At 40.1% G+C, this 117,854-nt stretch overlaps 2 protein-coding genes across 7 annotated transcripts; one reads left to right on the forward strand and one right to left on the reverse strand.

The window, feature by feature from the left end:
- Positions 1-41,578: 41,578 nt before the first annotated feature.
- GPBP1 (GC-rich promoter binding protein 1) lies at positions 41,579-73,213 on the reverse strand. 4 transcript variants are annotated; one of them, XM_069880189.1, is made up of 12 exons: positions 72,742-73,212; positions 71,952-72,015; positions 58,211-58,330; positions 54,489-54,612; positions 53,769-53,992; positions 53,050-53,116; positions 50,662-50,846; positions 49,700-49,840; positions 49,040-49,213; positions 46,237-46,421; positions 43,314-43,416; positions 41,583-42,248 (listed from the first exon to the last, which is right to left on the reverse strand). In XM_069880189.1, exons 3-12 carry the CDS (start codon positions 58,271-58,273, stop codon positions 42,090-42,092), a joined length of 1,425 nt encoding a protein of 474 aa, XP_069736290.1. In that variant the 5' UTR covers positions 58,274-58,330; positions 71,952-72,015; positions 72,742-73,212; the 3' UTR covers positions 41,583-42,089. The 4 variants fall into 4 exon arrangements, with proteins under 4 accessions (XP_069736293.1, XP_069736290.1, XP_069736292.1 ...); XM_069880192.1 differs by lacking the exon at positions 49,040-49,213 and having other exon boundaries at positions 41,579-42,248; positions 72,742-73,213; XM_069880191.1 differs by lacking the exons at positions 71,952-72,015; positions 72,742-73,212 and adding an exon at positions 71,241-71,260.
- A 14,943-nt stretch (positions 73,214-88,156) lies between these two features.
- On the forward strand, positions 88,157-114,503 carry MIER3 (MIER family member 3). Of its 3 annotated transcripts, none has more exons than XM_069879790.1 (13): positions 88,157-88,262; positions 88,649-88,673; positions 90,858-91,003; positions 92,889-93,023; positions 94,358-94,478; positions 96,640-96,725; positions 96,890-96,962; positions 99,293-99,444; positions 99,934-100,015; positions 104,027-104,121; positions 110,064-110,191; positions 110,375-110,520; positions 110,607-114,503. In XM_069879790.1, the coding sequence occupies exons 1-13, from the start codon at positions 88,254-88,256 to the stop codon at positions 111,062-111,064; spliced, it is 1,656 nt and encodes a 551-aa protein (XP_069735891.1). In that variant the 5' UTR covers positions 88,157-88,253; the 3' UTR covers positions 111,065-114,503. The 3 variants fall into 3 exon arrangements, with proteins under 3 accessions (XP_069735891.1, XP_069735892.1, XP_069735893.1); XM_069879791.1 differs by having other exon boundaries at positions 104,030-104,121; XM_069879792.1 differs by lacking the exons at positions 88,157-88,262; positions 88,649-88,673 and adding an exon at positions 88,725-89,001.
- Positions 114,504-117,854: the final 3,351 nt, after the last annotated feature.

The following is a 117,854-nucleotide window of genomic DNA, read 5'->3' on the forward strand; positions in this document are numbered from 1 at the left end:
TTCCAGTAAAATAGACAGTACCAACATTTAAATATTGTCATTAAAGTTACAGATGACAACATAAGTTTGCCAGTGGTACATTAAATAAAATGGCAACATATTGTGCTTCAAGTGTCTTTGCCAGCAAGAACTTATAACAACCCTACTTGGGCAAAATGCTGCAAACTGGGAGTATGTGCAGTGAATCTCTTAGAAATGAACTGTAGCTAATAGCTATTGATCTAAAATCTTACTTCAACATCTTTTATTGTTATTTGTTGCCCCAAATATTAAATGACTGATATATTTTATCAGTAAACTAGTTCTCTACTCACTTCACAATGAATACCTGGCAGTGGGAAGGCAAGGGAGAGGCAGTAAAAGTTCTCTCCTGGCTCCTAAAGACTCGGGATACACAACTGGTCTTTGAACAACCACTTAGGTACGACATCCAAGCTCCTACTATGAAGGGAAGTTATTTTAAAGGAAGGCTATTTACAGTTTGATAGTTTGAGACAAAAAGAGGATCAAGCAGAACAGACTCAAAATCAGCAGCCTTTCTCATTATGGTTTTACTCAATCAAAATCAAAGTGCTCTTCTCATTCTTTGTTTGAGGGTTAAGAGCTTCCATTATGAAGACCAATATCAAAAGAGTGCAGATGGCCTTCTGCAACCCTCATTGGAAAAACCTCCTGCAACTCCAGCTGCAGCTGGATCAGTACATTTTTTTATCCATGCAAAAATCAGCTCATTCCCCTGGCTGAAAATCCTGGGGATGTTGTCTTACGGGATGTCAGGTCTTACTCTTACTCTCAGCAATTTGGCTACCGCTGACTCCAAAATACTACTTTGAATGTTTTATGTAGACAAGCAACAAAAAATCTGATTGAGGGGAAGCAGAAAACAATGTTTTAATGAACCAAATACAGCATCTGAGGCAGTGCAATGGAAATGATAGAAGGTGAATCACTGAACATATGGTGCATAATTTTTCAAATGATGAGCACCTCTGAATGAATCAGTTGTTTTATAAATAATAACACAACCTCTTTATTACAACAGCAGAGCTGTGAGTGGCTCAAGACCTCAGCATTTTCTTTATTATCTCCTAAGTTTATACTACTGCAGAGCACAGATGATGCAATTAGTTCCCAAGAAAACCTATTATATTAGGAAAAATCACATGGCAGGGGCTAACTGCAAATTAGGCAGGCTATTTGCAAGCTTGACATCTGAAGCACGCAGCCCACAGACTCTTCTGTGTCTTGATGTAAATTAATCTGTAAATATTTATTTTCACATTCCTAGTTGGAGTACACACAAGCCGGTCCTAGACCTTGGTTCCAAAATCTCAACTGCTTTATGGTCATGGCCAAACTGTGGGTTTTATCATTTGCACAGGCTGTTGCCTTCACTTTGCTTATCCCACACAGCTACCAGATGAACAGGTTGAGACAGACCCCTCTGCAGATGGCCCTGGCAGCAAGTATGGGAGGCCTCATCTCTGTCCACAAGGCTTTTCATAGTTATAACCTTCACTGACAAAATCCTCCAGCAGGCAAGCCACCCCAGAGGGTTGTGTGCTGTAACTGCAGAGCTGTATCCAGAAGTTCTAATATGGCACATTGTCCCCATGGTCCCAACCTTCCACTCTCTCCTCAGTCTGGTCCTTCTACTTCAGATTCTCTTCACCATCTCTTCCCTTTTATCTTGCTCAGCTTGTCACCCTTATTCTCAAGGTTCTGTTCACTACCTTCCCATTAACACTCCTGCACTTCCCTCCTCGTCCTTGCACAAACAGGTGCCCCATGGCCTGCTTTTACATTGAAACAACTCCTTAAAGCCACCGCCATAAATTTCTTTCAATAAAACCCTCCTGCCTATTGCCTCCAGGCTGGAAGGAAGGACCTCATCTAGGTTCTTAATCACTTGGTTCTAGAGTTGGCTCAGAAGTAGAATGCCTTATCTGAAGAGCTACCCTAGCAACCCATATCCATTTATCCTTTATTTAGTCTTCTGAAGAGAAAAGCTTTTTTCAAAGATTTTTACAGACTACCATCATTCATGTTTCTTTGTTATAGGAATGAGAGAAAGAAAATGAGAAATTCAGACTCCATTCAGTTCTAAGGTATGGTAGCTCAGATAAAACTGAAGTTTAGCCAACTTCTAATTTTTTTTATGTTGTTTGGGGTTTTTTTAACAAAAATCATCTTTCTGGTTCAATTTTTAGAACTGTATTTTTTTCCTTACCTTTACTTTTATCCTTTAATAAAGGTGGACCATAAACCAAATAAGGCATTAACACCTTTATGACTGCTGGTTAAAAAAAAAAAAGAAAAAAAGAAAAGACAGGGTTTCTCCAATACTTCTAAGATTTCTTCCAGAAATAAAACATGATATGGACCTTTTGTGGCAAAAAATGTCTAGCTGAAACTTCCCTAACATATGAGGATAATACAGAACAAATCCTATTTTTTTTATTTAAAATAAATCTTATCAAAATTGTCCAACAAAAGGCAAATAAGCAAACACACTTCAAAACTTAAATATTAAGTATTCAGCAGTAGAAGTGAAAAATATTCTTTAGATCCATCTTCAGATCTACTTAGTAAAGAATAACAGGACAGCTTGCAAACATTTCCTATGAAGTGTGTGAGATGACTTCCTTATTATCACCACAAACACTGTCATAAAGCAAGAAATAAAATCCATCACTTCCTTAAAAACTCATTAAAACTTAAATTCTGGGAATACATGAATTGTTTCTAATACCTCTTTATTTATTAAAGGGCCCCTGGAAGAAGAATGTTCAATTGACAAATCCCACACCTACATTCAAAAAGAAGAAATGCTAATTTAGCTTTGATTGTTTTGATAAAAATCTATCCTCATAACTAAAAATCTCTAAATGGAAGTAATTAATCCAAACAGAATTATAAATTTGCACGTACATCCCACAATTTGCTGGCATTCCTAGGATTTTGGGTGCTCCATCTCTACCTAAAAATTCTTTAGCAATGCCATCGCACCCCCTGAGTCCTAGGTAGCATCATTGTCATGACAATGAGAGAAGGCTTGAAACATTTTGGAGGAAAAAAACACTTTCTAGCAGAAGTTGCAGAATTAAGCAAAATTGCTCAGCACTAGCTATAATTTCAAGGAAGAGCACGTAAAATCTTTGCTAACATACAAACTACTTCATCTAAGCAGTCCTGCTCACTTTACTGGCTGTAGTAAACCTTTATCACACAAAAAGGACTCCATTTACCGGGATTTATGGCATCAACAGAAACCTACCAGGGTGCAACTCCTAACTGTAACAAACTGGTGATTAGGACAGTATTATAGATAACCCGATCACAAGCTTCAGAGACTGTAAAGAAATATTAAACCCAAGGGAAGATCAGGGCTTTCATACAAAATGCACAAGATCAAAACATTTAAAACTTATCTCAAAAAAAGGGCAATCTTTGAGTTTGCAGCATTCTTTGGAAGGCTTTGGGAAAAGGGAGAAGACTTGTGCATGCAAAGTATAAACTATCTGCATTTGCTGGCTTGAGGATTAAGAAGAACCATGTCAGCTAGAGAAAGAAAAACGTAAGTATGGGTTCCTATCATCTTACGGCCTCACATGCCTTTTTTTGAGGCTGTACTCATACAAAATGTAAGGTGAGCTCTCCTACTGACACGTGGAAAACCACGGGTAGTCCTACTCCTGTCTTTAAGGACTGGTGTTCAGCCCCCACATGACTTAGGATCTGTTCCTGATATTTCTCCAGACTTCCTTTATGGCCTTGGGCAAGTCACCTGATTTCTCAGTGCAATTTCTTATAAACATTTAAGGTGGACTGGGTACTTTTTTCACACACCTGTTCCAATAGCATGAATATTCATGCAGTTATAATCCCATCATTTTGTTGGACCTACAACATTAACCCTTATTTACTGTGCAGGTTTTCCACGGAGCAAAGAACTTGCAACTTCTCCTGACCCCACTCAACCATTCCAAAATAGGACTTATACAGCATTAGAAAAAATTCTGACATCATACTAAAAGTTCAAAGGGAATGTGAAAGCTAAGTAGCACTTTAGAAGTGACTTCAAAGCTTGTGTTCTATAGAAAGCCAGTACAACAGAGGGCTGGTTTTCACTGAATTGTGCTAAGAATCAAAGTCAAAACAGAATCAGCATAGCAGAGAATGAAGAGCTAAAATACTGCTCCCAAGACCCAAGGAGTTCTGCTGAATAGCACTGAACTGCACAAAACCCTAGCACAAGGACAAGGTCAAAGCAAAAATTCATCTTGCTTAGTAACCCTTTCTGAGCAATGTCAGTGATAGATGCTTGAAAAATGGGGCAATTACGGAATGACCTCTCTTGCTCTGGGCTAGCTTTGGAGATCTCTTTCAGGACCCCTAACAGCCTGAAACACTTTTGCAAACCTGACTTTGATACATGAATAATTGAACTGGTTCTGAAAATTTTAGAGGTTTTGGACAGGCTTTGCATGATGCATTTTCTAGATAACCTTAATAAGGGTACCAAAATGAGAAAAAGAGGCATAGCAGTGTAGTAAGAGCTGACACAGTGGAAGAACGTGCTTGCAGGGTGACAAAGGCTATGGAAAAGGCATCATCAGTTAGGAGTGAGCTCATTAAAAAAAAAAGACAATCTGACAGATTTTCCAAGCTTTGGCAACTTGTTATATCTGGAAAACATTAGCCTTTTTTTTCCTGCAAAATAATGTTGGGGAGGGGAGTCTGATGGTAAAAATTCCCCATTTCCCAAAATTAGCCTTGTTTTTATTAACTATCATTGTAAAGACAGAAGCCCTTTCTATTTAAAGGAAAAGTTCAGGGGCAACAATTGAATGCAAGATGGAAATAACATCTTTAAGAAAATTACCCTTTTTCAAAAATGTCATGCAAAACTTGGCATTTAAAATACAGCAGTGGAAGGAAAAATAAGACAGCAAAAACTTAAAAGTTTTCAGACTTCTCTGGCATTGTGTGGGTTCTAGTACGCAAACATCTTTTAATAACCACTTTCCAGTTTTGGTTTGCATGTGCAAATCTTAAAAACATTTTTTGATTGCACGGATCAGTTTTGGATGGAGTGTTGAACAATTAGTGACTGTAAGACTAATAAGTTTATTTCTAAAGACAGCATGTCTGGGTACACTGGATTCCACTCTGATGTCTCCTGTACTGATTAGATCACTATGTAGTAATGTAGTTTTCTTCATATCTGCGATCAGTGGCCAAAATTTTATCCTTATTTATACTCTGAATTAAGTTAACTCTTCTAAATTCTAAGCTCACCACTATGTAACTTTCAGCATATGTATTAAAAGATGTATAATACAGGTCTTCTAAGTCCTATACCTTTCATTTACAAAACATACTGTCTTTCTCACCAGAATAATACGTGGATTTAAATTTCAAAACTGCAGTTTTCAAAAGATGTTTGAGAGAACTTATAAATAATGTTTTTATTCACAGAAGGTTGATACCAATGTCTTTAGTCACAATGCATTGTTGTGATTTAATAATATTTTGCAATATGAAGTAATGCAGCAAGAATTTACTTAATCTTTTCAGTTTGAAATTGTTCTGTTTTAATGAAGAGTTTGTTGGTACTTTAAAGAAAATATATTGGTGCAGCTTTAGGTCTCTGCCCTGTGAAATCTGGCCTCTAATTCATTGACCCATTCTCTGCTTAGAAATAAGGTCAGAGAAGGATCTGGGTTTGCTTACCAGCCATCATTGCTTACCACAGTAGTTTTACCACAAAGCAGTAAGTTTACATTACAGTTTTCATGCGCAACCGACACTGAGGGACTGGAGGCTCCCCTGACGTCACTGCAGGGAAGGCTGTGTCATCTGTACCTGAAGTAATCTGTGTGCTGGAGGACGCACTACTAGATATAATTTTCACTGAGATAGTCGAAGTCTCAGATTTTCTTTCAGCTGATTGCGAGAAAGCCAATCTGTTCCATAGAGAGGATTCAGGGGAATATCAGAGGATAAAGCCAGTGATATTATCCTCACCCACAACAGCAGGCACACTGAAGTCTGGGCACAGCCAGGGCTTGCCTATTACTACTGGCTAAAAACACTGCATATTTACTTCACAAGCCGTCTATAAATGAAGACTAATCAAAACTACCATGTAGATAGAGCCTGAGAGAGCAACCATTGAAAAATATTTGTCCCTATGAAATAAGAGCTTTTGTTCAAAGCAGACTACTTTCATTTTTTGCCGATTAAACTATCTTAAAATCTATCGCAAATGTTCTTGACCCTTTGTTTCCCACAAGTGATGAATTATCATAGGATTTAAATGAGCACGTACAGCTAATCTTCTTTGGAAAGATGTGTTATTACCCTGGGAATTATGAGAGACATCTAGCCCCTTCAGTTCCTAAAATATTTAGGGTAGGTTGCAAATAATATTTCCTGGTAGTCAGCTGAAATATATCAGCCAGCATTCTGATATCTTGAAATAGAAAACAGATGAAAGCTGCCTGGTTCAAATTTTTTTAATGAATCAGTTTATCAAAAAACTGTGTATCTTTTTGAGCCAAAGCATAAAGTAGAAAATTTGGTACAGTCCTAATTATCATCAGTCGAATGGAGATGTCTTTTTCTCTTTACTGCAGTTTAATACCAAAGAGATGGATAATGATAGTTGTGGAGCACTCTCTATATTATCCTATCTGTAGATATTATATAAATAGAAAAAAAATGTATTTCAGTTATTACTGTTCATGTGTTCTGAGAGACATAATAGGATGCGATATAGAAATGTAGCATAGAGAAATCACTGTACATGGAAGGTGCTCATCTCCTTTGTGGAAAGCACAAGGAAAAAGGTACTCTGCCTGCCCAACTCAGTGTGTGTTTCTTTTTCAAATGTACGTACAAAGAGCAGAATCATTTGCCCTTCAAGTTGAACCAAACAACACATGGTAATCACTTTGCACAGGTGAGAGCTGTGGAGCAACTCTGTCTTGGACAAAATTCATTTTTTCTACAGTCACCTAAAATGTGTGTACAGTTTAATAGGGTTACCGAGATTTGATCCACAGTCAATGAAAAGGGATGTGGACCTCCAAAGGCCAGTTCAGTCTATGTGCCTTAAGCAGAACTAACTAACTTACAGAAGTGGTGTTGTGTACTGGCAACAAAGGAAATCTAAGATCGTCTGCACAGGCTGAAAACCTGACTTTCAGTTGATTCCTGCTTTCTGTGCCTTCATCTCTGCATTCCTTTGCCACTTCATTCCTCCAGAATCACAAGGCATACCTGTCTTCCTGGAGCGCTTAAAGCCAACGGGGCATTGGCTTGTGCTTTGTCAGTACGTTGGGGCACACTCTGCACAGTACACATATATTATATGAACATCTCCCAGCTCTAGAAGCTGCACAGAATGGCTTTCAGAGGCTTTGGACCCAGTGTCACTGCTGTAGCAATAGAGAATCTCTAACTGGCTTCATCTGTTGGAGAATGAGCCCAGATAAGAAGGAAAGTCTGAGAGTTATCCTACCTCCTAACAAAGGGGAACATCTGGCTTATAGAAATACGCATTGCACATTTAAAACTACTTTATCATATTTCCTTAAAAATAATAGGATTATAAGGATATTTTGAAAATTGTATTAACCTGCCAATCACAATCCTTTTAAGTGTATTACCTCATGTTGCAGCAACTGGAGGCGTACGTATGATTTACAGAGGGCTGAAAGTTTGAAAACCATCAAAGTGACAGAATTCTTTTCTTTTGCAAAGAAATATTGTTGGTTCTGTGAGGAGGGGAAACACGAAACATTAACATGAGACATCAGTGATTTAAAAACTAAGTTGTACATTTGAAAGTTTAAAATGAAAATATGATTATTCAGACATCATCTTTAAATGAGAATTTAATGTATCCCAAAACAGATGGTTCACAGTTAATGTTTTCTGTTTCTAAAATAATTTATTCAGTATCACAAAACAAATTTCAACAGCTGCTAGAAACAAATATTAATTATAGCAGGAAGATATAACCATTCACTGTGCCCCAAAATTATTAATAATTCAGCATGCAAATTCAGAGAGGACAGCAATAGTCACAATAAATGGTACCCTGGTTTTTTTGTGTGTGTTTCTAAACTAAACAGACTTCACCATCTGTGGTTAATTATTCTGGGATCATTACCATTATTTTATTCCAGATTCACTGTCTGGTTTTAATAAATTAATGAAGTGTAAGAAGAATCCTTCTGTGAATGGAACAAATGCATCATCACTGTTTATACAGCAATACAAATATTCTGTCAGCTGCCATTCCACTTCTCAGAAGACATCGTAGATGACCACTAGTACTCCTCTAGGAAACCACACACAATCTCACAACTAAATCCTTACTCTCCCTATTTCAGCTTTCCTAGACGCACTGCCTCAGCTGAAGTCCTCCATACTGCAAGTATGTTTCAGACAATCTCTCTGGAATTTTTCAGCAAAAACAGTTATTTATTGGCGAAGGAATTCAGAAAAAAAGAAATCACTTAAAATCTGTGAATCCTTTTAAGAACACGTCTAGAATCAGAGCCTAATATTAGACAGAGACAAGGAAGGGAGAATCAACATTAGTCATTTAAAAATGTCTCTGCTCTTCTCGTAAAAATCTGTCCAGACTAGGGCAACTTACACACCAGGGGCTTGCTGCATGTGTTTTGCCTGCTCATAACTCCAGCTGGTACCCCAGGAGCAGCTGAGCCTCCCTGCAGCCTTCAATAACAAGGAATTTTCCAAGCTGGCTGTTGAGTCAGGCTCTCAAGCATACAGGGGCAGGTGGGGACAGCTGCCAGGCACATCACACCGCAATCACCCATGGGCCACCTTGCCAGCAGGAGAGGTAAGAGCCCCAACAGCCAAGAGGCTGGAGACCTGATTGGGTTTCTGTCCTGCTTTGCCAGGACTCTTTCCTGGCCTGCTTTATTAGGCATCTCCAAAAGCCACACAAATAAGACTGTTACTAGAAAAAGGAGCACTACTCTGAGTACTGAACAAGGCTGTGGGGCTGGACCAAAAGCAGGATGCATCATCTTGTAATTAGAAGTGATGTTGTAACGTGTTTGCTAAATAAGGCCACACAAAACAGTCATTTTAGCATACCTTGGGCCATAAATACTTAACCTTGAACGCTAGTATCTCCTAATACCTCCCCCTACATAGCTTTTGTGTCAATGTGCTATTTTATATACATAAATCAGAAAATCAATCAATCCATGAATATTTGAGCATTAATGTCTGAGGTCAATGGCACTCCCTGGAGAGTGGATGACAAGGGGAGAGAGCTGGTAGCCCAAGGAGAACCTGGGAACTAGTAACAAAATTACCTGAGAAATACCATGGAATGAGATTACCATTTCTCTAGCAGGGATACTTATGAACTTTAACTCCTGGGGCTTGGTTGTAATCTGTAAAGCATGGACAGAAGAGAGGACATTTTTCTTCTAAGTCTGGTGCTGTGAGAGACCTTCACTATTAAGCAAAAGCAGCAGAATGGATTAGACCTTCTTGTCCAAAAACTATCACCATGTCATTCACTCAGATCCCCTCTGAGTAGAAATGAACATGCCCACTAGAGAAGCAGTTTGAAAAGTTTATTCCTGACTGGCTTAATTTGGTATAATCCACTGAATCTATGAAATTAATACCAGCTGTCAAACATTTTTCACTGTGTACTGATCTCTACTTTCTCTTTTTATGCCTGAGTCTATATATTGTACCATCTAGGATATCGTTTATGTCAAATATTTTTTATTTTGTACCTCAAAGAAGTCTGAGGTAAAAGATGTCAAATCAATATCTTGCTTAACATCATGGGGTTGATTTGTACAATCTGTGGGGAAAACAAAAGTCCTTTATTTCAAGTTAGTAGTAGATTCCTATTAAACCATATTCTGGACTATCTTAATTACTTATTATTGTAATAGTAATAAATACAATTTATATGCTAAATCAAGAAGGAAATATATTTTATTCAGTGCTTAAAATCATCTTATCTGGACCAGTATGCTGTAACAACACTTCCTAGAATGACAGGACTAGAAATTTATTTATGCACATGTGCTTACACAAACATACACATAGAGCAAACAGTTATTATCTATCATTTCTAGGTTTCTAGTACTGTTATACACAGCCATGATTTAGGACAAAATAAATAACAAGCAAAACAACAAAAAAAATATTGTAAAAGGTGAAGAAAGTGGGTGGAAAGGGCACACAGACCCTTTGCAAATGTGGTCCTTAGGTCTGAAGCCTAAATGCCATCAACATCAATAGAAGCTTTACCTTTGCAAGTGAAGGATCCACTCAAGATACTGGAGGCTGTATGTGCCAGGCGTACACACTCCTCCCCCAACCTCCTACATGGACATGAAGCCCTATTCACTTTCTTACCAAAACGAAGCACTGCACATAGCTAAATCAATCTTGTATTCTGTCAATAAAAACAATAATATATCTTTAGCCTTGAAAAAGAGGAAATACAGCTACCTTGTTCAAGTCCTTGGCCAGAGACCACCACACAATGTTATGACACCTGCCTACCTCTTCGACGAGGACTTTCTGCAGCAGGCACCAACAGTGCTTTTCTTGTGTATCACTGCACGGAAGGGTTATGACCTTCATGGCTTGTATTACCTTGGAAAAGATAGGGCAGCTCAAACTGAAAGCTTTGCCCGAGCCCTGGCACTCACAGCACGCTCTGTGCTGTGTCCCTGGGCCTGGCTGTGTTTTATCCAAGCAGCAAAAGAAGCAATCCCACAGCAGTCCTATGTTCTTTCCATTTTTTACACACAAAAGAAGCCCCTGGCAACTTCAGTGATGAGTTGGTTTTTGCCTCTGCAACACCAGATAACTTATTCTATCAAGAGCCTACAAACTTTCCTGCAAGCTTGATCACAGGCAAGTGGGAAAAAAAAAAATCAAGAAGAAGAAATTTTAATTCATATCTTGGAAGACCTATGTAAACTCTAAGTCCTTTTAGAGGGAAGAGGGTTCTCTGTGTAATTTCACCATCTATGAGAGCAACTCATAGAATTACACTGAGAGGAAATATTTACATATTCCAGAGGCTGAGTAAGTGTATTGCTCAAGGCTGAACTTCTACAAATCAGCATGAGGTATGACCAAATACTGAACTCCACAAAACTGTTACTGGACCAAGCTAATGCACAGTAAATCAGTTTACCAAGCAGAAGTCAGCAGACACCCGAACATGCACTTGCATGTACAAAATGATGAGTTATGTACCAATAAATTCACAGTCAGTCGAAGAAGCTGGCAAGAAAGTGAGAAGACAGTATTTTAGAAGTAAAGAAGCACAGGAATGATGCAAAAAAATCTGAAAAATAAAATGATTGTGACTTGGTAATAGCAATTAAACACTTGGCTACATTAAGCTACATAAGTTGAAACTGTTCTAATACTGCAAAGATGAATAGATAGGACCTAAAACTAAGTGAAATCAGAAGTATTGGATTAAGGAAAATGCTAATACGGAGGCAAGAGAAAGACAGGAATAAGGTATGAAAATGAAAATTACCTCCAATAAAATGGAAGTAGAACTGAAAGATTTTGTGCATTCTTGATTAAAGGAACGAGAAAAACTCCATCTCAAAACTTCTAAGGCCCTCCCCTATGAAATCTCGGCTTTGCTAGGAAATATTTTCCATAAATTTCTCTAATTAGTGGAGGCATACTACAAGTGGATAATGGGAAATTAACATCCATATGCAAAGAACAGGGACTTAAAGTGAACTAGGCAAAACAACCTATGTTAGCCAAACCTCAATAGCATTTAAGGTTTTAGAGTAAATTAGGAGAAGAAACCTGATGAAAAGAGAATGAAACTAAACTGAATTCAGGGAACACGAGTGTTTTGAAAGCAAGGCCAGGAAAACTACTTATTTTCCTTCAGGATAAAAAACAACTGTCTTAAAAAGCAAGCAAGGGAAACAAACTTTGGTAAACAGCAGCTAGCGTCTTGGGGAAGATTACTTGCTCAATTGGAGAAGGGATTATTCCAAGAACTGTTAAGAAGGCATGCAAGCGATTACAGAGAGCTAACAGTAAGCTGTGCTGTAAAAAGATTTCTCATTCTGGAGGGGCAGTCCCATTGCATTTCTCTTGGGGCCTGCATGTTATTTAATATTCTTGTTAACAGCGTTGGGGTAAACTCTATAGGATTCCATTGGTTAAATCTGTCAATAAGAACCCAAGGAGTAGGAAGACAAAAGCAGCAGAATACACTTCAAGAAGCAGGAGCCTGATTAACCAAAGCACTGAGCCTCCCACAACAGAACTGACCACTCCAGCTCAGCATTTGCTCACAGTGACAGCATGCCTTCCTCTTCTGTGAAGCAGGTCAGTATGCCAAAGCATGTTCCCAACCAAGCAACTGGAATGAATGAGGATGGGGGTACATTAACTGAACATGTCAAGAGACGGGTAGACTTGGCACAGTTTTGCAAAGCAAGTCCTCCTCTGCAGGACTCTTCAGATTTTTTTGATAGATCAGCAAGTGTGTGGAGGATGATGTGTGGCTGACAGATAATGTCCCTGCATTCCTAAAAGATTTAGCAATGCCATCCACCAGGGACTTCTAATGAAACACATCAGAGGCAAACAGTCTGCTTCTGCAGTGGAGGGGACAAATTCCTTCAAGGGTCTCTTGTTGGTCAAGAAATTCATGGTAATCTGGAAACAGCAATGTGGTAAAAAAGTTTGCTGATGCTTATTTATTCAGTGCAGTTGAAACGGGCAATCTTCAACAATTCAGCAGGACCTCATGAGACTGAATGACTGGATAATAACACACAGATGAATTTCAGGGCAGATAATTGTAAAGTCAGCACCAAACAGAAAAAAAAAAGAATCCTAATTTCAGATGTCAGATGATGGTTTCCAAGCTGACCATTACCACTGAAGGGCAAGATTTTGAGGTTATGATAAAAAGTTCCATAAATACATCAGCTTAGTGCTCAGTAGTATTCAAAAGAGCAAACTGATTAAGAATTATTGGAAAAGAAATAGAGAATAAAACCAAGAACATCACTGTGTCCCTGTACAAATCAAGAGTTTATCCACAAATTGAATACTGTGTGCAGTTCTACTGCTCTCATCTTCAGCAGAACATAATAGAATTGGGAAGGGTTCAGAGAAGGGACAACTAAAGATACTCAAAAGTGTGGATTGTTTCCCACTAAGAAACAAAAAATTTATGAGTTATTGTTTCAGACTCTTCACTCTGAGAAAGAAACATCTGAGGAAGAAAATGACAAGACAGGTGTCCACAACATCATGACATGAGGCTCTGGAGAGAGTCCAGAGAAGAGCAACAAAGCTGGTGAAAGGGCTGGAGAACAGGCCTTATGAGGAGCGGCTGAGAGAGCTGGGGTTGTTTAGCCTGGAGAAGAGGAGGCTGAGGGGAGACCTCATTGCTCTCTACAACTACCTGAAAGGAGGTTGTAGAGAGGAGGGTGCTGGCCTCTTCTCCCAAGTGACAGGGGACAGGACAAGAGGGAATGGCCTCAAGCTCCGCCAGGGGAGGTTTAGGCTAGACGTTAGGAAAAAATTCTTTACAGAAAGGGTCATTGGGCACTGGAACAGGCTGCCCAGGAAGGTGGTTGAGTCACCTTCCCTGGAGGTGTTTAAGGCACGGGTGGACGAGGTGCTGAGGGATATGGTTTAGTGTTTGGTAGGAACGGTTGGACTCGGTGATCCGGTGGGTCTCTTCCAACCTGGTTATTCTGTGATTCTGTGATTCTGTGACACCCCACAGGGACAGAGGCACAGCATCTGTCAGACAACTCAAAAAAAAGGCAGTAGAGGCTAAAGCAGCTGCCCAGGAAGATCACTGCACTATTAGTCATGGAAGGAGTAATTTGGCCAGCCAAAGTCTGCAAGGAGAGATAATGTCTCATGAAATCAAATACTAGAGTTGGGGAAAAGATGACAAGTTTCTGGGCATACTCATCCTTCTTCAGGTTATTTAACATCTACTATACTACATATATGGTAAAAAATGTCTCTTTCAAGGCTTGTATTGAAGTGTCTTAAACCTTTGCATTTTCTTAATAGCTTGATTTCTTTTCTGTTCAGAGAGCACAACACATGTAAATTGTTGTACTGTCCTCACATTGTCCAGGTGCTGGCAGAAGCCCAGAGGATTTAGCTGAGGTGGGAATGGCAGCACTAAGAAAGATGCCTCTGCCTGTAGAGCCTAAGTTTTTTTACAACAGCTTCCTATCCCATTCTCTCAAAAATTTCTATCTTTTGGGGATGTTAGAAAGTCACTCCATACACCACAACACATAGAATCACAGAGAGGAAATCACTGCATTTACTAGCAAACAAAACCAAAGACTCAAATGCACCTTCATAGTGTAGTTTATCCTTTGGTCTGCTCTAAAAGCAAGCATGAAAGCCTTCTACTGAACCACTTCTACATATCTCATACAAACTTAATATCTGTGCACACTCGCTAGTTCTGAGGCTTTATCCAGATATCTGCAAGCAGCAAATACACTGGTCCTTCCAGCCTAGATTCACTCCATTTTTAGGTGCATGGCATTATTTTCTCCTAAGGTACAACACAGACATAGAATGGATCTCCCTGTACACCCCTCTCCAAATCATTACATAAAGAACTGAAGCCTAAGGCTCAGCATTTTACACTTCTGCAGCGTATACTTTAGCATGAACACTGGTTATTGCAGGAAAACTTTTGTCATTTCTCACTGAGTATCAGTTCATCACTTAGAGATTTTTTTAATTAAAAAAAAAAAACCCTACAGGAAGAGCACTGTCTGCTGTAACACAAATGCTAAATAGGGTGAAGATAGTAGGGCAGCTGCACATTCTCTTTTTTTCTTGTGGGCAAGACAGGTATGTAAGTGATATTATTCAGCAGTGTCTGTGTATCTGTTCATACCACCATGTTACAGGCTGATAAGGAAGAAAGGCAGCAATCCACAAGAAAGTGTTGCAGCAGAGTTCTCATCTGAACCATATGCTCTGATGGTATCTTCTCTGATTTACACTCCAGAGCATTCAGTTCTTACTACACACAGTCTGGAAACACTCTGCATTTTCCCTCCTCTGTAGCAATCCAGTGCAGCAAGAGCTTTTTATCTTAACATGTCTCCCCTGGCCCTCCTGGAAGATAAATCTTTAGCATAACAGGATGATAGAGTGTCCATTAAAGCCAAGGCCACTGAGTAAGAAATATTTGTTCTTGCAACAAATGGAATAATAATTGCTTATTATTCCATTAATGGAAATTAAATACCTTTGTCATCTGTTACATCGATGACCTCCAGAGCATGTCAGTAAAGTTCTGCCCCCATTGGCATCACCTGTGATCACCCTGGAAGACTTCTTCAGAAACAGCAGAAGCAAGACAAGAAACAAGGACAACATGATAGAATTAGTGGAATTGACAGAACGCACACCCGGGACACAGTCATTAAAATGCTGTAGAATTAATTTCAGTCTTGAAATTACCCATGACCTAAATGCCTTTTATAGATTACCAATTCTAATGACTTTTTGCCTAATGGTACATTAAAAGCAGTTTTCCATCATTTTTAATTAATTGTTGAAAGCAAACAAACATCCAAATGCCTGATAGCATAGCCTCAACTCTGTAAACTGAGATATGCCTTTAATTTTACTCACGAGTAGATCTTTTAACTTCATACATAAAAAGGCCCAAGAAACCACCCACATTCATCTGCACTTGCAAACTCAGAGCCAAGGATCATCACCAGCCTTCTCTCCTCACAAAGAAAAATATGTCCTTCTTTTTCTTCCAGCGCCTTTGTGGTAAAGACTGTTTGATTTCTTTGTTGCGAGGTCAGAGTTGGGGAGCAGGAGTTAAGAAGGAATGTATGGAAAGGAGAAAAAAAGAATAAAGTAAACATTTCACAACAATCTATGAAAGTTACCACAAGGCATGTCAGCACTGCCAGATGGATTGGGTTAGTATGAATTTCAACAGACTTTCCTCAGAGATGTGGTCCTAGCTGGGAAAGTGACTCTATAGAAGTTGACTGTTTATTGTTTTGGTTTAATGCATCTCACCAGCTTCAATCTAGATATGATCCGTTTAATAGAAAGACCACAGAGAAAACAAAATCCCTTTCTTAACTACAAATTACTTCTCTGGAGGCATTAGAATGACAGAAGGTACAAGTTATCATATCATGCCTTAGAACTGTTCCTGAAGTTTTACTACTTTTCTTCTTTTCATGCGCTAATTTGAAGTTTAGCATTACTCCATGAGGTTAAGCAGCTACTGTGTACAATTACAGGAATGACTACATATCAGCAAGGTGCAGTGATTTTTATGCATAATGTATACAAGCATCTATACAGCACTGACTTAAGACATATGAAACTCCAAGCAAGTAAAGCAAAAAAGTTTAACAGAAATCAATCATTGCATACAGGGATTTAGAAAGTGCATGCTTGGTCAAGGTGCCCTGGGAATTCAGCTTAGCAGATGAAAGCATATACACTGAAGTATTATCTGAATCAAAATCAACCACAGAAAGTTTCTGAGAACAAATATTTACTAGTTGCATCTAAGGAGCTGATGTATTCTTCAGACCTGCAAGCCTTTATTCTGGGTTCTTACCACTAATTAAATATGTCAAAACTATGTCCTTTCAGAAGAACAAATATAAACATGGGTTTATGAAAGAAACCACAGGCCTGTTTCTTTAGACCTTATTAATGAAGGGGAATATTTTGATGGCCTGGGAAGGTATTTCATTAAAATACCCAACACAGTTGAATATTGTGCTGCACACAGTTATTGGCCTCCAGTCAGCTGAAACTGCTTTAGTTACCTATTATTATGGTAAAGCAACACTGTCAACATTAAACTCCTCAGATATCCCTGAATACAGTCCTCTGCTCACTCAGGCTGCAAGCACAGCATGAGAGTCCCACCAGTACCTCTGCCCCTTTCTAGACGAGCTCACCAGCCAAGTATCATTTTTCATCTGCCATCTGCCCTGGAAAAGAGGCTCCCACACAGTGGTTTCAACCTCTATTCCATGTTTCCATTCTGTTTCTGCTTTTCACAGACAAAAGAGATAAAGAAACCTTTACTGTGAAAAGCTCAGGGCAGACTAGCGTGACAACACACAGAGGGAAACAGAGAAAAGCCTGCAAGGACCCCCTTGCAATTTCAGTGCAGTGAGAACTACAGCCACTAGACCTCCATCTGAGCAGTGTGCTTCCAGCTCATGCTCAAAGCGTGGAAGAAAACTGTAAGTAAGGCTGAAAAGTTAATACATGCGAAGTGGAGAACATCAGATTTAGACTTGCATTTGCAATATATGTGGGACATGAATGTTTTTTTCCTAGCCAAGACAAGGTCTGATGATTTGAAACTGCTTCTCAGCTTGATTTTAGTTAAAACACTGACATTCTGAAAACTATTATTGCCTTAGTAATAGTTTTCTTTTAATATTTTCAGAACATTTTTTTCTGATTTTTTTCCATTTTCATTTTATGAATTCTTTCATATAAATGAAATCTCCAGGGTGAAAAATTGTTTTGCACTAAAAAATAGAAATAGAAGGCTTGTCTCTAAATTAAAAAAAGAAAATGAAAAGGCAAAAAAAACAATGGACAAATCTGGATAATTTTGAAGTTTGACCTGGAACTATCTGATTGGATGGTGCTGTTAAACCATCCCTTTCCCTACAAATATTTTTGCTCTATCAGCCTATCCAGTTCTCCTCATGGAGGACTTACCTTCACATCTTATTGACCACTCACTGTTCAAACTGCAATCAGCCAACACAACTGTTACACTCACACTGAGCTTGGCTTTGGCATTCCTTATCCGCACTGCCCCTTCCCAAGCTCCCGAGGATTATCCGAGACCCATTTGCCTGACCTTGCCCAGCTGGGATGCACCTTTCTCCACCACACTCCATATATTCTTTCCTCAGTTACCTCTTTTCCTTTAGCACCATTTTACAGGCACTGCCTCACTTGTCTCTGCTCATCACAAGGGTATTTTTATTTCCTAGTCCAGGCTAACCATCACTCACTGGGTTTGTTGTTCCCAGCCACTCACATCTCCTCCATCTGACATTCCCACAGGCAGCCGTGGGCAAAACCCTCCCCATGTTCCACCAACTGTGTTCAAAAACAAATATATACGCGAGTCAGCTTGAGACAGAATCCCGATACCCATAATTTCAGCCCATGCCATTACAGTCTGTCAAAATAATAAGAAATCAGAAAGACTTCTAATGGAAAGCATTAAGCAGCTTTAATAAATAATGCAATTTTTTTTGCTGCTGAAGGAGACAGGCTTTCTACAACACAAACTTGATTCTGCTTCTTAGAGGACGTTTTCGCATCTCTCCCCCACAACTGCCTATTGTGCTTCTTCCCACTCCTTCAGTCTCCTGTTCCTTCCCACATGTTAGGCAAATGCCAGGTCTCACCAAAACAGGTTTGATTTCCCTCCTTTGCAAAGGGGGAAGTCATTGTGCCATTGCAAGGGCAAGGTCAAGTATCCAGGAATCCATAACAAGTGGTGTCAGCACTTCTAATTATTATTAGTTCATGGATTTAAGGAATATAAACTAAGTTATGTTTCACCCCAGCACAAGAAAGATTTTATTCTTATTTAAAATTAGTCTATAAAGCAAATTATCATCATAGACAGAGGCTATTGATGGTATGGCCTCCAGAGATGCGTTATTTAAAGAAAAGGCCTTGTCAAAGGCTCCCTGTTTCAAAACCTGCCAAATTCAGCAATTGAAAATTATGCTGCTGTTGTGGAAAGGGGAATTACTGCAGGGAGAGGACATGCACCATACAGGCCCATAGAGAACTCTTGCACTGCTGTCCACCAGTGACTGCATATTCTGAATTCACTGGCTTTACCCAAGAGAAAGAAATCAGCCTCTCCTGGTGTGTGGCACAGGCAAGAAAGCATTACTGTCCCCCTACATGGATATATATTTCTTTTAAAATGACAGCTAGAAAGGTGGGATGGAAGGGGAACATTTAAAGAAATTCGTACATTTGTTACAAATCACCTAACATCCTGTCACGGGGACTGCCTAGTTTTTAGTGTAACAGTTAATGACAGAATGCATAGTAACCAAGGTGAAAAACAGCTGCAGCTCTTATTAGAGACACTCAACTCCTGAGGCAGCTCTGAGAGTCCCTTTCTGCTAGGCACCAAATGAGCCCTGAGCCAGAGGGCATCCCTAGCAGTCTGCAGAGACAGAGGTGATGATGGAGAAAAAGAAACCTGGAGACTCAGAGAAATGCTGGTTGCAGTGGGACACAGGCAGAATTGCTGCCTGTCTCTACGGCAAGTAACTTGAAAAGTAGCTTATAGGCACCTGCCAACATGATGGAAGCATGCAAGGATTAAGAGGAAGCTCTGGAAGCTGGCAAGGACTAAACTGCTGTCAGCTGCCCTTCTTTGGGAAAACAGCAGCACATGCACATCAGCACAGCTGGTGACCTGCTGCTAGAGGAGAGACAAAACTGCTCCAGCAGCTTCAAAGCTTGCTGTTCTGTTCATTAAAAGGTGTCCTTAAGGGTGATAAGTAATAAAAATGGCTACTCTGGGCTATTAGTTGTTTATCTGATTTAATTAAAGAACTGTGTAGTTTTGTGCTGATAAATAGGCAGGAAATGCTAAGCATCCACAGAAGTTCCCACATCTTTTTGCCAACTTAGAAGGGTATTAAAAGCACCTTTGAACCAACCAGTTCATCTATAAAATAGAGAAGTCATTTATTTTTTTCATTAACTAGGTCAATCATTGCGAAATAGAAGCGTGCTATGGAAATTTGAGACCCTGACATGCCTACTAAAACCTGAAACTCAGAAAGAGGTCTATTCATCTGGAAGTAGGCTTGAAAACAATTTCCAGCGTACAGTTATGTAGTAAGGGACATCTAGTAGTGACAGAACTTACTGTTATGAATTTAAGGTCAGAGATATCTTACATTAAGACGAAAACATCGCTAAGACAGCAGGAATGGTGTGTTACAAGAAAAAAAATAAAACAAAACATGAGTGTAGGTACTCAGCAGGGTCCAAGCTTTAAAGCAGGATCAATGCTCCACATTGAGCCCAATATGCACCAGAACTAGAGCAAAACATGCAACCAGCACCAGCAGTATTTACAAAATAAGGTAATGCTTTAGAAAATGTCATTTTCGATGATTCGTTTTCACTAGTAAGCCTGAGGCCTTGCAGGACAATGTTCTCCTTTATGAAGTACTAGTTTTCACTAGAGCAGGAGTCAGATCCTGCATCCAGAAATGATGTCATTTCTAGCACTGACTCCTGCTCGTCCTCCACCCTTCTGTTCCCCATCCTGCTAAGCACAACACTAGGGTCAGTCACAGATGCTGGGAGACAGGGACACAGGGGGTCAAACCAGCTGGCACCACCAGCAACAGACTGAACCAGACAACTGATGAGAAAGCTGAGAAAATCAAAGGCTGAATAGGATCTAGCAGACATAGAAGTAGTCTTGATCGTCTCTGCTGTCTAACAGCAAGTTCTCACCTGCGTTTTCTCCCTCTTCACAAACACAGTTCTTATACTACAGAAATTGTCCTGTGCCGTCCTTCTGTTCTCTGCCTTCCAACACATTCTTTTCCTAATCACCCTGTTTGCACAAATTGCAAGAAGCTCTGACTGATTTAGATGAAACACAGACCATATCAGAATAGTTAAACTGCCTTTGCTTTGTTTAAAGTTTTTTACTACTTCATTGCATGATATTATGAAGTCCGAGTTTGAGCCCATTAGCTCAAAACAGCAGAAAACAAACAAGTGATGAGCTTTGTCGGGATAAGATGCACACTAAAGACCATTTCATTTCCATCAGCCATGCCATTTCCAAACAACACACTATTTGTATGCACTTGGTATGCTGCCTTCTGGCTCAGTTGTTTTCAGATCATGTTGATTTATTAAATGCTACACTTAAGGGTCATGCTAACGTGAAAGCATGTGGAAGACTCACAGCTGCAGAGCTACACCAACAACATCTTTTCTTTAAGAAAAAAAATGTGCAACAGGAATTGCATGTAAACAGATTGTCTGAAAGCCAGGGAGACATTTTACAAGATGCGGCAAGCAAACAGCTCACAGTCACCAGAAGACAGAGTTCCCCTCTCTTCTCAGTAAAAATCTAGTAGGTTTAGGGGTTTTCCCCAGTTTAATGAGCTGAATCAGGTTACTGAGGGTCCAATCCAGTTCAAGGGGGACTGCAGCACGGAGAAACGCATAGCCAGCAGGCAAGTTCCCCAGAAGTAAAACCCTTTCTTGGTAAAAATGGTCTGGTACGTTAGGGCTCCCAGTGCCATGAAACTCCAGCCCAGTTTGCTAACCCCGGGTTAGCAGAGATGAAGAAGGACAGTGAATGGATGAAAGACAAGGTATTTTCTTCCTAACAACAGGTTTTTAGGCTGATCCAGAAGGACCTTTAATCGGGCAGCACAAGAAGTTCTCAGTCAGAATGATCAGCACAAAACTAGGATTTTCCAGGACAGTATTTAAGATACCTCACAATAGCCACTACCAGAAAGAAGAAGGATCCAGCAACAAGTAATAGGCTTTCTATCTCTCAGCAAAATATCATTTTTGAGAAATAACGATGAAGGCACAAAACTAAACAGATAGTAACTTTTTGAAGGTATCTGTTGCACACATGAATGTCAGTGTCAGATTGCGAATCCTTGTAGTTCTTTGTAACATACTGTTTAAATCAGTGCCAGTTTTCTTGTTTTCTCATACAGAGGGCCTAAAGTAAGAATAATACAAACTATAATGGCACAAACTAGCATTGCATGTGCACAACGGGACCTGTTTGAGGGAAAACTACACTACGAATTCTCAAATTAACATAACAGAAAAAAGGTCACTTTGTAACTGCAACTTAATTTACCTTTGTAGTTGCATAAGATGAAACTCCTTCCCCAGCTGCTGCAGAAATTAGGACTGACTGACTGTATTTGAGAAGGATCCCATGATAGGACATTAATCTTTTCAAATTCTAAACCTGCAAATGATGCTTTTATTGGCATATGAGACTTGACCTTAGCTCTTCACAGTCCACGTATTCTTTGCAACTGAACATCGTAAGTAGATAAGGAGCCTTTTAGGAGCATTATTTCTTCCTAACAAATGGTAAGAACATCACTTGCTAGCAGAAGCCTACAGCATACATGTGCCCACATGAACATACAACCTTTGAAAACTAATGCAAATAAAAAAGCACTAATTAGAGTGTAACTCTTCAGATTCATTCTTGCTATCCTGAAGATAATATACAAGCTTCAGCACAGACCATATTTTACAATGACCACAATGTGGTTCCTAAAATTCACCTAAACAAAATAAATTAAAAAATAAATAAGCAGAGCTCCCCACCATCATCACCATCCCAAGAAGGATGACAGACAAAAAAGATAACTTGAAGTTTCCTTTGGGGATTTGTTCATTTATATAAATTTTGTGTAGAAAAGTTCTACCACTCTGCTCCTGCTTCCACAGCTTCTGCCTCCTGAGCAAGTGACAACAACTCTACAGCCAGGACATCTGGCTGTTTATACACATTCCTCAAAAGCTTTAGAGACCATTTAGCTTTCAGTGGGCCTGCTGTAACAACTAAACTGAAGCCCATAACTAAACAAATACACACACACCAGGAAGGACTAGGGAAGGACTCATCAGCACGTGTCTCTGGCTCACATGAGCTGGTCTGATGCTGTGTTTCAGAATCATTTCAGACTCTGCTGTCCAGCTTTTGACATCCCTTTCAATTCTATGCCTGGGTTAGAAATTAAAGTCAATTTCCTTCATAAACAAATATTTTTCAAGGACAGAAGTAGCAGGACAAGAAACAAACTCAAGCATCCTAAAGAACTATCTCCACAATTATCCAATTTAAATTTTAAAAAACCCAAACAAAATATGAGATATTTTCATTCAAGATGATCATTAATACTCTTTGAATTCCTTGGTTATCTTATGGGTTGGGATCCACAACCAGATTTCAATCTCCTTTCAATTATCTCCCCTTATGAAAACAGTTATAATATAACACAAGACTGTCCAAAAAGGCGTGAACTGGGAGTAAAGGCATAGTGACTGACAATAGTGACCAGACCTGAATTTGAGAGTTCAGTTTTTATAGACTCCGACGCATACTTGCACTCTTTTACTCTTCAGTCCCTAAAGCATCTCCAAATAATTTTCATCCACAGATTTCACTGCTTTCTCTCCTCTTTATTTGCCTCCACACTGTACTACCGTTTTGCTCTGTATTGATTCTGGCTTTTATACCAATTAAACTATTTTAAGGACCTCCGACCTTGAAATAGAGGCAGGCTACCTAGAGCATAGAAGCCAGTGCCCCCTTCTAAACAACTGTAATGCTAATCACAAGCATAACTGAGACCAAAAATATCATAAAGTCAACTCAGCACAGAAAACTGAAGTTGTTATGAATCCAAACCTCACCTAATATACCAATAAGAACAAGTTTATGCTGGGACTAGGTGCACTTGGGTATCCTGCAGCCAGGAGCAGAAGTAAAGGTACAAGAAGATTGGCACCACAGTGATAATTCCTCAGGACACTACCTCATCTTCTAAAATTTTGTACCTGAAATCAGAGGCAAAGTCTGTGTATTCAATCTATTTCCATTAATTTGCCTCAGACCCTCTTGAACCTTTTAACCCATGATCATGTTTTCTGGTTGCTTTCCTGTTACTGTCTCAGAAGGCAGTAGTCAAATCTGGAATTGCATGGCTTCAACTGCACTGAGCAGAAAAAAAATGAAGCACAGGGAAGCATATTGGAGACATATCCAGCCTACGTGGATGCGAACCAAAAGAGCGTAGTTATATTGGCCACTCTGTTTCATGTTCTTTGAACCTTTAGGACTTACTTTGGCATCTTGCTGCTTCACTTTTTTGTGGGTAAGAAGCCTGGCAGGAGAAGAGACAACTACTCTCATTTTGCTGTGAGACTTGGTTTGGGCTTGCGGTTCCATTTGAAACCGGAACAAGAGGGAAAGAACACCAAATCATACAGTCCATGGACTTCAAACATCACTGCTAACATTTATTCAAACCAGTCTCAAAACAAGACTATTCAGATCTAGTAGAAAAGGATGGAAACTCCTTCATTTCTGTCTGTGCTTTGAAGAAGTGGGTGGAGGAGGGGAGCAATCCCCACTCCCACAGCTCTGACCTTGGATCCCTGTGTTTCTTCGAGCTGCTGTTGTCACCTAATTTAATATCATTGCAGTTCAGATGAGCACATGTTGGTAAACAAAGAGGCAATGGAAGGGAAGCATCCTGTTTACATTTCACTGCAGGCTGATTCATTTACAGTTCTTCAGCTAGGCAGAGGCTGTAATCATGGAAAAGGTCAGCAGTTTCTGCTAGGGCTTTTGCATTTATTCAGGCAGTGTTTAGGTTTAAAAAAAACCATTGTTGATATAATCCTGCTGAACTGTCTTCATCTTTCCTGGAAATCAAGAGTTTGACGTAGATGGGACATCTTTAACTTAAGGTATGGAAAACATTGACCATGTTTCAAAAGAAATTGATTGTCCTCGAAGACAACAAACGTAATCTGCCTGCAAAATGTACCTTCTGGTGGACATTGGCAATATGCCACCTCTCATAGATCCCCAAAACCAGCATTGCCACATTTATAAGGTGAAGGAACAAAAAATTACACTGAGCATTAATAGCCTCCATTAAAAGGGGCTGGGGGAATGTCTGTCATTGTTTGGATAAATGATTACAGATGAGCAAACAATCTAAAGCAACTTGTCCTTCAGGCCGATACAGCAGATGGCCTACAGGATCAGCCATTTAACTTCAGCATTAAGATATTGAACACAACACCTAGCACAGTAGGAGCTAATCAGTTTCTGATGAACTATGATTTCTTCACGATTAGCATTTGCCTGAAATTTTAACTTCCACCCCAATTACTGAGCTTCACTTTTTCTATGTATTATTTACGGCTTCTCGTCATGGGGCTCCACTGACAGCCAACATCTCAGCTAACACCACATGCGTAGGCAGTGCTTGTCCCTGATCTCTGCAGGAACACACTTTATAAAATCTGTGCACATGTGCCCAAATAAGCTATTGATGTAGAAGTTGACACCTACTCTTACACATACCAAAGCCTCCCAAGATGTGTCCTCTTCAAACACTAAACTTAGCCTGCCTGTACTAGAACACATATGAGGAGCAACCTTTCCTGATGGCTGGAAGAGTCTGACCTTATGGTGCTACGTGATTTATATTACAATCAAATAAACATGGCCCCTGCTAAGATTAGAGATACTTACTGCTTTTCAAATACTCCCTTCACATGCACACTTTCAAGCCAAAGATGTCCTTAAATCAGTAACTACTTCAACAAGCTCTCAAGGAACCAGCATGTAATTATTACAGCACAGCTCCTGATTAGGGGCTTGTTCAGAAAAGGGCTCATTAATATGCATGCACATCTGATTGACTAGGATGTAAGGGAACTACTAGGGAATTATGCAGGGCGCTTGTTCCCCTGCACAGTGCTCAGTATATCAAGTGTATGTATTTTAGAATAATTGCCACCTATTTGTTTTCCATCTCTTCTATACTGTAACAGCTAAAACATCAGATCTCTCCTTTTCTTGCTAGCCTAACCAAGAGTTCTGTGCAAGTCTATCCAGATTGTAAAGATGTTCACTAAAAAGTAAAACGATTGAGGAACATCTGACCTGTCTCTAAAGACTGTAGAACATGGGAGAGGGAGGCCAGCATGGCTGGGGAGAAAACTTGTTGCCTGTTTCCCACACCATTTCACTGCTATATAAAATACAGCCATCTTATAGAGATATAAAAAGTAACATTATATAACTGTTAATATTATATTAAGGACTGCTCAGAAAAATGTGAAAATAATTCAGTTTTAAAAGTTCATTGTAATAAGCAGAAAGATTTAATCACTATTATACTTGCACTGTGAAAAGAAAGGTTATAAGGTTTATAAGCTAGGTGTGTGCAACCGAATTATCATAGGGCAGTTGGCCAGAGTTACACTGGAAAGCAGAAGTGAGGTAGCTAAAACTACCGCAGTGCTTAAGTAAGACAAAGGCCATCGGGGCAGGAATGCCAAGAATAGTAAGCACAGGAGTGAGCACACATGCCAATTTACCTGGCAGCTTTCCCCAGCATCAGCTAATGGTACCACAACCCACGGCAAGGATGGAGCCCTGCCTGCAGAGAGGTCCAAGTGCCAGTTGAAAAAGCTTCATCTCTCATTCCATCAGCATCTTCAGCACACATGTGAGCGGTCTCTTTGGCTCCAGTTCCTCATGCCTATGTACATCTGGTGGGAAGTACAACTCCATATTGAAGACAACGCATATGCTGCAGCTGCCTCTGTTCTGACGGAGTATTCTATGAAAAATGGGAAAAAGTTTTGCAGGGATGTCAGGAGGGATCATTTTCTTCATTCCTTTGCACAGCAGAAATGCAGACCTGAATTGTCAGTTACTTTTGCACTTCCCCCATTTGTACAAGTCAATACTTGAGGCATTGCTTTCAATCAAATGGTACAACTTGCACACAAAATCCTGTGTGTTCTTAATACCAGGGAGTTACACCCTGAACAAATGGTTGCAAGCTCTCTGGGGGCAACAGTTCTCTCCTCTCCCCTTTTTGGAGGCTATTTGACATTACCAGATCTTTAGGCACTAACACACAAGCTTTTCACCTGCTGCCAATTCCAAATGTTCATAAGGATTTTCACAAATTCTGGGTATTTGTTTTGCTTTCCTAAATACCTACTTGCTTGTTTTCCTGGCAAAAACATTCCTGTGTTTGCAATTAATCTTTCAAGACTCTGAAGGAATCCAAGAAACATGCACTATTTTCTCTAACATCTCGAAGTAATCATGTCTGCAGCTGCTACCACTCCTCTGGGCAGAGGTTACGCAGTTCTTTCCAAAGACCACATCTCCCCTTCTATCTCTTCCTAAGAATTAATTCTCACAGTCCTAGCAGAACATTAACTGATATCTAGACCCTGGAAAGCAGTTTCTTCTGCAAAATGACCACCTCTGAGGTGGACGGGCTCAAGGTATTCAGGCCTTTTAAAATCTTTTCTATATAGCTTGCCCAAAGACGAAAAAAAAAACCTGATCCTCTGCCTTCAATAATTTTACTTCCAGTTTGCTTCCTTTGCTTTATTCCACGTGCTTTTGCGGTGGTGACAAACACAGAGGATTGATAGCAGTGAATATGGGCAGCTCTCTGCTTTCAGTGGCTATTTAGCACCTAGCAAGAACCAAAAGCTTAGCAAAGACACCACATTCATACAGCCTGGTGTTAGCAACCAACCCTTCCCCAGCACCACTGCAGTTCTGGCAGACCAACAGCCAGAACCAACAGCCTGCAATGTCCGCAGTGGCTCGGCAGGCTCCTGCACGTGATGCTAATTAGAGGACACAGGTGTTTTCATATTGTCTCTACTACAGCAAGAAGAGAGAAAATCCCCAAGCAGTGGGAGGGCTTGCTCTTAATGTCACATCCCTTCAGCAGGAACAGAGCTCCATGGAGCAGAGCTCGGTGCCAGGGCACAACGGCTTTCAGCACCCTTTCAGCATGGGTCACATCTGCTGTGCAATAGTATAGCATGGTGCTGCAGAGCCCACAGGGCCATGCACAGATCCATTGCAGCCTCTTAAATTATTTATGCCTATGCCACAGTCTCAAGCAGCTGGCACCTGGGTGGCACAGCCCTGGAGATGGCCCCAGGCAGAAGGTGGGAGCTGCAGGCAGCTCAGGGTCATGTTACCTCAGCTGCTAATAGTAATCCTGACAAACCTAAACCCAGTGCTTACCCTCAAACATATGCAAAATCTGTCTGGACGTGGCCTGCTGGAGCAGGAAGGTTGGACAAGATAACCTCAGAGGCATCTGCCAGTCACCACCATTCAGTGATTCTGTAAGATCTTAAAAGATCTGTAAGTTCCTGTTGAACGCAGTTGTATAACTCCAGTTTGGCTATATATAAAATTAAAAAAAAAGTTAACAATGTGACCAACTCCACCCAATGCTCTTGTTGAGGACTGTAGAACCAGAATACAATATGAGATTTTAAAACTCATAAAATGCAAATCAGCATACTTAGTTGAACACTGCCAGCTTGTGTTAGGTCCAAGAATATCTTAACTTTGTATGTAAATACAGTTTTAGCAAGAGCCCGGTAGGAACGGAAATGTTTTCTTGAGGAATAGAAAAGAAAAATGGTTTAATCAAGCTGTCTTTGCATGGCTGCAAGTCAAATATTATTCTGGTGTGTGGGAGCTGCGCAGTTTACATAAGCTGCCTCTAGGAATACTAGAGAGGTCCAGAAAGAGAAATGAAGAGTGCTGCAATCAATATGAACATGAAAACGCTCAAAATCAATAAGATGTGAAGAGAGTTGCTTTCATTGCTCAATAAACAGGGAAGAAAATTAAGCTTTAACACTTGCAAGTAATGAGTTACAGCAATACCAGTTTAAAAAAAAAAATTACTTTACCCCTACCCTTTTATTGATGTGATCAGCACTAATGGTTAGGAAAGAATATAATAAATGTCAACACAAAGCTAAATATTACAAAAGTGTATTTGCATTCCATGTAGGAAAGATCTGATGATACGTGAAAGCCAAGACCTGCTGATTGCTGCTTGTTCCACCAATGTAAACCTATGCACGTTGTAAGGTCTATAAAACCAACAAACATGATGAGTTCATGGGACCTAAGTGTTCACTTTAGCTCTAGAATACATTAATTTGTATATACAAACACAGTGTGAGAAGAGCTCTGTTTCTCAATTACACTTTGTGGGTTTTAGACATGCGGTAAATAACCTTCTGAAAGACTGCCTCCAATTTCCCTGCAGAGTAAGGCAATTCACTACTCAAACATGATTGCAAATCACGCACTTCGGGGAAAAAATGGCTTTCCTGAAAATGGGAACCATTTGTCCTGCACTTGATGGGCAATCTTGGCAGCAGGTGACTCCAGAAATTACTTCCAGTGACAGCCTCATATCTCCTATGATGCTCCTCACACCTGGGAAAAGCATGGAAGAAAAGCAAACAGCCCCCTTGCTTTGCAGAATACCTCTTGACATGTTCAAAGCTGACGTGGTTTAGCATATCCTGAAAAATTGTAGTGGCCAGCACCAGAAGCATCCAGTGAAGAGGATTTTTTAGAAAGATTTGTAGGTATTATACTGGCACAGATGCCACATCCACCTGTAGGTTGGTAAACAGGCAGAGCAGGAAGGAGACAGGACTATTATTCCTATTCTGCTCTTCCAGGTCCTCTCTCAGACTTACTTAGTCCATACCCATGGCACTGTGAGCACTCAGGCCACAGCAGAGTTTACATTTTACTTCATCAACGCAGGGTTTTAAACAATAACAAACAGACATACTGTTATGACTCTTGGGAGTTAGCCCCAGTCTGGGGGGAGTATAAAGACATATTTTGCTTGAAAACACAGCATATCCCATAGGCTAGGGCTCCTCTGAACCTCCTCATGTTTCTCCAAACCAGCACCTTCAGCAAAAGCTTACTCTCCGCCCACTGCAGCAACCTTTGTGGAATATCTTTGGACACCTCAGCCTTACTGCCTACAACAATCAAAAACTTCTGAACAGTGTCCTCTTTAACAGGGAAGGCAGAGAAAATGAAATAACCCACAGAAACTGAGATGGTTCAAAAAGAAAATAAGGACTGAAAGATTCTGTTATTGGAGTCCTCATTCAGCTTAAAAAAAAAATATTTATTTGGGCACATGTATGCACATATACATGCACTGGCTTTAAAGCATTTTCATGGGTTATGAATTAAAACTCAGCAATGCCACAATGTATATTTTTGAGTTAATAGATTTTTATCTCTGACAGAAAGTCACAGAAGTTTTAACAAGAAAATAAAAAAGTCTTCAGCTGAAGAAAAGTACACTACTTACCTAAAACTCATCTCTAGAACATACTGCATCCTACATCACATCATATGGTGACATTTATGAGCAGGTTAATCAGTTCTCCCATATCTCACTTTGCTCTGTTGTTCACCTCCTATCGAAAGGAGAGACCGGTGAGTACACCTAGTGCCTTCACTCAAACACCTAGTGCCCTGGCAGCCTGATCCTGTATATTTTGGTTCATTTTAAGTATTTTGCTTTTACCTGTAGAGTGAAAGATGCTGCAGAATGTTCTTTCCTAGAATAAGGAAAAATTTGGGCCTATCTTACGGGCAATGAAAATAACATTACAGGATTGGAGCTCTTGGACTTCCTACTGCTGTACAGATCTGACTTGAGCACTGCAGCACAGCGATGCTACCTGCTTACAGAAGCATGATGCACCATGCACCCCCCAGCTTGTGCAGCATCACTGTAATCATAAACATGTGAAAGATGTAATCTGCTCTGCCTCTGGCATATTCAGTAGAAATCCTTAGATTTTTAAACACTGTGCGATACTCTTGACAAGCAAAAGGAGAACAGAAATTCCCAAGCTCTTCTTACACGGAGAAAAAAGCAGTTGAAGTGGTGAAAGATGAGGGCAGAGGGCTTCTTTCAAACTAGTGTTTACAAGTGCATTATTTCAAGGCATTGCAAGTCTCGGCCTTAATTTAATTGATGAAGAAAGTGTAGGTTTGTATGAGAGATATGGCAAAAGCTCTTGAGTATCATCTTAACTCCAGCTGAGGGGTGGGCAGATAGATAAGTTGTTCCTCCACTACAGAAGTAACAATAATGAGATCCATCTTCAGTCACAGGCTCCACGAATCCCCAAGTTCTTATCATAAAAGTGCTTTGAACTGTGTAAATGCATGACATCCATTATGTATGTGGACTACGATTTTTATTTATGAAAATCCTTAGGCAGCTTTCTAGCCTGTCACATTCCCTACAGCAAGAGGATGTGCCATAACTGGAAACAAATGTGATCAGGAAAAAAAAAAGGACATCTAACCCAGGACAGAAACACCTGTAGCATCTCTTACCCCATAAGTGTGGCAACAGAAGAAACTAGCAAGAAATGTTGTCTTCCTCCCTAGGCAAGAGAGGCAGAGTACCACCTCACATCCCAGAGACAGGTTAGCACATTAAGACATCTTTTCCCATAACTGCCCTTAGTCTGGATAACTAAAAAAAATCTGCTTGTCAATTAGAAGTCTTAAACCCAGTCATGAAGTGTTTTTCAAAAATAGTGAGTTACTCCCACTGATGAACAGAAATGGGGTTACTCTCCATCCTTGAAAAATGAAGTAATTGTGCGTCATAAAAAAAAAAAAAGGGTTTCATGCTACCCACACAGATTTGAAGATTTTGTCCAAAAGCCACACAAACTTGTTATAAGTGCCCAAGTGCCCATAGCTCATTTCCAACAAGTGTGCATCAGCATCAGAACTGCAGTGCAGGAGAGAGACAAAAAATTTCTTACAAAATTCCAGTGGAAAAGAAAACTCCTTTAAGTGAGCAGCAAGTTGCAGACTGTAAAAAGCCATCTCATGCCATCTCTGATAAGAAGCAGCCTAGCTGCAAATACATAAATGACAGCACGTCTCAATGATTTCTAAGCTGTCCTCTAGTGGCAGCTTTTTGTGAGGAAAAGAATCAGAATAAGCCTTTTTCTGTTGTCCTTTTTAACTTCTTTTTTTTAAAGCTAAGTAATACTGTCCTATTGTGAGCACTGAACACTGATTCAGAGACACCTCTGAGAGCCCAAGTTTTCACTTGAAAGCATCAGCTGCAAAGTTTGAGAGAGCATCACTGCAGCACATGAATGCAACCAGCTACCTTCAAATAGCAGATATACTCCAGGGGAGAATCATGACAAAACATAGAACAGAATTGGTTTGTCTCCCAGCTTTTCTTTAAACAGAAGTTCATGTGTGCACAGCATTTGTGTAGCTAAAAATGTAACAGAACTGTCCCACCTTAATATACAATATACTCATAGATGCAGGCTGTTCTGCTTGAGAACACCTCTACCTAACCTACAACCTACAACAAGAGTTATTTCACTGGTCTCACAAACGTGGCCATAAATTTTACAAATGCAGAGCAGTTCTATGAACATTATCATTGTCTCTGCATTTAGGGGCTGGCATAGTAAAGCATCCAAAAAAAACCCAAACAAACAAACAGAAGAAAAACTAGAATACTTGCACTGGTTTAGAAAAACAAAACCAGGAAGATTAACTAATAATAAATGCACAAAATCTGAGTAGAGCAGGAGGACAGACAAGCCAGCCAAAGATCTCCAGCACCCTCTTCTGGTTCTGAGAGCCCACAGACACAATCACAGTTATAAACCTCCCTCCTGCTCAAGTGACATTGCTAGACCCTGTTAACACACACCTAGATGTCAGCTAAGGGCATGGCAGCACTACAGCAGATGATATAGGGCATCCTATCGTTTTAAAACTTCAGGAAATTATTTCAGCTGTTGCAATATTGTTCGTATCACACTCAGCATCCATTACTTTTGTTACTGTGCTTTACAGAAGCTATAGACCCAGAGTCAGAATCTTAATGTACCAGACAATGCACAAGCTCTGGGGAAAAATGCTTCCAAGAGATCGATGGGAGAGCAAAGATCATTCATCTGCAAAACAGTCCAAGAGCCAGGCAGAGATCAGAGCAATCTGAGCTGTCAAGGTTCCTCATTTTGCTTCATTTCATTCTGGAAGGCTTCAGGGTGGAGGGGAGGGTCAGACACCAACTCTGAGAAGGAAGATGAGAATGAAATTTCACTGACCTGCAGAAACAACATGGAAAAAAATATAAGCATGCCCCTTTTATATCTGACTACATGGGTGATACAATCCACTATGACTGGTCAAAGGCAGATGCCATCCTCTTGAAGCCAAGTGAAAAGCAACACATTGAGTAGAAGTGTCTATATTGCAAGGGGCTCAAAAGTATGTTTAATGTAATCAGAGGCAAGAGATACATGGAAGGAGCCAGAGAGGATCAAAGATGGAAAAGAATTTGTGCAGCATCACCCCAAGGCAGATGGGACAGCATGCTGCTGAAGCCAGAGATTACATTGCTGACTTGAGACCTGAGGACATGAGAAGTGTCAGTGAATAATCTTGAGATACATGGACAGAAGAGGCCCAGAGACCTCCTCTCTGTGCTTAAAGCCAAGCTGCTATTCTCCACACCATTAACAACCAGGAAAACTAGCCATAAGGCATAATCACTAACCCCATGTACATTGATACGTGAGCATGACAGTAGGCAGCATATTGTTGCTTCTGGCCACTCCTAACATAAGCAAATATTATGAAATATCCTTCCTTGGTCCCCATAGCTCCCCATACGCTGTTCCCTGCATGCCCATTGGAGCAACAGCCACTCCACTAATCATCCACACCTCCACTCACAACCCATTCTGGGCTGGCAAATCCTAACACATAACAGAGATGGGGTTTTATCACTTTGTTCCTTAACAATTAACAGTGAACTGGGCTCCTCTGCTCAGGTCCCATGCTCCCCCTTTCCACACACCTCCTTCAGACACTGCCCAGCAACTCACTGCTCAGCCCGAACTGTTTCGCTCACATTTACTCTTTGACAGGGTTTAAAGTGCTCAGACACCCGTTTACCAGTTTGTAGGTCTTTGCTGCCCACACCAGGTACTGGCTGTGCCACAAGGCCCTCCAGCTCCACCTGGAGCTGTAAGTCACTTCTTTCCATCAGTCCTCCTCCTCCTTCCAGCTTCTCCTCCACCAGGCACGTTTCTGAGCCCTCCAAACCCTAATTAACCTCCCACCCACACGGGACCCATTGTTCCTGCATGAAGGGCAGCACAAAGACCTCACCATCCACCCTCACAGTTCTCCCAAGACAAGTTTGCTCCTCAAGCCCTACCATGCAGCTCAGTCCCACCTGGAAGGTAATGAGCAGCTCCTCATTCGCAGCTGCAGCACTGCTGAAGCTCCCATATTCAGCAAAGCCAAGCTACCCATCGTCCCCTTTACTCAGCTGTTTCTGCTTAACACTGAGCTCTTCCATCACTCAAGACCAAAAGCCATACTTCTGCACAGTTCTCTTTACCTCGTTCTTACAATTTCTTTAGAAATTGTTTCCCACTCTTTATTTGAGCAGCTCCTGCTCCAGTTTTCACACTGTATCCTCACTCCTTCAAGTCAGTTCTAACTGTAATTGCTCCCACCTGCCATTGGGCATCCAGGGGAATAAGCTACGGAATCCTGGTGAATGAAGTTGTCTTTGTCAACATCTTGCTCCTTCACCTCAGGAAGAACAGCTTCTGGGTCTGTCCTTTTGCTACCGACTTGCTGTTCATACACCACAAAACCTGCCAATTGAAAGGTGAGGCCACGTGCCTTTCAGAAGTCTTAATAGCAGCCAGACCAAATAAAGGAGCTACAGGAAAACACAGATTTAGTCTACACTATTGCTGCCTAGTTTTGATCAATACATGAGTTTAGCCAAGCTTTTAGCCAAGCTGTGCATACTTCTGATTTCACGCAAGTCAAACACCAGCATCATCCCCTTAGAGTGTTCTGACCTTTCCTTGCTCCTGCCCTACTTCAGCAGTAATGCATCCTATGTAAGGGCACTTCTACACTCCAGGTTACTTGGAGGATGCCTTCATCCTCACACACAGGCCTGTAAAATCCTTAAGGATTAAGCTCCACCTTTTTTCTAATTCCTTTTTTTCAATCTTAATTTTCCCATTTGTTCAACAGGAAACTATTCTAACACCAAGACCACCTTTGTCAAGTGGTAAGAGAAGGACATTTGAAAAAATTAAGGTCAAGCACTTAGAATATAAGAAATACAGAACCTAACTGTAGGCTAGGAAGCACAAACCTAAGCAACCTTTGAGTCCTTGCAGGTATGCATTACTTTTTAGCATTTAATTGCATAAGCACACAGTATTCTCCTGGCAGGACACTTGCCTTACTTAGTATTTTGTTTTTACTTAACACATCATCCACAACTTCTTCCCTCCTAAGTGTTGCTTCTGGTACTCTCCACCAACATTAACTCACCTTCATAGCCATGTGGTTAGCCCACAATATGACCAATTTTCTCCAAGTAAATAAGTCACCAAGATTAAGATAGAAATTTTCAGAAACATCTACTAAAATCACCATGTTGCTTGCTTATTGTTAAACCTAGCGCATCCTGACTAGCTTTACGTTGTCTCAACATAGAGGGAAAAAAAAAGAGACAAGACATGAGAGAACAAACTCCTACACGAATCACCTGAGATTTTTACTTCCTTACAATGCAATTGCATAGTACAAGATCAGGACATGGAGCAAAATTTGACTGTAATCTTCTAACACAAGACTGGCCACTAAGAGACAGCGAGGAACAATTCGAAGAAATCAGAACACAAGACTCCCCTTCAGCTACCCTTTTCTGGATGGAAACAAATTGCAAACCTTTCTTTTCAGAACAATGTTCTTGTGTCCCCTCCTGTTCATTTCCATTTACTCATGCCACTGAAATTACTTTTTGCTCTTTTGCCATTGTGTTCTTCCCAGATCTAGCTACTTTTGTCCTGCCTGCTGGGCTCTGCCACCCTGCAGCTGCATCCCCAGTGACCTGGTCAACCAGGGAAAACTGGTCCCAACAAGTTAAGCATTAGTGAGTTAAGTGACTATGAACAGATAATTTCAGTGGAAACATAAGGTAACCATAATCACAGCCAGTATCATCAGTTCCACCCACAAAGCGTTTTAAGTAGTTGCATTTAAAAGACTAAAAATGAAATTATACTGATTTACAGCTTAACTGGAACATTCAAATATTTCCATATTGCATTTGGAATAACGAAACCATTAATTTCAACTAAGAAAATGTTTTCATTCTGTACAAAGACTATTTGTGCATGCCCAATGAAAAAAATCAGAGCAGAGAAAAATGCTCATGTGAGGACTTAGTAAAATACCTGTGTATTTTAGATTCATAAATTTTGAAATAGCTCTCCACAGCATACAGAAGTATTTCTCAGCTTTTGGTAATGAAGTGTTTACAGCTTAGCATCAACAGTGGCTTGATTCAGTAGGCTGCTTACAGTACACGCCAATTCCTTACAGACCAGCTCATTTCCAACACTACCCTTTCAAGTAGCATACCCTGTTACTTAAAGCAATGTTATAGGATAAAAGCAAGCCTGATAATTAATGAAGGGGCCCTTCAGCCTGACTATAATTTAATATCTACAAATTCGGTGCAAAGAAGTGCACAATACACATGACAAGAGCCACCAAAAACACCAGTAGGTACAGATGACAAGCACAGAAAATGTTACTGCTAACAAGTCTACACCATCGCCTTCCATTTCATTCACGTGTGCATGTATATCAGATGACTCAAAGCTCAACAGTTTTTCATCTGTCCACAATGCAGTCACTTTAACTCAGATCACATGCTCCATAACTTGCTAAAGATGGTTCCTCTTCAGCAGTCTTGCCACAGGGAGCTATGGGAGATGGAAGATGCAAAGATTAGGATAGCACAGAGCTCCCGAACACTGAGACAGCAAATAAATAAAGAATTAAAAGGAAGCCACTATACCAAAGACACCATACTAGAATAAGCAGGATACAAGCTGCACAACACCACGTCCTGCTATTGAGTATATTGAATAACAGATGGGAGGAAAAGCTATACTACCTTCATTGACTCAATTGTGAGAACAGTAAGGGAACAGTGGATGCTGTCTGGCTCCAGAGCAGTCAGGAGCTGTCTGTTGGTATGTGATGCATAAAGACCTGTGTCACAATCTATAGGGTTAGTAGATGGTGACTCAGGACAGCACACAGTCATTACTTAGTCTGGTCATCTAGTAAAATGCAATAGTTCAGGGTACCAGGCTGCTCCAGGTTCACTTTTCAAGAATTTGGGATTTTTTGCATCCGTTATGAAGTCTGACTTCTCCCTGGCAGAGCCAGAGTGTGCCTTCCTTTCCTTCTCAAGCTCAAGCTCTGCAGTGCCTTGCTTAGTACCACCAGCACCAGTTACATGCCCACATCTCCTAATGGAAACTGAAATTCTCTGATACTGAACCAAGCTCCACGAGCCTGATATGCAGATGCTTCCGTGGGCATCAGCTACCATATCAGTTACCAAAAATACTCCTTTCCACTTCAGCACCATACCTTTGATCTGGGTAGGATAGGGAAGTAACGAGCATTTGTCTTGCTTTATTGAATGTCATTTCTCTATAACAATAATGTGATTGGCAGGGGAATAAATAGCTGCTTACTAAAAGGATGTCCAAGGAAGATATATATGGAATATACACAAGAAGGATGTTGAGGCTCTGGAACGAGTCCAGAGAAGAGCAACAAAGCTGGTGAAGGGGCTGGAGAGCAGGCCTTAAGAGGAGCGGCTGAGAGAGCTGGGGTTGTTTAGCCTGGAGAAGAGGAGGCTGAGGGGAGACCTCATTGCTCTCTATAACTACCTGAAAGGAGGTTGTGGAGAGGAGGGTGCTGGCCTCTTCTCCCAAGTGACAGGGGACAGGACAAGAGGGAATAGCCTCAAGCTCTGCCAGGGGAGATTTAGGCTGGACATTAGGAAAAAATTTTTCACAGAAAGGGTCATTGGGCACTGGCAGAGGCTGCCCAAGGAGGTAGTTGATTCACCTTCCCTGGAGGTGTTTAAGGCACAGGTGAACAAGGTGCTAAGGGGCATGGTTTAGTGTTTGATAGGAATGGTTGGACTCGATGATCCGGTGGGTCTCTTCCAACCTGGTTATTCTATGATTCTATAATTCTATGAATGAAATAGCACAAATACTCTCAGGTACCTTTACAGGAACTTAAGAAACACATGCCACTATAGACCCTGTAAAACCTCACATCTGCCTCAGATGACCAGATTTGCACAAGACAGTGCAATAGAAACAGGCCTTGGTAACCACAAAATTCAGTGTCACAGCAGCTACACTCTGCTCACCACTGAAGCGAAGGTATGAATTTTTCTTTAGTCTGTCAGGTCGTTCCTAGATGGTAACACACTAAGTGATAGAACCTGTAATTTGCTTACAAGGCCTGAGAAAGTGCAAACCTCCAGAGACAGAAGTTCTATATGTACCTACGCCTCACAGAGCCAGATTGCCATACAAATCACTACCAGTGCTGGTTTAGCAAATGCATTGCCAGCTACCTCTAGGGAAGACTGAAGAGAGATCCAGGGAATGAAACAAAGCTCATTCAAACTATACAGTTTGCAATAAAGCTCACTGATGGCTATGAAAAAAAGGATGAGGAAAACTGACCAGCTAGCCACCACATTTATCATCCTAACAAGCCAACAATTCTTGATGCACAACAGCAATAATCCTTAATCAGACTAAAAGCTCTCTACAGCTGTGTGAAGTGCCTCAGCCACTACCTATCAGCAAACAGAAAACATAGAAAAACAAAGACATCTGTCACTAAAATCTCCTTCCAGTTTCTAGAAGCTAGTGGTTTAAATGTATTTCATGAAAAAGATATTCTTTCAAGAACACCGAAATAAAATAAAAGTCCCCATCATAAATAAAGCAGATTCCTCCCCCCTGTCCCAGCAACTGCATATGAGAAAAAAAAAAATCTTCTTTTGCATTTGATAACACTTCTCTAATACTTGGATAACAAGCAGCAAAAACTCTAGTTTACTCTTAACTGCTGTTTACTGTAATTAAAACTCTTCAAAAAAGACAGCCAGCCTGTCTTGCCAGTTAAAATAGAAAAAGGCCCTGCTCAAACCAGTAAGGAAGGCATCTGGTCATTCTAGATAAGGCAAAGGAGCCCCAGCTCCCTGTGTGAAGTACAGCTACCCTTCCACTCCATCAACAGATGCAGAAGGCACATCCATCATCACCAACAGATAAAAAAAAAACAGTGTTTGATTCATCACTCATCTTCCTTTTTGAAAAAAGATGGTAAGGGGAATCAGGAAGATATAGTTCTCTGCCGATATAAAGACAGGATGAAAAAGAGAAACAGCAATGCCTGCGAATCATACAGCAGTGCCATGTCTGCATGAAGCAATCAGTGATTACTGTCACAGAAGTCAAGCTCTTCCAGCCCAGCGCTGACAAACTGTCTCAGGCAGATGTTCTTTAATACACAAAGCTGGCAAAAACCTACCAAGGGAATGGACAAGCTTAGTCTAACTTCTAAAGCCTTTAATGCAGATTTCCTTGATGGTGTTTAAATCTGATCAAGTAGGAGAACAGGAGAGTATTTATCCCGGGAACAGATCATGGTTCAGTTTACCAGAGCAGAGAAGGGCTAATGAACTACTAGAAGTGCCCTGGCAAAGGAATAGTCAAGACAGGAGAAGCTACATTGTTACATCCTACAGAATCAAATTTCATTCTACCTTACATCCTCAAACACTGAACAAAAGGGAGGAGGACAGCACAAAACAATGCTTTCATACATCTTATGGAAGTAAAACATGAAAACCAAACTTTGTTTCAAGTGCCACTTCCCAAGAAAATAAAAAACAAACTCAATTGAAAACAGATTTCCTCAGTGAGTGACTAAACATAGTGTTTCTTAAGGTGGACAAAAAGAGAACCAGTCTACTATTCAGCCTTGCCTTCAGTAAATATAACACAAGGCAATCCAATTCCTCAGTGGAAATCAAAGCTTCCCCACTTCCATTCTGGTGTGAACAGCAAACTGATGTAACAGAGCAGGCAGATAACCATATAAGCTAAGGGCTATGAGGACTTCTGACATGAGTCTCTGAACTAGCAAACTGCAGCACTGCATAGGACTAGAACTGAACCTAGAAGTATCAGTTGGTTAAGCCTACATAACTACACATCAAGCCACAGTATGGAACACACCAGACTTTTGTAATACAAACTCGGAGTGATTGCGTCGTATGTATGGAGCCAGGATAAACAACACAGAAGATAAAAGAAAAGCCACCACTCGCTTCTTTTCTTTAAGTTACAAAGGCTGTGAGAAAGCGTTTAATTTTACAAAGCAAAATCACTGCTCAATTCCTGCTACCTTCTTTGCTCAGTTATAACCAATGCTTCAATTAGGAGTTTCACGATACAAACTCGCAACAGAAGTACTAAGTATAACTATTATTTCTACTTTGCCTACAGCAAATTTGCTCAATTAGAACCTGTAAACTTCCGAAGTCTACATATTTCGTATAACAATTCTTTATTTACAGCATCTTCCTGAATCATTAATTACAGAAGCTATGCTTGTAGGCAACCTGGATAAAGGAGGGGAAAAATATCTAAATCCCACTTTGAGTAATACCAAGGCAAAAAAGTTTTCACCCAGTAATAAAAATAGCGTATTCACATTCCACTAAGTAATTATGATAGGCAGAAGATTCTGTTCATAGGATGTAAAAAACAAAACAGAAAGATACTACACCAAGACATCAAAGTTCATAAGAAAACCTGCAGAAGCTGGGAAGGCAATAATGTGTAAGGCATAAAGGTATGAAAAACTTCATTACTGATATGGAGCATTATTATCCTCTTAGATTTAGATGAGAAAATGACATATTTGGAGTGCCAAAATTAGCTACATGAACATTTGCATGCCCATTGCACGAACAGAAATCTATTTGAAGTAATAAAAGTGAGAATAAAAAGAAACATACTACCTTTAGTCCAAAGCAGGTAGATATTACCTTGTGAAAAAACACTTTTTCCTAAAGTTAAATAAAGACAAAAGCTCAGCTTTATAAATATTTTTGCTTTAGAGTTCTAAATTACAAATTACTTATTGTAAGACATAATAAAATTCAAAAAAATCTTGAAAGGGGAATGTTTATATATAAGAATATATATCAGAATATATATCAGAATATTATATTCTGATATATACGTGACGCCTCCACGAGCAGTTGTGCTTACGAATTAATGCTATATAGCTTGTACAAACATGGGGGAAATTATTTTAAGAACTAAAATGAACCACATAAAACCACAAATAATACAATATCGGTTTTTAAATGCGTGAACACAAAAAAAAAGTTTGACACAAAGTAAGCAAAACAGATGCTTATTGCATAGATATACTTCTGCTACTACAAAGGTAAGATCTGGTGGTATAAATACTTCTATGCAGTCACTGCTGCCACAGTATATATGAATTTAACATCAAGGCAAACAAAACTTACTAGATTTAAAAACAATACCCTTCATGCTATGCACTGAGATAATACTCTCAACTCAGTTTCTTTTCCATGTAGTGGACAAGTCCAGTCACTGTAATTATTTTTATGCATGTGAATGGTAAAATCAAAGTGCTTATTTTCCCACAAGACGTGCTCACGGTGAGAATACTGGGTCTGGCAATACCTCATAAAGCTTTCCATTTAAAGGTTAACTTTAGAAGTTTGGAACTGTAACATCAGGGTCTTTTTCAGTTAGTAACAACTACACTACAAACGATAAAGGGCATTTGTGTGGAAGAAGCAGCACAGTAAAAAGAGCTTTAGTGCACTTTGCTTATTTTAGCCAACATGCCACATTGTCCTTTTTGCCTACAAACTGGACTCAAGGATTTCTACTGTATGAAACAATTGACTTGGCAAGAAAAACACTGTGTGAAGCTGCCTTTTCCCCCTTGTAGTCTTGGATATTTTAAGACAGAAGCTTTGCAAGACGTTACAGAATTCTTTGTTTTATTATTAAATGAGGAAGTCTGATTTGTTACATTGTCACACTGCTAGTCAGAAATGCTTCAGTGACGAAGAAAGTCAATGCTGGGTCAACCCAAGTCCTCATTCTACAACATTCGTTTACAAAGAAATTATAGTAATGTTCAACACATCCAACACGACATTCCCGTCTTTCTTCAAAGAAAAGTCATATAATTCTTCCTCTAGCAGGTATGTTACTACATAAATTAGAAATCTTTTTTTGGATAACATATCCCCAAATTTTCATGAAATCAAAATAGGCTTCTACAGATGCAACAGAAGTCTTCACACATCATCGTCATCTGATGTATCACTGCTGCTTGTCTCAGAATCCTCATTCTCCAGAGCAGGTATGAAATTGCTTTTTTTCCAGGGGCTAAATTTGAAACCGCAGATAAGGCCATTTTTCAAAACACCATTCTTCCGAAGACCATTTTTTTGTAACTGAAATGAGAAAACGGGATGTTTTTAGAGAAAGAAAAAGCTAAACACAACATCTGTTGCACTTCAACATTCTCTACATCTTCATCTCTACACTACAGCAGATCCACGGCACTACCTTCTTACATACACACAAGAAAGGAAAAAGCTCTTAAGAGCCTTCACTTCTGGGCCAATCGCCTGTATTCAAGTACCTCCAATCGCACTAAGCTCCTGCGGTCATTGTGAGTTTACATTCCTCTCACCAGCTTCAGATATCTTGCCCCAGTGACCCCTCCTCCCACATGTCCTCTGCTGTAATGCAGTCCCTTCTTCCACAGTTCTGCAAACATCTGTGCTAAAAAGGGTGAAGTCTTTGATAAAGGAGTTTGAAAGAGTAGATGCAGTAGGAAGGAATAGTTATACCAACCTGTCTACCTGATGCAGTTGGAAAGCCAAAGACACTGGAGAGAAAGGAAACAACTGATTCTACAACAAGAAAGGAATTACTACATTTCTACAGATAGTGCAGAAGCTGGGCAGTAAGCCAACCATTTAAGAGTTTTATATTTCAAATACTCCAATTAATAGGTATATGACTAGACCTATGTAAATATCAGAAGTTCAAATTTAACATTGCTCAAGATTCTACCTTCCAGCTTCTCCTCACTGACCCCATCAGATACACAAGTCAAGACCAGATTTTCTTTTCAAATTTTGTTACTAATGAACTAATTTCAAAGAGACAAAGTTCAGATTTCAGAGAACCAAAGAAACTGCATGAAAAGACTGAAAGAAAATTTCCTTTTCTCAGGCTAAGCTGAGGAGCTGGAAAGCCTGTGCAATTCTAATTCCAGCTTTTCTGGTAGTACTCAGCCGCACTCACCTGCCCTTCCCTTGATATTTCTAGTATAGGCCTTACCTACAATAAGCACTTTTCCCCTATCTTTTTAAAGCAATTATTCTTCCAAAAGCACAATATTGGAATAGTAACATCCAAAACCATCAAAATCACTGCAGATAATCCTGAAAGGTAGGCATTTAGGGAAGCAACTACAAGTTGATAATGGAACGTTAACTTATTGTTACCTGTTCACTAATGACTTGGAACTCCCTCATCTCATCCTCTGTTAGTGGAGCACATGTTTCATCATTTTCACTGTCTTCCTGCCAGCCCATCTCCTTTAACAACCTTTTAAATTAAAAAGGACAATATTAAGGAATTTGCTACACACACCCACACAATTCAAGCTCTGCCTACATGTGTGTCTCAAGACTTGTAGCAAATGGATTAATTGGTCCATAGTTGTTGGGTTTTTTAACAAACTCTTACATAGAAGTAACAAGTACATCAGTTGGGAAGTTTTTAGGTGCTTCACAGATGACCCTACATTACCATTACAAGTGGTAAAAACTGTACCTTCATTTTAAGGGGAGAAATCTGTGCCAGGTGGAAAAATAAGAATGTATTTCCTCTGCATAACTGCTCTGGTGGAACAGCCGTGCATCCCCTCAAAAATGGTATGAAGAAACAAAGACTCAGAGTGAGGGAATCTGCACTTTTTCCTGGGTAACAGAACAGCCGTGAGACATACTGGCAATGCCCCTCCATGGGAACCAGTTAAGGATGTAACGGCCTCTTTTTTCTAGCACATGCTAATGTCAGAGCCAGGAAAGGCTTCTTTGCAATTGAGTCTCAACCAATGGCACATGCTGATATTTCAGCACTGACAGACTACAATTTGGAGTGGGTTTGGGGAAAAGGGTAGGGAAAGAAGCAATAGACAGATTCCTCTCCTGACTAAGGTTGAGCTATCCAAAGATGCAATAATCAATGTGTTTTTAGCTGGTTCCAAAAGTGGGACAGCAGTATCTAAGCAGGAGAAAGCAGTTTTACATGCTGTGAAAACAGGGGTTATACCAGGACAAGGACACTCAGACATTTAAAAAAAAAGATAGTAAGTTCTCTTGCTGCAAAGTTTTTACCAAAAGGATCAGCACTTTCTTCAGGCAAATGATGCATCTGTTGATCTTAAATGTTAAAGGAGGTTAAAGCTATTTCATAAAAAAATGAAGAGGTTTCTAAAGTAAGTATATACAAAGCATATAAAAAGCATATGCCAGAAGTGACACAAGAAACTGACCCCTGGAGCTGAAAAATGAGAAATACATTAGAACAAGGAAGTAAGACAAACTCACAGCTCACATCATGCGCCAGGTACTTCATTTAGCCACATGTCATCAAAAAAACATAACCCTCCCCACAAAGAACTCTAGGTCTCAATACAATGGGTGTGTATTGGACAAACCTGCAAGTGACCAATTACACCAATGTCTGTTGTTAGTGCCCTGATAAAATCGTGGAATTGTAGAAGGAGAAAGTGAGAATTATACCTTTAAAATAGTTAGCAGGACAAAAACAGAAATGGAAATTAGATGTTCTATCATAGACAATACCTGAACTGGACAATGCACAGCCCCAAAAAATGAAATACTCAGAATTGAGCAGAAATAATATGCAAGCAATCCAAAATTCTTTTTAAGAGAATATATGCATTTGTGTAGACAAATGCAGATAAAGATTTGAAATGCCAAACGCAGTTCCATTATGGTTATATTTTTGGCAACAGTAATTTCAGTTAGACAGATTTACTGCACGCAAGCTAAGACATTAACAGTGTTATATACAAAAGCGTGAATAGTTACAGAGGTTCTGTTAACATAAATAAAATTCAGAGCAATGACTAATTAACTTTGAAGTAACATTGCCTAAAGTTAGCAGGACCACTGTCCTTTTAGAATTACATAAGGCTTCTAGAATTGTTACAAGCATAAACTGTAAAAAAGATTCAGATTTGCCAACTCAACATCAACAGGATACCTGCATGACGGAAACTTTCCCAGATTTATTTTGTACAAACTGTGCCAGTACTGTTACTAGGCATGCACAAGAATCTTGTGAGTTAAGCTAGTTGCTTCAAGTCCAGTTTACCACAATATCTGCCTAAATGTGTGCCGAGGTCACAGCTAAAGCGTTGGGACCATATGGAGACATGGCCTCTCTGGGATACCACAAAAAAATACTTGCCCAGAAATACTATGAAGGCTCTTCAAAGTCATTTGAATTGAAAAATGAGAGTGACTCCTATGACTCCTATCTTCTAGCCAAAAAATGTCAGCAGCAGCCTCCACTGGCCAAAGACTTCCGCTTCCATAGCCAATGGTGGAACAAGAGGAAAAGAGCAGTGTGAATGTCACTTTTCATACTTGTGAGTGATAAAATGTCATTAAAGTCTCCTCTGCAAGTAATACAAAATGAAAGTTCTCTAGTCTAATGTATTCATAAAGTCTATCACAAAAAAAAAAAATTCTATCTAATCTGTGACTGTAATTCTGTAGTTGCCAGAAAGAGTAAGAATCTGACAGAGCTTGTGACATGCCTATCTCCAGACTGAGCTGCAATCTCCCAGCAGCATCATTCTCAACTCCACCAGTTGCTACTGCCATTACTTTTATGATACACTAGAACGGTTTCAATCCTTTCTTGAAGTTACTTTCTTTATTTCCAGTGCACTGTCTTGCGATATCACTGACAGTGACAACTAGACAGCTATAGAAGTAATTAATTACTTAAAAAGTGAGGAAGAACTCACTGAGTTTTAAGTAAGATGCAGTATTTAAAGTTATTATCAATACCAATTACATGCATTGTTCCTCCTAGACACATAGACTAAAATCAGAGAAATTAAGTCACTAGGCAGTTTGCTTTATTTCTTTATGAGGAAATATACTGAATTTTTAGTAAAGCAAGTTTAAGTTAGTTCACAACTCCACTAGAAGCAAAGTAAATGCCACGTTAAATTATTACATGTCTAGAAGTTAAACTTTGACAGTACTATGTAAGCATTTCATGTGTTCTCAGTTTTCACATTCTGACTTCCAAACTAGTGAGAATTTATGACATGCTCACTCACCATGAAGAAACACTCTCTATATCATACGAAGTACGTACCTATGCTCTGCCTCAAGCGAGCTTGAAAGAACAACTGTCTGAGGGAAACCTGATGATCGAATGATCTGTTGAGATGTAATTGAAGCATTGCCATTCTCTTGTGGAATTTCATTTTCGAAGTTTCTGTTTCTATCTCTCTCACGATGAGGGCTGTTGCTGTTACGCAAGTTAAAGGATTCATCATCCTGTTAAAAATAGTTATATGTTACAAAGTTTGAAAGTAAATTCCATTCATAAGTAAATGTCTGCAAGTGTTGGAATTCAGTGATTCCATTTAATTTACGTTTAAATGGAGGTACTTAATATTCCTTCGGCTAATATTAATTTGGTTCATACTTCTAGAGTTTGCAATGCCTGGATACCACGGATATCTTGAGTTATGCCACTGAACAAGTCATGTAGAAAGCAATTACCATACTCTGCATCAAACTTCTTTCTACACAGTTTCAAACATCTTAAAATTGAAGCTTAAGCTGCCTTTCATACTTAGAGAAAGAACAGGTTGAACTCAAAAATAATGTTCCTAATTAAATATCAGAGCCACACGTGTCAGAAGAAGTTTGAAAGCATGAGTCCTCAAGTTTCCTTAGTTTAAGGGGCAGTTCACAGACACCACACCTTAACAAGCAGAATCATCTGCCAAAAGCTCAGGCAGACTGCACAGCATTCTTTAAATTCAGACAACTTTCTCTACACACATGCACTAACCATAGTTTCTCAGGCTGTTGTTAACAGCAACTGTAACTTACTAGCCATGAAATAAGAACTAGGAAGAGAGTTTATTTAGAAAGCCAACTGTTCAGATTCACTCAAATATTAAAAGCTCTTCAGTCCTATAGACCAGAAATGTTTCTTTTTATTCTACTTATTCAGCAACCTGCAATTTTTGTTTAGTAAGAAGCCAAATAACCTCAGAAGTCTGTAAAAACAAAGAGGAGAGTAGAAACATTGTCAGACAGTCATGCACTTGTAAAAACCACAATTCAGAGTCCCAGGTCAAGACAATCATCATAGTTTCCCTCCCACTCAGTGTTGTATGCTTCCAGGTATTTCAGAACGCTCAGCAAGAATTTCTTAACAATAAGTATCCCAGCAAAGATGCATTAAACTGTTAAATTATACAGCTGAAGCATGCATCTCAGATTATCAAACAGAATTCCTAAAAATATTAAACTATTTAAATATATAGGGCAAAACTGCCAAGCAAGATTTAAGTGCTAACAATGATTTGCCTTGTTATTTCAGAGGTGAAATCTGTCACTGCAGCCCTCAAAATTCCATCAAAAGGAACACATTATAGAAAACTGTTGTGCAGCTACCTTGTCATCCACTCAGTCGCACACCATGTCTTCTGATGATGATCATTAAAATGAATGTTGGAAGTAGGACAAATATTAGCTACATGGGTTTTTTAACACCTTTTCACATCTATTAGTGAAAGAGCAATGGCAGGAAAAAGGAACCATGCACTTACCAACATCTACTCCAGACTACATCTTAACAGACCTGCCCAAGGACATTATAACTTCCACTATTAAAGGTATTTTGGTGTTTTTTAATTGATTTTTGTTCTGTTTTTTTTGTTTTAAATACACTTCCTTCTGAAAACATCAGCTGTGCACAAGATGACAACCAAACACACTTGACACGTCAGAGATATTTTGAACCTGTAGCCATTTCAGGAAATGAAACCCCCACCAAATTCAGAATTCTGAAGCTCAAGACGGTATTTCCCAGTATCTTTTTAATCTTAATTCAAAATCTTTGTGTATTTCTTAAACATACATGAGTGACATTACCCTTAACACCCATCTCCAGTGTCACAGAATGCCTAATGGTAAAAGGCAGACCTTTATCTCACACATACAGCTATATCGTACAGTACCATTACAGCAGACTTCATTTTGCTTGTAACAGGAACAGGGTCATAAAAATCAATCTTACTTTTATGAGCAATACACACTGCCACTGTTTCTTTTTTCACATCTCCAAATCTGAATAAAAATTCCTCAAAACCACTTATTTATCTGGCTGATTTGTAATTTATGTGGTTAGTTTGGTTTGTTAAAACAGTTTAAAATGCTCATTTACAGTGAATAGGTTTGACATCACCTGATCCTGAATAATGCAACATTCATCCTCATTTGGACTACGTATAATAACTATACTTATGGCTTGTTGGTGGCTGGTAGCACTGACACAAATATTTTCAGGTGCCAGCTAAGCACTGTATAAACCAATCAAGACTGAAAGAAACCCGGCACCTATTATATACAGACAGTAGAGGCCTCCATGTTCTCTCAGTTAGGAAGTAAAAACATGTTCCTCTTACATGCATAAACTGAACTATTGCTTCTATGACTAGACTAAGAATAAAGAACTCCTGGCTATCTAAACACTCTAATTGGAAAGGAAATGGTTTGAGAAGCAGAACCAAGTTTTTCCATTTATTGTTTTGTAGGATAACTAACCGCCAAGGTGTGAAATACTGCACTCCACAAAGATGAAGTTAGTATACTAAGCTTAATTCTTTTTTTTTTATTTTTCCTAAAGACACAGATGTACCTTAGTTATGAACATATATTAATAGATACCTCAGAAACTAAAGAAAAAACTATTAAGCATCACTGAAGTCAAGTAGTACTTGAAACAATTTTTCAAATTCATCAAAATCTAATTCCTTTTCTTCATTTAGAGATAGAAGACCAAAACTTAACAGCTGTTTATAGCCACATCAAAAGTGGTTTATGGTTTGTCTAAAAACTACTACAGCTGGATCTACAATAGGTACAAGCAAAACTACCTTCTCTTGCCCAGCATGACTCTCATCTTCATGACCCTCTTCCACTCTATCTTGTTTCAATGCCTTCAAAAATTCACTCTTCTTATCAGTCCGCATTCTCGTCAATTTCGTTAATTTCATTAAACTAGGTTGACCAACTTTGTCAACAGGAGATGAAGTATTTGATCGATTACACTAACAGGAGTCAGAAGAAGAAAGAGTCATAGAATATTCATTTAGAACGCTTTGAATGGAGACAAAAAGACATAGTCCACCCCAGCACCTTTTAGTTTCAGGTTTCACATACATCCACAATCAAAAGCAGAGGGACCATATTTGTATTTCTGTATATACAGTTCTTACATGTAAACCCAAAGATGCAGGTTTATGGCAGAGTGCTAACAAGCAAACAGTGGACCTTCTGAAATGTATCATACCATTACCAGTTTTAAAGTCGAAACCCATCAGGTTACACTTCCTAATGCACCTTTTTTTACTCCAAATCAAACCCACAAGCAAACTGTGCAGTACTTAAAGGTCAGTGGTATGCCTTCCATACTTCCCACCCACTAACTTGAAAACTCTTATTTAATACAATTCTGCGTAAAACTTAATGATTGCCTTATCTAATCAAAATTAAACACTTCCTAGATTTGATAAAAAACACAAATATTGCTTTACCTCTTTCACTGAATTTTGTGATACCGTAAGCACCTTGGCAGCTGATTTGAAAGGACAGAAACTGCCAACACCATATGCAGATTCATGAGGAAATGGATTCCCAAGTTTATTTTCTTTTGCTTGTATTTTCCACTGCGTGGGCTAAACAAAAATTTAAACAGAACTTTAAAGAGTCATTACCTACAACAAGATTCTTTTCAGGAATTTTCAGATAAATGATTAAGTGAAAGCAAATCACAACTACAACCATAATTTAGTGCAAACACCCGTTTCCTTGTGAAAAGTAGACTTTATGAACACTCACCCACTCACAAATACTCTTCACACTTTTTTAAATAAAGACTACCATTTTGAAACAATTAAGACTCTCGTATTGAGGTACTAAGAATCAACATACAAGACTAAAACCACTACTTTCAGCTGTTGAAATCTGTAATGTTATAAAGTTAAGAACAACTTCCATCATATGCTCTCAGGAGCACATAAAAATTCCTGAAACAAAAATCGAAATATGAACATGGAAAAATGCATTTTGGAAGGGACCAGAATGACAATTACAGGTTGCAACATCACCTCTATCAATATTTGGGATGAATTCTAAACTTATTTTTATGCCAACTACACCTCTGCATTGAGTATCTATTTTTCTTTTAAAATAGTGTATATAAAAGGCACCGCTACTCTGCAAGTTAAAAACATCCTTTTCACTCTCACTTGGACAGCCCTTGGACTTCTCAAAAAATGTAAATCAGAAAAAGAGAGACACAAATACAGTACAGCTTAAAAAGGAAAAATGAGATAAAAGTTGTTCCTGTTCATTTTTGCGATACGCTGCACTTAGCAAGAGTTAAAAGCATAATACTCTAGCAAACAGTACTCTCAGAAGTGAAATACAGCACACTCAGAATTACCGCACAATTTTTTTCAGCATGTTGGTCATACCACAGACACCCAAGACTCACCTTTACAGGTGGATTAAGAGGTTTAGGGACTATTCCTTTATAAACACTTGTGCCAGTTCCATTCCTTACTGCTTGTGAATGAAGACTTCCTAAAACTGGGAATCTGGATATCTGCAGTTCTTTTGTACTCCCCTTTTTAATGACCTGCATTCTCGGAGATCTAGATTTAAGATTCAAAGGGTACTCTGGAAAAAAAAAAGAAGTGTGTGCATATACCCATATATGCATATGAGCGTGTTTACCTTGTTAAGTTTCTAATTTATAGGGCACTGGATAGCTACACAATCCAGAGAAAACAGGCGTAAATCAGGACCTTAGTCCAGTATTAGTTTCACAGATAACAGATAACGCGCTGTGGAAATCTGGATAAACACAGGTTCTGTTCCACTTTCCATAATCATCATTTGTAAAATATTTCACTTGACAATGCTTGTATTTTCCTTTCAGGAAGCACAGATATTTTTCAAAGAAGCTAGCTACACAGTTCTTATTTGTAAATCTAAAAACCAAATGTTATTAGTTGTTGATATGTCACCAATTCTTCAAAAGAGATTATGGTTTTCCTATATCCCTTTGAAGGTATTAGCAGAATAATCACTTTTATTAACAGCTGAGTTTAGAGACAAATGCTTCTTACTAAGGCTCTATAAACATGAAACAAGAGATGTGTACTACTCCAGACCACAGCAATGGCCGGTTTCTCACTCTGTGCCTCAGATGCGCATAGCAGAACACATGACGCTTACAAAACTTCCATGTTCAAGAGAGCCCCAACTAAGAGGCAAAGTCAGCTGTCATACCAAGTAATTATCACCTAACAGATTTAAGGAACATCTATTACAAATAGCTCTAAATATTTTCAAAAAGTAAAAAACCCACTTTTTCTTTGTATATGCATTCCAATGATGCATTAAAAGCCTTTGTCAAGATTATCTCCTTTCTCCCTGCAAACACTTCTATTTCACAGTCATCACATCCTACATTTAAAACAAAATAGCATAAAAGCATAGGTGAATCAAGCTTTGTTGCATAATGTTCATGATAACTGTACACTTGGCTTTCAACAAACTTTATGGAAGACTTTCAGTAATACTTGCATGCTCTTGCTGCACATATATAAGGCAAAACGGAATCTAACAGAAGTATACATTTTTAACAGGTATTAGAGGGAGACTGTCCCTTCCAACCCAAAGCACTCCATGATTTTATGTAGCTAGTAGAATTGTTTCTTTGCTTGCAAAAAGTAATATCCAAAATCCTGGAAAGTTTGCCCTCCTTCAGATGAAACTGAGAGACATCATGCAGCAGCTACAGCCACAGCGCTACAAAGGTTGTAAAACACTCAAATTGCTTGACAATTTTTCCCAATTTGATTAGTAAAGAATTTATTTACTGTTGCTCTTTAATTGAAAGGTAACTGTACTTCCTGACTTTCACATGAAAGCTGCTAACATACAAAACTGGAAAAGAGCACAACGGTTTAGGCTCCTGCAGAAGTTCTTAGCAATTAGATATTTCTGTTACCTAAGAGAGCAAAACATACTGGGGAAGTATGAAAAAATCAGTAAACTGAAGCACCATTTAAAAAGAGCAGGAAGCTTCAGATCTCAGTATTAGCAACAGTTTAAGTATTAGCTCTTACGTTCTAACTGAAGTTACTTCTTCAAAAAGAAAAAGGTTCTCATTTTGAGTGAATTTATTGTTTTAAAATCTGCGCAGTCTAAAGCCGCCACTTTCTTAAGAGTGAGCTACATACAGCCCATAAAACTGTTAAATGATAGTCAAATTCAAGCAGGTAGGGACAATAAAACAATCCTAGACTACAGCTCAGTTCAAGGCTCACTCTCAGTATTGGCTTTGTTAGAAGTAATTCAGAAACATCACCAAGAGCTCAAGATAGTTTCTTCCAGAAGAGACTTTAAACCTCTGCAAGCTAACTTGCTCTATTCAGCCCTCCTAGGTTTTTCTCCAAAATCTTCCAACAGCTCTCATCAGTCAGGAGCATTCTTTTAAGAAGTCTGCAGCTAACAATCACATCAGTAGTTTAAGTGACTCATCTTTCAACAGATTTCGTTTCAAAACTAAAGGCTAAATAAATAAATACAGATAAATTCTTGACATCCTTACAAAAGAACATGAATACTTGTTCTGGGGAAGAATCCTAGTTGTGGCTGCATTTACAGACAGGTAGATATTCAAATAGAAGTGTTACCTCTCTAACAAAAAATACATTTAAATTGAAATAATATTGAAGTTTCCTCAGTTTCAATCTATACATTTGTAATTCAAATCTACACCTTTATAATTTTTAAAAAATCCTACGTTTCAAATAAAACAACTTCAGACCTCTGCTACGTTTTTACATTTAAAAACATAGAAAATACTCACCCCACACACCTGCGGTGAAAGATTTATTCTGGTTTGGGTCCCTCTCATACTCAGGGTTCAAAGATGGCTGAAAGAAAATTTTACCATTATTAAAAAAATAAATCTTGACATCTAGGACCAATAAAATAAAAAAATCACAATAATATCGGTAGAATGATCTCTGCCATCAAAGACTTTTAAACAGACTAGGTTCTTTCCCCTGGAAATCAAATAGGTTCATGTTCACTTGTTTGTCTTCTACAACAAAACACCTCAGGCAGCAGTCAATACCATTACATGAGTTGTCCACAGAGAGCAAAAATAAAAGAGTGCATGTTTTTTCAAAGAGGAAGCTCACCCTTCCTCTTACATCCTACAGTTCTAGATTAAAGCATGAGATCTCAAAGGTCCATTGGCAGAAAAATAACGCTGTTAGTACTTCGGATTTCCAGTAAGGTAATTGTGTAGAATTTAATATATACAGATGTCATAGTAAAGTGGAACCCAATGGTAGCTTCACTTAAACACTTAAGTGACAATAACATACATATAATGATAAAAAACAGATATAAACGGAACAAGTTAGTGGACAAATGACTAACACTTTCTTACCTATGGGAAGGGTAATCCCTTATATGATGATCTGAAACTGGTGAAATCTCATGAAGTAGCATGTAATGGACAAATTGGCACTTGTAGAAACAATGAAACCTTGTTTATTATAATTACAATTAACTTACAAAATCCTCAGCCTCAAAGTGTTTGGGTACTTCTTTGTCTTCCTTTTTCCCAGTTTCATTGTCAGGCACATTGTTTTCATGCAGTCCTTGGCCTTTTCCACAGTGAAAAGTGCTGGTACGAGCACGGGAACCTCCACTATGATAGCCTGCACGATGGTTTATATTTTCTGCACCATTTCTGCCTTGTGAACGCCAACCATTCTTCTCTTTTCTTCCAAAATATCCTTAGATTTTTTTAAATTTAAAGAAACATAATTATGAACAGTGTTAAAAGAATATCCTACTTCTGCAAAAATCATTAGGGAAGTTAAGCAGCTCTATACTCTGGGAAGTGATAGCACATTAAACAGAAGCAGCAGGGAATAATCTTACTGAACAGTGCTATAGAAATAGGATAGTAGATCAACAAACAACTAAGTTAGCCTCCTCTTCTGGCTGCCTATTCACATCTTGTTAGCCAGAATATTAACCCCACACTGCTATTCGAGAGAAACACATCTAGAGTCACATTACTTCACCTATTCTATTCTATGATTCTACTTTAACCAACCCTTAGTCATCTGATCCTCTCTCAGAAGACCTCTTTTTCCACTACTTCTAATTTACTACAGAATAAGAATGTATCATAAAAGAACTATTACCACCAGACTCATCCAGTCAGAATTCTACAAAGCAATAATGTTAACATATTCAGAATATTCCATGAAAGCTAAATTATACCTCCATTAGGCTGTCCAATGCTAGGATCAAACCCATCTGAAGAGTTGTGTCTTCTGCAATTTGCTTCATAATGATTCTCTGTCCATGAAATATTTTCAGAATGTTCCTTAAAGTTAAGTGATGACTGAAAAAAAAGCACAAATGGCAGGCATAAGATATGCGACTAATAGCAAAACTGAATTACCATAACTGTAATGTGCATGTTACTCATGGTATATACAATACATTTTTGAAAGAACTGAACAACAGATAACGCAACAGTCCTCGAATATGCAGTGTTCAGAGCTACATGATCATGTCCCATGCTAGCAAACTGGAAGCTGTATCTTCCACTCCAGGACACTGAAACAGCACCAAGGATCATGCTCGTGATACAAGATAAAAAAAATAGTGTCTATTTTGTTTTGGCAGCAGAAAAGAGCACAGTAACACATGCTGCAGCAGAGGAAAAATTAAAAAAAAAAAAAGGTAAGAAAGTATGGGAGATCACTCTGGAAGGCAGAAGTCTGGGATCTTATCTGAGTGGTCACAGACTACACAGGTGCATTGTGCAGAATGCAAGGAGTCACTTCCAACAGAGGCAGCTGTACCCAAAAAAGGCTCAGGTTTAATAACTTTATAACAGAAATACAACTAGTTATGAAGTACAAACAAAACCTAGAGTCAAAATGTAGAGATGCAAAAACTTATTTCAAATTATCAGCTTATAAGGAGGCACTGTAGAAATTTTAAAGTAGTAAATTGATAATGTATTGGCAGGAAGTACTTCGTAAACTAAAATCTTATACCGAGAATAGCACTCAGATCAAAATACATTCTGACTAGAACTCACACATAAAGGGATTAAACCAAGAACTATCAAGTTGTACAGCAGCTGTCTTCCGTATTACTTCTATCTGGCTTTACTGTTTTAATACAACACTTCTTTTGCTGTTACATCTTCAAAATTGAAAAGTAATTTTAATTCTGCAAAAGCAGTGCTTAGCTGGACTGTTGTACACACCACACACTGCCCAGTGAGTGGCAGCAGAAGACTGTGCAGCACATCCCTGCCACTGAAGGAGCCAGCCTTCGATGCATATGAAGAGCAAGTCCCTTTCCCCTCCCACCAGACCTACTGTGTGCATACATGGCCCTTGTATAGCACATGTACAAGAGATCCTACACATCCCAGGGCTGCAATAGCTACAAATACATAAATGCACAGCTGTGTGGGAATGTACTGTGTCAGCAACCTAAGCTTAATGATTGCAGGGAATATGAACTTTACTGTGCCCAAAGTATCAGCTTCACCACGTGAAAATCACTCCCTCTCCAGACTGAGTAACATTCAAGAAAAAAAGCACAGCAGTAGTGGTACATGCCTGAAAATGAACACCTAAAGACTACTTCAGCAGTTATTATTCATTAATATCAAATAAAGCTATATTAATATATTTAAATTGATAAAAGTAAGTGGGAGGGGAGGAAATAGGTTTAAAAGTAGTAGGTTTAACTACGGCAGAAAATATGTTGAATAAAATTATTTCCTTGTGCCACTCCCCACAGTCACACAAAAAGTGATACTGAAGCTCTATTGACAATGCCCCACGAAAGCTCAACGCGCTGTTCAAAATTCACTGCTTAGAATTCAAGCTCAAATTAAGCAACAGGTGTGTTTAAAATAAAAAGCATGTATTTCCAAACTGTGCAGAACTTAAGCGAAAAGGGATTTCCTTCTAAATTTGCGACCTGGGAAGGGAATTACTTCCTTGACAAATCTAGAGAGAAAAAAAAAAACAGAAAACCACGAGAACATACGTAAGTAGTTCAAAGATTATTAAAATGAATCTCGATATTTAAGTAAAATACAAATTCTTGTAAACAAATTTTGAATAAGCTGCCAAAAATTTCAGAAAGCTCCAGATTTGTTGATCATAAAAGAAATTTTAGAAGATATGAGTCATGTGTTCAATATACATAAAACATCTTTCTAATGTTGCTTTTGGGGTTTAACTTTTATTTTTGTATGAACTTAGAAAAACAATCACATTTTCACAAAGTATAACTGACAACATTTTATATGAAGCGTTTGGATTTTACTTGATGTAATGAATCAAACATGCAGTTCACATTTCCCCCACATGATGGAGGTATCAGTCTATCAAGCCTCTTGTGGCAGAGATGACAATAAACTTCCTAATCAACAGGAAAGCTATTGGCAATTTCTGTGAAGTTCAGAAATTATCTTACTAGGTTCAGACAAACAATAAAGAAAGCAAAACAGATTTTTTTTGAGGTAAACATAGTCTTATTCCTCAATATGAAATAAAAGACAGCTTGCAAAACCTGAGTTTATCAGTTTGTCTGCAACCTCCCTATATGAGGTCCAACACAAAAAGACAAGACTAACCCTACAGCTCAGGAACCAAGACTGGAAGTGCAGAGGCAAAGAGATGGCTAAAGAACATGTTCTAACCCATCACAGAGACAAGGCTCAACTTAATCACTCAGTGTGAGTGAAAGCATGTTCAAATACAGACTTTTTCTTACCCTCAGTCGGAAAATGTTGGGTTAACAGCAAGTTAACACAAAGACAATGTACCAGTCCACAATGTTTTGTCTGTGAAGCAGTTTTTAGCTAGTAACAACATCACTATGCTTGAGCAGCTACCCTGTTTTCCAGACTTGGCTCCCCGCAATTCCCATCACTTCCCAAAAGATCAAGTTGGGGCTCAAAGGAACCCATTTTTTATTGGTAGATGTAAAAGCAAAAATGTCAGAGATCCTCAACAGTCTTACAGAAAATAGTCTGTGGAATTGGTTTGAACATTGGCTGCACCATGTGCAGCTGTGTGTCAAGTCAGAAGGGAACTATTTTGAAGGTGATCACCATTGATTTTCCTAATTTGTTGAATAAAGAGTTATAGGCAAAACAACTTCCATGGACATGAAAGACTGAAACTGAAATAAATACAATTAAGTAAGGCAACACCATTCACAGCTGCAGATACGAGTATTGCATTCAAGAGAGAATGCAGGTCCACAAATAAAGCAAGATGACAGAAGCCCGCAATACCCAATGCTGCCTCTGCATTCACACAAATTAAGAAAGAATGGAAGGATAGGCCAGAAAGAGAAACTTTTATGAAAGAGGCATACTTGGGACTTTCTAGAATATCTACAAATCCCAGCGATTCAGAGACTGCTATTTCCTGTTTCCAAGCTAACTGTTCTATCGCATAAAGTGAATAACAGCAGTCTGGTTGAAACTATTAAAGTGAAGATGCACAACTATTTGAAAGCACCACCAGAAGTAAGATCAAGTGACTTCAGAAGGTCTATTTCAAAAGCATTTTTTTAATCATTTGGATGATAGAATAACACTTCTCTAAAACACACAGGATGCAGAGCAACACCAGAAGCAAGAACATCAGGTACATACTTCTGTCTTGGTACTTCCAGCACAAAATACAATAATTCATTTTAAACTCCTGATGAAGGCAATCTTAATCCAACAACAGCTCTGATAACATGGCCATGCTTCTTTCCACAAACTCAGCTGCTCAAGAAAAAACTCTACTGAAGTTAAAAGACTAACAATCAATATCTAACAACTTAACTCACAACAGCAAGACTTGCTAGATATCATCTCCCATCACCCTATTCAAAAAGCGATTCATATTTTTCCTATGATTGAAGTTACGAGATTTGCACTTGTCTAAGAACAACACAGAACATACCTTACTTGTTGATGGTGGAGTAGGTAAATTAAGCCAGGCTGGAGCAAAGTCATACTGCGCCATTTAGGTCCAGTCTCTCCAAATCAATGAAAAAAGGCTTCAGCACCTCATGGCAAGTCCCTGTAATTGGAAAAAAACAAGAAAAGAGTACTTTTCAGATGCTTATGTTGCAAGAGCATTACATTTATGGTGTTTTATCATTATTTCCCCTCTAGTTTCTGGTATTACTCTTCTCACACAGATTTGGCAGTTAGTTAGAATCTAACTACCCTCACCTCATTTACAGCATCGCATTTGTTCTTTTATCACCAGTGTCACACTAATCCACTATATTGCAGGTATTGTGGAAATACAACTGAAACATCGCTTCCTTTATTTCCTCTTAAAAAGGGTATAAATCATCTCATATAAGGTCTGATCCAGAAAGCTGTGGCACAATTAGCTTGTTAACATGTTCTCTGGTGCAATGTAGGATAGATTTCAGAAGCTACTTCATTAGCTTCCTAGAATCTCATTTTTTTAATTAGTCCCTAGAAGCTAATCTCAGAGGCCATATTAAGGTTCCTTGTGAAACAAAACAGATGCTAAAGGCCAGCACAAATCCCATTATCTCTAGATGCAAAGGAAACAGTCTACATGTCCAGAAACCACATCAGTCCAGCAGAATTCTCTAATGTGAAAATGGGTAAGAGAAGGCGATGGCTTAAGATTAAAACTGAAGAACACTTTTTCTACACCATGCCCTCCCCTCCCCACAGATAGAAAAACACCTCTCAAGATAACGTGAACTCCATAATTTAAAGCTGAACTACAGCACAGAAAGGGGAAAAATGGATGAAACACTGCCTGAACTATAATGGTATCCGAGTCACACTCTGCAGCTAGACCCTACAAAACTGCCAATGATTCAAAAATAATTTTTTAAGCATCATACACACATTATTAGACATTCACATTGCAAAAACACAGCAAACACCCACACGCATTTTATAGGGATACCTAAATAAACATTTATTCCAATCTCTGCACAAGAGTGCTGATCCATTAGTCAGTGAGCACAGATGTATTTAACTTCAATCTAAGGCTGCTATAATGTGCATTAAATATTAGTAAGAGCTGTGGATCTGAACGCGATAATTGATACTTATAATAACATTCTGGCCTCAACTAGGCTACTACAGATTTCCAGTGACAGAGGAGAATGGTCCAGCTTCTAAAACAAAGACTAACAGATCTGTAACCATTACACTGCACTCTTCAGTTGAGCTGCCTCTTCTTTTTTATGCTGTGAGCTTATACTTAAGATTTTTAGGTATCTCTGATACCAAAGTTAAACTGTAAGGTAAGATGCACAAAATCTACTACAAACAAATAGAAACAAGTTTAAACATACATCTCACCCAAAAAACTTGTTACGAATTACTCTGTTGAAATCATCCAACACTCTCTTCTAAATGAACCTCAACAGAAGTTCTAGAGAAACTTTCTAAAGACTCCAATTATGTCAGACTAGTGAATAAAATAAAATAAATTAAAAAAAAAAAAAGAGGCAAGTTTCAGGGTCACAGAACCATCACAAAAATGGCCTCTATTTCTCACAAGAACCAAGTTCAATTTTACTGATTAGTCATGTCCAGCAACCATATAGAAACAGAAATATGTTCACAGATGGACCAATATGAAAGATGCTAAATTAAGAAACGGCAAATTAAATGTGAGCAGACCATAGCAAGAATATTTCCTTTTCTCCTTCTGTCAGACACACATTTCATATCTAAGCAGGACAATCATGAAATCTTTAGAAAAGACCAAGACAGGTATCAGTACTGGAAGATCAGCACAACATCATCACCTCCAGATATGTTTCTAAAATAGCTCTGTCTACAGCTCACTGATGCTGGCTGTGTATTTTTTCTCAGCAGTAATTATTCTAGAAGCAGATGCTAGTCTTCCTCGTGTTCTCAGTTCTCCAACTAAATCTCTAAAAAGGTGTTTGATAGCACTACTGTCAGATGAGTCAACCCCCTTCCAGTAAAACAGTATAATGAGGCGTTAGAGACAGGCCTGTGTCAAAAACTTCACAATAATCAGAGGCAAAGTCAGCAGCAGAACATCTTTAAATTTCAAGAAGCCTTTTAAAAAAAAAAAAGAACCCACACAAACACTTTTAGGCCTAACTCTTCAGGTAGTTTAGTTACAAGAACAGCAGTAGCAAAACCACAGATGTATTTTTAGAGCATTACTCTGAAGATTCTCATGGCTTTTCAGCTAAAGACTGTCAAGAAAGTGACTGCTGAGGATATTGACCTCCATATGACCAAAGTCAAGAAAACACTTTCTCTCATCTGGCTACATAACCCACTGGTCTGGCAATCGGACATGGTAAAATGCAAGCATTTTCATTATTAAACCTTACTCATTAACTCATAACAGGCATAAATATCCTAGCCATTAAATTGGGAAACAAACAGCAGATCAGAAAAGGACAAATATTAAGATCTTTTTTTAAAAAGATCATAGAATGGTTTGGGTTGGAAGCGACACCTCCCACTAGATCAGGCTGCTCAAGGCCCCATCCGACCTGGCCTTGAACACCTCCAGGGAAGGGGCAGCCACAACTTCCCTGGACAACCTATGCCAGTGTCTCACAACCCTTCACTGTGAAGAATTTCTTCCTAATGTCCAATCTAAATCTTCTCCCTTCCAATTTAAAGCCATTTCCCCTCTTCCTATCATTACACGCCCTTGTAAGAAGTTCCTCCCCACCTTGGTCTTGGAACTCATGAGGTTCTCACAGGACCACATGTCCAGCTTGTCTAGGTCCCTCTGGATGACATCCCATCCCTCCAATGTGACAACTGCAACACTTAGCTTGGTGTCACCTGCAAACTTGCTGATGGTGCACTTGATCTCACTGTCTAAATAATAAAAGGCGGACTAGGGAGACCATACAGTCCCTATTGGACGCAGAAGGAACAACAGTGACAGGGGATGAGGAAAAGGCTGAGGTACTTAATGCCTTCTTAGCCTCAGTCTTTAGTTGTAAGCAGGGTCGTTCCGTCTGTGTACAAACCCAGGAGCCAGAGGAGCAAAATGAGGTTCCCGTGATCCAAGAGGAGGTGGTCAGAGCCTTGCTAGCCCGACTAGACACCCACAAGTCTATGGGCCGGATGGGATTCATCCAAGGGTATTGAAGGAGCTGGCGGATGTGCTGGCCAAACCCCTTTCCATCATCTTCCAACAGTCCTGGAAGACTGGGGAAGTCCCACTGGACTGGAGGCTGGCTGATGTTGTGCCCATCTACAAGAAGGGTCGCAGGGAGGATCCAGGGAACTACAGGCCTGTCAGTCTGACCTCAGTGCCAGGGAAAGTCATGGAACAGGTGATCTTCAGTGCTATCATGAAGCACATGCAAGAGAAACGGGTGATCAGGCCCAGTCAACATGGGTTCACAAAAGGCAGGTCTTGCCAAACTAACCTGATCGCCTTCTATGACAAAGTGACTCGGCTGCTGGATGAGGGAAAGGCTGTGGATGTATCTTCTCAGACTTCAGTAAAGCCTTTGACACAGTTTCTCACAGCATTCTGCTTGAGAAACTGTGAGCCTCTGGCCTGGACAGGCGCACACTCTCCTGGGTGGAAAACTGGTTGGCTGGCCAGGCCCCGAGAGTGGTGGGAAATGGTGTGAAATCCAGCTGGAGGCCAGTGACAAGTGGGGTTCCCCAGGGCTCACTGCTGGGTCCAGCTCTGTTCAATGTCTTTATCAATGACCTGGATGAAGGCATCGAGTGCACCCTTAGCAAGTTTGCAGATGACACTAAGCTGGGTGGAAGTGTGGATCTGCTGGAGGGTAGGGAGGCTCTGCAAAGGGATCTGAACAGGCTGGACAGCTGGGCTGAGTCCAATGGCATGAGGTTTAACAAGGCCAAATGCCGGGTCCTGCACTTGGGGCACAACAACCCTGTGCAGAGCTACAGACTAGGAGAAGTCTGTCTAGAAAGCTACCTGGAGGAGAGGGACCTGGGGGTGTTGGTTGACAGTGACTGAACATGAGCCAGCAGTGTGCCCAGGTGGCCAAGAAGGCCAATGGCATCTTGGCTTGGATCAGAAACAGTGTGACCAGCAGGTCCAAGGAGGTTATTCTCCCTCTGTACTCGGCACTGGTGAGACCGCTCCTCGAGTACTGTGTTCGGTTCTGGGCCCCTCACCACAAGAAGGATGTTGAGGCTCTGGAGCGAGTCCAGAGAAGAGCAACAAAGCTGGTGAAGGGGCTGGAGAACAGGCCTTATGAGGAGCGGCTGAGAGAGCTGGGGTTGTTTAGCCTGGAGAAGAGGAGGCTGAGAGGAGACCTCATTTTTCTCTGTAACTACCTGAAAGGAGGTTGTAGAGAGGAGGGTGCTGGCCTCTTCTCCCAAGTGACAGAGGACAGGACAAGAGGGAATGGCCTCAAGCTCCGCCAGGGGAGGTTTAGGCTGGACATTAGGGAAAAATTTTTCACAGAAAGGGTCATTGGGCACTGGAACAGGCTGCCCAGGGAGGTGATTGAGTCACCTTCCCTGGAGGTGTTTAAGGCACAGGTGGACGAGGTGCCAAGGGGCATGGTTTAGTGTTTGATAGGAATGGTTGGACTCGATGATCCGGAGGGTCTCTTCCAACCTGGTTATTCTACGACCCACTCCTCTACGACCCACTCCTCTACGACCCACTCCTCTACGACCCACTCCTCTACGACTCTATATCACTGATGAAAATATTAAACGGTTGTCAATAAGCTTATCCTAGTATGTATTTTAGTTTAAAAACATTTTTACAAGCATGAGCTCTGTTTTGATGGTCCAGTAAAAACTCAATAGCTCTAGGATACTCTTCATTCTCAGACAGATATTTTCTGTAAATTTAAAATAGATCGCAAAACGTGAAAATGGGATGTCATCAAGGCCACTCTGCTGCCACTTGCAGGATTTACTATGCTCAAACATCCTGTAACCAGCCTAAGGTTGTCAGACATCAGTTTGTTCCTTGCCTCCTTTTTAACCTACGTTAGACCAAAAACCACCACTATCACGTTATTCTGCATTACATCCCATAACTAGAAAGACTCCTACCAGATCTGACATCTTTTTTTCCTGCTGTTCAGGTCCATTACCTAAGTTGTACTCAGCAGTCTGAGACATACCTGCATTCTGTGTCCCCAAAGCACTTGCAACTTCTGCTCGGGTTCTACTATCTACAAATCCAATAGGTACACACTATTTCATGACTGAAGTTACTAATAAAATTACCAGACTTCTTTAAAAATTTACTTGATACACCCTTCCAGACTGACATCAAACTAGAGCTGCCTTTACAAAGGCTGTAGAGCCAGTAAAGCAAATAGGTAACACTGATCAGCAGTTTACTTAAGAACACTTCTGCCTTCCAGAAATTTAGGACTACTTTTGAATTAAATTGAAAAACATTAAAACTCCCAAATATTTAACATATTTGAACAGAATGAATGACAGTATGCACCCACACGAACATTTACCACAAACTGCTCTAACTATACTGACAGACATGAAGAACCCATATATCTGCAAGCAAGTCTTCCCTTACGGACGTACCACACAATGGATCAACTGCTGTTAACAGCATTAACCTCGATAAAACAACTATTGTACTACCAGCATTAATACTGCTACCTGAAGTAAGCTTACCGATGTAAATACCAGAAGAACCCCACTGCTTTCAAAAGCTTTCTTGGTAACAGAAGATTAGGCCCAAAATTTATCACTGAATGCTTAACTCACCATTCCCTAGCATACAAATTCGAAGTATATCTGCCATTCTTTAAACAAAGCGTCATAGAAGCTGACTTGGCTCAGCTTATCTGTTGCTGAAGCAGACCCACACAATTCTACAGAGAGAAGAAAAAGATACTGTAATACTTCTCAGGAGCTGAAGAACTGACTCCAATGAGAGTTTATCTCAAGCGAATCTCTGCACTGGCTGCGTAAGTGTACATGACAGTCCACGGGGTGGGTAGCAGGAAAGAAATGATCTTCTGAGTTATTGCAAGGGCAGAAACCACAGCACTCAAATGTAATCGAAAGATTTTGAATTTTAGTTCCATCTTTTGTTTTCTATAAACAGGTCAAAAAAGAAAAAAATAGCCAATTATTAAAGTACAGAATCCTGAAAGTACTGTGGTATACAACATTCACTCACATTTAACTATCGTGATTTTTTGAGACTATTTTCATTATTTGGTCTAAGAAGCTCTAACAAGAAGAAATGCATTTAGTATCATTTTTAATATATTTAACTATAAACACTACAACAGTTTTGCGACTCAGAGGAATCAAGTCTAAAAACATGTAATCCCACCTTTTATTTTCCTAGATTCACACCCATTACATAACACAGAAGGAATGTCTCAATAACACAACTCTTCAGTTTATCAGAGAAGGTTATGAACATTAACTGCTATCTCATAATAAAGCACTGCAATCTTGTAAAATCGTTCTGAGGGTACACTGACTACTCTAATCCCAGCAGTCTGTAGTCCCCTCAACATTATTAGTAAGGTCTCCCCCAACATTTTCACCTACACATATTTTATATGAGGAAAAATCCAAGTTTGACGGGTTACTAATTTTAAATCTTCTGTGAAATTAAAATGTAACACCCAGAGAGCATTCTGAAAGACTGAAGACCAATTTGTACTTCCATAGATCAAAAACAGATCACTCACCCCATAGGAAAGGCTCCAGTTCCTTTATCCCCTTCGTGGCCCTTTGCTTAACTCGGTCTGTCTTCCTTGTACCAGGGAGCCAGTAACTGGGCACAGCACCCCACATGTAGCCTCACCAGGGATGAGTAGAGGAGAAAGATTAACTCCCCTCAACCTGCCAGGAACACCCTTCCTAATGCAGCCCAGAGATGCCGGTCTCATTTGTTACAAGGATGCACTGCTGGCTCACAGTCAGCTCGCTGTCTAACAGGACTCCCAGGTCCTTCTCTGCAGAGCTACTTACCAGCTAGTCTACTCTTACACGTACCGGCATATGCAGCTACTACTTCCCAGATGCAGGACTTCACATTTTACCTTGGCTGAATGTCATGAGGATAGTCGGTCCAGTTCTCCATCCTATCCAGGCTCCTCTGAAAGGCAGCACAAACATTTAGTGTACCTGCCACTCCTCCCCATTTTGTATCATCTGCAAACTTGCCGAGGGTAAACCACCTCACTGTCGAGAGCTTTGATGATGTTAAGCAGTGCAGGCCCCAGTACTGAATCCTGGAACACAACAAAAACAACTTCCTCCGAAGGGCCTTGGTGCCACTGATCACAACCCTGACAAGCTGGGCATGGCCATTCAGACAGTTTTTGATAGACCCCATCGTTCATTTTACAGTCTCCTTTTCTATGATGATGTCATGGAAGACAATGTCAAAAGCCTTACTGAAGTCAAGATAAACACTATCCACTGCTCTCTAGTCAGTTTTAACTCCTTCTAGAAAAGTAGTGTGCCTTTCCCTTCTTATTAGATGGTCTCTCTTTTCTAAGATGTCATACAGACAGATTTCTTTATCGGACCCCTCTGAAATCCATATATATGCTTTGTTCATCCTCCTGATTTCTTACCTAGCCACCTCACTGTAGAGGGCTATCAGCTTGGTTAGGCATGATTTTCCCTTCATAAAGACATTCTGACTGCTCCCACTCATCTTCCTGCCCTTCATACGATTGGAGATTGTTTCCAGGACACAATTTAGTTGCTCTACCACCTCCCAACAGTCTGAAGTAAAGCTGAAGAGCCTGTAGTTCCCTGGATCCTCCTCCCTACCCTCCTGATGAGAGGATTCAAGTTTGCTCTCCTACAGTACTCAAGAGCCTCCCCCAGCCACTGGGAGATGTCTCAAAAACAGTAAGAATGGCCTTGCAATGACATCAGCCAGCTCCCTGTGCACTCATGGAAGCATCCCGTCAGGCCCCGTGGATTTACATATACCTATTTAAGTGTTCCCTAACCTGATCCTTTCTCCACCAAGGGTGGAGAAAAAAGCACAACAGAACTTTAAGATGACAAGGACATGAGATCAGAGACTGTCCCCACCCAATTTTAAGGGCACTTGCTTAACTTGTCTAACTAGTATTTCTTGCTGGCAGAGGAAAGACAGTCCCACTGATAATAAAAAGATCCAACTCCAAGGAGGTCTCCAAGTGTACAAAATAAAAGATATTTCCCAAGTCCAGAAAGCTGTCTTCAACATTTAAGACAGATTTCATTATTGTTGGCGAGATACATTTGGTAACCTTGTTTGTCTGAACTACCAGAATAAATAAAAACCGCTTTGCTTTTTCATAATGTCCTAGCATGAAAAAACAGACACAAATAGTGACATCACCATTTTAGGCTGGCCAGCCAAGGAGTAAAATAGACAAAACACCTTCAGTCTAAAAACTTAATTTACTAAAAAGACTCTACGCTTTTGACCATCTTATATATTTAGCATACTAATAAATATAAGCAAATTAAATAGAGCTGATCAAAATTTTATAGGAAGAACAATTTTAAAATAATACTAAAAATTAGGGGGAAAAAAACCTGACAGCCAAACCCATCTCAACAGACACTAAAGACAAGGCAAAATAGGTCAGTATTTTCAGCTTCTATACTTCTCATGCTCTATGGATAGTCTATATTTTCGTACAGGAAGCAGTTTCTGTAACACTGGGTATTTCAGAGATTCTCATAAGGTTATTAAAATAAAAGGTAATATAAAATCAAATAGCTAGGAATAGTTCGAGCCTGCAAGTGAAGCAGCAAAGTTACTATCGGGGGGAAAAAAAAAAGGCAGCTTCAAGCCATGGATTCACAGAGTTAGAAGGGAGATACAAATTCAAATTTCTTGATGTTCCCTGAAGACCAGTTTAGAACTTTAAACTATTGATTTGCATAGAGAAATCCATGAACACAATAAATGTTAAGAGCACATGGATATACACACATTCATATTTTTCAGGAAAGCCTAAAATTAGCACATACGCACACCTAAGCGGCACATAACTATGACCTAATGCCTCACCGATTATTACCACCATTGGTGGAGCACAACACAGACTACCAAGCTGGAACCTTAACTCCACCCCTCAGCAACACCCTGACAACCCACTCTCATCTGGTCGCAATGATTTTTAGTACAATATCTATGAATAGGGTAAAAGAAGGTTCTAAGACATCAGAATTAAAACACACTACAGTGTTGTAACAATAGAAAAAACCAGAAGTTTATATATTATTCAGTGTCTCAAGTTTGTTGCTAATGCTGCTTTGCTTCCTTGGTCATGAACTACAGCAAGCATATCACAGCAACTACAGCAAGCAAGCCCTAAAATCAGGAAGATGAACAAAGCGTATATATGGATTTCAGAGGGGTCCCATAAAGAAATATGTATGACATCTTAGGAAAGAGTGACCATCTAGCGAAAAAGGAAAGGCACACGACTTTTATAGAAAGAATTACAACTGAGTGTTTACTATCAAAGATACACCAAACACCAGTCGTACTGCACTTCATGACAACAAAAAGCTAGTCTATTTAACATCATGGCCTAGCTACGATAACGAACAGCTTGGCTATTTGCCAATGTCAGGGTTTCTTTTTTCTAAAGAAGCATCATCAGCAGGCAAAGTTCTCACTGAAACAGAGCAACTCTGCAACAACTGAGCTGCAGAAAAAAAGTGATGCTTCAGTTCTCCTATCTTTGACCAGCTTCCAATGTTTATTTCACCCATTTAGCATCAGCCACTGAAAAACTACAAAGTTTTGCTTGAAATTAGGCAAAAAAGGAAAAAACCTGTATGTACAAGCCCTAGCCATCAGAGTTCACAATCTCCTTAATAAATGCAAAACATCCTTTTTTTTTTAAACTAAGCCAGCCTTTAAAATAACCCACTCCAAAAGTTTTTCCTTCCACCACAAAACCACATTTTCTTTTAAACAGAAAACTTCTTGTGGTAACAGCTCCTTCTCTGTCACCACTACTCAACAGTAGTGCTAATTTGAAGCATAGTTGGTAAGAGCAAGCTTTATGCAACACTTCTGTTTAAATCCTATACATTTCAATTTTCATTCCCCTTTAAAAGACAATTTGATATCATCTTCACTCTGATTCCAAGTAAAATAAGCAAACTTCAAGTTATTTTCTGCCTAAAAAATCCTTGTTAATCAAACAGAAAATAATAATCAAACCCTAATACAAGCTTTACTGAGTTTTTTGAAAACAAGAAACATTTCTACTGATCACAAAGAGCTGCAAAAGCAAGATAACTACTTGAACTAGTGTTTGCTGATTTCCTTTATCGTCTCTCCATGTAAATACTCAGCCAGGACAACAGAATAATCTTAAATTTTTACATTCAACCTTTTAATGCTTTGAAGGGAAAGTGTGTATGCCGCTTCTCCCTGTCCTCTCCCCTCACAATTCCATGTAGAAGAGACTTGACGGACATATCACTTACACACAAGGTTCAGATCAGACACAGTAATTCTCTCAAGTTCTCTGCTTCTCCAAAATTTATTGTCAAAGACTCACACCTCTGATAAAAGGAAAAGGAGCTGACACTTTAAAGCCTTCTCTTCCACTGGTTCAACAGACATTGAAAAGTTCTTAACAATTCTGCTGAAGCCTCTCTTTCTCAGCTGTACTACTGCAGAACAAATACAAACCCTGGCTTTAGTCCTGCTGTTCCCACCATCCAATACAGACCTGTACTAGTGAGTATCCTAGCACTGGACAAAAAGGAAGAATAAAAGGAAATATCCTTTTTTTTTTTTTTTAAATTTACCTTCTTGCCTTATATTTTAGAAAGAAGTATGAGAATTAAGGCTTCCTGTGAAACACTGAGGATGAAGCGAGAACCTTGTCAAAACTGAACACCTCCAAAAGTCTTAACTTGTGCCTAGGTATGAAAAGCCCATGGACCCAAACTGTAACAGTCCATTGCTTTAACCACTTAAAGCAAACACATTCTCTATTACAGTCACAGCCCTAAACCCTAGCTTTACAGTGACTTAGCAAAACCTAAGGAAAACCCAACTCCCTTCCTACTCAGGGCTCAGGTTACTTATGTGAGGATGAAACATCTAGTACACTTTGTTTGCATATGGCTCTAAAATGTCCCCCCTCGGGGGACACTGGTGTTCTAAAAATCCCAACCACTGCTCTTCATCACATGGTCCCTTTCTATACACAGACACAGCTGACAAGCAACAGGGTTTATATCACTTCTATGACACAAGTACTACTGTCACAACAGTAAGAACACCTTTTAAGAAATGTTTTATAAACTGCCAAAGGTAATGAGAGCACTAAGAATAATGTAATCATCACCTTTATCCAAAGCTAAATTCCTTCCTTCACGGTGTCAAAATGTAAAGCAAAAAAAATATATATCTTGTAACACAGAATTAACTTTGAATTTGAAGGTAAACTACAACCAGGTTCCTTCTGCTTGAAACCCTACACGCTTGCAGTATCACTTAGCAGAAAGCCAGATAAATGCTAATCTCTTCCCTTTTTAAGGTCCAAAGTCCAAAAGCTAAAATTTTAGTACCATAAAATCACATCTAATTCAGCATATGTTACATAACAAAATCACTAGGAATTCTTCCGCACTTTTAGTCTTCATAAGGATCTGAAGAAAAAGCAGTTGAGAAAGGTAGTAGTTTTGACATATCCTGAGCATACTAAGCAGAAAACAATTCTTACACATTTCTGCTGTTTCCTAGACTATGCTTACCCAAAATATGAAAGTAGGTGATTGTGGAAGAGTTGGTAGCACAACATACGGCATTATAATCACTTACTGTGTACTACTACTGCTCAAACATACAAAAAAACCCAAAAAAAAACCCCCAAAAAAACAAAACAAAAAAAAACATGCCAAGTCTCATTCAGGTTTGTTTATAGTAAGCTCTGTAAACAGTTCCCCTTGCAGGACAAAATTTACTCCTAGTTCTAAAAAATACAGAAATAAAAGCAACTCCCCCAGAAGTTACTGACGAGCTATTACTGTCATACTGTTTTAACCACACAGTTTAAACAGAAGAATCTCATTAAAACGGATAGAAAAAAGAAGTGTAAAGTATATTAACTCGTGAAGTACTAACAAAGCTCAGCACCTACACAATTTCTCCATATAATCTTAAAGATGAATTTCCACTTAAGCTTTGCTTCAAGTTTAAACTCTGCTGACTCTTAAAAGCTTCCACCACCAGTTTTGGTTTGTTTTTTTCTCCACACAGCAGAGCATCCTACACTATTCAAGACAATTTCTCAATAAAAAACGTCTTCATTTTAGGATTGTACCAGAACAAATGCATCAACAGGACTGCCAAGCTGCTAACAGTTATTCCAGTACAAAAGCTACGTTTACATCAAGGCTTAAAGTTTAAGCTCTCAGGGGCAAGGACCTTACTTCCATAGTTATCTGTAAACCACTTAACAGACTGTCAGCACTATACAAATAAAAAGCTAAAGAAGCAATCAAAGTGGACCAGCATGCTCGGCATTTCCTCCTCGGTGGGCCTCATCTAGGTATGGATTTTGCGTAGGGTATAAAGGCACAGCTGTAAAACACTGCTGAATTCTTATCAAATGCATATGAACATACATACAGCAAGAGCAACTGCACCTTCCGAGTGCACACACTGTGAAAAGTTAAAAATAATGATCCTACCAGCAAACAGAGACATGTAAAGACAAGAGTTAATTTGGTAAAGCTAAAAACAAACTCTTCAAAATATCCAGAAGGGAAAAGTGTTTAGATAAAGTTGTCACACAAAATAGTAAGGGGAGGATGTAGCTCCTTGATTTCAGTGAAAGCTTCTTGTCTAGAAGTACTAGTACTAAAAGGTAACAGCTTGAAAACGAGACACACATCACTTTTTCTATGAGCTAAGAAAAAAAAAACAAAACAGTTCTACTACAATTGTTTATGACCCTATAATAGTTAAGATATCAAACGAAATGGTCACTCACACCTCAAGGTTTCAAGCAAAACACAGATTAACCCAACTAAAAGAATGAGGAAGATCACTCTGTTGTTTTGGTTCCCTCGTGTGGCTCCGTTCATTCATTCAATCCCCAGCCACACAGAGACTCAACGTAGAAGAGCCACAGCCACAAGTGATCACAGAAACAGACTTCTATTCAAGTTCCACCCTTACCATGCTTTCAAAACAACAAAACTGAAATAGAAGTCAAAAATAACAAAAGAGCAAGGCCATCCAAAGAAAGCAAAATACTGAAGCTAGATCAGCTTTTAGATCAGCTTTTAGATAGCGACAAGACATAACACAGCACAGAACTACTTCAGTCAGCCTAAAAATTTTAAAAAAACTTAAATACAAGTCTTTCATTCATGGGCAACTTAAGAAGTCAAACTGTATCTTTAGATACAGCTTCATTTGCTTAATCTCACTTTTTCTACACGGCTTTAATACAAGCCATCTTCCCAAACATCTTTGCACTGCATTTTAGGAAAGTAACTTTTTTCCATTAACTCGCAACTTACAACACATCAGTACTGCAAAAGGTCTGAAAAAATATTTAAAGGGTGGCAATGAAGGCAAACGGGTCACCTTTACCACACATTCAGTTAACAGTCTACCTGATAATGCTTCAGTTATTTAAAACTTTATGAATAACTAAGATGGGGTAGGGAAGAGAAAAAGTAAAATTACCACTGACTTTTGAATTAAGTTGTTCTGTCCATCTTACTTTTGAGGCAGCAGCAGTTCAGATGAATTCAAACCTATAAAAATTGTTATATACACATTAATTTCAACATTTCAACTACTTTCATCTTTGGAAACATTTAACCATTATGGGAGGAAAGGGACAACAACACACCTGAAAAAAACGTGTAATATTACTTAATTCAACACTAGATTTGTTTTGGATCCTTCCAAAAAGGTTTTTGTAATCTTATACTTGCAGACCAGTCAGACTCGTTCATTTTCATTACAGAATTACTATGAACTCAACCTCAAAACATCAACACAATAAAAGGCTAGTTTGCACTAAGCAATAAACAAGTTTTTGGTAAAAAAAAATACCTGTCTTGCCTACGTGATAAAGAAGAGTAGAAGGAGAAAACACAAACAAACAAATCAGAACTACATTATTAGCACCTTCGTGCTGCAAAAACACCATGCTGCAAACCTGTTTTATAATAGCTCATTGTAGAGATCAGAATATTAATATGAAGGACATGTTGCCTACAAATTCAGTGTAGATATAGCTATTTTTTGATCTCTCAGAAAAAAAAAAACCACACTCCTACTCACACATTTCTCCTTGGACATGTATTCTTCAAATTTTTAATTACTAAAAACAGCAAGCAAAAATTATGTTCTGCAAGGTTATTTCAACGTTATCAAAAAGCAACAACCTCCAGGCAGTAAACGTTACTGGTTTAATCATTCTACTCATAAGACATATCTTCAAAATATATCGATTTATGCACTACAAGACTTACTTAATCCAAGAGGATCGCACAAGGTGTTAGTAGAGAGTGATTTATATTTTTCCAGTTTGTTTTCCTTGAGATAATATCCCGAGTTCTTGTTGATACTACATTTGTAGCTGTTTGACATGGATCTGACCTCACAGAAATCAGCTACCCATCCTTCTTGCTTACAGATTTCTTCCACAAGGCTATTTCCAAAATTTGCCAACTCCCTGTCTTAAGAAGACTTTTTTTCTCTCCAACAGCTTCTTCTCTCATTTATTCCACGTACATAAAACTGTAAGAAGCATCAGCTCCAGGTGAAATAAATACCAGTTTTACACCGCAAACTCTGAAGGTGAGAAACGAAATTTCACATCCAAAATGTGGAACATTTCCCAGCTTCGGTTAGCAGAGGCATTTGTAAACAACAGCTATCTGGATACCTCCATATTGCTTATTGGCCACAACATGTTTCAACAGAAGTATTAAATAAAATGTAAGTGAAAAAATGACAAACGTCTGTTAGATTCTTCATTTAGTAAATTGGTGTCACTGCAAAATGACAGAAAGCTATATCAGAACTAAAAAATAAGATCAAGGGAAGAGCATCTGCCATGAAACTTGTCAGCAGTGACTCAAGGCTGCGTTCAGCCTGGAGCCAGCGGACAACGCCGGTTAAGCCTGTGACCGAGGCAGAACGCTGTCTAGAAGAATAAAGTGTCTAAAAGCAAGAAAGCGCTTTATTCTGGGGCTTCTGGCAGCCAAAGGATTCGGCACTCGATAGGTTCAGCCAGGTATCCGTGCCACGGGGACCAGACCGCGCAGAGGCGAGGCGCTCGGCACTGCCGAAAGGAAAAAGCTCAGGACTTCACAGACTTGCAATCCCCTTCTCGGACGCGCACGGATCGCTGCAAAAGGAGCCTCTCCGGGACGGAGCACTCGCACAAACGATACCAGAACAACGTCTGGTTGTTTCTCCCCTTTCACAAGAAGCAACCGCTGCAGGTCGGCTTCCACCTTTTTCCCCACTCTACCAGCTGAAGCGAGAGGCTGCCAGCATCCAGGGCTCGCTCTGTAATCCACGCTGCCTGCGGCAGAAAGAACCAGAACCATCAGTTTTCCCTCGGAAACCCCCGCCAACGCCGCTCCGCTCCTCCCCTCAACCTTCCCCGGAGAAAACACGGAGGCTGGAAGGGAGCATGGCTCGTTTTATTGGGAAGCGCGGGGCGGGAGAAGCGGAGGGGGAGGGAGGGCCGGCCCTGCCCGCGCGGGGCTAGGCTCCCCCGGGGGCGGGGAAGGGCGGGGGAAGGCCGGTGTCGCTCGGCGCCTGCTCCCCCGCCGGGGGCGCCCCGGATCCGTCCGTCCGCCTCCCCCTCCCCCGCAGCGCCGGGAGCCGCGCGCGCGCGCGCGCGCACACACACCCCGCGCTCGCCTCGATCCCAAAATGGCGCCGCTCCGAGCCTCAGCCAGCCCCGCGCGCGCGCGAGCCTCGCGAGAGCCGCCGCCGCGCGACCCCTGGGCGGGTCTTTCCCCGCCGCCGAGGGTTCCGCACACGCACCGGCGGGGAGCCCCCCTCCACCCCCGGCCGTGACGTCACGGAACAATCCCGAACGTTCCGTGCCGCGAGGAGGCGGGGCGGGGGGGAAATCCCCGGCGCGCGCCCCGCCCCCACCGCCCCGCCCGCGGGAATCCCCGGCGCGCGCCCCCGCCCGGCGGGAGCCGGGACCCCGGCGGCTCCGGCGGCTGCGCCGAATCCGCGGCCCCGGGGCGCCGGCCGAGGGCTGCGCGTTAGGCGGCCGCCTTCTTGGAAGGTAACGACTGGTGTCCCCAGGGCTCAGTGCTGGGTCCAGCCCTGTTCAGTGTCTTTATCAATGACCTGGATGAAGGCATTGAGTGCACCCTTAGCAAGTTTGCAGATGACACTAAGCTGGGTGGAAGTGTGGATCTGCTGGAGGGTCGGGAGGCTCCAAAGGGATCTGAACAGGCTGGACTGCTGGGCTGAGACCCAATGGGATGAGGTCAAATGCCGGGTCCTGCACTTGGGGCACAACAACCCCGTGCAGCACTACAGGCTTGGGGAAGCGTGGCTGGCGCTGCCGGGAGGAGAAGGACCAAAGGCAACGGCTGCATAAGGTGTGAGCAGGTGGCCGACCTCCTCAGCCTGGTGGCAGAGCTGAAAGAGGCTGAGGAGCATCAGGCAAACTGAGCTAGAGATAGACTGGTGGAACCACATCCTGAGCTCCAGGACACAGGAGCAGAATCAGCCACAGGCAACAGCCCAGAATCAAAGGGATCTGATACCTTCCCCGGATCAGTTTGTAGGCAGGGGCTCAAAAAGAGGTAGTGAGTGGGAGCCAAGTCCACCGACAGGGCAGAAAACCAACTCCCTCCTTGCCCACACTTCTCCACAAGAGATGTGAAGCTCTTGATGCGGAGGACAGACCAGAGGAAAACGTGGCGGATGATGCACCCACATCAGAGCCAGGGGCAGGACCGCAACAGGACACACGGCACATTACCACAACTGCCATGACGATGGAAAGGAGAGTCATCGTTGTAGGACACTCTACTGAGAGAAATAGGGGGTCCAATATGTCAAGCAGACCCCACTCACGAGAAAGTCTGCTGCCTCCCTGGAGCCCAAGTAGGGGATCTTGCTAGGAAACTCCCCAGTCTGGTGAGGCCCTCAGACTGCTACCTGATACTGCTGCTCCAGGTGGGAGGGGATGAAGCCAAAGTACGAAACCCAAGGGGGATTAAAAGAGGTTTTAGGGTCTTGGGACAGCTAGTGAGGGAATCTAGGCCCCAAGTGATTTTTCCTCCCTCCTTCCAGTTATGGGTGGTGACATTGTAAGGATCAGACAGGTCCAGTTTATTAATACATGGCTCTGTGGCTGGTGTCACCACAACAACTTTGGGTTATTTGACAGTGGGATGGGCACACAGCACCAGGTTTACAAGTATCGAACATGAGTCACCTTTCTCTAAGGGGGAGGAGGGTCTTTGCTCAGGAGCTTTCAGGGCTCATAGGTACGGCTTTAAACTTGATGTGAAGGGGGAGCAGGATAATATCAGGCTTGCCTATGACAAGCTGCAGGAGGACACACAATGGTTGGAGGGATGGGGTGCTGGTATGGGCCCTTCACCTGCTGTCCCAGGGTGTGCTGGGGATGCCTTTACACAGCTGAAGTCATGTGGAGATGAGTGGGAGGCTCGTCAGGTGTCAGGGAGTGTCGTAGGTGTCAGGGAGGAAACTTCTCCAAAATACCTTATAGGTAATAAAGGGTCCACAAGGAAGGTGATACGATAAGCAGCCCAGCTGAAATGCCTCCATACAAATACACAAAGCTTGGGCAACAAGCAGAAGGATCTGGAAGCTACCAGTCTACTAGAAAGCTATGATCTGATTGCCATCACTGAACCTTGGTGGGACTCCCATGACTGGAGTGTGGCTGTCGATGGCTATAGGCTGTTCAGAAGGGATAGACTGGGAAGGAGGGGTGGATATGTTCCCCTCTATGTCAGGAAAGGAATAGAATGTGAAGAGGTGTCATTGAAGAGTAGCCATGAACAGGTTGAAAGCTTATGGGTCAGAATAAAAGACCAAGGAACCTACGGGAACCTTGTGGCTGGTGTATACTACAGGCCATCTGATCAAGGAGAGCCAAACGATGAAGCCTTCTTCCTTCAGCTACAGGAGGCTTCACACTCACAAGCTCTCATCCTACTTGGGAACTTCAACAACCCTGGCATATGCTGGAAAAGTAGCACGGCAAGCTGTAGACAATCCAGGAGACTCCTGGAGTGCATTGAAGATAATTTTTTAGTCCAGCCAATAGACACTCCCATCCAACGAGAAGCAATACTGGCTCTGATGGTCACTAATACAAGCGAACTCATCAGTGGCAGTAGGATTGGAGGCTGCCTGGGCTGCAGTGATCATGCACTGGTGGAGTTCAATGTCCAGAGGGATATGGGACAGGTGATGAGTAGTCGGGACTCTAAATTTCAGGAAAACAGAATTCCAGCTCTTCAAGGAGTTACTTGGTAGGCCCCCCTGGGACATGGTCCTCAGGGACAAGGGAGCAGAACAGAGTTGGCAAATATTAAAGGATGCTTTCCGTGAAGCACAAGAGCGCTCAGTCCCTAGATGCAGGAAGTCAGGGAGGGGAGGGGAGGGAAGTAAAGGTAGCTTAGTCTGGTGAGAGAACATTGGGACATTGTCACATGTCAGAGGAAAACTTTTGGACGTTAGGCTTAAGCCCTCAATCATACATCACCTGCAGGCAGGTGGCCTTTTGTACATTCTCTGCCAAAGTACCACCCATGGTACACATAGGAAGAGAAGGAAAGAAAAACAAAAGAAAGAGAAGAAACTTTCCTCTGGAACATAGCCAGATTGCTATTTGAGGTATAAACAATTCTTACAACTACTGTTGGCAACTTTCTGACAGCCTGAACCTGCTTCATACCATCTGGTGAGTTAGAAGATACACGCCTGATAAAATGTGTTGAACCAATTGAATAAAACATAGTGTGAGACATGGTATAAACATGAAAAATCTTAAACCACATGTAACATAAAACAATAGTTGCTTAACTCATGGTCCACCTGGAAGCCATGAAAGCAAATCAAAATTCCAACCCGATCACAACTGTGTAGGAACATGGGGGCCAATCTGTGCGTTTCCAATGTCAACTTCTTTACAACCTTTCCATTATCACTAATGCTGAAACAACAGATGGATACATTTAACTTTCTACATACTCCACCTTCTTCTGCCAATAAAGATTCAATGCTGATAGAGAGCAGTCTGCATTTGTGTAGCTTGGTCGGTCAACAAATCAAATGTTTCTGCCATCTTATTTGTTATGATCTCTAACACTGCTTGCAACTGAATGATATGATTAAGGTTATAAAATGTTTCCTGAGTGACAGTGATTAATTCATACAGGCTCCACGTAGCAGGGCCATAATGTTGGATGATTCTCTCTGGTGTCCACTCATCCCTTCCCCACTTAAGACTACTACCCGCTGTTATAGATCCATCCATTGTCCGTTTGGTTCATACCAAATCATAAACTTTAACTCCTAAACTACTCCCCACCATATTTGACAAAAGGAAAGACAGAGGTCAAATAGTACCAATATAACACACATCTGTCCAATTCACAGGGAATTTCTTGTATGCCTGATGACGGCAAATCCAATAGTACCCTCTCAGTGCAACTCATCCATTTTCAAATAAATTGGTAGGGGTTATGGGTGGCTGGAAATAGATTAGAATTGGTACTTCACAAAGGCCTAGGAAAACTAATGTTTGTCTAATGAAAGTTTGAATTTCGTCTGACTACCAGGGCCCAAACGTATCACTTCACTTGTACATGTGGTTTAACTCAAGACTAAAAGGAACATTTTGGTATAGAGACTGGTCTGTTCAAGACCAAAAGCCTTAGAAAGTTTTCACTCCACCTGTTTCATTCACCCATGCCAATCACAACCCATTACATTTACCCTTTACAACGACAAAGGATCCATCTGGCATTCCTAGGTCTCCGTATAGAAAGATCCATCTATAGTTACTGTCATAACCTGAACTCGTGTCCTGCCCTAACTTTGTCTGCATGGCGATCCGGAGGCCAATAAGGTCACTCCCAGGGTGAATATCAAAAGCAGTGTTTATTTCTGGCTCCGGCAAGCATAAACACACCAAGATACTGGGGTGCACAGCTGAGACATGGGGGTGCAACCACCCAAAGTTACAAAAACGAATCCCCAGACACAAGCCAGGTCCCTCGGATCCAATCCTACACACACACCATAAGGTAACAGGAGGGAGAAAAAGAGAAAGAGAGAGAAGGGGAAGGAGAAAAATCACCACATCGACGGCAGCAGCCAATCTCGGGAACACATGGTGATAGCGGCAGCTTCTTCTGCGCTGCGTGGTCCAGGCTGGTCTGATCGAAGTGTGGGTGTGAGAGAGGCAAAGAGATAAATAGTCTGACTTTACAGGTCCTGATACCCACGAAAGCGCCCCTAGCTTGGGTTCAGTTTAAACAATAGATACCTTTGCCCGAATATGAAATTGGCTGTGGGGGTTCTTCCACTTTTCCCTGAAAGGTGTTGTTGGCTTTGCTGTGGACACTCACCAGCCATTTAGGAACAATGAGGTTTGAGACCGAAGGCCGGGTTTCCAGCCCTATAGGACCTCCACATACCCAACACTTGCTGAAGTTATATACACTAGCAATTTGTTCAGCCAGTTTTGCAAATGAGCTCTTTAAACCATTCCCCCTAGAAGTTCTTTCTCCGGTGTAATACACATATTTAGCACTTTCATCCAAATTTACTATTCTCGATACTATATGTAATTTAAGGTTCTGTTTGGTGTAAATCAGACAGACAATGAGGTCTCTGAAGAGGTACAGCTTATTCCGTATTCAGGGACTGCCTACATCAGTATATGAAAGCATTGAATAAATGCAATGAAAGAAGCCAAAATGTGTGGGAAATGCTGAGGTATGAGAAATGAAACCAGAAACAATCTAACTCCCACCAAGTACTAACCATCCATACTTAAAAACAAGTCTCAGAACTCATTTTAATATGAAAAATGTATAATGAATTTAAAATTAAATTATTAACTGCACAAATTTGGATGATGGGATAAAGTACAAGACCAAAAGTTAAAAAATTATTTTGGCAGGCACCTGAGATGTGTTGACTTTCACTTGTTCTAGGAGAAGTATACAAGACACTTATGCAAGTATATTACACAGATTGTTAATTAAGCAAATAATAAAGAAAAATGTGAAGACCTATATAATTTCTTACTCTTACACATTTTTGTGTCACAACATGAAGATGCACAAAACACTTGACTTTGTACTAAAATCCCAGAGTGCAAGTGTACAATCAACCTGAAACAAAGAATCAGGCAGAAGGCCAAAATCAAAATTTTAATACAACAGGAATAAAATCTTATTAATGCAGATTTGATCCAGAAGCCTTCTGATGCAGGGAGCTCAATATTTAAAACCTAGAAGGAAAATGACCACCTAGTGGGGTCTTGGGCAGCCTGATCTAGTGCGAGGCATCCCTGCCCATGGCAGCAGGATTGGAACTGGGTGATCTTTAAGGTCCCTTCCAACCCAAACTATTCTACGATTCTAATATTAGTAATATAAGAAAAATCCAGTTCTAAGGTATGTTGCCCTGAACAGAGAAGTATTTGTACAGTCAGATCCCAAACAGTTATAGTTCCTCAGTACAAGCAGTTCTAATAAGCAGTCCTTGTTGCAAAATTTTAAATATCTTTCAGCTGCATGTTCACAATATGAAGCATTTTAAGAATAAAAATAATGGAAGCATTATACAAAAGTACAAAGCAACATCAACTCGTCATCATTGCACATGATGAAGGCCAGTATAAACTATCTACACTTGTCTGTTTACATGTATTATCCTTTCCAGGAAAAGAGGGTAAGATGACTTTTCCAATTGCTTCAGGATTTCAGTCAGTTTACCTGCACAAATAAGATCATGGTATTTAACTGTGTTAAACAATTGACCATTATTATTTTCATCACAGGATGTGTACTTCAGCATGGAGTGCAGGGACAGGATGAGGGAGAATGGTGTTAATTTGAAAGAGAGGAGATTTAGATGAGATCTTAGGAAGAAATGTTTTACTGTGAGGGTGGTGAGGCACTGGAACAGGTTGCCCAGGGAAGTTACGGATGCCCTATCCCTGGAGGTGTTCAAGGCCAGGTTCAATGAAGCTAATGAGCAACCTGATCCAATGGAAGATGTCCCTACCCATGGGAGGGGGGTTGGAACTGGATGATGTTTTGATTCTGTAATTCTGTTCTGTGATAGCCTTTAGTTACTTGATTTTTTAAGAGTTCTGAGCATCTCTTTAATACACTTAGAAAGCAATAAACAGGTCTGAAAATTAAAACCTAAGTGCTTCTTCATATCCTTTTCTGAAGAACTTTAATATTAAAATTAGTGTTGACTTTGATGGGAACAGCATTCTGGGCAAAGACTTCAATACAGCTGTAGGTAACAGTCCATATTTTGAAGCAATATCCAAGTTGACAGAATAACGAACTGAATATACAATAGTAAGTGACTAACTTTTCATAGGATGCTTATCTTTACCTTTTCTATATAAAATGAAATTCCTGTATTTTCCCTGAAATGAACCTAACTAACACCTAGCTAACTTGCAAACTCAGAGTGTGTTAATTCTGAAATAAGGAGACCAGATGCCCAGTGTCATGCTAGGATCTTGTACAGATTTAAATATGAGCAGATCTCATTTTAATGCAGGTTCATTTCATAACCAAATCTACTTGCTTTATCTCTATTTCTTAAAAAAAAACAACTATATTGACACCAACTTGACATTTTGTTTCCCCTATTTTTAAATAACCAGGTTAATTTAGAAACTTTTCACATCCATGGAAAATGAAGAAACCCATTTTTGTAAGGATTTTCTGCAAGTTTCTCCCACTGTCAATTTACATATTAATATGTCTTTTAGAAGTATATTTAGGTACCACAGAGGCTCACCTTAAGGAACTGACCTAAAGGGTGTGTTGTTTCTCTGCACAGATAGACCTGATGAAGGAGTTGTGTGTAGAAAATTCTGAGCTAATCCTGAGCTAATCCTTATCTAGGCTGAAATGCTCCAACAAACTTCAGTATGCTAAGAAAACTAAATGTACATGTTAAAGAGAGAAACCCACCTCTTTCTCAGCAGCTTCGCTTTCTCTATTTTGACCTTAATGAAAAAAGAACAGGCAGCAGAGAATTTCATAATCTGTTGCATAGTTCTGTCATCTGAAACTTTGCCAAAAAAAATCAAAACTAAACAACTCAAGAAAATTAATTAAATGAAAATATATAAATAGGGTCAAAAGCAAATGCAATATTTTCTCAGACTTATTTTCATGTTATGCTGTTTTCTAGATCCTTCTGGACAAATATCAGAGGCTCACAACTATTCATTCAGAACTGAGAATTCAGAGATATGGTTCCTCCCTACTGGATATACTCCAACATAAGTGATACTCGTACTCTTACATAGTGGCATTATTTAATATAGCTGTTAGAAATTCCTGGTGTCTGTAAGTAAGTGGAAAATAGCTTTAAAATTGAAATCCCCAAAATATGAACTTTAATCCATGAAGATGATGCAATACCTTCGAATCAGCACTGTCTTGTTTTGATTTTTGCTTCTGCCAGAGATCCCACATTAGGATTTGGCTGAGTTTTTTTTAAAACATTTCTGTGCCTTAGTTTCCACATCTGTAGAATAGAAAAGCTTGTGTATCTTTGTGAACTTTTTAAAAGATAATTATGATACTTTTTGTAAACTTGCTTATTATTGTAAATGGGCTTAAAAGAAACAGGCAAAACACCCTAAAAATACAAGTACAGGGCTTCCTGTTTAGAAATATTCCTTCTCAGTCCTTCCAAAACAATGGTATCTTATTACACTACGCTAAGTTGGCCAGAATGTCTAGCAGCATTACTTTTCTAAGTAAAAGCAAGTTTCCTGCAAATATTTTTCAAATTATGATGGTTATTGTGTATGCTTTTAAAATATTCAGAGAGACACCAAAAAGCATGATTTTTTTCTTTCACACACTGTGACACATATGCCTATACTATAAAATTAAAATTAACAGTGTGTAATAAATACTATACTCAGAAGAAATTGTTTCCTCATCATGTTCTTAATTGTTTACAATTTAATCACACACCTACCTTTTCATTAAAAACTCCCACACTCCTTCTTGCCCAACAGTAAGACATACAGAGGAGTGATGTGATTGTGATTGTGTTTGAGAGCTGCCCTGCAGAGAAGGACTTGGGGGTGCTGGCTGATGAGAAGCTCGACATGAGCTGGCAATGTGCACTCACAGCCCAGAAGGCCAACCGTGTCCTGGGCTGCATCAAAAGCAGCGTGGCCAGCAGGGAGAGGGAAATGATTCTGTCTTTCTTTTCCTCTCTTGTGAGACCTCGTCTGGAGTATTGTGGCCAGTTCTGGAATCCTCAACATAAGAAGGACACAGAACTGCTGGAATGGGTCCAGAGGTGGGCTACAAAGATGATCAGAGGGCTGGAGCACATCCCATACAAGGACAGGCTGAGAGGGTTGGGTTTGTTCAGCCTGAAGAAGAGAAGGCTCTGAGGAGATCTTATAGCGACCTTCCAGTGCCTGAAAGGGGCTAAAAGAAAGCTAGGAATGGACTGTTCGCAAAGGCTTGTAGTGATAGGACGAGGGGGGATGGGTATAAACTGGAGAGGGGCAGATTTAGGCAGCACATACGTAAGAATTTTTTTCACCATGAGAGTGGTGAGGCACTGGCACAGGTTGCCCAGGGAAGCTGTGGCTGCCCCATCCCTGGAGGTGTTCAAAGCCAGGTTGGATGGGGTCCTGGGCAGCCTGATCTAGTGGGATGTCTGCGGGAATGAAATGATGAGACAGACTCCAGATAGGTGTAAAAGCAGAGACGTTTATTATTGCAACTTACAGATTTATATACCTTTGCTCATCTGTCCACACGCTTCCCATAGCATCCTGATTGGCCCAGGCCTATAGTCCACACGCTCGCAACCACCAGCATCAACATTTGGTTGGTTGACCTCCAAAACCCCACATGCTGCCCCTAAATGCTCTCTCCACCCTGATTTGCATCTCCGATGTTCACCTCTTTATTCAGTTTCCTGTTCTTACAACCCAAGGTCAGTTCAAGGACCCCAAGTCAAAGCAGTATCAAACAGGTCTACCTTGCTATCACTGATTCCTACAGATGTCTCTGCCCATGGCAGGGGGGATGAAACTATATGGTCTTTAAGGTCCCTTCCAACCCAAACTACTCTATGATTCTACTGGATCATCTGTTTTTCTTCATATAGCTGACCAACAGCTGTTTTCAATTAATTGCTAATGAAGTCCCATATCAGTATGAAACCAATTAGAATGCCACTTTCTCTAAGCAAGAATCCCTTCCTGGGAAAGCTGGGCTCAGCTTCTTCATGCAAGGATTATCCCATCCCTTCAGTGGTAAAACCTGAAGGGCTGTAGGGTGCAGCCTAAGGTGCATCCCTGCTAACAGGCCTCCCTTAAACCACCTCTGTAAAATGCCAGAAGGAGCTACAGTGGGCAGGGGCTTCATGGGGATCAATCCCTCCTAAGGAATAGGCAGGACAATGCCACTGCAAAGTGTGAGGATGCATTACAGGTGCTTGGAAAAGATGAAGAAGACTGTGGGGTATAGACAGAGGGAAAATCTCAATAGAGACTTTGCAAGGAATAAGTCAAAGAGGCTGGAGAGCAAACTGATCAAGATATTTGGCTAGCTAGAAACCCCTTGGTGCTTTAAACTGAATAAAAAATAACCCAAACAAAACCAGTGATTCCCATCATGCATAATTTGAAAGAAAGTGCTCACTGAAAAGCTGCTTCTCCTGGTAGAAGGGAAATGAAGGAGTGACTTGGCCAGGAGAGTCAGGTTGCCCAAGGTCCTCCTACAATAACTAAGCTTTCATTTACACCTATTTATGATTACCTACAGATGAAATTTTTTAAAGTCACAAAGGAAATAATTTAAAAATCCTCTAAATTAAATACTGTCATGCTGATGTTACATTATCTGTTATGGAATTATTAATGATGCCATTACATGCATGTGCTTCATCTGTCTGTAAGTGTGTAAGCTTCACCAAAAAAAAAGCTGGTTTGCCTATTGCTAAAATTAAATTATTAGTATGAAAAGTAAATCACTTGAAACTTTTTCTCCATGTTCTTTAGGGAGAGGTTAAACTTTGTGAATCAAACCAACAAAATGCTAAAAGCTTGGGAAGGAGGTAAGAGAAAGTATTCCCTTTGAAAACTGACATGAGAGGTAAGTAACACTATTTTAAAAAGTCTAACTTTCTTAAATTATACAGGAATTCAGTACTGCAGAAAGCTGTGTTACTTGCACACATGAAAATTAAATCACTGGGAGACAGATACAACTAGGGGATTTAAAAACTTTGCTCATCCATTCTCTACTCCAAATACAATCCTTAAAACCATGCTATCTGCACAGCAAGCTATGTAATGAGGAGTAGTAAATGGTGTGCCCAAAACACAGATGGGGTCCCTTCTATCCCCCCATCTCAAAGCTCAAGGAATATAGATTTGCAGGAGATGGTGTCTTGTATTTTTACAATTTTACCTTTTACAGTAAGTTAATTAGCACTACCACATGGTCTTCCATAATATCAAGCTGTTAGGATGGTCCCTGCATGCTTTGTGCCCTGCTCCAACCAACCTGCCCCTTCAGTACTCTTAGGAACTACTGAGTTCAATGGTCCATCTGCAACACGTGGTCTCTGAGGGAAGCAGAGGTTTTGCCAGCAGAGATGCGGGCAGTTCCGTGCTTTTGGTTGTTTTAACATCTAGGAAACATATCTGAGCATATTTAAGTTACTAGTAGAAATAGAGCTGGGGGGTCTAAGACCAGCTCCGATTCCTGTACAAACAGGCATTACTTTTTGTCATTATGCCTGCAGCAAGAACTCTTGAGGCTTTGGACAACAGTTCTGCTGGAAAAGCATACACTGAAGTGAAGAAGTATCATAACATTCATTCACACCACTCAGATACAGACCAAGACTTCAACCATGGTTACGGTATTCTCTGATTTGTTGAATGTATCCATGATAACATGCACCTAAGGGTGCAGACTGTAAGACTTCATACTTGATTTTATTATTCTTCAAAGGTAAAGAAGTAAAGAAGAAAAAAATGCTACAAATGTAGAGATTTTCTTCCAGAGCTTCTGCACTCTTTATCTTACAGCTTCTCATCTATAACTGATCAGCCCCATTGCATTATTGGTTTGGAATTTTTTAAATAAAGACTGGATTAATCGTCTAATTAATTTTAGTTCTTTCCAATCTTTTTGACTGTTTGAATCCATTGAAACAACAACAAAAAAAATCTATTTTTTTTTCTCTTTTTATTTTTATCCGGAATGAACTTGAATTATAAAATATAGGGGACCAAAATATGAACACAAAATGTATCTTCCCCCATTATTTCAGAAAGAACAGTTCAGGCAGGTTTTTGTCCCATCTTCTTGATTCTAACTCAAGAGAAAAGACACCTTGAAATACAGAATGTGCAATTATATGCCCAGCAGCTATGAAAACTGCATCTGCATTGATGTAACCTTGATTCACTGTGTGTATGCAGACACATAGTTTGTTCAGTTATCTCTAATTTTGTGTCCCTGTAAAACTGAGAGAGCAATGTCACATTGCCTTTCTGCTCAGGGAGGTGAGGCAGAGAGCAGAAGCACACCCATGGAAGCACTGGGCTCCCATGGAAGCTCGATATCAATGCCACATTAGACACCACAAAAGTAGTTTCGTTCTCAAGCTACACTTTAAGAACACACCATGCTCTCACCCTTGTTCCTGGAGAAAAATGCTTCCTGAGAAAGAGATGATACAATCAAAACTTTGTTCCTTTCCATCCTCCTCAGATTTACTCCAGTAACCTCACCATCCTCAAACTTTGTCTTAGCCTGTACTCAGTGAAAACCATTGGGAGGTAAAATATGTTGTAACTGCATAGAACATAACTGCACAATAGATATTGCTATCAAAACCCACCCCCTTCTCGGGTACAGGATCATCACAGCCCTTTTTAAATCTTCCATGATCCAGATTTTTGCCATCACTTTTTGCAGGTACTGGAATCCACAAATATTTGTTAGCTTTACTGTATAGATGCAATTTACAAGTGCAAAACTGAATCTCATGAAAAGACAGGAAAAGAAAACACGTGTTTATTTCACAGTTACACTTTAGAACCAGGTAAGTTTGACTTTATTTTGCTTTTCTCTGTCTTGCAGCCCCCTGTCTGCTACAATGAAGCACTAGTTTTTGCAGAATCTGTGCTAAAGCTTAGGCGACAGCTCTGGAACACACCTCATAACCCAAGGGCGCAGAGTTCACACTACTTTATCAAAGTGGTCTGAATTAGAATTAAAAAACTCAGATCTAAACCTGATAAAAGTGGCAAATTAACATTAAGGTTTTTCTGTAAAATTGCACACAATTGAAAAACTTAATAATGCTAAACAGTTGAAAGACTGTAAACATCTTCTGAAGTTAGGGAATGGCTAATTGCATCCAAATCAGTGTGATTTCCTATTAAGAAAATGTATATTGCAGCAAATATTCCTTAAATATTAAAAATACAAATAAATAAAAAATTCCCAAAAAATATAAATACATTTAAAATTCCCTAAACTGGGGATTCTTCTTGTAGCACTTTCGGTGTAATTTTGTTGATGAGATTAACAGGTGTTCATGAGAAGCTGTTTTGCCTTACCTGTGCTGAGGCTTCAAGTGAACAGGGATAGGAACAGGGCTTGGTGTATCTGGAGGGTATGAGACTGGAAAAGGCTAAGGAGTGTTAATGAGTTTTAACAACATTCCAAACCAGTCATCAAAGGTAGAAAGGATGAAATCCTCCTTTCTCAGTTTTGAGTATGTACAGTGTGCTCTGACGCAGCATATCTGTCTGTCAACAAACATTTTTTGCCAGAGAACTCCCCAGTTTGTATATATAACTTCAGGAAAAGGCTAAGACCGATCGAGGACCAGAGGTACCGCTGGAGCTGCTTGTGAGCGCGACAGCTTCCCTAAAAAAAACTTTTCTGCAAAGTCTTGGGATTTTTATGTTGTCAACATCTTACCCCAAGTACATGACGAGCAGGTATGCCTACGCCTTAGGCTGATATGTACTCTGGAGGTACGCAAACAGTTTATATACTGGATTAAGCAGTGCAACACGCGACACAAGTTTGCTCTGTTCTCACAGCAACAGGTTCCAGTCGAATCGACTAAACCACATAGCTCTGCTGAAGTACTAAACTAGCTTGGGATCTCCGTGCCGTCCGCAAACCCAGCTCACAGCACATCCACATAAGTTGTTTACTGTGGGATACACACTTAATCTTCCTTAATTCCCTAGGTGGGACACAGCCCGGCGCACCGGAGCATCGCACCCACCGCCCACCGCTCCTCCAGAAGAGAAATATTCGATACGGCAAGCGTGGCAAATACAGCAGGTTTTGGCTAGGAACAGGAACGTGCAACGCCAAAGGGAAAAGCGCGAGGCTGTTGAGCTTGGGAAGAAGAAACCAAGCTGAAGAAAACGAACACCAGAACAGGTATTTCCCGGACGGAGAACACCTCGGCTTTCAGCAGGACCCGCGCTCCGCGAAGCAGACACCGCCCGCCAAGGGTCGCGGCCGGGCAGGCCCCGCCCCGCGCCGCCCGCCGCAGCCTCCGCCGGGGGCGGCCCCGGTCCGTGCGGGGCGGTGCCGGCGCCGCCTCCTCCCGCGCAGCCCGGCGCCGCGGCCCCTCCGCTCGCTCCGGGCCGGCGCCGGCCGCGGCTGGGCGGCTGCCATTGGCTCAGCGGCCCCATCCGGGCACTCGGCGCGCCCCTCGTCCCAATATGGCGGAGGTGAGCGGGGAGAGCGGGCCCGGCCGCGGCGGCTCGGCCGGCTCCGAGCGGGGCCCGCGGCGGCCGCTCCGTGAGGCGCCCGCGGGGGGGACGGCGGCGGCGGGGCGGCGGGAGCCCGCGGGGTAGGCCGCGCGGGCCGGAGGGGGCGCGGCGGGGCCCGGTGCGGAGCGGAGGAGGAGGAGCGAGCCCCGGGCCGGCCGCGGCGCTGCCCTGCCCGCGGCTGTCATGTCCCGGCCGGGGCGCGGCTCCGGGGCGCCTCGGCCCGAGGGGAGCGGGGCGGCGGGGCCGCGGGCGAAGGGGCAGCTCCGGGGCGGGAGGGAGCGCGAAGCGCGGACCCCGGGCCGGAGGGAGCCCGCTTTCACCCTCCTCTCTCCTCTTCCCCGCAGGCTTCGTTTGGGAGTTCGAGCCCAGGTTCGTCTTCGTCCTCGCCCATCTCCTGCTCCGGCCTGCCGCCTGCACGCCGCTCGCTCCTTCCCAAATTTATCCCCTCGCAGCTTTCCTAACGCTTTGTGCGCACGCAGCTAACTGCCTGGCAGATTTTTGAGAGAAGGAGATGTGCGCTGTGGAGTCCTTGCCTTAACTCCGGTGGCAGTTAGGAATTTGGCTGCTTGGAACCCAAAATGAACTCGAAGTTTTGTAGCCCTTCTAAATCGGCCTCTCAGTAAAGCCGTGTAGCGTGAAGATAGACTGCTTCTCTTGTTGCTGATCACTGCTGGCTTGTGTTAATTCTTATTTCTTGGTAATAACAGAAGACCTTTAAAATCATAGTGATAAGTAGTTTTTTTCTGACTTTAACGGCTGTTTAGGTTCTTTGGAATACTTTACAGAAGCAAACATAATTAGCATCGGCAGGGCTACTCTCAGAGAAGTTTTTTGGCAATGTGTTTGCTTCTGCGTAGCCGCTTTCTGCACTGGCTGTCATCTTTTTAAACTGCTCTTAGGAATTTCACTGAGCTTGTAGTTTTGAATACTGTTTTAAATATTTTAAATGGAACGTTGAGTATTCAGAGACACCAAAGTAGTGGAACTTCTGTTATTGAAAGCCTGTCAGTGGAATATAACTTCCACTTGAGTTACTGAAGCACAAAATTTATTGCAAGAGCAATTAGATGCCATAATCTCAAACACACATCTATCTAAATATATGTTCTGTTAAGGCAGTTGATACTGTTTAAAAACTGGATCAGGCTGTGATGGCCAACAGCAGGAAAATTCAACACGTAATGTCATTATTCTAATTGAAGTGGTGTTATTGGCTGTGCTGGAAGTTCTGTGAGACCATAATATGAACAGCATGTGAACAAAAAGCAGTTTTGGCCTCAAGGTTTCTCTGCAGTATGATGTTAATGAACTTCCACAGTACTGTCTAAAATGGGTTTGTTCTGATTCCCTGCATGTAAGGAATGAACAGCATAACTGTTGAAAAAGTAGTTGGATCTTTTAAGGCTCAAAAGTGTTAGCCTATGCAGTTGTCTCTTTCAAGGCTGGAAACAGTACAGAGAGGGATACTGATTTAATTTTTTGAAGAGGATTGAAAATTCTGTTCCCTTGAAAACTTGTGAAGAAGTTCTTACATGGAAATAGTTCTTGATAAACATTTTCTTTGCTGCTTGTAAGCCAAGGATTGCAACAGAGCACTAGTGTGTAAGAACTAGAAGAGGAAACCAGAAGTGAAAGAGAAATATCCTAACGTGTTTCTTTTCTTCATCCTGGAAGCTGAAAGTAAATGTGTATTTATAAACAAAACCATCCTGTAGTTCAGTGATTTTCCTTGTAGAACACTGACGGTGCAGAATAATTGTGTCTTTAAAGCTTGATGAATTTAATGATAACTTTTCTAACAGTTGACAAAATACACTTAATTTCAGTATGTTTTTGGTGGCTTATGAGTATCCTTGAGTAACGAAAAAGTGTCTTTTGGACCACAGAGCTGTGGCAATGGCTTGTTAATGTGATCAATTGGAAGCATTTTATTATTTGTAGTACAGTTTCCTCAATATTTCTTGAAACCCTCCTATGTTTACTCTTTCTTTCTAGAGCGCGTAGTAAGTTAAATTAGTTTTAGTATAAGATCTGTCCTATGAGGCAAAACTAATCTGCAGCGAGCCTCACTGTTCATTTCACTGTTAGTAGGAAGCTGATTCATAAGCGAAGTTAGCTGTTTACCACTGAAAAACTGTGCTAGCTGCCATATAGAACACATACATAGAATCGGAGTCTGTAAGCCATAGTTTTGCAGCATCTGAAGTGTGTTCCTTGTACCTTAATGATGATTCGAAGGATGTTTTGAACTATCTTTTATTCAGTGAAATATTAATTTGGGACAGTACTTTCTGAAACTTTGTTTCAGTAGTTTAGGTACTTTTCTCCCCAGTGCTCTATACTGCAACAGAGAAAACTCCACTTATAATTCTAGAAGGGATGGCCAGCCAAAACAGCTGACTTTGTCAAGTAGTTAGGAATTCGTTCCAGTTATTCCATTGAGAGCTTTGACCCTGTAGGTAAAAGAATACATGGAACTGTATTTTTATCTCTGATGTAATTTCATATGCTGGTATAGAAAAAAAATTACTCAAATTAGGGTTTTTTTGATAGTTGGCTCTTTATCATCTGAGGATCATGACTTTGACCCATCTGCTGAAATGCTGGTACATGATTATGATGATGAACGAACTCTCGAAGAAGAGGAAATGATGGAAGAAAGCAAAAATTTCAACTCCGAAATTGAAGATTTAGAAAAGGTAAGAGTGGCTTGCTGTCTTGTAAATGTCCAATCGTGGTTTAACTTTTCTAGTGAAAGAAAACACTCAACTTGTTTTTCAGTTTGTATTGTATAATGTGGTTTCCTGCAATATGCCTTTGCAGCTGGTTTGAGAAAAAAAATAAAAGCACGTTTGGTTAGGATATAGCTGTGCATCCTTACAAAAAGGCAGAATTTAGCTTCTCCAAGATGTGACTGTTATGCTAAGTTCACATTATTCATTTTCATTTAATAGTGCTTTCACTTTGGTAGAGAAATCACTAAAGCAGATTTTAGAGTCCTATAATGTAATATCACTTATTGCTTCTAAGTTTTGTAAGTTGGATATAAGTTGAAACTGTACATTTCTCATACCATTAAGTGTCAGCTGGCTGTATTTCATTCTGTTTGTCAGGTTTGGCTCTTCTAATATGTGAGCAAACAGTCCTGTTTTAGGCATGATGGATCATGTCAATTTGCTACCTAAGTGGTATTTTGTGTCTTAGTTTCATCAGTTTGGCGTTTGGTGGGTGTACAAAATGACCAGCACGCGCCTTGGCTTTTCATGTTCCATTTTACACTCTGTACTTAAATGTTCTTCCTATTTACACCTCTTGTTCATCTGTGGCAGTGCCTCATCCATTCCAAATGCCTGCTGAATGCCGAACACTCTCAAATTGATGCTGCTTGCATTACTATTTGGTGACCCACGTACACCAACCAGCATAACTGCCAGTTTTTGTCAACAGTAATTTTTAGCATCAAATGTGAGGCTATGTTTTTGTTGTCCATGTAAAAGCAAATTTTCTAACTGTGGAGTTGGCAGTATTCCTGATTGAGTATTTTTTGTCCTTCTACCTTTACAATTACATTTTTGCTGATTACGAACTTGCAATTGTAATAGTGAAGCAGCTTGCCAAGTCTAGTTGTTAAAGCAGAGTTGTTACTCCACAAAATGATCTTATTGCTTCTATAATAGAAGGAAAACGAACTGAGAGCCACTCATCTTGAACGCTTTATTACCTTAGGTCCTGATCCTGAAAGATTTGGACATGAGTTTACGGTTTACCCATTGTGAAAAGTCTTTGCAGGACTAAGAGCTTAGCTGACTAAAGAAAACAAGTAATTTAATCAGTGTATGAGTTCAACAAGAAATTTTTAAAGGTAATATAACTTTAAAAGGTATAAATATTGGAAAATATTTTTAATATTTTGATGACTTGCATCAGATAACTAAAAAAAATCTCCACTGTTTTATTAGTTGTCTTAGGATGCAAGTATGATGATACTTATGAAAACCACTTGATCCAAAGCTGTTGGGGAAAAAAAGAAGTTATAAATTAAACCTTTGTGTTGATTTTTTGCCTTCTGTATCATTGGTTTTCTCCTATTACTTTCTCAGTGGTCATTATAGAACGTATTGTGTGGGAGATGGAAAGGACAGCTTAGATGTTGATGTATTGGTTTATTTTTGTGGGGTTTTGTACATTTGCATCTCTAAGTATATAGGACTAAAGTCTTCAGTTTTTTCCACATTTATCGCTTGTAGGAGAGTTGTTAGATGTTAGGATGCCTTCCATCTTAAAGATATATAGGCATGTCGTGCTCTACAGTATGAGTCGGATAAGGACTAAATTTTTAATAATTTCAGTTTCACCCAGTAAACAACTCTCTTCAGTAGCTTGATGGGACTTCACTATATGCCAAGAGATGTAGTTACGAATTATTTCAGTCTGGTGCCTTGAAAATATTTTAAGTATTTAATCAAGATTCCTGCTTTGAATTAAGTTTTTTTCCTTTTGTTTTTCAAAATACGTTTTCTTCTTTTTGGCCTGAACTGTTTACAAGTGTTTGGCAATATTTTGAAATATTTCCTCTTGTATTAGGAAGGAAACATGCCATTGGAAGATTTACTGGCATTCTATGGCTATGAACCCACGATTCCAGTTATGGCAGGTTCCAGTGCGGATAGTTCTCCCAGTGAACTTGCAGATGAACTTCCAGATATGACTCTAGATAAAGTAAGTCACTACAGTTTTCCCCAGTAGTACCATTTAAAAGCAGAAACCCAAGTGACTTTAACATCTCTTGATATTAAAAAAATACTTTCTTGGTTTGGATGTATAACATTATGCTGAATTTTATTAACTTTCAAGAATATTTAGGATCTGATTCTGATGATAAATATTGTACTTGCATAGGAACTTCAGTATCACTTTTGTAGTACAGATAAGTAGTCAATAAGTTAACAGTTCTACTGAAATACATTCAAAGAACTTTGAATGTATTGGATCTTTTTGATGGTATATGCAATGTCCAGAAAAAATAATTCTGGTTTCCAACACATGTCAATATAATAACATTGTGGATAACTTGAGAAGGCTCTCCTGAATGCTTTGCAGTGTTCCTTTCAAATGCATGTCATTTGGAAAGGTCTCAGCTTTATGTGCAGTGGCTGTATGTGTCACATGGCTGGTATAGAAACGTGAAACTTCTGGTTTGCTTTTTGCATTTGAATTCTGAGATTTTAATCTGGTTTTTGGCTATAAAGCATATGTAGCTGATAGTTTAGATTATAAAATGTATAGGTGGGAAGTATGTCTTTTATTTTTGACTTTCTGTAAGTATGATGTAATGGTAAACTACACAGAAAGTAGAGTTAAATGATGGCTCTGCACATCTGATTCTCGTTAGGATTCACGATTGTTTTGAAGCTACAAAAATGTAGTCAGCTTGTCTTAATACAGTTCTCTCCCTTTCTAACCTCTATACAGAAGGATTCAAACATACCTGCTGGTGGAGGAAGTGTGCATTTTGTTTCTTACTCTTTTTTCAAACATACAGAAATGCCAGTCTTTTTTGTGCTTTGGGAAGATAACAGGTTGTCTGTTATCTATAACTGTCCTCTCAGCAAAAGTCTACAAATGTGCATGGCTGTTGTATTTTTCATTCCCTAGAGTTTAAGGGGTAACGGCCTTTTAAAGCTTTGGTGTATCTGTATTGCAAAGAATGACAGGATTCTAAACATCTGAGGTGTTTTCCACGGATATTTTTCATGGGAAGCAGTTGGAGGAATGTCTGATGCTTGCGGAAGTTAATTTTGTGCATTTATTTTAATAGCAGACAAAGAGGAAATGAACCCCAGTGTTCAACTCTGAACTGAACGGTTACATTTGTTCTTAGATTCAGGAGGAGCAAATGAGTTTTTTAATTAAGGGAATGTGGTCTACTAAATTTACTTATGATAAAATAATTCATTTTAATTAATGAGGCTTACCATTTGCTGAATCTAAATGCTTGCCATTCTATACTCAGTAGTCAGTCTGCGTTTTCATTTTTTATTTTGATCATACAGGAGGAAATTGCTAAAGACCTCTTGTCGGGTGATGATGAAGAAACACAGTCCTCTGCTGATGACTTGACACCATCAGTTACTTCACATGAGGCTACTGACTTCTTTCCTCGGCCACTAAGATGTACGAAACCTAATTTTATAATAGTACTTGAAAAGTCTTAACAACATGTATTGCTTGCTAGCTTAAAATGTCAAAATTGCAGAGTAGTGCTGACTTTGTCAGGAACTGAGAAAGTGTTTTGCAGGATGTTGTACATGAATGTAGTCTTCAGTTGACAGTACTGATTACTCGAAACTCTTGCATTTGGCATTGTGCTCAAAGCACAAGTAAAATTAATTTCTTTACAAATGCAATAACTTCATAATTAATGTAGTATTGAGGAACACCCTTAATTTTCACTGTGTTAGTGATTTACATTACTGTGTAATCCATTATTTTGTATTAGTGTTTACTAAAATTTTTGCTGCCACTTTTAAGCCAGTGACTCCTCCAGGCAGCCTGCAAATGTCAACTGGGACAGGGTTTCTTTGTGATTTTATCCCTTTACCCATTCACCACTTTTCTAAAGTGCTAAAGTGGTTTTATATGGGTTGGGGCCTATAAAACCATGACCACCAGAATTTCACTACCCGTGGAGCTATTATGGAAGGACCTGAGAATCAGCTGTTCAGTCATCCAACCTGAGTGAAATACTTCTCATTGCCTGATGCAGCTCATTTGTTCTTTGGTGTCCTAGAACTACAGCAATGTGGAGACTATTTATCACAGTTTTAATTTGGCAAGTATTTTAAGCTATTCCTGGGGAATTTCATCCCCCTAGAGATGGGGGGTGATAAAGGGGATGTGCTGCCTCAGTCATCAGCAACCTGCACGCTGCTGATTGCATAATACATATAAGACATTTGTGTTGAAAGAGATACAAAACCTTAAAAATTCTAATGCTTTTTTTTTCAGTTAGGCAAGCCCCAAACTTGATAGTACTTAAATGTTGCGTGTGAACTTTTAATAGGACACTGAAAGCATGGAAGCTTTATAGGAAAAAAATAATTAGCTCCTCATCTTACTGACAATTAAGAAACAGTCATCTTTGCTTTCACCTGTCGTTGTTTTCTATCACAACTTTTTCTCTATTAGAACTCTCAGCTGGATGTTTTAAAACTGAATATCCACCGTTTCAGGGAGAAGTCAGTTCCCTGTGCTGTTGGCAGCTTCATCTTTTTTTCTATCGCTGCCTATTTCTCAGAGACTAAATTAATGAAAATTTTAAGGTAAACATGTCTAATAGATAATATAGGCTATGTTATTAAATTTGCATTAATTGGAAAAAATAATTGCCTGTGATTATCCAGGCATATTGTTATTTTGTGCATTGATTTTAGCTTCTTGCTTGCCGCTTCTAGCAGCAGAAGAGAGACTGGTGAGTGTAGTAATGAGTACAGAGGAGGAACCTCAGTCTATACAGTCTCCCACCTTGTCTCTGAGGTTGACAATTCTGTTTACCTGTTATGAAACTAAAATTGCAACACTGTTTATAAGCATGTTGTTTCTGAAGTTTGAGAATACAAAATAGCTTTAATCGTATCAGAACTGTGGATTCTGTTCTACCAGGGATTGTATGATTATATATTATACATCTATAAAAATAGAATTGCTTCAGAACCCAGTACCATAGCTTTCCAGATTCCAAAATACTAGTTCTTATGTGGAGTACTGTACTTGAATTGCTTGTACTTCTTCCTGGGGGTGGCGGGAATAGTTTAAAGAGGAATTAGCGGTCTTTTGCTTATTCCATTTTGCATATCTCACCTGTATCTTCACTACATGCTGAGGCAGCCTTGTTTAAAGAAGTGTTCTGAATGCCCATTAAAACTTCAGATGAAAGGTTTTAGTAGGTAATAAAAACATGCCTTCAACTTTACTTTCTTTGTGATTAACCTGAGGCTAAGTTATAGCCCTGTAAGTTTTCTGGTTTTCTCATACCTTTTCTGTAAGGTATAAGCCTTTATTGGAGAAGGTTGCTGAAGAAAAATTATCTTATTTCCTTTTGACTATTAGAAATGCAGTAGATTGTCTCGATTGCAGTGATAACTATTTTGATTCTGCAGTATACAATACTAGTGCCTACTGACTTTATGCTAGTCTGAAATGTAGATCAACAGGCTCGTGGTATGTCTTCCAGACTAAAACCAAGCACTGCTTTGAAAAGTTTAGGATATCTTGTAGTTCTGTGTTTGAGCTGGACATTCTTCTTGTCTAAAACCAAGGTTTTTTTTGTCTGAAGCAAACACTACGTGTGATGGAGATAAGGAATCAGATGGTGAAGATGTGGAGGCAGACAATGGTAATTCATCTGAAGATTTGAGAAAGGTAAAAGATGTATCTTAAAAAAAAAGTTTTAAAAATTTTGCTGTTAAGAAAAATGCATTGATTTTTTTGTAATATGCATATAAAATAGTACCTTAATTCTGGGATTCCCTGCCAGAAGCCCAGTTAATGGCATTTTTAATGCTTTTTTTTTTTCACATCTTCAGGAAATAATGGTTGGTTCACAGTACCAGGCTGAAATTCCGCCTTACCTTGGCAGATACAGCGATGATGAAAAGGGTAGGTTCTTTTGACTGCTACGCTAATTTTATGTTTCTACGTAGTATTTGGTGGAAAAATGTTATAAAAATGTTATTTAAATGTATAAGGTAAATTCAGTGGCTTAGTTCAAGTCTCAGAGACCTTAAGAAAAGCAGACACTAGAAACCTGAAATAATACAACTACATAATTATATCTCAGAAATGTGATTTTTCATTTTTGAGAGGGCATTCTCAATAAAACATCAGAAGGTGAAATGCGGTGTTAGTTCTAAAGTGTCTCGTAATATTAGGAAACAGCAAACTGTGGGCCAAGAAGTATTTTCATCGGAGTGTTGTAAATGGGCTATTGAGCATGTACGTTAGTTTACATTGAAGACCTTCAAAACACTATTTTTCTTTGCTTGCTTTTTGGCAAGCACGACAGTATGTGTTACAAAATGTATATTGAAAACAAAGCAATAAACTATTTCATATTTCCACGGTATAAGTCGAAGATGTAGGTCCTGAAAGCACTGTCTTTAAAAAAACATACAATGTCTTAAGTATGATGTTATTCCATTGTAAATTTAGGTTAAAAACTGCAGTTTTGCTAGACTAGAAGAAAGAATTTTGTTTGGTATCTTTAGAAGTTTTCACTCTGAGAAAACTATAGCACCTTTAGCTGTGGGGTTCAGAAGCAAATAATGGAAGAAATTGCTCATGAGTGGAATGGCTGTGAAATAACGAACAGTTTGAAGGATGTGTTAATAAATGAAAAGCATTCTGTTTCTGTAGATTTTCAGTATACTGTGAATTGTGTTCGAACTACAACATTTCATGGGGATATTATTCTAGTGAAGTACATCAAGTAGTTTCACTATTGCCAGCTGCTTTTTTGAGGAGTGATCCTGTGCATTAGAGAAGGAGAATGCTTCATATGGATGGAGCTGGAAGCATTAGCAAGTGAACATGTCTTATGTTGCTTAAGAGACCTAGGGAAGTCTCCCTTTCTCCAGGATTCAAACATGATACGTAGGGTTTGTAGAAAGTGGAGGAGTGAGAGCTATTTATCTGGATCATCCTTTTACTATTATGCAGCCAAGAACTAGAGAAGGCCAAATAACCAGGGAAGGGGTTAATCTGACAACTTCCTCTGGAATGAGCTGGTGCTAGAGAGTCAGGGTCTTGTCTGCTGGCGTGCCTGAGAGTGAAGAAGTTCTCCCAAGATCTGAGCCCTGAGAAGCCACTCTTGAGATTATCGGTCATGGACTGCACCAAGAACTGCTACCTTGTCTTGGTTGATAAAAGGTTGAAGCTGAGCATAAGTAGTGTTCAGAGAGGTTGGATCTGGCTAGTAGGGGTGGAGGATTCAGTGAAAGCCTCTTCTGTCCTCCCTGAAAAGCTTGAGACAGCAAACAGGAGCTTATATTTCTGCTGTGTAGTCCTGGCTACCAGAATTGTGCTAGAAGGCGGTTCTGGTCTTCTATAAACCTTGGACTTGTACCGTTTCTGTTAGAAAGCTTTGCATGTTCTTAAGCCATAACAGGACTTCCAGAGGAGATGTGATTTTGTTCCTCACCTTAGCTTTATTTTTGTTTCCTGCACTTCTGTGAGGAAATTTGAGAATCTTCATCTCTTCTACTGTAACAGCCATTGTGCTTGTGTGTTTGAACTGAATATAATTTTGTATTGCCAAGTGTGTATGTGTCACATTTATTTGCAGTGTTAAGCATGTCTATTGATCAGAGTAAAGGATAGTTTAATCTATAATTGAAACATGCAGACACAAGTTCTCAACAGTGTTCAGTTGCTATTGAATGGAAGAAAAATATCATGTTCCCATTCTGTTAAATAATTTTTGGTAAATTTTAGTTGAAAATGACCTCTTCACTCTTAAGAGTGTCTTTGAGATGATACTTAGTCGTCTTTTTTTTTTTTTTTTACATGTTCTATTTGAAAGATTAAAGTAATAGGCTGCACTCTTTCCCTATATAGTTTAAACTATAGTTTGTTTGTTGAAAACAGCTGAATAAAACTATGAATGGTTTGGCTGATTTGTTTATATGAAGATTAATACATATGCATAATTTAACTTGGATCATCTAGCTGTCAACAAGCTGCTTCTTTGTGAAGACTCTTTGTCTCAAGCATGCAGTACCTTCTTTCATCCTCATGGAACCCGAATCTCTTTGCCACACCACACTGCAGACTGTATCTTAACTGAGGCTTTTGGGGTAAAAGTGAGCTGCATTTTGGAGGTGGCATGGTGGTGTTTGGTTTAGTAACTTCTGTGCTGTTCTTTCTGAAATCGCTTTTAAAGTTATAGCCTTAATGTCACACCTGGTGTTAATGGTTTTCTCTTTTAACAGCCTATGAAAATGAAGACCATTTACTCTGGAAACCTGATGTGATCTCAGAAAGTAAAGTTAAAGAATACCTTTTTGAAACCTCCTTAAGAACAGGAAATGAAAAAATTATTGGCAGAATTCCTGAAGGACTGCATACACGGGACAATGAACAAGTATGTTTTATATCTTGTTCCATTTGTGACACAGTGCTTTGTAATTAACATGTGTTCTCTTTCTCTGTCTTGTATTATAAAGGCAGGAATAATCAATTTTTTTTAGTTTTTTTAATTCGATTTTGTTTGGGTCAGGATCTTATTTACAGTTTTAGGCATATGCTTAAAATTACAAGTATTTGAATGTTGGCAATGTTGTGATTTGTGTTATTTCTGATTACTGTGCTGTTGACAGAACCAGCTGTTTAAATTATTACATATAATCTTTTACATGTTCTTAATTAAGCCTTGACTCACTATTGATGGTTTTACTTTTGGTTGTTATTTTAAAATGTCCAGCATGTGTAAAGAGAAATCCTATTTTTTAGATTAGATATGCTCACTGAAAGTGTAGTTTCTGCAGGGAGATCTAGGTTGGATATTTGCTAACTTTCTAGGTTGGATATTTGCTAACTTTCAAGGTTTTTCAAGACTTTTTCTAATTTATAGGCACTGTATGAACTTCTTAAAAGCAGCCATAATGTTAAAGAAGCAATTGAGAGATACTGCTCAAATGGAAAGGCTTCTCAGGGTAAGAGAAAGTACCTAATTTTTCAGAAATGTGTGTTTGGAAAAAAAAAAGTCATATAGAAAAACCTTAAGTAGGAATCAGATTGACAAGCACATCCCTTTCCATGGTGGTTTTTAGCACTGATTAGGAACGCTCTGACCGTTGGCCAGTTGGAAATTCTAGAGAAATTTGCAACTTTTATAAAGGTTGCATGATCAGCTTTCCACCTTCCCTTCTTTCTACCATTACTGTTGTAAGAGTAGAACAGACTGAGGAGAGGGTTGAGGACTGTGGTGATTTTGCTCCCATATAGCAGCTCTCACTCACGTTACAGTATCTTTTTGAGATCATGATGAATTATAACCTGATGACTTTTTTTACCAGTGTCGGGAGAACGTAGCTGGCTATATAAGTGCCACTCTCTTCCCCACGGAACTAACACTGTGCTCTGACAACAGTAAACTGGTTCTGCTTCATAGTTCTGCAGGTCTATGGTAGAGTGTGGAGAGCTTTACTCAAGCTGACAGTGGAAGATGAGCTTCCATCTTGTTTGTTGCTATACTTGTCTCTCCCTTAAATGAAAATCAGAGTTTATCTTTAACAAGGACAGTTCTTAGTCCTATATTTTAATATATGCATTGCATAAAGAAGTGAAGTGTGAGGCCTGGTGTAAGAGTAAGTTGATATTCTGGCAGATATTCCTTATCAGAAATGGGGGAACCTGAGTGTTTACAAGTTGGGTTCTGTGAAAGTGAAGTATCTAAGGTAAAGCTGAAGGGGCCAATAAGGAATGTTAGAGCAGTGTTTCTGAAAGTTGATAGACAGTAAGAGATTATGTAGACCTAAACAATAAAGAAGTATCAGTTGCAGGATTGCATCCTAATTTCCATATGTTTCTAGCAATTAGATTCCTGTTTTGGGATTGAAAAAATACTTCTTCCCATTCAGGGCCAAAAATTCTGTGCTAAGGACCAATACTCACACTCCTTCCCCCTCCCAAGTCAGATGGGACTGACTACACCTTCATTAAAAATGGTAAAAGATGATAATGCTGTCAGTGCTTGTCTCAGGGTAACCATTATGCCAAGATCTGCTCTACCTGCTGAAACTGACTGCTGTGCTCCATATGAGAGTCAAAAATCCATGTCTCCTAAGGTGTTTTAAGAGTGAGACTTTGCATGGGGATCTTCTCTTTTAAGCTTGAGAACTCTGTAGTGAGGAGTGCAAAATCAATGGGATGAGAAAGTCATTACATTCCAAGGCGATTTTCTTTCTATCACCTTCACCTTCAAGCCCACCTTCCAGTGTCAGCTTCCGGAAATGTTTTAAACTGTGAGGTCTTTTCTCCCCATTGGCTTTAAATGTCAGCTGAACAGAAACTATATGGATCAACATTGGGAATGTAAGATAGCTGAAAAAATCCCTTCTTAATTGTATGTAGTCCCAAACTCATAATTAAGATTGGAAAGTAGCAATACTTGAAACAAAACTGGCCTATTAAATTAGGTTGAGCTGCTTTGTTTTAGAAGTTGTAATATTTTTTAGTGATTTTCTTGTTGTCTGTAAAATAAAACTGCATTTTAGAAAATGCAAGTTTTATCTTAAAAGGAGATTTACAGTTCCTCCTTAAGAAGTCTAAAAGCATTATTCATAGGATCTTTAGAAGCAGATGATTGGTTTGTCCCAGGTGCCCTGATAGCCTTTGTTTTACAAAAGCCTACATCAGACTAAGGACAATCTAGTTGGTTGGCCCCATGTTGTTACCCAGGGTGTGCCTAGCGCTAAGGCTTTCCTCTACAGTTCATTGTGCCTTTTTGTGGGGGTCCACTGCCTCATGATGGGGCATATTGGATTGGGAAAAGTGTTGGGGGCTTCTGAGGATTCTTGTTGGGTCCTTCTGCTGTCTGTGTCAGCTTGGGATCACCATACTGTTTGGTGTCAGTTCATACCACCTCGATTTTTCACTGTGGGTTACAATGCCATGCATCAAGTCCGCCCAGGTCGGGATGCTTTGGAGGTGGGATTCGCCATCCTGACCCTCATCACTTTTTGCAGTGAGGTACAACTTCAAAGCAGGCAGGCTTCCATTATTTTCAGTGGTCTTTTTTGAGGTCTACAGGAGCAGAGATGGAGTAGTTTGCCATGCACACCCCTGTCATTTGACGCCCAAAGGCAGGCTGCTTTTGTACAGCAGTAAAAGTTCCCTTAGTGCTTTTACTGGTATAGCAGGCTCCTCACTGTCCCAAGGGCCTGTGCCCCCTGCCCAATGTGCTACTTGGGTGTAATATATTGTTATTCAGTGTGTATTCAGACTGGTCCCTCATTCACAAACACCTCTGGTCCCCAAGAGCCATCTGCTTTGCCTTGATCTAACAAAATATGATCTCTTCCAGTTAAGGAGATGTGCCACAGATATTCAGTGTCACTCTCAACAGGCTTCTGCCCGTATTTCTGCAGATTGGCCAGCTGAAGGGGTTCTCATGGAGTGGTCATCATTGTATGATGAGGTCTGGCACATACCTCAGTTATAATATTGCTGCCATACATTCTTGATTTGGGTCCTCCCAAACATCTTCATCCCAATCTTCTGAGAAAAGAATTAGCTTACAAATTGGCCTGTTTGCAGAGGTAGCAGCATGTCTTGTTGCTTTTCTTTGTTTGTTCTCATTTCTTGTTCACCTTCGTTACACCGATATGCAGCTCCTAAATACCTCTTCATTATCTTGTGTATTATTATTACCTTCTCACCATTTTCTGGTTTCCTTCTTAAAAGATTCAACTGTTCTTCTATCTCAGTCCAATTATCCCACTTCTTTTGCGTCCAGTCATCCAAAAATTTCAGTGAAGAGTTAGCTCTGCTTCTGTAGGAACTGAGCTATTGAATCCCCCATGCTGACTACAACAATTTTTGTCCCGGTTGAATTAAGAAAAGTCATTGTTGTGGTCTTAACTAAAAGGTTTTATTAATGATTGAATGACAATCAGTGATTGAATGATAAATAGTAATTAATAATTGCATAGTAATTAAATGGATTTAACAATTGTCTAACGATAATGAATTGGTAATTAGACAGTGGTCAAACACTACTACACTTAACAGTAATTAAACTGTAGCTTGATACATATATATATATGTTGCTAGCGTACAATATATGTTGAGGCTTAATGTAAAATGTAACTTACCTTGTTTATGGAGACAGGTACCAGGTAAGGGGTGTCTTGTCTCTGAAAGGAAATCTTGAGTACTGTCCCTTCCCTGCTCAGGGGGACACTGCTGTGCAGCCCACTGCTGTACAGGAGAGTTCAGTGGGCAGTAGGAGGCTACAAATACTTATACTCTGTATATATATAAAAAAGCATATATACTTGCAGTCCACCCCCAACTCCTTGGAGTGTGTACAGTTGTGCAGCTGTAACTGTCTAGTCCCAGCCCAGGGACCAGGCTAGTACCAGGCTGGTACTGGTAGCTTCTGATAAGACACGACCTAGACTCCTTGAGTCTTGAAAAGGTGCAGTCTAGCACAGTTCTCATAGTTGGCACAGCAGGGCTGATTTCTCTCTAGCCTACTTGTCAGTGATGCCTGAATCAATCTTGTTCATTCAGTTGGAGTGGGTTATCCATTACGACAGGTTGTTCCTTCACTATTTTTCAAACAACCACTGTTCTTTATATCCTATGCAAGAGGAAGTATTCAGAAAAATGATCTCATTGATATCTTGGTGATGTGATCAAACCCAGGGTTTTTTTACTTTATTAAGAAGTAGTAAATGAGATCTTTTGAATGTCCTTTGCTCTTGAGGATAAAAGATTTCAGAAATCAAACTCTTATGAATCTTTATAATGAAAAATGTCAGATTACGGGTAGGATATCTGTATAGTAGAGGAAAGAACGTGGATTTAAATAACTGAGCTGTTGGGTTTTTTATAGAATGCATTTGGATGTTCATGCTTTAGCAACAGAAACATTTTTTTCTCTGTAAAAGGTTAGTAAGTGAAAATAAGTTTATTGTGCTACTTTTGTAATTGTCTAGAAGAGATGACAGCATGGACAGAGGAAGAATGCAGAAGCTTTGAACATGCACTTCTGGTTTATGGAAAAGACTTTCATCTCATACAGAAAAACAAGGTTAGTATTTACAGTCACATGGAAGAATTGGTAGATGATACAATGCTGAAAATAGGTAAAACCTGTTATAGGTAAAACCTATTTATAATAGGTAAAACCTATAAAAAATTTATACGAAGCCATGCAGAAGAGTGAAATAACAACCAACACATTAAAACCAGCTCGGCATTTTTGTGCTGTTTTTTCCTCAGGTATCATTGGGAAGCTAGGCATTGCAAGACGAGTCAATACATTAACTCTGAAGTCAACTTACACTGACATTACTTGCATTTATACTATAATTTAGTTTAAGTGAGGGCCTCTCATAGAAATAGAATATTTATGTACCATGGCTGGTGGGAGAGGTAAATGCATCTTTCCTTAACTTATTTTTGTCACTGGGAAAGTGTAATTTTACAGAAACAGGCTTAGCTCTTTGTGTTTTCAGAAAGTGTAGTCATCCATCAGTACTCTGGTTTCTCAACAGCGAAGGACTTTTAATCTTGATCTGGATTGCTTCTGATTGACTCCTCTGTGTCTGAAGAACAGGGATTGGTGTTTGTTTTTTCATAAAAAATAAATATAATTTGGTATGCTTGACTGTATGGATGTTGCAGAATTTTCTGTATGTTTCCTTTATGCTTTGGTCCCACCTTGAGGGTTTTTTAGGAGACTGGTGATTGCTTTATAGGACTGTGGTTGCTGCAGCTAGTTGTGCTCAGTACCCAGGTTGACCTGTACTGTGATAAACATTTGAGTGTTTCAGATTTTAAATGGACCTTGCCAATAAGTAGTAAATTCATAGAATCATTAGGTTGGAAAAGGCCTTTGAGATCGATACCAACTCTACCTGTCCACTACTAAATCATATCCCTAAGCACTTCATCTACCCATCTTTTAAACACCTCCAAGGATGGTCGCTCACCTACCTCCCTGCGCAGTCTGTTCTAGTGCTTGGTAACCCTTTCTGTGAAGAAATTTTTCCTAATGTCCAATCTAAACTTCCCCTGATGGAAGCTTAAGGACATTCCCTCTTGTCCTATCACTTGGGAGAAGAGACCAACATCCACACCTCTGCAACCTCCTTTTAGATAGTTGTAGAGAGCAATAAGGTCTCCCCTCAGCCTCCTCCAGGCTCAATAATCCCAGTTCCCTCAGTCATTCCTCATAAGACTTGTTCTCCACACCTTCACCAGCTTCTTTGCCATTCTCTGGAAGCGCTTCAGGACCTCAGTGTTTTTCTGAGTAGTCAGGGGCCCAAAATTGAACACAGTATTTGAGGTGCGGCCTCACCAATGCTGAGTACAGGGGCAGAATCACTTCGCTGATCCTGCTGGCCACGCTGTTTCCAATACAAGCTAAGATGCCATTGGCCTTCTTGGCCACCTGGGCACACTGCTGGCTCGTGTTTGGCCACTGCCAACCAACACCCCCAGATCTTTCTCTGCCAGGCAGCTTTCCAGCCACTCTTCCCCAAGCCTGGGGAAGCATGGGGTTTTCGTGTCCCAAGCGCAGGACTCTGCACTTGGCCTTAAATCTTATCACAATGGCCTCAGCCCATCGATCCAGCCTGTTCAGATCCCTCTGTAGAGCCTCCCTACCATCCAGCGGAAGAACATCTTTTTCCAGTTTAGTGTTGTCTGCAAATTTCCTTGGGGTACATTCAATCCCCTCGTCCAGGTCATTGATAAAGATATTGAACAGGACTGGATCCAGCACTGAGGTCTCGGGGACACCACTTGTTACCAGCCTCCATCTGGAGTTAACTCCATTCACCACCACTCTTGGGCTCAACCATCCAGCCAGTTTTTAACCCAGCAGAGGGGGCATCTGTTCAGGGCAGTGGCAGCCAGTTTCTCAAGCAGAACACCATGAGAAACAGTGTCAAAGGCTTTACTGAAGCCCAGGTACACTGCATCCACAGCCTTTGTCTCGTCCGTCAAGCAGGATGTCACCTTGTCATAGAAGGTGATCAGATTAGTTTGGCAAGACCTGCCTTTCATAAACACGTGCTGAGTGGGCCTGATCAGCCAGTTGTCCTGTTTGTGCTGTGTGATAGCACTCAAGATGACCTGCTCCATGACTTTCCCTGGCACTGAGGTCAGACTGACAGGCCTGTAGTTTCCTGGATACTCTCTCCTGCCCTTCTTGTAAATGGGTGCAACATCAGCCAGCCTCCAGTCCAGTGGAACTTCCCCAGGCAGCCGGGACTGCTGGCAGGCGATGGAAGGGGATTTGGCAAGCACCTCTGCCAGCTTCCTTAATACCCACGGGTGGATCCCAACCGGCCCCATACACGTATGAATGTCTGATTTGCCTAGGAGATCTCTAACCATTTGCTCTTGATCATGGGAGCATTGTTCTGCTCTTCTTTCCTGTTTACTGGCTCATGAGGTTGAGTATCCAGGGAACATCTTGCCTTACTGTTAAAGACTGAAGCAAAGAAGGTGTTAAGCACCTCAGCCTCATCTGCATCCAGTAAAGGATGGAGATTCTCCTTGGCCCTTCTTTTGTTGTTGATGTATTTGTAGAAGATTTTTTATTGTGTTTCACAGAGTGGACCAGTCTAAGTTCTAACTGGTCTTAGCTCTTCTGATTTTCTCTCTGCATGATCTCACTTCATCTCTGTAATTCTCCTGAGATGCCTGCCCCTTCTTCCAAAGTTCATATATTTTTCTCTGCTCAGCCAGGCCAGTCTTCTTCCTTGCTGGCTCGTTTTTTGGCATGTGGGGACAGCCTGTTCTTGTGCTGCCACAAACTCCTTCTTAAAGAGCATCCAGCTCTCATGGGCTCTCTTGCCCTTAAGGACTGTCTCCCATGGGACTTGGTCAAGCAGCCTTCTGAGCATACCAAAGTCTGCCCACTGGAAATCCAAAGTGGCCATTCTGCTGACACCCCGTTCCCCCTTACTTCTCCTAAACCAGAATTCTGTCGTCTTTGGTTTGTCGTCTGTTGTGATTGCTATGCCCCAGGTGTCCTCCAGCTGTCACATCTCCCACAAGTCCTTCTCTGTTCACAAACAGCAAGTCCAGCAAGACACCTCCGTAGTTGGCTTACTCACCAGTTGTGTTAGGAAGTTGTCTTCCACGCACTTCAGAAGCCTGGACTGCTTCCTCTTTGCTGTATTATACTTCCAGCAGACATCTGGTAAGTTGAAGTCTCCCACAAGTACAAGGGCTAGCGATTGTGAGAGTTCTCACGGTTGCTTGTAGAATAACTTGTCAACCTTCTCCTCCTGACTTGGTGGTCTATAGCAGATTCCCACCACACTACCAGCATTATTAGGTGCACCTCTAATTTTCACCATAGACATTCAGCCCTGTCATAGCCTGTCACGAGTTCAAGGCTGTCAAAACTCTCTGACATAGAGGGCTACTCCACCACCTCTCCTTCCTCACCTGTCCCTCCTGAAGAGTCTGTAGCCTTCCATAGCAGCACTCCAGTTATGTGAGTCACCCCACCATGTTTCTGTGGAACTTCTAGTTCCTCTTGTTTATTGCCCATGCTGTGTGCATTGGTGTAGGTGCACTTCAGTTGGGCTGTTGATCGCAGTACGCTTCTAGGGAGAATCATCTTAATTCCTAAGCAGCTACTCTCTGAATTATCTAACCCTTCTGTGGTGCCATTTGAAGTGCTATTCCTCACTTCCTGTGAGTTGGCAGACCAAGGGTCCTTGCCAGTGCACCATTCCTCAGAAACTGGACTGTCTTTCCCAGGCTTTTTTTTGATCTAGCCTGTTTATATCCCTGTCCCCCTTCACATCTAGTTTAAAGCTCTGTGAATGAGCCCTGTTGTCGTCTTGGTGAGTACCGTTTTGCCCCTAGGGGACAGGTGTGTCCTTGGATAGCAAGCCTGGTGGTGATTTGCATCAACCTATGATCAAAGAACCCAAAGTTTTCTTCCTCACACCAGGTTTGGAGCCAGTTATTTATTTCCAGGCACTCACTGTTCATTTCCTCATCATTCCCTGTAGCTGGAATGACAGAGGAGAACAGTTTGTGCCACTGAACCTGACACCATACTTCCCGAGGCTCTGGAGTCCCTTTTAATTACTCTCAAATTTCCTATTGGGATTTTGTTACTACCTAATTGGAAGATCAGCAGTGGATAATAGTCCATGGGCCTGACCAGAGTTAGTAGTTTTCTTTCTACGTCTCTAACCGAGGCCCCAGGAAGGTAGCAAACTTCCCTGTGTGATGGAGTCTGGTCTGCAGATTGGTCCTTCTGTTCCCTTTAGAAGGCATTCCTCTATGACAATAACCCACCTTCTCTTCTTAACAGAGGCTGTTTTAATGGAGGGCTTAGTGTGTCTGAACCTAGGGAGTATTTCTAAGCTGTAGGACACACCATCCCCATTGAGGTTTGGTTCCACTTGCAGAGCTTTGTACCTCTTGTGCAGGGTAACCTGGGAGGCTGAGGTTGGCACAGGGGAAACACGCCTGCTGCATCAGGCAGGAACCTACTGCCACTCTCCACAATCTCCCATATTTCTTTCCTTGTCTGAATGGAGAGAGGATGGGGACTCCTGTCATACAATGCAAGCCACGTGTTGGGTCTGAGACAGGGAGCATATATTCCAGTGGTCCCTCCCATGCTCTGTGATTGACCTCAGCCTACTTACCTCTTCATTGAGCTCTGTCACCAGTCAGAGAACTTCCTTCACCCGAGCACAACTCCCACAAATGAATTCTCCACTGGTGTCCGATACTGGTGTGAGAGCCGGGCATCCCCTGCAGCCTGGTATCTGGGTGGCAGCATGCATGCACTGGGGCTCTGGGAGGCTGAATCAGTTACATCTGGTACAGAGCTGGAAGCAGTCCTAGTTTCATCAGAGATGCAAAGAAATAATCTAAAGGTATTTTTTCCAACATGCAGTAAACCACATGAGTTGATATATCTGTCACTATGGACCAGAATTTTTCTAAGAAATCCAGTGGGGTTTTTTCCAAGTAGGTAAAATGCCAGAAAATATGTGGAAAATTCTGGCACCCAGGGTAAGCTGATGTCACTTTTATGTGGGAAGCGTCAGGTAGGCAAGATTTAGTGCATGGCTAAATTTAAACAAATGAGGTTTCCTTATCACTGTGCTGTGAAGTGTTGCTGATTGGGACTTTGTATACTAGCATATGGACATCTGTTCATTTCCTCACAGCCCGGTATGTTTTTCCCTAAACTTAAAAGGTTTACTACTACACCCAAGGCATTTTGGATTTGCCTCTGATATTTCTGTTTGTTTTGATGAAGTTCAAGTGTAGTTCACTGACAGACTATATCTGGATACAGTTGTATATTCTAGCTGTAAAACTTACATTGGAACTGTGGGCTGATGATGTGAACTGTTCCTGCATCTAAAAATGTATGTAGTTTATAAGAAGTAGAATTGAGCAGGGAAGTAATTACTTTTTCTCCAAGAATATAACTTCACATAACAACTTCCATTTTGGGGAAAGATGTGAATGGTTCACTTGGATCAAAATGAGTCTTTTGAGTGCTATATACATTCTGAACGAGACTACAATTTTGTTTTGTTGTCTTAGCACTTTCTGTTGCAATTATCTGTTGTCAAGTCCTCCACGGTTCTGGATTTCCTAAAAATTATTAAGCACCCAAAGTCTTTTCTGCTTCACTTCTCTTAGGTCATTGATTTGCTAAGCTTTTTCTATCTTCAGAAACAGTCTGTCTTATCATTTAAAAAGTTGTTACATAGGTTTTGAACTGTAATTCTTCAGATGTAGAAACAGTTTCAGTCTAGTTTTAAAAAAAGCCAGTAATGCATACAATAGAGCAAATGTAATACTTACTTGAGACTAGATCTTTTTGAAGTCTCCTGCTCTAATTGGTTTGTTGCAGATACTACAACAATAAAATGAATGGACAGTATTGCAGGAATATGGGAACTGTGGTTGGGAGACAACAAAATAGAAGTCTTTGCATTAGTTCTGTCAATTATTTCCACCTTGTAGGTAAGAACCAGAACAGTTGCTGAGTGTGTGGCTTTCTATTACATGTGGAAAAAGTCAGAACGTTATGATTACTTTGCTCAGCAAACAAGATTTGGGAAGAAGAGATATAACCACCACCCAGGAGTTACGTAAGTAAAACATTATTGTAAAATATTTTTTGTAGCAAATTGTAGATGTAGATTTTTTTTTTTTTCCTTCTGTCACTGCAGTGTAATACTGCTGTGTCTGTGGCAACTGGAATTAAATCTATCATCACTTTTAGGCTTTGTTTCCTGGTTAAATAATGCATTGTGGGTGCAAAATTATTTTAGGGACTACATGGATCGTTTGGTAGATGAAGCAGAAGCCCTTGGTGGAGCCGTGCATTCTTCAGCCTTAACATCTAATAGTCGGACAGAAACCATTCCTGACCAGCAGCTGAGCATTCTGAACTCTATCACTGCCAATGAGTTGACAGGTAAATTAAGGGGGGAAAGAAAAATCATTCTGTTGTAACCATACAAACAACTATTTAATTTGCATTTCTGTTCCTCGTTTTTCCAGCATTGACAAACAGTGTAGCTACAGTCTGCCACACTTCAGATGTGAACTGCCTGGATGACACCTTTCCTCCTATGGACAGCTTACCCCGAGCACCAGTTAATCATGTGCCTGTTGGAACAGAAGAATTGCTTAACTTGCCTAGCAATGGTGAAAGTGATTGTTTTAATTTATTTGAAACTGGGTTTTATCATTCAGAGCTAAACCCAATGAACATGTGCAGTGAGGAGACAGAAAGACCTGCAAAGAGGTTGAAAATGGGAATTGCTGTCCCCGAGTCTTTCATGAATGATGTCTCTGTAAATAACCTTGGTGTGGACTTCGAGAACCACACACACCATATTACCAGTGCCAAAATGGCTGTTTCAGTGGCTGACTTCAGCAGTCTATCTGCAAATGAGACAAATGGTTTTATCAATACCCACGCTCTTCACCAACACACTGCCCTTCACTCAGAATGACTGCAGAAAGCTGAACAAACAGTGGGTACTTTATGCAGTAGTAGTAAACTTGATGGGAGCTGTCAGGTTTGCTAAGTCTTTCACTGGAAGTTTGAACTTTATGACATCAGTGATGTCTTTGTATGTATAGAACTATATCTTGATTTATCAAGAGTAATTTCTTTTTTGAGTCCATAAATGTGGAAATGTCATAGGATGTTTGGCAGAGTTTGGGACTAAGAGAACTCTGTGGTGCAGCTTTAAGCTCTGCTTCAGTTTTTTTTTTTTTTTTAAAGCCTGTAGACAAAGGCCACCATTTCAAAACCAGCACAGAAGTTCTGAATGAATTGGAGTGGCTTTTTAGTCTAAGTTACTTTTGCTGTAACGGATGCAGTGGAATAACAATGTTTACAGGTACCAATCCTGATCCCTGCTCAATGTAGCATTTTTTTTTTCTTACAAAGGCAGGGATGGGTTTCTTTAATTTAAACTGCACAAACATACAAGGATGTATTTTAAATGGAACCTTCTCTCATGTGATACTAAACTAGAGCACTTCAGTTTACAAAACAACAAGTTCATCTTGGTGGAAGCTAGCACAAGGAACTTGAACATGAGTCAAGTGTGAAGACCTACGCTTCGATGCTGTTGCAAAATTTTAGGCCATGGCTACCTTACACAGAAGTAATTATGCTACCATAGGTGTCTGTGTACTTTAAACTTAACTGGCTTAAACAGATTGTGTTTTAGGCTATATTGTATTCAAGCGGGTTTTGTCCACAACTTTGAAGAGTAATGTGATTGTGTACATTAATTTCCTAAGGGAGCTGGCGTTGTGTAAAGCTACAGTCTGCACAGCTTAGGAGTTACCACTAAATAAACAGTCTACGTTTGGAAGACAACTTAATTAAATTGGAGCACTGCAGTTCAAAGTGTTACAGTTTTAAGGGACTATCTAGTTTATGTAGGAATAGTAGAACCTTGAAGTATATATTTGGAAGTTGTTGTGGATTGCATTTTTTTGTTTTGGCAAGTCATTGGCTCAAAAATGGCACTTCATTACCTTGGTCAAATAGGAAAGGATAAATAGGAATGTTTCCCATAAAAGCAACTGTTGGACTTGAGTAAATTTTCTCTGTTGAACATTGAGTGCAATTTAGCCATCCAGAAATTTTGTCTTGCAAATGTTTGTTCTAATTCTTGCTGGAGTGTCAAACCAAACATACCAAACATTGGCTTATGACATCATGTTGTAGCACACATCTTGCAGGGTTTTTTCAGTGAGAAACTGAACCTTACTTCATTACCCCTTTTCCTCCATACTTTGCACTGTCTTTATTTCAAATTTAATTGCCACTAATTTGTTTCCATTATTCCAGTGATTAAGTTTGCATTGTTGATATTTGTAATAGTTGCTTCAAGGTTATGCTGAGTAATTAGAAAGTAGTAACTTTAATATTTGAAAGGGAAGAGGGTATTTATTATGCATACTGTGAACTGCGTTGACATCCTGACATGCTGATGCAGCATACGGAGTTTTCTTTACCGCATTGTAACGAAGATTGCTTTGAAGTGTTTATGCAATAGCAATTTACCATATTAAATACAAATTAGTTTAGCACAGTGGACAAAAGTAGAGATAATTTTGTAATCAGTTCTTAACATCTGAAATACATCATTTTAGTCAGTACACAGTAAACAATGGGTAGCCTTGGCCCTGTGTTGTACTCTGATGTTTTTAGCTAAGTTATCAGCTTCTGGTTGCTGTGTTTTGTGCTGAACTTTGTACCTTGTTTCTTTTGTTTATGAATCAACACATCTTATGTAATTTTGTAAAATATTGGCCATAATCCTCCATTGTTATACATTCAAGCTTATCTGTGGGTTTACAGTGAGTGGCTGGTCTGTATAAAACTCGTTATACAAAGATGACTGAATGCTTATACCGGTTGCACTTAAATGAACATGCCCATTCTCATTAGCTGATGCAGTAATATATTCAGTTTATCTATGCATTGCTGGGCTCTTAATGTAGACAGAGACTTGTCTAAGGTTTGGGTTGTCAGCAAGTTGAATGGACACTTTAGTTATTTAATAAAGACTTTTGACCAAAATTCAGAAAATGATATGAGAGAAAAATTAATTCTGGCTAGTCTAATAGATTCTTAAATGCTGATCTTATCTAGCCTGTTGGCTAGCTAGCTGGTATAGTTTACTTTTAATTCCTTGTTAACATGAGGCAATAATTTGCAAGATTTTGTAAATATGTAAATTCTTCATATCTTTTTAGATATCTATTTCAATATTTTCTGACTACTTCTGTGTATAGTAACATTTTTGTGCATGCTTGATGTGACATCCATAAATTTGTACCACTATGACTTTATCCATGTAAAATAGCTATTTATTGAACTTTTCTTTTAAAAGCTGGACTGACTTACTTATTTTTCTCTCAGTTTAAACATTTAAATGGAGAACTTGTTACTGTTTATTAAAAGAATTGCGTTTTCAAAGTCAGCATGAAGATACCGAATCACAACCACATGAAGAAATTACATTTGCCTTGGTTCTCAAATGGTGAAGCACAATTCTTATAACAAACTGTGATGAATTCTTTGTCCTTTGCCACATTTTCTCTTCATACAAACAAACCAAAAAAATCCATAATTGCAGTGTTGGTAAATGTATCCTTTCTATGTACAGGGACTCTGAAGAGGGTAGCTGATTCATTTAGAAGTGTAACTGGTGCTGTGATTATAGCAATACTTTTACTTTGGTTATTCAAATGTCATCTTCCCATGCTAGGTTTCTAAGTGTTTAGTTTTCCTCTTGTCATGGTCAAACTGCTGAATTTACTTGAAGGATGTACAATACTGTTTGAAGAATACTAAATTGTGTACAATTAGGTCAATGAATCGTGCAATTGTTTCCTTTTTTAGTTTTTAAAACTGAGGGACAAAAATGTAGGAAAACTTCAGATCAAGTAGAACATAGTGATACTACTTAATTTAACCAAAGCCTCTAGTGAATATTTCAGCTTTGAATGTAAACTAATGGATAAACTGACCAAGAGGGACACTATTTGCCCAGCATTACAAGCACATTATCTGCAGACAGGGAGACTAAATACAGTAATTTATAAAATAATGACAAGGTTACTATTTTTTTTATTCCTATTTTTCATTGAAAGATGAAGATACTATCTATTGTAAAATACAGTAGGAATGGTTATAGTCCTAATAAAACAGATTCCCATTATTCTCAGTTCAGAGTAAGCACCCTGCGCATAACAACAAAGGTAGTGACAATCGGAACATGCTTTTAGTATCAGATGTTCAAGAGGAAGTTGCTATTGGTTTTAATATTTGTACATAAACACTGATTTTTTTGAGCATTATTTTGTATTTGTTGTACTTTAATACCTGGTGTACAGTTCCAGAAATAAATGTCTGGAAACCTTTCTTTACTTGTAAAGCTTCTTATGCATCTGAACTGTGTTTGCCGCTTCATTGTCAGAATTATTTAGCAATAACTGAACAACATTTTAAGATCTCCGAGTACCACTGACGTGTGCTCCCACACTTCCCAATGTTAAAAAGAAGAATGGAAGATGCAGCAGTGCAGGTAAACATTACAACTTTGTGGCTTAAGTATAGCAAAATAGTAGACAGCTTTAGAGGAACACATCTTAGCAGTATTAACTCTCAGCAGTATTACCTAGCGTGTAAACTTTGTGGCAGGCTCTGGGGAGCACATTCCTGTTCTCTACTGTGAGAAAACTTGCTCAGATCTTCAAATCTCTGTCAAGATAGATTACAGGTGTGAACACAAAAAGTTCTACTTGGCTTAGGCTCTAATCTTTAAGCTAAACTATTTGAAAAGCTTCTTACCTTGATTTTCCTTTCCTTTAAGGAAATGAAATCTTGGACAACTAATCTTGGATGCTGAAAAGCACCATGTCTCTTCTGAGACCTTACACTCCAGTTCTATCAAAGGTAGAACTCCTTGGCACACCGTGCTTATTTTTTGCAATGGTTAACACAACAAAACTTGGGGTAAAGAAATTATTGTTAATTAATTACCTAGGAGTGCAAGCTGATACAACTCTGAACAACAGAAGTTGTGATTTGGCAAGTAGCTTTTCTTCCCCTGATGAAGATAATACAAGGTTAAAATCTCTGTAGTGATAGTGGGTACAAGGTGCAGAATAAAATACCTGAAACCAGTGAGAAGCTGCACCCACATTTTTCTAGTTGTTCAGCATCAAGATCACTTGCTAGAACGAATTGTCACGACTGACCCCATCCCATCCTTTTTTGTTTTGATGCAACTTGTGGTTAGCTTTGCAATGCTGGAGTCTTAAAAATGGATTTAACTGATATGTGTATAAATACTGTAAAGATCTCCCCACAACTCAGTAGTTACTTTATTTACGTTTCCACTGAAGGCACTTGGGGACACATGATTTCTGCCCCTAAAAAGACGAGCAGCCCCTGAATTCTTTGTGGTGCTTGGCTGTTTGATGCCTAAATCCTTGTTTTGTGTGCAAAATTCAAGGCAGTAAGGACTTGCAGCATAAACCCCAGCAATCAGGTCACTAAAACAATTTTTAATAGTTGTTGGATTTCTCTTCCCTCTCTGTAAGGAAAAGTAATTGAGACTTCCCAGCAAATCATGGCACCATGAAAGCTGACAGAGGGTGTTTCATGCCCCTCTGCTCTAAGTCATAGTGTTACTATCCCTTTTTTTTTCCTTTTTTTTTCTGTGACTCTGCAGCACCTGTGCAAAGTTTGTGAACTCTTGTGAGCTCGTCTCATGCTCTTTAAAGCACCTTTGTTTTCCTGCCACTCTAAATCAACAGGGATTTCACTTAACAGCTTGCCCTCTGGGAGAATTACAGTCAACGGTTACCACCAGCTTCACTTTTTGAGCTAAGACATCAAAAACCAGACCCTTGAGATCAGTTTTCTCTAGAAGAGCCCGGTGGTTGGACATGGTGGCTCTTGATGCAATCCCTCGCTCTCTCTCTTTTATTCCATGTCTGATTTCACCATCTGAACAGCAGCAGCTGCTCCATAGCATTTCCAAATCCATACTGTATGTAGAGTCAAGGTCTCCGTCCTTACACTCCTGCTGAGGAGGCACATCGATTCAGCCCCAACCCACTAAGCTTCTCAACCTTTCAACACCTCACAAGTTGGCAAGATGCACTCTGGTGCTCGCAGTCAGGGGACTCCCCACACTGACAGTGCCTGGACTACCAGGACATTTACCACAGGGATAAGAAATTCAGCTCCAGGAAAAACAAGCCAAATACAGCCGATGCCCCTTACCTGACGATCCCAGCCAGTGCACCACACCTGGCAACAGATTTAGACACACAAGTTATCTCCTGAATTAATACAGTATTTCACATGGTTAGACCATGGGTCTGCATCAGGGAGGACTTCACAGACCTGGCCTAACAGTAGCTGGAATCAGTCCTTAAAATTTAGTTTAATTTTCCTTTCCTCCTTTTACTACTAAGAGTTCAGGCATAGAGAGGCAGTGCTGGCTAAGTAAGTCCCTGTTCTTAGGGAATTACAATTAAAATTACCCAGGAAAATAATTGTTTCAAGAGAGAGACTGTACTTACTATAATTAATAGTTTATTACTGTTAACAAACAATAAACAGATTGCATAGAGAATTTTACTGGCTTATTGCCAGTTTGCACATTACATCTGAAATAACATCCCGAAAGTTTCTCTTCTCCAGCCCTGGAGGTGTTGGTTTAATGGTAATGAATGGGCACACAGGGAATTAGAATTACTTTCACCATTAATGAATCTGAAGATGAGAAGGAAGAGTCTGATATACCTGAAGCCCTTTCATAGGCTGTAGCACTTTACAAGACCAGTATTTCTACTCTTCCATTTTCCTTTCTCCTGATCAGTCCCCACACTTAGGTAGCACCTGGCTGTACTCCCCCCTCCTCCTCCTGCTGCTTTTTGGCTTTCTAGAGCCACTGGCAGACTGAAACCAACTGCTACTGCCAGCTTCAGGCCAGCCCACACTTCCCTTGCATATGAGCAGTCTGTGACGCACACTGGCATCTTCCAGCATTTCAGGAAGGAGAAGCCAGCCCCACACACCGGGTGCGCGACAGGCTGCAGGCCTCCACTGCAACATTGACATCCAAGAGGCAGCAAGTGCAGGAAAGCAAACCATTCTCAATAAATGAAGTTCCAGAGACATGAGATACTTTCAAATGCTGTTACTTAAAAAGTATTAACAAGTGTGTAACAAGGCAGCTAGGCTAGTCTTTACCCTCACACAACAGCATCTCAGTCCGGAAAACACAAGCAGCACCAGACTTCTCTGGGCATGCTGACACCAGTATTCCCCACCTACCATAAACCCTGATTTGCTGAGCTAAGCCCTGACAACCAGCTTCTTCTCTAGGGATGAAGAGATGCCCAAAAACCTCCTCCCAGAGAGAGCTGGGGAGAAGAACCAGCTCAGGAGAGAAGAGATCCTCAGAATGATGGAGGGTGAGCATCCTCTTCAGCAGACTGGAGATCACCACCTGCTCTGATCTGTCCAGTGAAGACACGAAGACTGCCACTAGAAGGTGTCCTTAGCACCTTCATAAGACTTGTACAGTCCATGCTGAGCCACATCCCACTATCTCACAGCTCTGCTATTTAAATCTTCCTGAAAACGCTGCTGTCTCTAGCTAAGGAGGACTTCCAGATGAACGTGAAAGACAAGGTTCAGGCTTGGATGGAGACCAAGTAACACAGACACCGAGAAGTCTTGCATTCTGAGAA

The sequence above is a fragment of the Phaenicophaeus curvirostris genome, chromosome Z, assembly GCF_032191515.1.
Source record: "Phaenicophaeus curvirostris isolate KB17595 chromosome Z, BPBGC_Pcur_1.0, whole genome shotgun sequence".
Lineage (NCBI taxonomy): Eukaryota > Metazoa > Chordata > Aves > Cuculiformes > Cuculidae > Phaenicophaeus > Phaenicophaeus curvirostris.

Coding starts and splice junctions, on each gene's coding strand:
- GPBP1 (XM_069880189.1), bottom strand. CDS start 58,273: ATGGCGCAGTATGACTTTGCTCCAGCCTGGCTTAATTTACCTACTCCA. Junction 49,841..50,661: donor CTCTTAATCCACCTGTAAAG/GTGAGTCTTGGG, acceptor ATTTTTGTTTAG/CCCACGCAGTGGAAAATACA. Junction 42,249..43,313: donor TCCAAGTCATTAGTGAACAG/GTAACAATAAGT, acceptor TTCTCATTTCAG/TTACAAAAAAATGGTCTTCG.
- MIER3 (XM_069879790.1), top strand. Junction 96,726..96,889: donor CATCTGAAGATTTGAGAAAG/GTAAAAGATGTA, acceptor TCACATCTTCAG/GAAATAATGGTTGGTTCACA. Junction 110,192..110,374: donor AACCACCACCCAGGAGTTAC/GTAAGTAAAACA, acceptor AAATTATTTTAG/GGACTACATGGATCGTTTGG.